Source organism: Hermetia illucens, chromosome 3, assembly GCF_905115235.1.
Source record: "Hermetia illucens chromosome 3, iHerIll2.2.curated.20191125, whole genome shotgun sequence".
NCBI classification, from domain to species: Eukaryota; Metazoa; Arthropoda; class Insecta; order Diptera; family Stratiomyidae; genus Hermetia; species Hermetia illucens.
The window spans coordinates 74,226,317-74,362,537 of record NC_051851.1 but is presented as its reverse complement, the minus strand read 5'-3'; the positions used below and the strand labels follow the sequence as shown (position 1 = coordinate 74,362,537).

General features: G+C 40.8%; 4 protein-coding genes across 5 annotated transcripts; 2 read left to right on the top strand and 2 right to left on the bottom strand.

Moving 5' to 3' along the window:
- Positions 1–4,283: 4,283 nt before the first annotated feature.
- LOC119652466 (solute carrier family 25 member 44) lies at positions 4,284–13,604 on the top strand. Of its 2 annotated transcripts, none has more exons than XM_038056632.1 (5): positions 4,284–4,429; positions 5,397–5,736; positions 11,781–12,270; positions 12,330–12,457; positions 12,618–13,604. In XM_038056632.1, the coding sequence occupies exons 2-5, from the start codon at positions 5,599–5,601 to the stop codon at positions 12,807–12,809; spliced, it is 948 nt and encodes a 315-aa protein (XP_037912560.1). In that variant the 5' UTR covers positions 4,284–4,429; positions 5,397–5,598; the 3' UTR covers positions 12,810–13,604. The 2 variants fall into 2 exon arrangements, with proteins under 2 accessions (XP_037912560.1, XP_037912561.1); XM_038056633.1 differs by lacking the exon at positions 4,284–4,429 and adding an exon at positions 4,691–5,275.
- A 6,702-nt stretch (positions 13,605–20,306) lies between these two features.
- Positions 20,307–45,774, bottom strand: LOC119651168 (cytoplasmic aconitate hydratase-like). Its single transcript, XM_038054587.1, has 11 exons — positions 45,468–45,774; positions 45,291–45,383; positions 29,022–29,191; positions 28,710–28,855; positions 28,500–28,569; positions 27,936–28,446; positions 27,779–27,879; positions 27,603–27,719; positions 21,309–22,396; positions 20,645–20,927; positions 20,307–20,582 (listed from the first exon to the last, which is right to left on the bottom strand). The coding sequence occupies exons 1-11, from the start codon at positions 45,472–45,474 to the stop codon at positions 20,472–20,474; spliced, it is 2,697 nt and encodes an 898-aa protein (XP_037910515.1). The 5' UTR covers positions 45,475–45,774; the 3' UTR covers positions 20,307–20,471.
- Positions 45,775–63,679: 17,905 nt separating this feature from the next.
- LOC119652047 (ETV5-related protein Ets96B) lies at positions 63,680–115,675 on the top strand. The gene is made up of 7 exons (XM_038055982.1): positions 63,680–63,891; positions 92,762–92,936; positions 93,124–93,243; positions 97,643–97,712; positions 97,825–97,868; positions 114,821–115,178; positions 115,267–115,675. Exons 1-7 carry the CDS (start codon positions 63,844–63,846, stop codon positions 115,673–115,675), a joined length of 1,224 nt encoding a protein of 407 aa, XP_037911910.1. The 5' UTR covers positions 63,680–63,843.
- A 12,278-nt stretch (positions 115,676–127,953) lies between these two features.
- On the bottom strand, positions 127,954–133,458 carry LOC119652493. Its single transcript, XM_038056676.1, has 3 exons — positions 133,050–133,458; positions 132,707–132,884; positions 127,954–128,588 (listed from the first exon to the last, which is right to left on the bottom strand). The coding sequence occupies exons 1-3, from the start codon at positions 133,195–133,197 to the stop codon at positions 128,003–128,005; spliced, it is 912 nt and encodes a 303-aa protein (XP_037912604.1). The 5' UTR covers positions 133,198–133,458; the 3' UTR covers positions 127,954–128,002.
- Positions 133,459–136,221: the final 2,763 nt, after the last annotated feature.

The following is a 136,221-nucleotide window of genomic DNA, read 5'->3' as shown; positions in this document are numbered from 1 at the left end:
CAAAAAATCACTTTGCCCATATATTCTACACTATATCTATTATAGATACAATTTCTGCCAAAAAAAATTCGATTCCTCGATTCGATCCGACACACCGGATGGCCCCCTTAATCCCTTCCTAACGACCTAGTGTTATAGAAATTGGCTGCGCTCTTTACTGTTTTCCTGGACTTAAGTCCACTATAGATCTTGAAAGGGTTTGTAGGTAAAAGGTAACTGTTTTGATAACCTCAATATAGAGGACCTTGGTGTAGCATATTGGTTTTGTGAATGTTGCTTGAATTACATCCCTTTTTAAGAACCATACAGCTATAAAAGGGGTAGCTGTATTTTAAAGATAACACAAGTTATAATTAGAACGCAACACAAATTATATTTAATCTGTTGGACATATTTATTTCACTATATACTATTTTCCATTAATTCGACTTTAACAACTGGTTATTTGGCTTTACTATTGGTATTTGTGAAATAACCTCTTCCGCTGTTGTATTATTTATTCTATCAATTCAAGGAATAGAACGACATACGAGTTCCTTGGATCTGCAAATGCGGCTGTATTGAGTGGCAGAAATATTTCAACTTCGTCCATAATTATTTCAACAGAGTGGAAACCGTAATAATAAAAAACAAAGGGTGTGCAAATGACTGATATAATAGATTTCGATGAATAGTTTTTATAAAATTATGCTTTATTATCCAATAAGGAACTCGCACAATTTTTAACATGCTGACTTTTTATATTCATTTAAAAAAATACACGATAATTGACATATTTTCAGAACTTGGCGAATTTTGATAATCGAGGAATAGTTTTAATAATTGATTGAAATTCAAATGCTGGAACGCGCTTAGAAGCAGCAAAAATGAATTCATAACCAAAGCAACAATTTATCCCGAACAGCCATTACTAAATCGAAACTATGGTGGATTATATTGCACAACAAGTGAAGAACGTCGATCATTTGGATTATGTTGCGGTAAAGGATTCGTTTGAAAGTCTCATCAAAATTTTAAATAAGTCATAAACATGAAGGCGCACTTAGAAAAAGAATAATATTGTTTTTGGTACATGTTGTTACAAACATGGTTTAATTCATCAACAGGCTCCTTCTTACTAAGGTTTCATTATGTTTCCTCCCTTCGAGAGATGACTTGAATCCCCAAATTTTTTCGTCGGTCGTCGTTTAATAGATGTAAAGGCTGATCTAGCAGGCAAGAAAACTTCGCCATTTAACAATTCCAGATTCTTTCTAAGAAACGCCTCTTTATACTGTTACGCATTAGTTACTTCCGCTTGTAAATTATCTTAAAATTTTTGATGCGACCTGTGAACTCGCGGAATTTTGCAGAAGGCCACTTCGTTGTAACCAATTCCGTTTTTAAATTTTTAAATTTTCCATCAAATAGCACCTCTGTAGTCTGTCATGCAGGCATAACTAAAACCTCAGAAACGGAAACTAATAATACAAGTCGGGAGACCGGAAGCTTGACGCTTCAGATATAAAAGCTTTTGTGTTTCACCACGTGAGGAGCATAACGCAGTTCTCCATTGGCTGATAACATTGACTCGAGATATTTAAATCGCTCAGTTCTGTCAGTTCTATCAATGGCAGTAACCTGCCAAGAACTGAGCGATTTAAATATCCCGGGTCAATGCTATCAGCCAATGGAGAACTGCGTAGTGAAATTGCTTCATGCATTAACGCAACCTGGATGAAGAAGCATTCCACAACTGGTGTTCTTTGTGATGGGCGTATCGGCGAACGCCTCAAATCTAAAATTTTCCGCAATGTCGTCCGTAAGCCGATGTATGTCCGTCTGCCCAATGAACGGCGTCTTGCGGTAAAGGAGACGAAGATGTTGCGTTGGACTAGTGGCGTGACACGTTTTGATCACATCCGAAATGGGGATATCCGCAATCAATATGAGCTTGCACCGATCGTGGAAAAACTGCGAGTGAAGCTTCTTCGATGGTATGGTCATGTAATTCGCGCAAACGATAATTCACTTGCCAAGGTTGATCTGAACATCGGTCGATGGTAAGCGACCAAAAGGTCGACCGAAACAACCGTGGCTTGATACGCTGGATGGGGATTTAAAAGCCTCGTGATTACATACAGATCAGGCATTTGATAAGATAAAATGCCGAAACCGATCACAACGAACCGACCTCGCTTGTGAATGGGACAAAGGCTGAAGAAAAAGATGTGAGGAGCGATGTGTGCATGACAGTTCCGTGTCAGATAGCTAAAAATTCCATTGCGCTCTTTTTTCTAGAAAGCGATTTAAATAAATCATGTGTTGGAAAGCGATGTATTGATAATAGTCAACGTCATACGCTTCACACTCTGAGTTTAATATTATTAGGAAATGCGAAGAACTTAACCTATATCAGAAATTTAAAAAGGCTGGGGAGAACTAGTTTTTTCTTGAATGGAATTTTAATATTTCACTCGAATGTCAATTATTTTCGTTATTTATAACGTCAGCATCTTATTTATTTGGCTTAGGATGCTGTTAATTTGCACGAAGTTGATAAGTTTGAACTGCTATAACTTTGACACTAATAGTTGGATTTTCATGAAACTTGGCATGTGTATGCATGAAGCTGTCCTCTATGTCGGTGCAATTTAGTACATCTAGAATGACCTTAAGGGAAGTTTTTTAGTCAATTTCTAAAAGTTGATAATATACTATTAGTAAATTTATTTGAGCAGATACCGGAATGGGACATGTCTCGAAGATTAGATTTCACATAGGTGATTCACACAAAACCTTGAAAAGGGCTGCAGATAAGTAGATTCTTCATAAATGCGACTTTAATATTTCACGCGAATGTCAATTATTCCCGTTAATGATGACGTTAGCATCTCATTTGCATGGCTTTTGAAGCAGTTAATTCGCGTGTAATAGCTAAGTTTGAACTGCTATAATTTTGGCGCTAATGGCTGAATTTCCATAAAATACGAAATATTGTCCTCTGCTGGTGGAAAATTCGCGAGTCCTGGGATGAATTTAAGGGCGGTTTTCCAGCAAATTTCTAAAAGTTTGTAATATACTATTAGTAAGCATATCGGAATGGGACATATTTTGAGGGGTAAATTTCATCTAGGTGCACCACCCTGATTTTTTTCGGATTTTTGGGTTGGGTAGTTTCCGAAAATGAGTCCTGTCTCACTTTAAGTGCGTACATTTTGACTCCTTACTCACGTACTTTGTAATTCACGCCAAAACTAATGTCAGCTTCAGAAAGACCTTCCATTTGATACCCTACACGACTAGATCCGGTGAAAAAATCGTTTGAATCCCCCCTTTGCATATATGGGGAGCCCCCCTTTTGAACTCCACCTAAATTTATGCCACTCGCTGTATGCGTGAAATTTCATAGTTCTCATCTGTCGACCAAATTTTGTTCGAATCGGTTTAGCCGTTTTGAAGAAAAGTACGTGCGACGGACAGACAGACAGTGAATCGATTTTAATAAGGTTTTGTTTTACACAAAAATGGGCTTCTTACCTCCCGATACAACCTCCGTACTTCGGCCCATGGATCAAGGGGAAATAATGTTATTGAAGGGGCAAATACAGCTTATAATGAAAACGGTCTTGGTAATATTGCAGTGAAGCTCCTAGAACTTATCTTACTTATAGCAAGATCATGGGAAAGAGTTACTGAGAACTGTATAGCAGCCTGTTTCAAACAGGCTGGCTTTATTAGCAGTACTCGATAACATCCCAAAAAACATTGCTCTAATGGACACACAACATACAGACCTTTAAGTACATGGAACGAGCTTATGAATGATGTTGATCATGTAGCGAATTCTCCACTAGTGAGGACATTTTGCACGAAATAGCTATCTTCAGAACAAGCTGAGAGTGATAATTTTAAATTCCAGTGTATTCACGTTTAAAGATGCTTTAAAAGCAGTGAATATCTTAAAAGTATTTTCACCATTCAATGATGCTTTAAACGTCTGCTGAAGTGAGGAGTGAAGAAGAATATATTAAATGATTAAAACAGCAAAGTATTACCAAATTTTTATGCAAATAATTTTTTTTCAATTCAATTTCAATATGTATATTATATCTATGCGCTTATATTTTGCAATCAATCAAATATAGTAAGTAAAATTTTTTGTTAAGGCAAAACTTTCAGATGGGCACCGCATGTATTGGGTGCTTAACCTTGAGTATTTCCCAATTTGAAATATCACTCAAATTCTATACCATAATCTAACTGGCATCTGGTTACCATAAAATCGTATAATGAAACGCTGGCAGCACTCGCAGATCTAATGTTTTCTGTCAGTTGTCAAAAACATCTGTCCACCTGTCACTAGCAACATTTTATGTAGTGAGGCCTTTCGTATTAAAATTTGGAGTTTCGCTAATGGTTAGCGCGCTTTCGGTCATTTAGCACAATCGTGAGTAAAACTCTTTTTCCTAACGGCAAACCGTTTAGCTGACCTACGCATCTGCTCGATTAATTTAGAATCGAAGTCAGGGTCAACGGCGCTTACATAAGATTTCGAACTTGATATTGTTGCAGAACATGAACTCGATTGGTTTCGGATTCTATTCACCTTCGACTGCGGTTTCGATCTTTTTTCCAATTAACGCACTAAAGTGAAGTGACCTTGAGCTTGGTAGATATGCGCCAGCAGGTCGCTGAGCCGGAGGGTGTTTCTCAATGTCCCATTCTCGTCGGAGATGTGTGTCCGGCCATCGACTCCCACACCATTCGCGGCGAGGGAAAAGCACTCGGCCGGCATGAGTAGCGAGTTCCGCGCAAAGTTCACACGTGATGCAAGAATGTATCTTTGTTGATAGCAACTACATATGTTCTAATCGGACGGCTGTTGACGCAACGGTCGGATGACTGTGCTGGATTAGGTTTCGGCGGTTTTATCGTTTGCAGCGGGGTTACGCGATCGATTGAACCACGCTTTCAATTCCAGGCGAGATTAGATAATTTGTGGAAGACTCGTGAAATGGGCAATGTCTGTCTGCTATCCTCCAGATTGAAGGATTGTCATTGGCTGACAAAAAAGCCAACCGCTCTCGTAATATTCATAAGATATCAGTCGATTCGGGGACAGTGAGGCAAAGAATGAATTGTTGAAGCTCGTTCATATTTTTCCTCAGTTTCGAAAAGTACAAATCAAATTCCCCCTCAACTTTGCGGTTTTGTTTCGCTTGATAAGATAAGTTATTTATTCAATGTAATGCAACTAAACCAAGCGATGGCACGGGGGTGTGTTTGGTGAGCGGTGAGTCTTTTGATGTTGCAACGACCCCGGAACATTTTAATGCGAAAAGTGCTCAGCTACAATCTCATTAATGCCCTTCATCCACACATTATTGATTAATTGAAATCATTTCCATTTTCAGTTACCGTAGGCGGTGATGCGTTGCCAGGATTTCGCAGTAAGAACAAGTTCAGCCAAGAATGAAAGCGAAAAAAATATGAAATACTTCTACAAGAAAGGATGACCCGTTAGCAAAAAGAAGAAAGATTAAATTCGCCTTGATTGAGATTTAGGATTCATACGACTTTGGAAGTTTCATAAGGACAAGGACGCTCACCAGGAATATGGACCCCCCTCCGTACATCAAAACCATTGAATGGGACATGATGAACAAAACCAAGTTCTTTCCGTTATCAATATTAAGTTCGTTCACTGTTCGATGCTGTCTCTATCCGTTGACCGTGATAAAAACGCAACTTCAAGTGAGTATCATTATTAGGTTTATATGCAGAAACCGGGAAACATGCTATCATTTAGTTGTCAAGATAAGAAACAACACTGGGCCGCACATATCTTCCCACATTATTATCTCCTAACGCAGCCAGATTGAAGTTGTAACAGCAACCGGGAAGATTTCGCACGAACCTAATTAATGGCTTGTTTCACGCACGTTCGAAAATGAGACATGAAGTCAGTTCTACGGAAAAAGAGAAAGTGCTTCTTGCACATCTCCGCACGATCTACGTCATTTGTTGGCTACGTGCCTCAGTTGACATCAGATATTCACTAAATGCTTATATTCCTTTTCAGTCACGCGTTGTGTTTGTTGTTTACCGAAACACTTGGTACAGAAATAACTTCTGCCCGTCCTTCTGTCAAAGTCAGATTTCACGGTGAGGAATCATTCTGACTGGGGTTAAATCGGAATTAATCCACTTTCGAATAGCAAAAATGTAGGTGTGCTACCGGAACAAATCTTTGATCATTGATAGTGGAGTGTATTGATATTTGGGCGGGTAGTACTGATGAATTCGATTGATCCATGCTGCTTCTGGGGTTGACGCTCCCCGTGAAATTTTTTAATTGCAACCCCTGGGGTTTCTGGAAAGCTGCTACCCCCATTCATCCGTAAATCCTAGGAATTTGAGAATCTTTCGCCATTTTGATTGCAACAACTGGAGGAATATTTGCGTCCTCTCTAATATTGCAAAAAGAATAGCTCAAATTATCCTGAAACGCATCAGGAATACCTCGAAAGCTTGAACGACCGAGGTCAAGCTGATTTCCACTCTGGATTCTCCTGTACCGACCACAACCAACACCCAAAAGGGAGTGCGTGCTGCATCGAAGTAAAATTTCGGGGTAATTGGAGATCTAAAGCTGAGTCACGTAGGGTTGCATCTTGTTGCTGATGTTATTCTTCCGTGCTATTGGCAACAGTTTGAATGTTACGCGGAGGAAGTGGAGGAAGCAAACTGAGTCGGATCGAAGATAATTGCCAACAAGATCCTTAGTCTGACAAGTAATTGCACTCTTCCCATCTACATTAATACACAAAGCAAATGTTTCTGTTGGGGTGGCACTGTATTTACTGTTACTCGACGTATTAATAGCGTTAAGTCCGTCTTTACTAAAAATACTAATAATCGAATAATGGAAATACAGATACCACGAAATCAACATCAAGTTAAAATAATGCCGCACCGTTCTCGCTCTGTTAGTATATGGAGGCAGCGCATGGTAAACCAACGCCACTATTACTCGAAAGCACCTGCCTCTACTGCATCATAGGGGTATGGTCCGAGACAACCTCGAATGAATAGCTGCGTACGGAGCAGGTGCTGATTGATGCACTGATTAGAAGGCTGAAGTGACAGTGGATTGCTCTCCCTATAACAGGGGGCAACAACTCTAACAATGGAATGCAGGGTCCCAGAGTGACCGAAGGGTGGGTCACCCCAAAGACACGTAGCGCAAAACAGTTGAGATGGACTGCAAGCTTTTCGGGAAGACCTGGGAAAAAACCTAAAGCATATTTTAGTGAATCAGCAGCAATGGAGTGTTGACTTCGAGACTTCAGTAATTGGAATCCTCATACTTAATTCTCAAAACTCGTACGAATTAGACATACTATTCTCCATCATCATCATCAACGGCGCAACAACCGGTATCCTGTCTAGGCCTGCCTTAATAAGGAACTCCAGACATCCCGGTTTTGCGCCGCGGTCCACCAATTCCATATCCCTAAGAACTGTCTGCCGCTCCAACTTAGGCAGGGTCTGCCTTGTCTTTTTTCTTCTAGCATATATATTGCTCCTATAGACTTTCCGGGCTGGATCATCCTCATCCATACGGATTAAGTGACCCGCCCGCCGTAACCTATTGAGCCAGATTTTATCCACAGCAAGACGGTCATGGTATCGCTCATAGATTTCGTCGTTATATAGGCTACGAAATCGTCTATCCTCATGTAGGGGCCAAAAATTCATCAGAGGCGTCTTCTCTCGAACGCGGCCAAGAGTTCGCAATTTTTCTTGCTAAGAACCACCCAAGTTTCCGAGGAATACATGAGGACTGGCAAGATCATGGTCTTGTACAGTAAGAGCTTTGGCCCTATGGTGAGACGTTTCGAACGGAACAGTTTTTGTAAGCTGAAATAGACTCTGTTGGCTGCCAACAACCGTGCGCGGATTTCATCATCGTAGCTGTTATCGGTTGTGATTTTCGACCCTAGATAGGAGAAATTATCAACGGTCTCAAAGTTGTATTCTCCTATTTTTTTTCTTCCCGTTTAACCAGTGCGGTTTGATATTGTTGGTTGGTTGGTTTTCGGTGCTGACGTTGCCACCATATACTTTGTCTTATCTTCATTGATGTGCAGTCCAAGATCTCGCCTCAATAGCCGCCTGTTCGATCTGGATGAAGGCAGTTTGTACGTCTCGGGTGGTTCTTCCCATGATGTCGATATCGTCAGTATAGACCAGTAGTTGGGTGGCCTTAAAGAGGATCGTACCTCTTGCATTTACGTCAGCATCACGGATCACTTTTTCGAGGGCCAGGTTAAAGAGGACGCATGATAGGGCATCCCCTTATCTTGGACCGTTGTTGATGTCGAATGGTCTTGAGAGTGATCCTGCTGCTTTTATCTGGCATAGCACATAGGCAGGGTCAACCTAGTCAGTCTTATCAATTTCATCAGGATACCGAATTCTCTCATGGCCGTGTACAGTTTTACCCTGGCTATGTTATCATAGTCGGCTTTAAAGTCGATGAAGAGATGGCCAACTGATGTCCATATTCCAACAGTTTTTCCATTGCTTGCCGCACAGAGAAAATCTGATTTGTTGCTGATTTGCCTGGAGTGAAGCCTCTTTGGTATGGGCCAATGATGTTCTGGTCGTATGGAGCTATCCGGCCTAGCAAAATAATGGAGAATATCCTACAGATGGTACTCAGCAACGTGATACTTCTATAATTGCTGCACTGTGTGATATCTCCCTTTTTATGTATGAGACAGATAATGCCTCTTTGCTAGTCGTCAGGCATTGATTCGCTGTCCCACACTTTGAGCACAAGTTGATGAACCACTTGGTGTAATTGGTCGCCTCCATATTTAACCAATTCGGTTGTAATTCCATCGGCTCCTGGCAGCTTATGATTTCTAAGCCGATGAATTGCACGGATACTTGGGGGTGGCCGTATTTGTCCGTCGTCTTCAGTTGGTGGGAATTCCAACTCGCCGATATTCTGGTAGCTCATCAAAGTACTCAACCCATCGCTCCAATATGCCCATTCTGTTGGAAATCAAATTTCCCTCTTTGTCTCGGCAGCATGAGCATCGAGGTGTATAAGGTTTCATCCTGCTGACTTGTTGGTAAAACTTCCGCGACTGGTGCGGTTGCTCCCTGTACTTTTCCAGTTCACAGACTTGTCGGTTCTCCCAGGCTTCCTGTTTCCGTCTGTGAAGTCGCTTCTCGGCTCGACGGAGTTCGTGATAAATCTCTGCGCGTGCCCGCGTTCTTTGAGAATGCAACATTACTCGAAATGCAGTATTCTTCCGTTCCGTTGCTACCTTACATTCATCATCAAACCAGCTGTTCCGACTTTTTTTGCGGCTGGGGCCAAGTATATTTGTGATCGTATCAATGACAACGTTCTTCAGGTGGTTGTGAAGATCATTTGTTGATGCTTCGTCTCCAGGACCTCTATTGACTGCGGTTATTGCGGTATCCATTTCCCTCTTATAGGTGTTGCGGAGGGCTGTGTTGTGGATGGCTTCGGTATTCACTCTCACCTGATTGTCAGAGGGGATTGTAGATGGTGTCGTAATTCGAGCTCGGAGCACCATGCCAACGAGATAGTGATCCGAGTCTATATTGGCCACCCTATATGTTCTGACATTCATCAAGGCTGAGAGGTGGCGGCGTTCAATCAGCACATGGTCAATTTGGTTGAAAGTGTCCCGTCTAGAGAGGCCCACAGGTACTTCCAACAACCTGTGTGATCCTGCTAATTGAATAATCTGCAGTCCATTACCATTTGTATTTTGGTGTAAGCTATGGGACCAACGTATTGCCTGAATAGGGGCTCCATCCCTACTTGACTGTTGAAATCTCCAAGTATAATTTTGATATCATATCTGGGACAGCCATCGAGCGTTCGTTCTACTGCCTCATAGAAGGTATCCTTCTCCAACTCTTCAGTCTCCTCTGTAGGGGCGTGAACGTTAATGAGGCTTATATTTCTAAACTTGCCTCCCAAGCGCAAAGTGCATAGCCGTTTGCTTATGTTTTCAAAGCCAATAACAGCAGGTTTCATTTTTTGGCTGACTAAGAAACCTACTCCGAGCACATGGTTTACTGGATGGCCACTATAATATATGGTGTAGCGGCTCTTCTCCAGGAAACCGGTCCTTGTCCAACGCATCTCCTGTAACGCTGTTATATCAGCCCTATATTGGGACAGGGTGTCGGCTAGCTGCTCAGCAGCTTCATCTCTGTACAAATCGTTTTTCCTTTGTCGTTGCCGGGTTCGCCGTTGTGTAATCCGTCCAGTGCGAGGCTCCTGTTGTGGCTTTGTAACAAGTTGTTTTCCGTGTAGGGTTGTCAGTCTATCCAACCCCCAACCTGGAGGACTTGTTGGTACAATTTGTCCCGTTTTTAGGCGCGAGAGACTCGCCTTCATCCTTCTCCGTCTGAAGCTTTTTTTTGGAAGTGGAGATAGGGTTTGGTAGTAGAGTTATTGGTGTTGGTTCAGCAGGCGTTTCCCAGGTTTTATGCTCCATCATGGGTACCAATCCACGTTTCGCCCTGGGACCTATACTACTCTTTGACCACTCTTTGGTACGTTGATTTAATTAGTAAACTTTTCGCTACTCATACTCCTCCATTTATAAGTAAGTACAACGGAGGAGTTGAAATTGAAGCTGCTTCAAAGAAATAAATTACATGTTGCAAATCTCATTAACGTACAGTCGATGATCGGATCATGGTTTGTAATTCTTGTTCAGATAGAGATAATGGTTGTTTAATGAACTCCGCGACACGTTCGTTTCCATCTGACAGCGAAGCACGGGAATAATGTCTGCAATGTACGTCATTTATTTATTGGAAATTTCGCAACGAATGGCTCCTTAGGCTGTAAATTTTTGCATCACTCGCGCCAGGTCCCATCGCTTTGAAAAGTAGTTCAAATTGGTCCCCCATCACAGTCGATTGAAAGTAAACTTGACAGTTTTATATTTTGTGAACAACCTCGAAATTTTGTACGAAGGTTCAAATTGGGATCTAATGACTTTTCCTGCCTATCTCGCTATGGGTAATAGAGCATAAGTTGTTCACAATAGAACTCTCTATCTTGTTCATCATCATCATTATTAAACCTACAAAAATTGGAACCTTTGCTTTTTAGAGCCGTCGTATATAGCCTAAACTATTTAATAACTTTATCTAATTATTACTGAAAGCATTTATATCCCGCCTTCAATATCTTTCTCAGAATCTAAAAGCTCGAGATATATAATCGAAAGAGAAGTAAGCTAAACATATTTTTTTCAAAATATAGCGTATCCGGTCGATGAATATTGTCCTGAAGGTTTCAACACCTCTTGGCGCTTTCGGTTGTAAATGTTTAATTTTTTTCAATAGATTCACCCTGCCCTCTGGCCGTTTGGTATTTATAAAAATTTCAGTTGCTGGACTTCAGTCGCAGCGAATAATACATATCCATTAACATATATCCTGCGAATAGGGAGGATTCCGTTAGAGGGAGGCATCGAGTACACCGGATCACTGAGATCTGATTGCAACGGGAAACCGTTTCCCAGCTCATACTCCTATACACACACGTGTGCCAGTGCAGGCCTGGTGAGACACATTCTCCACAATTCTTTCCCAAAGATTCTTACCAAAACGAACTACAAAAACTAATAACTTATCCGTCCCGTATACAATATTCTTCGGGCTCCCGACATTATCTATCTTCAATTGCAACCTTTTCATTAATCAAAATACCATTCTTTTTCCAGGTGCAATTTCGAAATGATCTCTACAAAGGAATGATTGATGCCGGATGCAAAATCTATAAGGCCGAAGGCTTCTCAGGTCTCTATCGTGGATTCTGGATATCATCATTCCAAATTATTTCGGGTGTGTTCTATATTAGTACCTATGAAAACGTTCGTCATTTACTAGGCCAATTGCACACGGGGCCACGAATCAAAGCCCTGGTTGCTGGTGGTTGCGCTTCCCTTGTTGGACAGACAATAATTGTGCCATTCGATGTGATATCGCAACACGTTATGGTGTTGGGAATGGCTGCCCAAGGAAAAGGTGAAGTCAATCCTTTAGGTATAAGATACGATCCGTCTCGTGGTCGTTTACAAATTTCAATCGACATTGCACGACGAATATTGGCTACGGATGGTGTGAAAGGTTTCTATCGAGGCTATGTTGCCAGTTTAATGGCGTACGTACCGAATTCAGCTATGTGGTGGGGATTTTATCATTTGTACCAAGGTAAGTGATTTTGCAGTGGATTGTTGATGCAGCTAAATACAGCAGGTTCCTATTTCTAGATGAGCTTTATAAAATCACACCGCTTTGGGTGCCTCAATTAGCTATACAGGGTGTAGCCGGCAGTTTTGGTGGATTTACGACAACTATCCTCACAAATCCTCTAGATATTCTTCGAGCGAGATTGCAGGTAGATTGCTTTATGCTGATAAGTTTGATTAAAATTAGCTAAATTTAATGAATTTGGAATGGGTTGTCTGGCTTAAAATATAGAGACCGCATATTTTCAGACCCAAATGAAGACATGCAAGTGTATGCACCTAGAAAATCGTGTATATTTATTTTTTCAGGTACAGCGAATTGATTCCATGAAAACAGCATTCCGTGAATTGTGGATGGAGGAAAAGTTGAATATTTTTTGTAAAGGCTTAACTGCTCGTCTTGTTCAGTCCGCTGCCCAATCGTTTAGTATAATTCTGGGATACGAAACCATCAAGAGAATATCCGTAAATGAACAGTACAAGCATTTGGTGCGGTGGTAGCGCTAGTTCTCAACTTCATTGTTTGCACAAAGAAACAGATTATCCAAAACAAAATACAATAATAAAGAGGGGACTTTTACTATTTTACATAACCTGCTGTGTACTCATTTTGGAAGAAATATTAATCGAAAACCTCCGTTTTTACGACCTGTAGCGCAGAAGAGTTAGTCAATGTTTGATAAAAGTGTACTTCACTCTCTGTCATGTTGGGATCAGGAAAAAATCCGGAAAGGATTTCTCTATCCGAAGCGTACTAAACAAATTTCCTAGTTAAAGTAGAGAAACTTTTGTATAAACCATTAACATCCACCAAAGATTGAACAATGTTTCAGTAAAAGTAAGTCAATAAACAGAACAATAATGCTAAGATGAACAATCCAACATTATCATAAAACCTCTTGCCTGAGAACGATTGTTAGTTATACATAGGATCAATGACGAAAAGGAATTATTTATTTACTCGCTTCACTTTTATATTTACGCAAATTGTTTTATATTTTTTAAGAAATCGAAGGCGACATATTTATTTTCTTATAGTAACTTATTTTTCTCGGCAAAGCTGGTATAGTGTATGACCTAGGAGTTAAGTAGAGTTAAATAAATATCAAAGACGACAAATATTTGTGTAGAAATTCATTGAGATTCTTCATTTACATTTGTAAGAATGTAATGACGAAGTTGTTTAGAATGCATGGTCGCGAAGAGCGACACGTTAAGATGATTTATGTGATTCAACAAACATTTAAGCCGCAACTGTAAATAGTACATTTCACATTAAAGACAAATTAAAGAGAACTTTCTGGTTTTATATTATTCTTACGCATCCTCGTTATAATGTGTTGTTGAGATAAGAATAGCCTGCAGGTGAAAGTGTAAGTTTCTGAAGTATTCCCTTAGAACAAGGTTGTCATGTCCAAACATAACAATCTGCAAAATCTTCGAGTGCCTTATATTCGTACCCGTTCCTCTTCTAAGTGTAACCTTGCGATGTTTCTAGCGATTAAATGATGTCAAATAATTAGATGATTTTTGTTTTTTCGCTAGTCTTATGACGTGTAGCACTTGTGCAGGGAACAAGTAGTTCCCGAAGTATCGGTATATGCGATAAATAATACTAGAGGAATAGCAAAAATTAAAAATTATTTCATATAACCGCTCCCCTTTTTAAAATTCAGACGTTTTACTTCAAAACACGGACTTATTAGCAATTCTACCCATGACCCCCGCACAAGCAAAAAGTGGCTTTCCACATGTTTCTATTGGGATAAGTGGAAACTCACTCATTGAAAATAAAACACCAAATATCTTAAGCCAAAAATATAAAATAGGTAAAATCATTTCATAGCTATTGGATAATGGACATAATTGATTTCTTTTACCTTTAATTCATGGGAAGATACCATTAACATTTTCGTATAATTGTTTTGTCATGGATTCGTAAGAGCAGTTTAAATAATGAAATTAGTAGAAAAAAACTTCCGAATAAATTGGGGTGCCATGTTAAGGGGTTATAACTTTTTGGAGCCTTCAAAAAAAGAGTTTTTTTTTCAAGATTTTTCTGGAAGCACAGTTTTAAATTATAGTCTACAGGTCATATATCCATCTATTAAGCAGCTTTTGAGGAGTAAGAACCTAGAATTTAGTGATTTTAATTTCTCCTATCAATTCTATCAATCATTAATGAACTTCATCATGAAATTGCACCAAACATTATCACAATCTGAATGAAGTGTGATTGACGTATCAAGGGGTGTCTCAAATCCAAAATTTACCCTAAAGTCGTCCGCCCTGTCACCCTCTATGGCTATGAGTGTTGGTCGACTATAAAAAACAATGAATGGCGCCTCGTGGTAATGGCGATAAAAAGTTGCGAGAAAGACGCCTTCGATTGTATGGCCATATAATTCGTACTAACGAGAATTCACTCGCCAACATTAGCCTCATCACCGAAGTCAATGGCAAATGACCAAAAGGGCGGTCGAAACGTTCTAAGCCACTGATACACTGGATGGTGATTTAAAAACCTCGCGATTGCATTCAGATTAGACCTTTGACAGGACAAAATGGCGCAATCGATCTCGACAAACCGACCCCGGTTCTAAACGAGAGAACTTACAGGGCCTTATATTCTCCTAAAGCGAGTAACAGGTGAAAGGTATACATCTTTCTTGCGGGATGCCTTGCTCGAATGATTAGAAAATATGCCACTTAACAGAAGGAGGAGGATGTTGTTTTAATAGGATGGGGCACCTCCACATAACTTCAAAGAGATCGCATCCCTTTTCCACGAAAAATGTATTGAGCCGTGGATATACCGTTATGGACCAGTGCGGAGGAGGGGGAATTTTTGAAAGAAATGGTTCAGAAAAACACCCCAAGGTCCCTGGAGGGAGTTTTTTTCCAAAATAAATAATGCTGCTGCAATGCATATCAAGCAGAACGTTTTCAAAAGCAATATGCAATTTCAGCAAAAGACCCTCCTATTGTTTATCTTATGAGGAATACAAAATACGGTAAAGTATCCATTATGAAACCAGCAGAGCTTTAGTTCTAAAGTCTAAAATCGGCTTGAAGCTAATGGATAACCTACCTGTTTAACTTTTACACTAAGGCAGAGTAGGGCAAAACTATAATCATGATTACGTGATTACGATGACGGATTTCGCGATTACATGATTGTAATTATAATCGGACTCCTGTTATTACGATTGTAATTAAATAATCATGAAAACGTAACACCGTTCGGTCGCTAGTAGTGAACATTTTATTCAGCATAATATTGGTATTTCGGGAACAACTTGTTCCCTTCTTCAGTGCAGTGTATGATACACCCATTTATGCTGAATAAAATATTCACTACTAGCGACGAAACGGTGTTACGTTTTAATTCCTTAAACCTTTTCGCTAGAAACACCATGACCACACATACTCATAATCATGTAGTCCTGTATTTCAAGTGTACATTGTGAATCTCCCTGTTTGATAACATGTACCTGAAATGGGCTTAGAGAAATAATATCAAGGATACTGGTTTTCGATGTTTGGTGATGGCGATAGCCTTTTTAACAGTGTGAAGCGATATTTACGAGGAGTCGAAGAAACTAGAATATCTAATCAAATAAGAACCATTTATAAATCGCCGGATAAATGCTGATCACGTTTTGGTCTTTTGGAGGAGCTATGCTGGCTAAAATGTTCTTGAATTATGATCCCAATTTCTTTATTCACAATGTAGTTGCAAGTAATTATACCAAATACAGTCAGTGAGGCAATTTTGAGTGAAGTTGAAGGCGACGAATGCTTGTAGCTGTGTTAGAGATCAGGCAGCCAATTGTCTGTAGCTGTAGGAGACAAATGTTTTTGCTGACCCACACATCAGACAAACACGTTTCTATTTCTGCCTCAGACAACAGACAAACAGATGGCTGTCTATAAGTTAGGCAACTGTTACATACATATATGTAAACAATTGCTATTTTTAAAAACGCATAATATGTGTATGTTTCAGAATTGGGAATTGCAGCTCACAATACAAACATGTACATATGTGTTTGCACATCTCAGTTCATCATGCCGGCTTGCTGCGAACACATTCGTGCCGCCAAATTAGCAACCGGCATCAAAAACAATTTCGGATCATCTATGTGCGTACCGTTAGGGATTATTTGCAATTTGTACACATATACAAATCCACGAGCTTGTTTGAAGCAAATCGAAATCATTAATTGAGGTGCGTACAAATATTTGTACTAATAGATGTGTACTGTGAGTTGCAATTCTCAATTTTGAAACATACATATAACATGTATGCGGATTTCGTAAGTGGCAATTGTTTACAATCCACATGGAAACATTTGTCTGACTCAGTCATAGATATCAATTTTTCTATTGTCCGAGACAGACAGACACTTGTCTGCCTGATGTCTTAGTCAGATACAGGCACAAATTTTTGTCTGACACATCAGTTTGTCTCAAACAAATATATACCTGAGATAGACAATAATTAGCACTTGCAATGCAAATAGTGCCTTCCGCAGTTTTCAAAACAAATTCATTCAAATTAGTTACATTCAAAAGTAGCAGCCGAAAACGAAAAGCGGCGCAAATTGCAAATGGCGTAATCTGTCATAACGAACCTTGCCGGTTCGCAGCTTCTCTCGTTCGCATTCCCCACGCGTCGTAATTGTGTTTCCCGCTTAATAATTATCGGCGAGCGCAATGCAAGTACATTGTATTCAATTCTTCAGAGGACAGAGGAGGATAGGAGAGAGGACAAAGGACAGAGGACAGATTACAGAGGTCTTGAATGAAGTGCTCTAACACGCTTCAAAGCCTAGATCCAATTAAGTTGCTGCGCTACTTGTCCTTATGAACCCAGTTTATGATAGCAGCATTAAATAATGTGTATACAAGGTCTGCAAATTGAATAGTTCATCTAGATTTACGCCGATGCCATACTCATGGCGCCAATAATACCCAGGCACACAGTTCTTCGTTTGTGAAACTAGCTTACAGTCAACTCTCTTTTGTCTCGTCGTAATCCACCAAACTACGGATGCATAGGCAATATCGGGCTAATAATAACGTATTTACCACAGCCTAAATCTCCATGTCGAGGCGAAGGTCCGTTTGCATGGCGCGAAAGGTGTGAGAACTCCTTTCATCTTTACCTCTGTATGTTTGTTCCGGCTTTTAGGAATATCGAATTGGTTGACTTCGACGCGAAACCGGGATGTCTGTTCCTTACTAAGGCAGGCCTAGACCGAATACTGGTTGTTACGCCGTTGGTGATGATGATGTTCGTTCGAAGGAAGCCTCTTATCTATAAAAACAGATATCTCACGTCTTTTTTATAAAGTTGAAGGGTTCATCTTATTTGAAATAACTCCTACATAGTTCATTTCTTTGGAAAGTTGAAGGGTTCACCTTTGGAAGATAAAGATTTTTCGGGTCCACCTTTTTATAAATACTATAATGCCCTAGAAAATCCATGCCTGCACAGCAATTTCTACCTCAGATCAGATCCACTTAAGGGGAGCAGCCTAATATTCTTTTTCTAATAAATCGATTTTCTAAAAGCTTTTTCTTTTCATAGTATATACATATAGAAATAACTTACCATATATTCGTCGGCGAGTTCAGTGAATGTGTCCGTGAGCGTTTTTGCCCTAAGAAGTTCCAAATGCGTTTCCCTCGAAGTGGTTGATATCATTGTGCAAAGCCCATTGGGCCAATTTGGTTCAAATAGTGAACGATATTTCTTGAAATGGTTGGCATTATAGTGCAAATTGTATTGGACCAATTTGGCTCAAATATTGAACAATTTTTGTATACATATGTATATAGTAGCACTCAGTCCCGGAATTATGAATCTTCTTTCATATTTAACTTTTTTTAACGAAATCATCTAAAAAAGATTTTACAAAATTCAAAACGCTGCTATTTTGTTTCTTTTTTGCCTACAATTTTGGTACGGGCTATAGAGGCTATGTTCCATTTTAATATCCACCTTGAATTATTTCCTTATAATGCCCAGAGCTTAGATATCGTGCCAAGAACTTAAAAACGTGCTTCTAATAAAACATATCATATCAGGGGCAACAATTTTTTTTGTATATTCCAATATATATACTTTCTTGTGCTAAAAAGATATAATATATAAATAAATCTTTCTATTTAAACAAAAATATTACAAAATATTTAAATGATAACACATTGCCCCCTTAACTAAGCATCGAAGTTGCGAATATATTCGTATTTGAAAAAGTGAATATTTTGGTATTTACACAAGTGAATACGAATTCGGCCGTATTCTCACGTCTGAAAGTGAATACAAATGTATTCGTATTTACAAGTACGAATACGATTTCTGTTGGCTTAAGAGGGTCATCCCGTGTGAAGGCCGTTTTTTTGGCTTTTTTTAGAAATTTTTTGTGAAGAACTGGATAAAGATACAAATACGAATTTTTTACCATAGATTTAATAATATCTTGAGCGTTCATAGTAACTTTTCCAGCCCGATTGAAATACAGCGCCATTTATACACCCATCTCAAAAAAAGGTGTTTTTCTGCTGTCACGCTAGAGGACGCTGCGATCATCTTAAAGAAAAAAAGTAAACGGCATTTTAACGTACAGACTTAACTACACTCCGCAAACTAGGATTATTAAAAAATATTGAAAGCTAAATTTTTGGTGCCTTGTTAAACTTTTTTTTGTGAATTTTGGTGTTTTTTCACAACTTCTGCAATGAATAAAAAAAACCTACTGAGTGAATCGCAATTATCCTAGTTTGCGGGCCGTAAAATATGTCGTGAAAATTTCTAAGAATTCCGTTGGATAGATTTTGGGCTATGGTGGCAGCCGATTTTCAACATGTAGTTTCGAGAAAACGCATTTAAAAAGTAGAATGCGATTTTTGGTCAAAAAACTTTAACTGAACATTAATCTGCTATACCTAGTCCATAAACCTTAGGTTTCTTGAAGAAACACGTACGGCCTTGGCTTCAATTCTTGTCCTTTTAGCGAAGACATTCGGACCGATAAATACGCGCTTTATTACGGCGATCGACATAAATCGGGGCATGTGGATTATCACGTGTTTAACACTATAATTTCCGAACGATTCCGAATATCAAAAAATCACTTTGCCTATATATTATTCTACACTATATCTATTATAGATACAATTGATGCCATAACAAAAATTCGATACCGCGGATCCGACACACGGGATGACCCTCTTAATACGAGTATTTCCCAGTACGAATATGATTTTCTTTTGAATTGCATATTTCACTTTTTCGAATACGAATATATTTGTATTCATGGGGAGTCGTCGTATTTACGAATACAAAGCTCAACACTGTCACAGGCACATAGTTTAGAGCAAGATACGCTAGAAAAATATTTCCTTATTCGTTAGATACTCTTTATCTTCTTTAGCATCGTTGGATAGATGATATCCAGGCCAGGTACTTTGAAATCTCCAAGGATAGTATAGTAGCTCTTGTTTTTTTCTGGTAGCCGTATCAGGGTACGACTTCCTTTTGCAACAATTTCGTGTTGGAAGATTTGAAGACACCACTAATTCTCTTCTGCCCAATTGAATCAGTTGCTCTTCCGGATGATGTACTTCTAAGAGAGTCTGGGCGAGAGCTTCTCAAAGTTCCATTCGGTTTTATAATAAAAACCAGCTTGGCTGACTCAGCATTTTTTAAAGGAGTTCCAATTCGACCTTCCTACGAAACGCTTTTATCCACGATGAGCATTTCTGTAGTTTAACCAGTCTTCACACTTATTGATTTTACAAGCGCAATGCAGTTAATTCGACCAGGGAGCAAATTTAGATTAGTCTTGGATAATGGGGCCAAGCTTTTGAATTTACTCTAAAAGTGTACAATCCAGAACTTCCAATTGAGCTTCAATCAATATAAACTGTTGATTGAATAACCAATTATAACCTATTGTACAGCTATAAGAAAAACAAAAAAGCGACTATGTCGGAAGCCAACATTTATTAAAAACACTCATCCCTAACAATAGATTTCCATAAAAATGTATATTCTCAATGTCTACTGAGTAATAAAATGATTTGATATCTTTGAAATAAAACAAGAAATTACTATATGCTTAAAGAACCCATCCTCTCTCGTCTAAAAACTTAACTCAGCATCTTTCTAATCATGTAGTTCAAAATGCCTCCGTTTCGGAAGTATGTAAGATCCACTTCAGTGTCGAAACGAACAATGACCGAAAATTCTTTTCCATCAGCCTGCAATGCAATAAACAGCGCCGTTAATTTCAATAACTCCCGATAATTTTATCGTTTCTTACCCGAACTTTCACTTTATCGCCTGGTTTTACAGTTTCAGGGAGCAGAATATCATACGCTTCTTGCCCAGTGAGACCATGTGACTCGGCGTTTTCCCCATCCAAAAATTGCAATGGGATGATACCCATTCCAACCAAATTCGAACGATGGATTCTTTCGTATGATTCAGCGATAACGGCGCGAATTCCTAGGAGGAATGGACCTTTAGCTGCCCAATCACGACTTGATCCGCTTCCATAATCTTTGCCCACAACCGCTATCAGTGGCGTTCCCTCAGCCTTATAACTGGTAGAAAAAAAATAGAAATGTGATAAGAGTAAAAAGGAGTAAAGCAAAATACATGTGTTATAATGTCTTTTTACCCGTTAAAGTTCATTGTGAAAAGCTTAGTTTTGTTCCACATAGGTTAGAATGATTTTATGAGACCATTTAGAACGCTAAGTCGGTCAAAGTGTTGGTAACAAGAAGAAACTAAAAGTTTCTAGCGCTTTCCAAAGGAACTATATTCATTTTAAATATTTTGGGTACTGTCCTTTACTATTCGTATTAGCCCTTTATTGGTCGAAAGACATGATCTTAGACCCATAAAGGATCAATACGAATATAAGGCCCTTCGGCGAATAAAGGGCTAATACGAATATTAAAGAACAGTTAATGTTTACATACCGTTCAGCGCAATCGAACACGTCCATCTCTTCTCCAGACGGAATGTGGATTGTTCTAGGTCCGGTTTTCTTCAAAAGTTTGTTATTCAACCGAATATTAGCAAACGTTCCACGAGCCATGATATCATCATTGCCACGCCTTGACCCGTACGAATTGAAGTCTTTCGGTGTCAAACCTCGTTCAGACAAATATCGAGCCGCTGGGCTGTTGCGAGCAATTGATCCAGCTGGTGAGATATGATCTGTAGTAACAGAGTCTCCCAGATACAATAAAGCTCGGGCTTTCTCAATTGCTGTGAATTTTGGTAAATCACGAGTCATTCCGTCGAAAAATGGTGGCTTCTTGATGTAAGTAGATTCTTTACTCCAAGGATACAACAATCCTTCAGGTGCTTTAAGACCTTGCCAATCTGGCGATCCTAGTTCAATTTTACTGTACACATCTCGGAACATAGCTGGGATTACATATTTCTGCTCCACAGCTTGAATTTCCGACCGTTGTGGCCATATATCTCGCAAGTACACTAACTTTCCGTCAGGGTTCTTTCCTAAAGGTTCAGTCTCGAAGTCTATATCGACCCGTCCAGCGATGGCATAAGCGATGACTAATAATGGACTTGCTAAGTAGTTAGCCCTGGTGTTTGGATGGATTCTTCCTTCAAAGTTTCTGTTTCCAGACAAAACACCGCAACACACCAATCCATTCTTTTCAATTGTGTTCACAACGTTTTCATCAAGAGGGCCGGAATTTCCGATACATGTCATGCACCCATATCCAACAATATCGAAGCCAAGTTTTTCCAAAGCTGGAATTACTCCAGATTCACGTAAATAATACGTGACAACACCGGAGCCTGGTGATAAAGATGTTTTGATGTAGGGGGCAATGGTCAACCCGTTCTCAACAGCCTTCTTTGCCAGGAGTCCTGCTCCTAACATTACAGAGGGATTACTCGTGTTTGTACATGATGTAATAGCAGCAATCAACACTGATCCATGAGTAATTGAATAGGTTTTTCCGTCATCCCATGTAAAGGAGCCAGATGTATTCATAGCATTTGGTGCGAGTTCAAATCCTTTGAAACCAACCTAGAAATATAAGCAAAGAAAATATAGAAACGTGAGAATCAGTAAATACACGTGATTAAGATAGTAGATTTATAGATTATGAGATATATTTAGGGATTTCGTTCGAAACAAAATACGGAATTATTTCTTGAACTAAAGGCGATATAGAAATATAAGAAGCAAATATTTCTTTCTTTCGGATCATTGTTCTAGGCTTCTTTTCTGGAATACTGACAGTCACGTGGGCCCAAGTATTTTCGATCGGGTCGACATCAGGACTGTTGCTGCCAATTCAAATAAACAATAACCAGAACTCCCATCAACATTGCAAAAAACTGCTTGTATCCTGGGATTTCATGGGATTACAGGTCATGTTCGATGACAACGTGCGGAATCATCTTGGAAATTAGGTTTTCTTTCTTTTGTGTAGAAAACTATAAACTGCGTATAACTTCATTCAATATGTCTTTTATTTCTCTGCATTATTGTACGTCTAACATGATTGTATTTGGAAATATATCCCTATATATGAAGATAGAATACAATCTCATGCATAGCGTTCGCCTTGACTACAACAGCTGGTATAAAAACCATCAGACCCTATAAAGTTAAATTTAGACTCATCGTATAACATCCGACGAAGTTCTTGTGGATACGAACTGTTCCTCCAAATATAAGCGATACTATCTTTGCCATCAACGCGTTCATGCATAGTTAAGCGATTTTTTCCGTGCAAAGCCTGCAATCTCTGTAGCATTGCTACTTCATCTCATTCGTAGATTGTGATAATTTAAGATCTTGCCCGAGGAGTTGTTAGTTAGTTAGTTTAGTTTACTGGGGTAACCGCAGCTCCGAGCACTCAGGCCATTGTTAGGCCCATTGTACTATCCCCGTGAATCATCTATCCAATGGCTTCCCGCCTACGGCATTCGCAGGCTTTAGCGAATCTGAACAGATTATCCAGAGTCCGGGCGGCTGCATAAAAAGTGCAGTCTTTTCCATATGGTAGTTTAAGGACTAGTGTCCCGTTAAAAGCCCTACTAGGGTTTCCATATCCCACTTCTTAAGGGACAATAAAAATGCCGCTCTAGTGGCCATAGGCTCTTTCAAAAGGATTTTCGCCTGCCGGCCAGAGTTCAAATTTCTCCACCCGGCTGCGTGAATCCTTGCAATTTCACCCTTCAGAGTAGACTTGATAGCAAATGGTCGGATTCCAAGAACTGGTTCTGGCCCCATCATTGTGGATCCAGACCATCGGCGAGCCAGTCTGTCAGCCTCCTCATTACCAGCGGGGGTAAATTTAGGATAGCTTCAAATGCCGCAGCCGGCGTAGTACTCATTGCTCCAGTGATACTTAGGCAACCAAGTCTCTAAATCTGCGTTAGCAGCTTCCTGCTGTTAGTTCAGTCTTGGCCGCCAGACGATGCATGGATACATCAAAATGGATTTTATTGTGAAAGTCCCCATGTCTTACTTATCGTATTCCTACAACACCAGAGCAATCTGCAGGATTTCTGATATTGTTCCTGGATATGGTTCTTCCACGTTAACTTAGAGTCGAAATGTACTCCTAAATACTTGACTGTTTGTGTCAGCTGGATTTCTGCCCCTGCTTAGGTGGGTAGCGTGTAACTGCACCACCTGACGTTCCTCGTGAACATAACTAATCCAGTCTTCCTAGCGTTCACCGTGAGTCCATTGCGGAGGCATCAACTATGGATTTTATGCAGAGTTGCATTCTAGCTGCCACATACGGTGTCCGCAAACTTACCGGTAATTATTACGGCTAGATCGACCCCAAATGCTTCCGCGAAGACTTTTTGTCCTCCAGGAGCCACAACAGGGTAGGCCACGGAGTTGAAGACAACGGTCTTGATCATTGATTTCGAGAAAATTTTCGAAAGTATAGGAATGGATTGTATCTGGATTCCTCTATGTAGGAGAGCCACTTTGGAGAAATTAATAGCTATTATCAAAGCGACTTTTTCTTTTCCTTATTGGTGACGTTCTCCACCCCATGTCTGTTGGGTAGAACCACGAGGACATTTTTGCCGATGAGTGAACCGAACTCAATGTTGCTCGACGAATTAATAACACTAGCTCTGCCTTCACTGCTTTGTCCAAAATGTGGACATGAAATTACCTCTATGTTCCCTCTGCGCTGCTATATGAGAGCAGTACATGGAAAGCGACCGTCACTGTTATTCGCAAGCTTTCATTAACTCATGCCTGTGATGGGTCACCGCTGGGGTACGGGCCAGTTGCTCGTGCACGTGTTAATCAGAAGGCGAAAGTGGCAGTTGATAGATAATAAATTACGAAAGGGCGACATTGCGAATTACACCATGCAATGGAACCCGCTATCGTAGGATGCTAGATGAGTGGGTCGCTTTAGAGCCAGGTGCGTTGAATAGTAGAGTAAAACTGTCAGCTTCTTGGAAAATGAAGCACATTCCTTGGAACCGACAGAGATGGCGGTATAGATGTGGTTGGCGCGCGTGAAGACCCACAGGGCATTTGAACTAAAATCTTGCTTCCCTTCCAAACCTAAATTAAGAATGGGTGCTGTATGGAAGCAGACAATTCGTCCCTGGGGACTAAATTACACTTACATTCCAGGAAAAAAATATTCGGAGCGTCCCTGGATTTCTATCACTTACAACCTATCAACTTGATTCTAAAAGAAGAATATTTGGCATATTCCTGCATCCAACCGTTTGAAGTATAGTTATTATTTAAGAAAAAATTTAAACCAACAACAAGTAGATTTGAAATCACATTACGAATGGACAGAAGCAAATTGAACATGGAATAAATCTCAAACTGATTTTGAAAGTCAATCAGTTTCCTTCGCTCCTAACTTCAAAAGCATAAGCTTCGAATATATAGAGTTATCGCCCCTACTAGAATTATGAATTTTCATTGATATTTAACCGTTTTATAAGGATAACTTGAAATAAAAAAAGAAATGCGGTAATTTTGTCTTATGTTCACCGAAAATTCTTGATTCTGGTACAAGCTATAGCGGCTACATTATTCTTCAATTTCCATTTTGATTTTTTTCGTTAGAAATTTCTAGAGTTTCTTAGGCAGCCATATTGCCGCACGTTGGAGCCAAAGATAGTTTCTTTGTATGATTCAATATATTCTTTCTTGTGTGAAAACTTGTCTAACTAATCTAACTAATTTGTCAAAAGATACCAGACAATCCCCTCACAAGTTGGAAACCGGAAGCTCGGCACATCAAATACGAAAAGCTGCATTTTTTACGTACATAAGAATATTTGGATGCGCGATGGTTTCATTTGTGTCAAGTTCATAGTGTACATGCACTAATTATGTTAAAATGTTAATCTTCGCGTGACACGCAGTAATAGAGAAAAATACAACTTCGACCAACTATAATTGTGTTAATAAAAGTAGGATTTCCACTAAACTTGCCAGTATGATGCTATATATATAACTTAAGAAGGGTTTCTAATATTCCACTATTAACTTTATTTAAGCAAATATCAGAACAGGTAGCACTTTGAGGCCTATATATCATATAAGGAGCATCATCATGATTTTTTCAGAAGGGTGGTTTCTCAGACTACCCCCTTAAGTTAAGAGACTTCTTTCTAAACCCCTTAGCGACCCCCCCCCCTCGTAACTAGCGCCAAAATTAACATATGACCTTTCATTTGATACCCTACACGGCTATATTCGGTGAAAACAATTTTATCCCTCATCATTTTTGAATATATGCAAACTTAGCATAGAAGGACATCATTCCCTACATGTGTGTGGGCTCACAGTTCCTGCCTTTCGACCAAATTTCGATCAATAGGTAGAACCGATTCTGAGAAAAAAGCTGTGACAAACTGGCAGACGTAGCCCACTTGAATGAGGTCTTGTTCTCTACGGAACCTTCAAAATTACTAGAAATTAATACGATTACATTTGTAATATCTAAGAAAACAGATTTCGTTGTTGAATATATTTTTAAGGGCCTGCGATCAATAATTGTTGTAACGCCAGATATCGGAGACAATCCTCTCATGCGCAATTATTATTTTAGCCGCCGAATGGAATAGGTTAAACAATAAAATAAAAATTAGCAAAAATTTTATTTTCCTATCCGCTCACATATTTAACGAATTGAGAATTCTCAGAAATGCAAAGGAAAAAGGTTATTGCAAACAATTTTACTGGACGCATATACGTATATATATTATCTGGCTATGATTGATGTGTCTCTGAAACATCATAAAATATAAGCGGACGCCATGTAATATAAATAAGGTCAGATAGTTGGATATCTAGCACAGTTTCTAAACTTTATAAGCAGAAGTGCATTGGAATTGGCAAGCGTAATATTGCAGTTTGCTAATATTTGAAAAATTCGACATACACACGAAAGCTATTGTAGGTCAGTAACAATAAGTAATAAGTGCAAATAGCAATAAAATAACAAGACCATTGCCCACAAATCGATTCAAATTCAAGCGCTAAGATAAGCAAAAATCCAACTGCCAACAAACTTTGACCCTATTACGCATTGCAGACTCAATCACTTTTGTTTATTGTATCATTTTAATGTTTCCCTGTTGCACATGTACATCGAAAAGAATGCTTTTTTTGCTTACGGTGGTTTATTGGCACCTTCATGAAAACAGATATCAAGACAGTGATATTTATGTCAACTCGAGCCCCCGCATCCCCGTCGCGACTATAAATGGGGATCCGAGCGTTTGGAATTAGTGTTTATTAATCGATTATCGTTATTTAAAGCAAGTGCATTATGAATATCTGTAGTTATTTTGCGGAAAAGAACCCAACGCTTATTGTTAAAAAGTCTGGTGATATTCTTTAAGCGGAATAAATGTCTGCCTGCAATACGTATGGAATATTTTAAGTTGAGTTCAGTCTGGTTAGAAGTGCCTCGAAATCGAATAGAAAGTGACCGTAGTGATTTTTCGTGCGTTTAATATCCCCAAATATCTATTGGAGTAAAAGGAACCATCAATGTGAGATGTTTTCAGATAATACATATCACAGTGATAGTACTTTATATTTCAATGGATCCTTATTGCCTTACAATTGAATATTATTTGAAAATAAGGCATCAGCATTGACCAAATTGTGCGGTAAACTATACCCAGTTGATAAGGAATATTATGTATCACTGGGCAAAGTTTATCTCATGATGAAGTGATACATCAATTTGAAAGATTTTGCTTCTTACCTTATTGGTTAAACATTCACTGAAGTCCTTCTTCATTTCGCTAACGGATACGCGATCATGTGGACGTTTCGGTCCAGAAACTGAAGTCACAACAGTCCCTAAATCCAATGTGACGACCTATTAGAGGCAAAGAAGAAAATGTGAATCGCATCGAGAATATCAATAGCTGTTCATACCTGAGTGAACAAAGGATCTTGGGATTCATTCGAGTAATCGCGAAGTTGGCTAGTCAATTCCAGGTATTTTCTGATAATGTCAATTTTCTTTTCAGATCGATCTAGAAATACCCAAAGCTATAGTTATTTAAACTCTATTTTAGTGACAATCTAATACTTGTTTGTTTCAAATATCCCAACGAATTTAAATCGATAGGGAAATAGCCAACAGTTGCGCCATACTCCGGGCACATATTACTGATAGTTGCACGATCAGCGATACTTAATTCACTCACCCCAGGGCCGAAGAATTCAACAAATTTTCCTACAACTCCAATTTGCCTCAAGTGTTTTGTAATAGTTAACACCAAATCTGTTGATGTAACTAGGGGGCTTAATTTTCCAACAAGTTTGTATCCAATAACTTCTGGCAAAAGCATAGAAATTGCCTGGCCCAACATCACTGCTTCAGCTTCGATACCTCCAACGCCCCAACCCAAAACGCCCAAACCGTTTATCATAGTTGTGTGCGAATCAGTACCGACTACACTATCTGGATAAAGGAGCTTACTTCCGTCGCTATCATTAACTTCGAATACAACTCGAGCTAAGTATTCCAAATTCACTTGATGAACAATACCTGATCCAGGTGGCACGATTAACATGTTATCGAAAGCGCGAGCACCCCACTGAAAGCAAAGGCCATTAGTACTCTAATAATTTCATCTTTAAGAATATTTACCTTTAGAAACGTGAAACGTTCCTTGTTACGTTCAAATTCCAAGTTTTGGTTTTTAATTAAGGCGTCCGGGCTGTGGAGATGAGGAACTCTTTGAAATTTGTATAATAAATTATTATCAAACTACCATGCGCGAAAACAAATTTTATTTTCAATCAATGGTAACAATTTGGAGGTAACAGGTAAAATAAAAAAGTGTAAAGTTATGCTTACGTCCTCGCAAAATCGACCTGAATAGAGTGATCAATGACGAGGTCAGCTGGACAAATTGGATTGATCTTCTTTGGATCTCCTCCCAACTGGCGCACAGCATCACGCATAGCTGCAAAATCTACTACAGCTGGTACTCCAGTGAAATCCTGAAAAACAAAGATGATGAATCAGGCAAGATTATAATCGAAATACAAAATAACCAGGCTTCTCGGAAATGTTAAACTAAACCTTTAATTCAAATTCAAGTATACACGAATTGTATGCAAATCTTGTTCATATTACAATATTACAAATATTATTTAATCCTCGCACCTGTAAGATGACACGAGCTGGTTTGAACGCCACTTCAACCTCATCCCCAGTTGTTGACTTCGTTGGGCTCCATCCAAGAATATTCTTAACATCTTTTTCTAAAATTTGGAAGTTGTCGCAGTTACGGATCGCCGATTCCAATAACACCCGAATGCTGAACGGAAGTTGGGCTGTAAATATGCAGGACAATGTAAAACTTGTGGTTAAAAAGGAATAATTACAATCCACATAAATGAAGGTTTCATTACAAACTCAAATGAAAATCGTTTATCCTATGATGACAGTAATAGTTGAATAGAAGGGACTATTTGATTTGGATAGACATATTCATGAAATTGCATGATTCGAGAACGTAAGCCTAGTCTGGGAGAAAATGATGAAAGCTATTTATAATTTTGGGGAAAACAATTTTTGACAACGAATAATTTCAGCAGAATGTCGAACCTCGAATACAAAGGCATTAGGTGGTAAACAAGCGTTACAAGAAATTGTAAGATTTCTTAGAGCTCGTTTATAAAAATTTCGTCAACATAGATGTTGTCTATCGCTGTCGGTGAGCGATGGGACACTTCTTCCGGATTTCATTGTAATATCCCAATAGTTCCATCTGTTCGTCGATAATTTGGTATAATACTATGTTTACGACATATTTTCAAAGTAATTACTGATATCGACTCCGATCAAATATCACAACTGAATACTCTACTTATGCAATTCCTGTAATTATCTAAAGGTAAAATTTCCAGAATGCGCTGTATGCAAAATGGGACGATGGGAAAGATTGCAAACTATATGCTATTTGTTTCGAGTATCATCATCACTTCTGGCGCAAAAACTGGTATCCGGTCTCAATGGGCTACACGAAGGCTGCGCTTCAAGGGGACTTTGCTATGGAATTCTCACCCTTGCATTGCAAGTTTATATCACCGTATTTTTTTTTATATTTATGTGTCTCCAGGTTAGGGAATCAACACAGAGACGAGCTGACCGATCTGCGCAGTTCACTCAAAATCTCGCCCTTTTGGGACATAAGAATATAGAGGGGAACGAGCGAACCTAGGAGCTGGGTAGATAAATGTTTGCCCTTGACGGCTTGCCCCGTATCGCAGTCCGCCTTCTAGTGGCTGCGGTGAGGAGCGGAATCTACTTGCATTACCTAACACTTATTGACTTCAAGTGGCGCACTCTCATTATATAGGTTAAATCAAGAAGAAGCCGGGCATAGGAGCTTATGAGACAGACAAGTGCAAATAATTACAGGATCACAGCTATCTACACCGAACACTGGTCAATGGGGAGGCATGCTAACTCGACATATCTTATAATACGCACTGTCGTGATCTTCACGGGCTGGCTATAAGATTCAGAGCCTACCAAATTCTACTCCTTTCCCCTTAGGAGTGGAGTTTTAGAATCAATTCTAAAACTCGAAATACACATGTAGCAAAACATTTGACGATTACGCACAATTGCGATGGATATAACTATTCATACTTCCTTGGTGAACCCCAAAGGAGGAACCAGAGGAACTATGCGACATGCATAACGTCAGTAGCGCCGCATTTCTTGGCAAACTCTGCCTGGTTCACATTAATTTGAGCAATTTCGCGAATGTGTTTGACGAAATCATCATGGTATAGCCTTTTCCGCGGATGTTCTTTCTTTCTCTATATTGGAGAGTTCAGCTGCAATACCTTCAGATCCTGTTATTTTCCAGTTGCCATTCATTTAATTACCTCTTCAAGTACAGGGTGCGGCAGCATAACTTCCTTTTTTCAAAACTCAATAAAAACTATTGTACGCATCGGAAAATATTTATTTATTTTTTATAATGTAGGTACATGTCTAAAGTTTTTATTTACATTGTTTTGAAGATCAAATCTGTTAGGTGACGTCCCCCATTCTCCATACATTGCGTAAACCGATTTCTGGCGCTTGTCATGACTCTTGTTAGCATAGCAGGTGTTATGTTGGCAATTTCTTCTTGGATGTTGGTCTTCAAATCTTGTAGACTTCTTGGACGGTTCACATAAACACGGGATTTCAAAAAACCCCATAGAAAAAAATCACAAGGGGACAGATCGGGAGAACGTGCCGGCCATTCCAAATCGCCTCTAATTGAGAAAAGGCGCTCTGGAAAGTGTTCCCTCAAAACAGCCATCGATGCTCTTGAAGTGTGTGCTGTTCCACCGTCTTGTTGGAACCAAGTGTCCCCCAAATCCAAATTTTCTAGCCGTGCCAAAAAAAATTCTGTAGCATGTTTACATACCGGTCCGAATTCACTGTCACTGTAACCTCATTTTCCTCAAAAAACCAGGGACCAATAATTCCAGCTGAGGAAATTGCATACCACACTGTGACTTTGGGTGAATGCAAAGGCTTTTGATGCAATTCTCGAGGGTTGCTGTCATCCCAGTAGCGCATGTTTTGTTTGTTAACCGACCCACACAAATGAAAATGGGCTTCATCGCTAAAAAAACAATAGCAACCCTCGGGAACGACATCAAGAAGAAGCTCACACGCGTTCATCGGAGAATTGAAGTCACGTTCTGGAAGTTCCTGCACTATCGCCATCTTATAGGGATGAAAATGAAGATCATCACGAAGAATTCTTCTCACAGAACGATCGGATAGTCCAAGGGCAGATGCGTGTTTGCGCGCAGAACGCCGTGGCGATCGCAACATTGACGCTCTCACTGCTTCAATGTTCTCAGGTGATCTAACGGGCCGAGGGACTCCAGTTCTTCCTTTTGTCGCACTTGCAGTTTGTCTGAGTGACCCATGTAACAATTGATTTTCGGTCTAGGACGGGAGCCAACGGGGCTAAATTAAAGTGATTCAGAAATGCACGCTGTGTTGCAATAACCGAATATTCACTTGAAAAGTAAACCTCAACGGCAAAGGCACGCTCCTCACTATTCCAACGCATGATGGCGACTGAACCGTGTCGGGACAAAACTTTACAGTATCCCCTCTTGAACAAGACCACTAGCGCTCCGCTATCACATCAACTAACTGAGTGGCGCGCATTTTAAAAAAGGAAGTTATGCTGCCGCACCCTGTACTACGACGCTGAAAGGCAAAATTTAAAAAAATCGACCGTTGCTATCTACATATTTGAAATATTCCCACCATCGGCTAGTGTAATTTGCCGGTCGGTAAACAAGTTACCGGCTCTATCACTAACAAAGCAGAATTACTCGATGGATGATTTTGTGCCAGGTTTTGATTAGTACGTGCAAATATCACATGCTGCCACAAGTCTCAAGGTTATTTTAAAATTGTAGTAATCTGTTTGAGTAACTGCGATCGTTACCTTTACTTCATATTTAGCAATCAGTCATCGTTCGATTGGCGACAGGATGATACGTTCTTCGAATGTTTCAACAGTCGTTCGAAGCATAAGACCAACGGCTGATATGCGATTTGTATTCTCATTGTTGGGGTTAGTTTACTTAAGTCTTGAGGACTTTTATTCAATGAGTGTTTCTGATTGGTCTATTGTGCTTTTTGTCGGTAGGAGCGATTAATAAAAAATGATACCTTGAACCGGTTACTATAAGGCTCTTAATTAGATATATTGCGCTATCGTTCTCCGATTTAGATAAAGTCATTCACACTTTCTTACAATTGGGGAATTCGAAGGTGTGCTGGCCTATCCATTATCTTTGCCTTCTAGTCAACACATCTTTAAATATCCTATTTGAAAGCCGACATAATAGCTAGTGTCATTCCAGAAGATTTACCCAGAATATCCTCCACGTTACGCTTCGCGGACAAATTTGGCGAAGCAGCATAGCAGATAGCAGCGTAGACTTGGACGAAGTGCATAGGACTAATTTTGTCACCGAAGGTTAGAAGGATGTTGCTGGCATGGATGATTCTTTGGCATATTCACATCATTTTTGCTTGTCTGCTAATTTCGGAGCTTGATAAACCTAAAAACATCACTTCCGAAATCTCACACCAAGCTATTTGTGAACTTCCGTGTAATAACCAACTTGTGGGACATCGTAACCAAATATCTAGAGTCTTTCTCTCGTTCCGCTCCGCGACAGATCATTCTTTCTAGTTCGCACCCTTCTGTCTGTGGTCGTGGAGTATGTGAAAACCTTTACTTCAACGTTATGGGCCCAGATTTATGCATTGCGAATGGCTAAACGTTAGAGTATTAGTGCACTCTCTAAGACACAACACAACAGCTTTTTGAAGGCTCACTGATAATGAGACAACAAACGTGTTGAAGTAACACATGCAACAACAAAATATTACTTGGAGTGTTTGCAATATTCTATCTCGGACATAAATGTCCATGCTAGTGTAAAACAAACGGCTTTGCCTGTCATAGACGACAGACATATCAACGTCTGGTCCTGCTTCAGCTAAAAGTCTGGATGAGTCTCAGACAACAAGACAAGAGACAGACAAACACAGTCTTGATCAAGAAATTAATCTCTATAAAATTTTAATAACTTGAGTTCAAATTACTTGTACAAGTGTTTGGACGCAAGCTAGGCCGATAAAAAATAAGATAACATAGAAATTGTTTATGATGATTAGTACTGCATCCGGAACATAAAGGTGAAAGCACGTATTTTTTGTTTCTCCTTAAAAAAGTGTTATCATCCCTATTTGCTATTCTTAGTGTGACGTTTCATGGTTTTGTTGGTTAAATGTTGTCCTGTTTTCGGAAATAACAAAGTGAATACAGTTCAGTCCAGTCTCAAGTTGAAAAATCTGAATTATGGAAGGTTTTTCTGTGAGCAGTCCAATCTGCTATTAAAAACATTCAATGAGACCGACTGCCGCGCTAATAGATAAAAAGCGGGAAGAAAGGAATGATAGATCGCGATTCTCTGATGATGCCTAGGAGACTGACGAGATTGAAGGTTAATATTGTCCGAAATCAATCACTTAACAACTTCTCTAATATTTTACCTTTGGAAAAATAGAATTTATAAAGCTCTGCAAAATGAATCTTCGCTTTAAATTCACTTCTGCAGGGCTATCCCTTCAGATAAAAAACAAAAAACAGTTGCTAAATAGCAGGTGAATGCTGGTGAATACGGCATATGAAAAGCAATCCATACTGCAAAGAAACATTTATAGACACCTGATAACGGACGTTTTCATTTGAAAAAATATTTTTTCCCGGAATCTTTTTGATTAATTTGTACAATATTGTCCGCCAAAAAACTAGGTAATTTGTTTATAGCAGATCATATGAATGTCAAAAATAGCAATAACTCAGTCGACCTTAAACCAAATACATATTATGAATAAACGTGACAAATCCATCAAGTTTCACTGGAACAGTGCTATTCTACTCTCTCCAGCCTTCTGAACGAATACTAAAGAACGTAACATAAATTGAACGAACAGAATTTTAATCTTCAAACATTTATGCAAAATGTGATGTATACGCTCTATAGAAATGAGCGTTCAAGCTCAGCCCAAGCTCAGACACCTAGTTGACTCGCGGATATTTAGATCGATACAGGTGGACTAGAAAGTTTCGCGAATTTTAAAATTTCATTAAAAAAAAAGACGGGAGAAAGACCAGCAAATTTGAGAATTTTTTTTCATAAAATCATTCTAATCTAGCACTCATTGCAGCTATTTCTTCCCGGATGTCAACCTGTGGCTGATCAATCAAAGTCTACGGAAAAAAGTCTGGATTGGCGACAGATCTGGACTCCAGGCGGAGTATATCCCCTCGGCGCTAAGAATTTTGCTGTAAACATCTCGTTCATCAGTCCAGTACCTCAATAAATATATAATATGTCGAGTCGTCTTGTTGAAACCATGAGCGAAGAATGTCTTCAAACTCTTGCAATCGCGGGATGAAAAATCCTTGTAACATGGTTATGTATCAGTCGGAATTCACCGGCACAGATAGTTCTGTTGATTCTTGAAAGAATAGGGACAAATGAACCCTTGTACTACAATGTCCGCCAAACTTTTAGTTTTGCAGTATGCAGGAGTTTTAGAGGTCTTGATTTTGGAATTTCTGTGGTCTAGCAAAGGAGGGTACATTGTACATTTAAAGGAAAATAATTTGTCAACAAAGACGCTACTAGATCTCTAGAAATGCTGTAACATGATTTTAACAATCTAACAATCTTTTACATAGAATACACGTTGTGCACTCGTAAAGTTTTCCATAGGGACAACATACCCGAGGACCGACTTCTCATTATCATATCCAGGGAAACGCTCTTGTTTATTGTTACGATGCATCAGTCTATCAGTCTTTTCGAATACACAAAACGTACTGTCCCACCCTGAATATTGTAATGAAGAAAAATTTGGAATATTTGTAAAATATTCAACTCGAAAATGTTGCAAATTTGTAAAATTGGAACTTGATGGTAAAGTTAATTAATATTGAATGCCTTATGACGGTACACTCCAGAGTAAAAGACGTGCAAATTTGCCTTGTAAGCAAACTATTTTCACAGTGCATGTGAATCTACGCATGCGAAGAGTCGAATATTAGGAAATTTACGAGAACGTTTAACGGCAGAGAAACTTCGACCGTCGTCACGAGGGCAAGGTGATAGAAACGCTGATAGGTAGGTGTACTAAGTTGAAAAAAAAATCACAAAGTTGTCGTCGCGAATTTTTTGATTTCAGCACAATGTCCTTCTAACGAAAAAAATAATTCATGGAGTTTAGTATCCATCCAAAGACAGGAAAAACAGAAGTTACACACGAGCCACATTTTTGTTGGGAGAATCTATTGCAATTTTCGTCAACGCCGTAAAATAACATCACGACGATGAAAAATTCGTCAATGAAGAAATTTAGGCATGGAAGACCAACAGAAAAATATCGGTACAATCTGCGATTTACACAAAAAGATGTGGTTCATGGTCATTTACAAGATCGCGGTAAAGCGTCTGATGAATGTGTGACACAGCTACGCGAAGGTGTATCAAGTTGACTGACAAACATTGGTAGTTCGAAATTCTCACATACTAATTAGCAACAATATACGCCCCTTTGAAGCATTAATCAGAGTAAATCGGACATTACCGGGGACGAAGAGAAGAATTTGATGCAATGCGAAATGATGATTTAGAAGAGATTACCTACGTGAACCAGGCAATTGCTTATGATGATGGAAGCGTATGGATTACACAGACATCAAAATTCAATAATTTGTGTTTGTCTACAATACTTAAAATTGTATGCAAGCCTTAGCAATTTATGTCGATGACAGTCTAACTATAGCAAAGAAGCGGAGAGAGTTAGGGATTAACTGTTTTCTAGTACTCAAAATCAATCAACCATCGAACGGATTGATTCACGAGTGTCAAGATAGACAGAAAAATAATATGATTCCATGATGATGGGTTGTAAATCTGCACAGCACAATGTTAACGAAATTCACCTTCTACATGGTAAGACAGTCGAAAGATTAATATGCTTGGTCGTACAAGAAGATGAGCAAGTGTCACCCAGAATTTAGAACAAGTCGGGAAATCAGAAGCTGGACGCTTCAGGTATGAGAGGTTTTGTATATTTCTTATATAAAAATATTTTAGCGGACATTTGTCCCATTAGTACCTTGCACATAATGTATATGCATATATTATGTCATAATATTAACTTTCGCATTCCACTAACATTAAAAATCTTAGAATTCGCCCTGAATCGGCCACTTAGACCTATTACAACTCTGATAGTAATAGTTCGAATTCCACCAAAATTGGTAGGAGCATGCTTAATATTATATGCTATACATTTTCATCTTCATTCATTTCATGATTTTAGAATAAACTTAAGGAGGCGGACGTATACAATAAACCGTTTTTTTTACGATTGGGCTGGGAAGAAGTAGATTCTTTATATATGAAATTTTGCTACAAAATTCGGTACCCTTACAAGGGGACTTCCCAGTCAATTTCGAAAAGCCGGTTATATACCACTATTATATTTATTTGAGCAGATATTGAAATGGGACATATTGTGAAAATTGGATTTCATATAAGCGCAACTTTTTTTCGGATTTTTGGGTTGGGTAGTTTCCGAAAATAAGTCCTGTTTCACTTTAAGTGTACATATTTTGACTCCTTACTTGGGTGCTTGACAATTTACATCAAAACTAATATTAATTTCGGAAAGTACTAAATTGATTCATTTGATACCCCACGTGGCTATATTCGGTGAACAAAAATGATATCTCCCTTTGCATGTATATGACAGGCACCAGCATAGAAATCCGGCTATTAGCATGAAAGTTATAGCAGTTCAAATTATCAATTTCGCACGAATTTGCTGCATCTCAAGCCACACAAGTAAGATGCTGACGTCATAATTAACGAGAATAATTCACATTCGAGTGAAATGTTAAAATTTCATATATAAAGAATCTACTTCTTCATAGCCCTTATTTGTATTTATTTTAGGTGAGCTTCTTCACATTTGCTAATAATGTTGAACTCCTAGTGTGAAACATGTGCGAGGTTGACTATTATCAAAATAATGCTTTCGATATAAAATTATTTGTGTGAATGAATCTTTAAAAGATAGAGCACAATTAAATATTCAACTATGTACACGCGGGACTACCATGCACTCTCCGTTTTCCACATAGGCAAACAAAAAACCTTTTATACATGAACCTTCTAACTTCCGGTTTCCCCGACTTAGTAAATTTTACTTACTTCCTTGTTTGATTTTACTTCAGTTTGTATTTGTTACGAAAAATCTTATTTTGTTTAATAACCTGTGTGGCCTCCATTCCTTGAAAAGGCTTTGTAATCGAGAAGGCATGTTTTCATACAATGTTCTTATTCGTTGTGGCGAAAGTGTATTGTATCAGGCAAATTTAATGCTTTCCTTCAATTTTTAAATATTACTGAGGTCTGGCCTGTTTGCAGGCTATAATAGAGACTCAGTCCCTAAAATATCGTTCCATAACCTAAGCAGGGAAAGAAGTTAATTGGTGGTGATTTCTTTGGAAAACATTAAACAAAAGATACAATTAGGAAAATGTCCACGCTGTTCTCAACAATTTCGGTCGATGATACGGTGCAGCAATATCTTCAAATTCCCCTTTTCGTACGTGCTCAAGTAAAGTATCGATTGTAGGCGAAAGAGCCCTTTTGATTATTTCTGTATAGGCTGCTGAGGTCACAGTGCCTTCTAGCAATATAATGTCTCAAACGTCACGACTTGTAATTACGCTCCAGACCATGGGGATGTTTTACGGTACAATGTTCACATTCATTCCTGCATCAACCATTCTTCGTCGCACCTTAACTCCTGAATGTGGACCAATCAAGCTTATTCCGCTTTGGTCAGAGAAAATTACATTAGCTCCATCAAATACTGAACAATATTTGCTGTCTTACCAAACTCGTTGGACAGAACTCATTTTCGTTGTAAGAAGCATTTTTTTCTAAGTTCGTCGGACATTCAAACTCTTTTCCCTTAACTGCAATTTTACAGCTGAACGCTTAAGGGGGTTATCCCGTGTGACGATTTAAAAAAAAAATCAATTTTTTTATTTTGCATATATCTAATCCAGAGCACAAGAATGTACTGGAAAAGTAATTTTCCGAGATTCGAAGTCTTTGGAAAGTTACAGCAGCGGGAAGGTAAGGTGTTTAAGCGCGGAGCTGAACGTTGAACGGATCAGCCGTTTTGAGCCTGGAGTTGAGCGCTCAACGGATCAGCCGTTTCGAGCGCGGCGGTTCAATGGATTTAAACACAATTTTAATGGAATTTATAATGGAATTTTTAATGGAATTTATAAAAAAATATTGAACGGCTTTCTGTCATACAAAAATATTAGCAAAAATTCATGCGTTTTTGAGTTAAAATTTTTAAAGGAATGCAAAAAATTAAGTTTTCAATATGTTTAAAATATCCTAGTGCCCACAATAGCCGTTCTTGGGTATCATTCCAGTGATGTAACTTGCTATCCATGCCACATTTTCAAATATAAAAAAATGTACACATATAATTTAAGATGCAATAAAATATAGTAAAAATTTGGAGTCTGAGTTTTTTCATTCCGCCGAAAAAAATTTCGGAATACCGGAGATATTAATAAAATAAATTTTCTACCCATATTTGTCCATTCATATATGGCTAACCACGCAAAATATTCTTTCACATTTTTTTTTTAAAACTACAAGATATGAAATACATAGTATGCTGGTCCCAAGCCCAGGTAAAGGAGAAGGATTTGCGGCAACGTACTCTGTACTATCCTCAGTAAAACAATAATAAAATGCTGAGATCAGGGAAAGAGATAAATAGAGTATAGTTGGAGTTATTCCACTATGCTAAATCCTACCTGATCTCTCTTGGTAACAGGTCCCGCGACAGGCCGACCAAGAAATTGCATACAATGTACGATGTACAGACTTGATGATCGGATCGAGTCACAAGCCTCGGAGAAATGCTAGGGCGTCCACCTCAGTCAACGCGGCAGGACGGACCCCAGTCCTGTTGAGAAATGTGCACGGTTCTTGACGCATGGACGGCGTCAGGACGTAAGCAAGTTAGTTCGAACAAAACAAACAAAACAAATAGGTGTCTGCACGCTAAATGTCGGTACCCTAACTGGAGAGACGGAGGAACTCGCAAGAGCCCTTCGGAAAAGGCGCATTGATATCTGCGCTCTGCAAGAAACCCGATGGTCTGGGGCCAAAAGCTGCGACATTGAACGCGAACGCGGTAAAAATGGCTATAAACTTCTCTATTTTGGTAACCACACACACTCAATATGATGTTGGCATTGCCATCTCAGAGGGTTTCCGTGATGCCATTAAAGAAGTCAAACGATTTGATGATCGGCTGATCACACAATTCACTTCTTCACCGCATACGCACCATAGACAGGTCGACCAGATGCCGCGAAAGATGCCTTCTGGCAACTTCTCGATGAAAAGATTTGTCACGTGCCTGCTGACGACAATATTATTATTGCCGGCGACCTTAATGGTCTTGTGGGTGAAAAGGCAGACGGTAACAGGTGCCATGGGGAAAGGGGTTCGAAGCGCGCAATGAGGTTGGTGAGCGTATAATCGATTTTGCGGACACCCATGACCTTGTACTTATGAATACATGGTTCATCAAACGATTGTCCCATCTTCCTACATTTTATAGTGGGAACAGTAAAACGCAAATCGATTATATTCTCATAAGACGCTAATATTTTACCACCGTCACTGATTACAAAGTCGTTCCCTATGAAACCATCGCACCTCAAAATCGGTCGTTGATTGCTGTTCTGCGAATTAAGCCACCGATAAAACAGCGTGGGGAACGCACTGGGTCGCGACACATCAAATGGTGGCGATTCCGTGAGAAGAAAGAAGAAACGATCTCACTCATACGATTGCCGACCATTACGAAAGTGCAAGAATCGTAGAACCAAATGAAAGACACGATCCACAAAGCGGCCTCTGCAATCCTCGGAGTCACCAAGCCGGGTAAGCGGTACATCAACCGAGATACTTGCCTTTGGAATGATGATGTTGAAATGAAGGTCCGTGAAAAAAACGCCTCTACCACAAATTTCTCGGCGATAAAACGCCTGCTAATTGGCAAATTTATAAGAATGCCAACCGGGAAGCAAAGAAAGCGGTCATTGTCACCCGAGTGAACCATTACAAAAAACTTTACGATAAACTGGACACTCGGGATGGCGAGGGAGATCTGTATCGACTTGCTAAAAGCCGTAACGAACGTACACAGGATATCGAACACTTCTGTTGCGTTAATGACAAGAACGGTACTTTGCTTACCAACCGTCGAGCCGCAACGGATAGGTGGCGAGAATACTTCAAGCAGATTTAAACTGAAGAATTTGCTCATCCTCCACTTCCACAATCATTGCCGACATTTGGACCAGTTCCACCTGCAAGCGCAATTGAAGTCGAGGAGGCAATAAAACGAATGAAGTCGGGGAAAGCCTTAGGACCTGACGACATCGCATCTGAGCTCTGGAAAGCGAAGAGCTGGGACCCAACACTCTGGCTCAGTGAATTCTTTACTCGGGTTATTCAAGAAGGAAGAACATCATCTGACCATATTCGCGAAATCGTTGAAATAACGGTGAATTAAGCCAGATTTGTCAAAAACTGCGGAACTACTGAGGCAATACACGCTGCGCGGTTACTCATGGAGAAACACCGTGAGAAGCATCGTCCTCTTTACATTGCATTTCTGGATCTAGAGAAAGCGTTTGACCGTGTGCCACACGAACTCATCTGGTATGCTTTACGACAACACTTAGTACCAGAATAAATGCGCTGGGTTCAATTGCTCTACCACGATCCGAAAAGTAAAGTTCGAAGTATGGCGGGTGTATCAAAACCGCTTCGTATCTCTGTTGGTGTTAATCAAGGAAGCGCCCACTCATCACCCCTCTTTGTTCTTGTTATGGACATCGTCGCACGGGATATCCAACGTCCAGCGCCCTATACACTGCTTTATGCAGATGATGTTTTCCTAGCATCTGATAGCAAAAATGATCTCGAGCAACTTGTCCAAAAATGGAATGATCGCCTCATACAACACGGTCTCATATTGAATCTAAACAAAACTGAATTTTTGACGACCGATGCCCATGAAACAGGCACAATCACTGTCAGCGGCAGTGACCTGCCCAGAACTGAGCGATTTAAATATATCGGGTCAACGCTATCAGCCAATGGAGAACTGCGTTATGAAATTGCTTCACGCATTAACGTAAGCTGGATGAAGTAGCGTCCCACAACTGGTGTTCTTTGTGATCGACGTATCAACGAACGTCTCAAATCGAAAATTTACCGCAATGTTGTGCGTCCTGTCGCTCTCTGTGGTTCTGAGTGTTGGCCGACTATAAAAAACAATGAACGGCGTCTTGCAGAAATGGAAACGAAGATGTTGCGTTGGACTAGTAGCGTGACACGTTTTGATCACATCCGAAATGAGGATATCCGCGATCGTTATGGGGTTGCACCGATCGTGGAAAAGTTGCAAGAGAGGCGTCTTCGATGGTATGGTCACGCAATTCATGCTAACGAGAATTCACTTGCCAAGATTGGTCTGAACATCGAAGTCGATGGTAAACAACCAAAAGGCAGGCCTAAACAACGGTGGCTCGATACGCTGGGTGGGGATTTAAAAGCCTCGAGATTGCACCCAAATCAGGCATTCGATAGAGCCAAATGGCGAAACCGATCACGACGAGCCGACCCCGCTTGTAAACGCGGCAAAGGCTGAAGAAAAAGAAAATTACATAAGTAGATGTTATTCTCACGCTAAACAAACAAACATTGCCTATTACCGAATAGTATAGTATACATGCACGTATATAAATTGATTATAGACATATTTCCGATTTGTTTCGTGTACAAAAGCATGGATATGTACATATGTATGCAGTACGTATGTTGAATGCCGCTGGTTTCATATACAAAGTTATCTATCTGAACTACCCTATTTATGTGTCTATCTCGAGTAATTGGTATTGATATATAAATGATTAAAAAACTAAAACGAAATGTTTCCCTACGATCTTCCATTCAGATGAGCTCACTTTGTTGTGGTATTGACGAATTGATACGTTATGATGACGTCATACACGCTTTAGAATGCACGAAATTCACATAAAATGTAAATGTTTCATCTTCCATAACTTTGTTAATAATGGTTGAATTTGTATCAAACTTCCCAAAGTTATGCCTTATGTGATCCTCTATAGCACTGCACTGAACTTCTAGCATGATCTTAAGGGGGGTTTCCTGCTAAATCTCTAAAATATGCTAATATACTATTATCAACTTTATTTGTGCAAAGATTTTAAGCGCTCACTCTCCTAGGTTTCACTCGATATAAAATATGAGACCAGTTTCGAAAAGTACCAATTGAACCCTTTCATATGATATCCTATATGGTCATAATCTTTGAAAAAAAATTGTACCCCCCATTCACATGTACCACCTCCGAAGAAAATTCTTTCGGCTTTTTTTTTGCACTAGTACACATTCAAAGCATGATAAACATGACAATTTTCCTCGAAAGTGGGAAAGACTTGAACAAAAAGAAAGAAAATCCGTTGTGGCTATCTTTTTCTCAATAAAAATCACACAAGCTACTTTTTTGGTATGATAAGTTAGAGATCGGAATGAGAATACAAGTCAATATCACACTTCGTGAAGCAACTCATCTGGTTGTTTTTTTTTGTGAGAGCTCCTGCAAACAAACTCATTGAAACAGCATTTTATATGGACAACCAGAACCCCATTCAACTTGTAACAGACTCGGCAAGAGTGAACGTATCGACATGCAATATCATTTCAGCAGGTAGACTTGTAGCCGTGATGAAAGAAATAAGTGGTTCTCGATACATCGGTATTTGCAAGCTTAGTAAATATTAATAATAATCGTTGGCACAACAATCCATATTCGATCAGGGCCCTGAAGTGTATTAGAACACTTCATTCAGGATCGCAACGGCGCACTACAGTATACTGTAGGAGGCAATGTGGTGAGCATTGCGCTCGGCCGAGATTATTACCCTGATTTGACTCAGGTACTCATTCACAGCTGAGTCGACTGGTATCCAACGTTAAATCACGATACAAAACCCACTGCCATCAATGAGATTTGAACCGCAACGTTCCGTACGACAGCCTTGTGCTCTAACCACTCAGCTATCCGGGCACGTTAATAATAAATATTAATAAATATTACTAGCGAAAAAAGGCAAGTCTTAATTATTTCAACAAGTCGGGAAACCGGAAGCTGGGCGCTTCAGGTATGAAAGGTTTTGTTCGCTTCTTCTGTGAATATATTTGAGTGTAGAACTATTCCGTTTGTACGTAGCCCGTTATGTATATGCATTTAGCATGTCTGACTACCCACTTTAGTAAAGTCAAATTTGAGCTACTATAACTTTGTTACCAATAGTATGATTTTGATCAAACTACCAACTTTTATAAATCTGAGATAAAGTTAAGGTGGGTTTTACTCAATTTCTCCAAAAATATGATAATATTCTATTGTTAACTTAATTTGAACAGAGATCGATATGGAGAGTATTGAGGCCTGGGCACCATATAGAGGCAGCTTCATGAATTTGTTCAGATTTTTCGGTTGGGTAATTTCTGAGAATGGGTCCGTTAAAGAAATCATCACTTTCCACCCCTCCCACCCTCCGCCTTTCTAATATATCTCAAAACTAAGTAAAGTAAGAAAAGTACTGATCCAGACCATTCACTTGATACCCCACATGACTATATTCGGTGAAAAAAAATTTTACACCCCTCTTTTACATGTATGGGGGGGGACCCCCCTGCAAACAAAACCTTAAAAATGTAATCGTTGGAAACACCCTGGGATTGCACTAAGAAATATCATTTCATTTGGGAAGAAGTTTATAGTGGGATATCTTAATATGTTTAAACAGATTATCTTAGTGAATATCATGACCGATATCAAAAAATAGATTTAAGAAAACGATGGCATGCGACGAAATCTAAAGAACTCGTCGATTGACTATTTTTAATTGGCGCTAACTCATCATAACAATCAAAAAATTCAAAATCAAATATCGATAATCGACCCCATGAGGTTAGAACAAGCGCTGATTAAATATAAATTAAAAATGCAAAATGCGTGTCCACTTTAATCAAAATGGAAACATACCCACTTTCTGGTCATAAAAGATCAATGAACCATAAGTCCATGCCTCTGCTTATCACTATTAAGTAACATAGGAACCAACCAGTTAGGTATGCAAATTATCCTCGTACTCAACCACGCTACCTACTCCGAAAGCCGGCAAAGGCAAAGTTCACCGCCGATCGTCTGACGAACGCCTATTTTGTAAATACCCATGGAAATCTGAGAGCTCTGCTAACGATAGGCTCGCAGCAATCTCCAACGTTCTTAATTAATCTTAGCACACTTTCTGTGCCGGTTGGTTACTGCGTCTTGGCCGGTGTTGCATAATATTCTCTCCAATCAGTTGAACTTAACTCACTGAATTAGGGGCCGGGCAGAAAGGACGGCAAAAAGTACGCTGTCACGCTTGCAAGACAGCAAACGAACAAGGTCAACATAAAAGTTCGATTCCGAGACTGATAAAAATTCACGCATATGATTAACCTCTAGATGGGATACGTGACTCCATGGAAAACAGGGAGTAGTGAGGGAATGCAACGCAGCCATTTTAGGCTGGAGAACACATACCTGTAGCACCTCCATGGTTAAGCAAGATTTAGAGGAAACATTTTATGCACTTTGCTTCTGACTTACCATATTTTTTGTCGAGCGATGCCAAGTCATAGTAGCTGTACCGGCTCCCTTCGTGCTGGAATTCCTTCTTGAACTTTGCGAAAGGGTTTTGGCCTGAAATGTGGTGACGTTATTTCAGTCCATACGGTTAACTGCTTGTCATAGTAAATAATAAAACAATGGGTTCAGTCCACCTACTTGACATGATAAGCGATTATCTTCCCGTCGTTTTTTTAGATACACAAACTTGAGATTAGATTATGTTATTCAGGTGAACTTCTGGCACTTTGCAAGGGATTTTCCACGATTTACACTGACGTACGCACCAATATAGTAGCGGAAAACACTCAAAAGATCTATTATATCTATTGCTGGCGTAATTTGAAAAGAGTTTATGATTTGATGCAGCGACTAGGACAGCAAACCAGGAGAAAATCCACCTCACGTACGCAGCACCCGAGAATGATTACCCGAACCAAGTCAAACGACAGTTTCCAACTGCCTGTTTCCAATTGGACTGAGCAGCTGTTTGCAGGCTGATGGTGATTAACCATCGTGAACTTCTGCCGATTCGCGCGCGATTTGAAAATAAAAGTATCCGTTGAATCTCCGTTCGATCGAAATAAAAATGTTGTTGAATAGATTCTAGGGGAAGGACGTTCATATAATGTACAACAACTTTTTCTGGCACGTTTACTATTGTTTTTTGGTATAGAAATAATAAGACTGCAAATTAGGAAATTTTTCAATTAAAAGCTGAAAATTTGGGAATTTATATATAAAATGTATGTATTCGGAGGCCGTGATCCAAGCAGAAACAAATTTATAAGATATGTTAATTAATAGTTGTAATGAGAGATGAGAGATTTCAAATTGTGCGATTTTGTCCTTTTCATTCTGAATAAGCAGCATAATATGCGTAAGAATAACGAGGGTTGACTAAAACACATGAAATAGAAACCAAGAATTTCAACAACTCAAGTGATAAAGATCCACAGACTTCGAATCTGACTTTGAGCAGTCAAGTCAAAGCCGAGGCACGGATTTTGTAGGCCTCGCAAGATTCATGTTCCCCCACGGAAGAATCTGTAGAAGACATGTCTCCACTTCAGTGGAAAGCTTTCAGTTAGTGTGTACAGTACGGTAAGTCGGAAAGGAAAGTACAGCAGCTCACATAATGAGAGGGACCGGACACCTAACGTCAGCCGGTCTGTCGGATGCACTGCTGCCTTATTCTTCCAAAACATAGGAGAGGAAGGCTCAGCAGAAGGTAATGTCAGTCATAAAGGTGAGCGGACTACAAGCTAAATGAAGAATGCCAACGATAAACTTCCGGGATTCACAGCGTGAATATAAGAGGCTCTTAAAAAGTTCAAAGCGAAATTCCTTATGAGCACACTGTAAGGAACTGAAAGCGAAAGAGAGACTTCAAGGCTGTTTACAATCCTTAAAAGAGGTGAGTCGGCTAACTTGGACTCTCTTTGAAAACTGGATGGAACTTTTACCAGCTGCAGAGTTAAGTTTGGGCGGGCTCTCTTGGAAGTATACCATCCGGGAGAACAGATGACAGAAGTGGAAGGGGGAAAATTGGAGGTTCCTGAAAATCTTTCAACACGAAAGTGTTCGAAGGGAGTTGTAACACTGCGAGAGCGGTAATTACCAATGAAAAAGCGAGAGCTGGTATTATGTCCTCTGGATAGTTCAAAGCACCCAGTCGTGGTCAAAGGGTAATATAGGTCCCAGGGTGAAATCTGTATTGGTAACCACGATGGAGAATAAAACGTGGGAAACGCCTGCTGAACCAACACCAAAAGCTCTAACACCAAACTCTATCTCCACCTCCACGTGGTGACCGCTGGGAGCTCTTTCTTAACGAGAAGCTGCAGACGGAGAAGGATGAAGGCGAGTCTCTCGCGCCTAAAAACGGGACAATTTGTACCAACTGGTTCTCCAGGTTGGGTGTTGGGTAGGGTTGACCCTACGCGGAAAACAACTTGTTACGAAGTCAAAAAAGGAGCCTAAGACTGGACTGACAACACAACGGCAAACCCAGCAACGAAAATGGAATAACGATTTGCGCATTTACTCATGGAATGTGCACTTACTGTACAGAAAAGGAGCTGCCAAGCAGCGTGTTGATACCCTGTCCCAATATAGGGCTGATGTAACATGGTTGCAGGACATGCGTTGGGCAGGGGCTCGTTTCCGGGAGAAGAGCCTCTACAATATATATTATAGTAGGAGTAGGTTTCTTAGTTAGCTAAAAAATGAAACCCGCTGTTATCGGCTTTGAAAACATAAACGAAAGGCTATGCACTCTGCGTTTGCGAGGCAAACTTAGAAATATAAGCCTCCTTATCGTTTACGACCCAACAGAAGTGGATGCAGAGTTGGAGAAGAATATATTCTACGAGGCAGTTGAGCGGACTCTCGAAACCAAGCATGATATCAAAATCATACTTGGAAATTTTAACAGTAAAGCAGAGACGGAGTTCGCATTCAGACGATACGTTGACTCCCATAGCTTACATAGGGATACCAATGATAATAAATTGCGGATTATTCAGTTAGCAATATCACACGAAATGGTTGTTGGAAATACCTGGTTTGCGCGGAAAGCTTTGCACAAACATACGTGGGCCTCTCCGGACGGGACCACTTTCAACCAAATTGACCACGTGTTGATCGAACGCCACCACCTCTCAGCCTTGATGAATATCAAAACATATAAAGAGGCCAATGTAGACTCGGATCACTATCTCGTTGGCATAGTGCTCCGCGCTCGAATAACAACACCGCCTCTGACAATCAGATGAGAATTAACTCTAAAGCCATTCACAGCACAGCCTTCCGCAACACCTATAAGGTGTAGATGGATACGGCAATAACCGCAGCTAACAGATTTCCTGTACATGAAACATAAACAAATGATCTTCAGAACCACTGAAAAGCGTTATCATTGATACTGCCACAAAGATACTTGGCCACAGTCGCAGCAGACAGAACGGAGGAATGCTGCATATCGAGTAATGTTGCATTCTCAAAGAACGCGGACATGCTCAGAGACTTATCATGAACTCCGGCGAATCGAGAAGCGACTTCACAGACGGCATTTTTCCGCCTAGGAGAACTAACAGGTCTGTGAACTCTAAACGTACAGAGAGCAATCGCATCAGACGCCCAAGTTTTACCAACAAGTTAGCAGGATAAAGGCTTATATCCCTCGATGCTCATCCTGCCGAGACAAAGAGGGAAATCTGATTTCCGACAGAATAGGCACATTTGAGCGATGGGTTGAGTATTTTGATGAACTCCGAACGATAGACAAATACTGCCACCACCAAGTATAGAAGAAACATTATGTGGAATTCATCGGTTTAGAAAAGAAAGTCGCCAGGAGTCAATGGAATTACATCCGAAATGGTTAAAAATGGAGGCGACCAATTACACCAAGTGGTTCATCAACTTATGCTCAATGTGTGGGATAGCGAATCAATGCCTGACGACTGGCAACGAGGCATTATCTATCACCCATTGCAGTAATTATAGAGGTGTCACGTTGTTGAGTACCATCTATAAGATATTCTCCGTTATCTTACTAGGTCGCCCAGAACATCATTGGACCATACCAAAGAAGTTTCACTCCAGCCAAACCAGCAACAGATCAAATTTTCTCTCTGCGGCAAGCGATGGAAAAACTGTGGGAATATGGGCATCAGTTGCACCATCTTTTCATCGACTTTAAGACCGCCTATGATAGCATAGCCAGGGTTAAATTACACGGCCATGAGAGAATCCGGTATCCCGATGAAATTGATAAGACTGACTAGGCTGACCCTGACCAATGTACGAGGTCAGATAAAAACAGCAGGATTACTCTCGAGATCATTCGATATAAACAACGGTCCAAGACAAGGGGATGCCCTATCATGCGTCTTCTTTAACCTGGCCCTGGAAAAGTGATCCGTGATATTGAGGTAAATGCGAGAATTCCACCCAACTACTAGCCTATGCTGTCTTCATCCAGATTGAGCAGGCGGCGCGAGATCTTGGGCTGTACATCAATGAAGGCAAGTCGAAATATATGGTGGCAACGTCAGTATCAAAAACCAACCAGCCAACAACATCAAACCGCACTAGTCAAACAAGATCAATAAAGATAGGAGACTACAGCTTCGTCGATAATTTCTTCTATCTAGGTTCGTAAATCACAACCGATTACAGCTACGAAAATGAAATTAGGGCACAAAGCCTATTTCAGCTTACATAACCTGTTCCTCTCGAAACGACTCACCATAGAGTCAAAGCTCTTATTGTACAAGACAATCATCTTGCCAGTCCTCATGTATTTCTTGGAGACTTGAGTTCTTGGCAAGAAAAATTGCGAACTCTTGGACGCGTTCGAAAAAAAAATCCTCTGAAGAATTTTTGGCCCCCTACATGAGGATGGACGATTCCGTAGCATACATAATGACGAAATCTATGAGCGACGCCATGGCCATCTGGTTATGGATAAAATCCGGCTCAATAGGTTGCGGTCGCCAGGTTACGGCAGACAGCTTTTAGGGATATCGAATTGGTGGACCTCGGCGTAAAACCGGGATGTCTTATCTTATATCCAGCAATGCAAAAGGAGGATAGGATAGGAGGATATAAGTTAGAGTAACTTCTAGCAATTATTTTTCGAAGATGTCTTGGTCTGGACTACGTGCCTGCTTCTTGGAAGAAGGTAATGGTATTCTTTATACGTAAGGCTGGGAATGATGACTATTCAAATCGAAAGAATTTCAGACAAATCAAGTTTAACATCACTCTCCCTGAAATGTCTGCAAAGAGCAGCAACCTGGTTGACCAGCAGTTGAAGCTCAGGTGTGTCGCAACTTGAAGTGGTAGCCAAACCGCATTGCGGCCGTTGACCAGTCCTTTGATCACTTCAAAAATTGTCCAGGAATTTAGAAACCGAACTTTATTTGTAGAGGGAAATGAAATATCGGAAGCCTTAGCAAAAGAAGGTTCATATTCCCCAACGTCCGAATCAGAACCAGCAATTGAAATGACGGTGACATTGACTAATTCTGCTATCAAAAACTAAGAACAATTTTCCCATAATGACCACTGAATATGTACTGAAAAGTTTATCCTGTCGAAAAGCAGGAAGACTTGCAGAAGTATTGTGGGCATTCTGATTGGCCATAATTCATTAGCTGGACATATTTTCAGAATACAGATTCTCCAAAAAGATACTTGTCATCCTGAAGCTGAACCCGCGGAGCACTTTTTGCATGTGAGTGCCACGCCTGTGGTCGCATCAGATATCAGATTTTTGGTGCTAATGGGCTTTAGTTGCAGCGGGTAGCGCCACAGCCACTAGTGATACATAAACGAATTTGGGATACATAAACGAATTCGGGAATTCCGTTAGGCGGGAGAATAGAATAAAATAGATCACTGAATCTGAGTGCTCAGAGGCTTTACTTCTCCTTCACCTCATACACACACACACATCAGAGGTCAGTGATTTCGCTAACATTGTCTCCATTTCCAGAGTAATAAGCATTGTACGTCCATTGGAGTCACTGGGGAAGTAGACAATCAATAACCATCGTCCCAGTTCGAACACATATGCTTCATTCAATAAGGGCCAACAGAAGAAACAAAAAGGTAAATAAATAAAGAAGTAAAACATCAACATGGATAAATTAACATCCCCCTTGGCATCCCACACTATTATTTTCATTCTTCATGAATTACTTTCCCTCTCTCCTCATGGTCTTCTGCTTTCCTTATGTCGATAATTTAAGCTTTTTTTCAACTGTAGCTTCGCGCACAGTCTACTGGGCATGTCCCTTCAATTGAACCTAGACATCCATGTTCACTGGTATTTTGCAGCTAGCAGTCGACAGCATCCGATCTTTCTTCTTTCAAAAAAACTTCCCTTCGGTGCACTATCTTACCCGGTTCTGCTCTTAATCCTTCTTACTTAAAACTACGCTGACACTTCCTTGATATATGTACCCTCTTTAGACTTCCTACTGGCCTGAGGACTGCTATGTCGCGCATGACACCACATAAAGCATTGCCCCGTATGGTATCAGTGGCCGCTCCGAGGAGCCCAATTAGCGCTTTGGTGCGCCGTTTTGATGCCCCGTATAATATGATATATAATGATAATAGTCGTTGGCCCGACAACTCATTTGGATCAGGAACTCGGAGTGTGTTAAAGCACTTCATTCAAGACTGCAACGGGGCACTATAGTATACAGTAGGAGGCAATGTGGTCAGCATGGCCCCCGCCCGAGATTATTACCCTGATTTGACTCAGGTACTCATTCACAGCTGAGTCGACGGGTATCCGATATCCAGTCACTATAACAAATCCCTCTACCACCAATGAGATTTGAACCGCGAACTTCCGCTACGATAGCTTAGCGCTCTAACCACTTAAGCCATCTGGATGTATACTACTTTGAAGTACTTGTTTTGAACTTTAGCGGAGGTCGATCTTTATTTTCACTCCCCGATTCCGAGGATATGTCAGTGCTTTAGGTCAAGCAGTTCAGCTTGTTCCGATAGACTCTTGTTTGCTTTCTAGTCTTAAGCATATCTTAGTTTTCTTCTTTCTCCTTTTTTCAGGGGCAATATATAAATGGCATATTTTTGTTTATTGTCCTTAAATAAATAAATAAGTCAACTCTAACCCCCCTAAGTGGACAGAGCGGTGGAAACATTAGTGAATAGAAATACTAACTATGTATATCTGAAAAGAAACAAAGTGTGCGGGACCATCCGAAAATCTATTAGCACACCCCCCATTTGTTGCAAACAGTTTTGGCAGTGGCGTGGTGGGCGTTCTAACCTGCAGACAGTAAAATATGAAAACAGAGCCTACTAGGCCAGATTGTAACCGAATAGGACTCTCCTTATTGCAGGATAAGTTGCGCATTTTCAGGTATAACCCGGCGCTTAGAGCGAGTGCCTTCAGCGCTTTATGAAAATCTTTCCGGACTAATCCCGTCACTGAAATCCCAACCAGGGCCACTCGAGACGGAGTTTAGGATTTTCTTTTACTATTTTTCAACAGTGTTCCAGTACAACGGTACGGCTACATCGATTATAAAACACACTCGTTCTTTTTGAGGATCAAAACTAGGTCGGGCCCCAGATTATGTAGTATGACTCGATCATTCACGAAGAGTTTCGGCAGAGACTTATAAGGCTTTATTCATACGAACCAGCATGTAGCGTGTCCAGCATAGAACAGACGACAGTATTCATACTATCCAGCACTGAAAGTGCCAGATACAAAAGAATTCTCCATACATTTATTATAATAGTATTTAAATTATCCATTCGGTATCCAAAGCAGAGCGTGTTAGACGCAGCATTTTTAGAAGCCAAGGAGACTCGTCTCTCGGTTTGAATTTATGTGATGGAAGAACATTATTGCGCGTGTACGCCATTCCGGACATCCCAATAGGAGTTTGTGTAAGTATTTAATTCAAGTTAGAGCACAAGGCAGTGGTACGTAAGGTCGCAGTACAAATCTCATTGGCGGCAGTGGAATTTGCTACCGTGACTGGATGTCGGATGCCAGTTGGCTGTAAATGAGCACCTGAGTGAAATGAAGGTAATAATCTCGACCGAGCGCAATGCTGACTATATTGCCTCCTACAGGGAACTATCCTGCTATCCTGTAGTGTACCGTTACGGTCATGAATGAAGTGCTCCTACAAGAGCTACGACCTCATGTGTTAATCCGCCAGCAAATATAAGACGCTACCTTCGTTACTGCATGTATTGTCGAATGTTCAGATTGAAATCCAAATTGTGCATTCGACAATAATTCCTTCCTCTTCCTTCCTCAAACAACTTGTTGATGAATCCTTCCCTCTCTTTAAGATAGGGAGCGCTGGGGCTTTCTTCCATTGTCCTTGCAGGAGGCAATTGTTCAATAAATTATTGAAGAAGATGCAATAATTACGAATGGCAATGTCTGGTAAATGCCTGAGGACCACATTGTGAATGCCATCTATACCAAATGATCTTTTATTGTTTATCCGTCTAAATATGGAAGTTAACTCCTCACATGGGACAAAGTAATCAAGCAGATTATCGGTCAGTATGAGATCAGAGAACTAAACTGGAGAATTGTAGTACGGTTCAGGCTATATTTGAAATTGTGGACATCTCTTCTATTTTCGAAAGTCGCATTGGCTCATAGTCCGTTGTACCCCAATGCACCGATTCAAAATTCCCCCCTGTAAATTCGAGTTTCAGAGTATCATCTATCACAATGTAATTGCCTTGGGCATCAGCAGTTAAACTATTCGGCACAGTTATTCGCGACTTCTTCCGGAATAGCAAGTTTATTTTTGTGAACATGGTATCCGAATCGCTTGGTGAAATACCCTTTAATCATTTCCATATTATTGCGACGTTTGATCTTGGGTACGACTTGTTCGATTGTGTCTAGCGTCATGTTCTCCAACTTGAGAAAATAGTTGAGTATCCCCTCGTTGTTCGAGCTCCTGTCCCCGGGCACAGTCGGACCATCATTTTCGGGCGGGCATTCCTCCCGATATCACTGAACAAACTTATAATCAAGTCGATGTCTGTCTGTTTGTCTGTCCGATTTATTCGGAAACGGCTGGACCGATTCTCACGGAATTTAGTGAGAACCTGTGATCTGTGGATCCCTTTACATATAGCAAGGGACGCCATTTTGTGTTGAGTTTAAGGGAGCTCCCCATACATGCGAAAGGAGGGTGCAGCATTTTTCTTCAAAGAATATGAGCATGAAAGGGCTCAATTAGTACTTTTCGAAAGTGGTACGTTAATGAAGCTTTCTGTTAGTGCTTAATTCAGAAAGATATATTCCTACATTGAACCAGTGGTATTCAATATACGTACTTTATATGTACATATGATTACTTTTAGCACGAAGTAAACCGGAAATAAGTGTACGATCAATTTATATACATGCATATATAAGTATAGTACTCGCTAATATGCAATGTTTGTTTGTTTAAGGTGAGCATAATATCTAGCTGCAGACGGAGAAGGATGAAGGCGAGTCTCCCGCGCCTAAAAACGGGACAAATTGTACCAACTGGTCCTCCAGGTTGGGGGTTGGGTAGGGCTGACAACCCTACACGGAAAACAACCTGTTACGAAGCCACAACAGGAGCCTCGGATAGGACGGATTTTAAAACGACGGACCCGGCAACGACAAAGGAACAACGATTTGCGCATTTTCTCATGGAACGTGCGCTCCCTGTACAGAGATGAAGCTGATAAGCAGCTAGCCGATACCCTGTCCCAATATAGGGATGATATAACAGCGTTGCAAGAGATGCGATGGACAGGGACCGGTTTCCTGGAGAAGAGCCACTACACCATATATTATAGCGGCCATCCAGTAAACCATGTGCTCGGAGTAGGTTTCTTAGTCAGCCAAAAAATGAAACCTGCTGTTATCGGCTTTGAAAGTATAAGCGAACGGCTATGCACTCTGCGCTTGCGAGGCAAGTTTAGAAATATAAGCCTCATAAACGTTCACGCCCCTACAGAGGAGACTGCAGAGTCGGAGAAGGATACCTTCTACGAGGCAGTAGAAAGAACCCTCGAAGCCTGTCCCAGATATGATATCAAAATCATACTTGGGGATTTTAACAGCCAAGTAGGGAAGGAGCCCGTATTCAGGCGATAGGTTGGCTCCCATAGCTTACACGAAAAAACAAATGATAACGGACTGCGGACTATTCAATTAGCAGGGTCACACGAAATGGTTGTTGGAAGTACCTGGTTTGCGCGGAAAGCGGTCCACAAACATACGTGGGCCTCTCCAGACGGGACCACTTTCAACCAAATTGACCACGTGTTGATCGAACGCCGCCACCTCTCAGCCTTGATGAATGTCAGAACATATAGAGGGGCCAATATAGACTCGGATCACTATCTCGTTGGCATGGTGCTCCGAGCTCGAATAACAATACCACCTAGAATCCCCTCTGACAATCAGGTGAGAGTGAACACTGAAGCCATCCACAACACAACCCTCCGCGACACCTATAAGAGGGAAATGGATGCCGCAATAACCGCAGTCAATAGAGGACCTGGAGATGAAGCATCAACTAATGATCTTCACAACCACCTGAAGAACGTTATCATGGATACGGCCACAAATATACTTGGCCCCAGCCGCAAAAGGAGTCGGAACGGCTGGTTTGACGATGAATGTAACCTAGCAACGGAACGGAAGAATGCGGCATACCGAGTAATGTTGCATTCTCAAAGAACGCGAGCACGCGCAGAGACTTATCACGAACTCCGTCGAGCGGAGAAGCGAGTTCACAGACGGAAAAAGGAAGCCTGGGAGAACCAACAAGTCTGTGAACTAGAAAAGTACAGGGAGCAACCGCACCAGGCGCGGAAGTTTTACCAACAAGTTAGCAGGATGAAGCCTTATACACCTCGATACTCATCCTGCCGAGACAAAGAGGGAAATCTGATTGCCGACAGAATGGGCATATTAGAGCGATGGGTTGAGTACTTTGATGAGCTACTGAACAACCAGAACATCGGCGAGTTGGAGGTCCCGCCAACTGAAGACGACGGACAAATACTGCCACCACCAAGTTTAGGAGAAACAGTCCGTGCAATTCATCGGCTAAAAAATCATAAGTCGCCAGGAGCCGATGGAATTACAGCCGAATTGGTTAAATATGGAGGTGACCAGTTACACCAAGTGGTTCATCAACTTGTGCTCAAGGTATGGGACAGCCTGACGATTGGCAGCGAGGCATAATCTGTCTCATACATAAAAAGGGAGATATCACACAGTGCAGCAATTATAGAGGTAACACGTTGCTGAGTACCATCTATAAGATATTCTCCACTATCTTGCTAGGTCGGATAGCCCCATACGCCCAGAACATCATTGGCCCATACCAAAGAGGCTTCACTCCAGGCAAATCAGCAACAGATCAGATTTTCTCTCTGCGGCAGGCGATGGAAAAACTGTTGGAATATGGACAACAGTTGCACCATCTGTTCATCGACTTTAAAGCCGCCTATGATAGCATAGCCAGGGTAAAACACACACGGCCATGAGAGAATTCGGTATCCCGACGAAATTAATAAGACTGACTAGGCTGACCCTGACCAATGTGCGAGGCCAGATAAAAGCAGCAGGATCACTCTCAAGACCATTCGACATCAACGACGGTCTACGACAAGGGGATGCGCTATCATGCGTCCTCTTTAACCTGGCCCTCGAGAAGGTGATCCGTGATGCTGAGGTGAATGCAACAGGTACGATCCTCTTCAAGTCCACCCAACTACTGGCCTATGCTGACGATATCGACATCATGGGAAGAACCACCCGAGACGTTCAAACTGCCTTCATCCAGATCGAGCAGGCGGCGCGAGATCTTGGGCTGCACATCAATGAAGGCAAGACAAAATACATGGTGGCAACGTCAGCACCGAAGACGAATCAACCAACAACATCAAACCGCACTGGTCAAACACAAGCACGAACAAGAATAAGGATAGGGGAATACAACTTTGAGACCGTTGACAATTTCTCCTATCTAGGGTCGAAAATCACAACCGATAACAACTACGATGATGAAATCCGCGCACGGTTGTTGTCAGCCAACAGAGCCTACTTCAGCTTACAAAGACTGTTCCGCTCGAAACGTCTCACCATAGGGTCAAAGTTCTTACTGTACAAGACTATGATCTTGCCAGTCCTCATATATTCCTCGGAGAATGGGTTCTTAGCAAGAAAAATTGCGAACTCTTGGCCGCGTTCGAGAGAAGAATCCTCCGAAGAATTTTTGGCCCCCTACATGGGGATGGACGATTCCGTAGCCTACACAATTACGAAATCTATGAGCGATACCATGACCGTCCGGTTGTGGATAAAATCCGGCTCAATAGGTTACGGTGGGCGGGTCACTTAATCCGTATGGATGAAGATGATCCCACCTGGAAAGTCGATAAGGGCAATATCTATGGTAGGAAAAGAAGACGAGGCAGACCCAGCCTAAGATAGAGCGATGGCGTGGGCCAGGACGCCAGACAGCTTTTAGGGATATCGAATTGGTGGACCTCGGCGCAAAACCGGGATGTCTGGAGTTCCTTATTAAGGCAGGCCTAGACCGGATACCGGTTGTTGCGCCGTTGATGATGATGATAATATCTAGGTCTGTAATATGTACGTACTTCTTGTAGTTTGAGAATCTCGCCTTACGGGAGAGGCTGCAGTTTCCGTTGAGGATTCTTAAAAAAGAAGTTTAAGCGCGCGTCAGCAATGCACAAATCCAGATAGGAATTTGGACTATTTGAACCGTAAAGTTCACACCTACACTCTATCTGGTATGGTTTTATCCAAGATTTGAAGAATACCCCTCTCCCTTTGTAGCGTTCAGCCAAGAGGTATGGTTAGCGTTAAAGTCGCCAGCTATAATATAATAATTATGGAGCTTGTTCAGTTCGAGTATCGTAAACAAGGAATGGAACTCCTAGGCAGGTCGCGCCCGCCTAGCCTGAAGGTATTTATGGAAGATACTGTTTCTTCTTTTTTCTTCCCCAAGATGCTACTTTCGTCCTCAGTTGGACTATTTTTTCTACTATTAAACATTTCTCCACCTAAATCACTAGCTAAGTTTTTATTTATTTTTTTGTAACATTTTCGTTACTACCAAATATTAAATTTTCTAGAGTACTTTTACATTTTCAAACCAGCTGATTCTTCGGCAACAGCCTCTTGCTCCATATCTGTGTAGGGATATGGGTTGCGGTTGACTGAGGGAACAGTGGCCTTGCCTCCCGAACTTTCAATCTCTCCGTTAGCTCTATATTATCGATTACAAACTTTTCGATCCTTATCTTCAACGGTTCCAAGGTTTTGTAAAGTTCTTTATTCTTCTTTTTCCAAATTTGCATGCGATTTTTTGCTCTTCTTTATTCGGTTTCTGTGTCCCTCTGTCTTGATATGGGGGACCGGTTCAGCCCCCCACCCGTCCGCGACTCGCCGCTCATCCGCTCTAGAGGAAATCAACTACAAAGATATTTTTTGTGTTAATATTAATAGATGAAAATCGAAATGAAATAACAGAAAACAGGAGACTGTTGATTATGTTCTATATTATTAGTTAGTTGTAATTATTTATTATAAATAATGATTTATTATTATTTATAATTTTTCGAAATTTGTATAAGAAAAATGGCACTTCAATGGAAAACAAATTCACTAGATATTGGTGGATAGTATACATACTTTTGTTTGCGCTGTACTAGACACGCTCCGTGCTGTCATCTCCTACTGTTAAGTACGAATACTCTCTAATACAGATGGAAGTTTGCCACTAAGTTATACTTCAACCGAAGGTTTTCACAAACAATCTTGGAGCTTTGATGGCTGGTGTACTTAGCATCCTGCACGCAGGTGTTGTGTGCTGGACTGTCTTCTCTTCAAAATTACATAACCTTGAGTTGGTAATTGAGGAAACAACCATTTCCTGGAGGCTTCAATACTTTCCAAGTTCAAAGGAGGCAATTTGTGCCTGCTAAGACGGTAACTTGGATTAATATACGTTTCGATCATATGTATATCATGTTTAACTTGAAACCCATATTTGCTTCCATATAATAAACGGGACAATGACTTCAATGTCAAACAAAACCAGAATGGGCTTAGAGAGTCACCTTGGTAGATACCACGCCTGAGGGATCATTTTTCTTCCTCAGCTGTCAGTTTATAAACGTCAAAATGTTTTGCGATATTCAGAAAAATCTCTTCAAAAAGTACTCTCCACATAGTACGATGCATCATAAAAGTACATATGCATCTACAAGCAGAAGACCCAACTTCCGGTAAAAGGAAATTTGTAAGGAAGCCCGCTGAAAATTGAAGGGGTTAGCTTACTGTAGCGTCTAATAAATAAGTGGGGCAATGAAGTGAACCGTAATTCTGTTAATGATTCTTCATTGTACATATGCTAAACTGTATAAATTATTTTTTGGAATTAATTTAAAAGAAAATGGTGGCTACACAGACTTTCTTAAGGAAGTTTTTTGTTTTAAAGATCATGCAGCTGAACCAATGGCACCTGCAATTTTTGATTTAAGGTTAAAAAAAAAATCTTTTTTTGATTACACATATACATAGCTACATAAATATACAAGACTTTCTCGATATCTCAAATTTTGTATAAATTGCGCGCTTTAGAAAAAAAAAGTTTAAAATTTTCGACAAAATCGTCCGAAAATTATTTATAAAAACAAAACTAACTAATATATCGCAAAAATTCCATGCAAAATGTAATTATAAATATACAGTTAAAATTTCAAGCCAAGCGGACAAGATTTGTTCGAACTATGAGTTCCGCCAATTATAAAAATGTAGTTTCGCGAAAACGCATTTAAACCGATCGGTATATTCATATCGGATTAAGAGGGGTTGTGCCAAAATTTGAAATAAAAATATTTATATATTTTCCCCACCTTAAACCTTTGAGTATATTATTTCTAAGATGTTAAGACCTTTTTTTTCAGCAAAAAAAAGATAGATATTTTGAAATTTTTGCAGTGGCCTAATCTCTTAAGCTGGCTATCCAATGAAGCAAGGAAGACTACTTTAAACAACTCTACTCAGAAGCAGAATGAAATCGATAGAGAAGCGCCTATAGAATTATGATGGATCTCTCCAGATCACGTACCCTATCCTTTTGCTAGAAAAATGTCTGGTTGATATGTACTAAAAGGAACATTTTGGAGCTGGTAATCTATGATATATTGTTTTTAGTTATTGAGAGCCAAAAAGACGTTTCAGACTGACAGTACGAATTCCCTAAAGCCAAATCAACATTGCTGGTATCAAACTAGCAACTGGCTTGACTTTGTCCTACAAATTAGATTCGGCACGAACATAGGCTTTGAAGAAGTAGAGTCGAGTCGCGCTCAAGTGACTGCCTAGCCTGTTAAGCTATCCTTGTTTCGGTCGGAAGGGTGGTGGCAGCAAACATTTCATCGTAATGATTCTGGGTGTGAGAAATGCATTCAATTCGGCCAATTTGTGCCTGATATGCAGCTATTGTCGACAGCTATTTAGTGAGAAAAAGGTTCTGGTACGACATCAACGATGTGTGCAAAAAGTACTTTGTCTCCTCTCCGGAGGAGTTCCCAGCGCTCTGTATTAGCCCCACTGTAGCACAACGATGTATTTAAATTGCTGATTACTCTGAGCATTGGTCGTAGTTGCGAAGGATCTAGGCCATGCTATATTATATTCGCAACAATCAATGCTCTTGGGATTTGCCAAAAAAAGAAGACGGTTCTCATCAATCTATCTCCAAGTCGGACATTAAATATTTGACAGTGATGATAGACGCAAAACTCGGTTTAAAGTAGTATGAGTAGAAAGTTTTCTGAAGCCTGTCAGTTATGTACGAAGAGTCCGCATTTGGGGGATGGGAGGGACAGTTGGTTTGTCAATTTTGGCTGCTCAGGCGGTTGGCGATCGTATTAAAAATGATTCGGCCAATATGTTTGTTTATAGAGGTATCACGTTGCTGAGTGCCATCTATAAGATATTCTCCGCTATCTTGCTAGGCTGGATAGCCCCATACGCTCAGAACATCATTGGCCTATGCCAAAGAGGCTTCACTATAGGCAAATCAGCAACAGATCAGATTTTCTCTCGTCGGCAAGCGATGGAAAAACTGTTGGAATATGGACATCAGTTGCAACATCTTCTCATCGACTTTAAAGCCGCCTATGATAGCATAGGCAGGGTAACACTGTACATGGCCATGAGAGAATTCGGTATCCCGACGAAATTAATATGACTGACTAGGCTAACCCTGACCAATGTACGAGGCCAGATAAAAGCAGCAGCATCACTCTCAGGACCATTCGACATCAACAACGGTTTACGACAAGGGGATGCCCTATTTTGCGTCCACTTTAACCTGGCCCTCGAGAAAGTGATCCGTGATGCTGAGGTAAATGCAAGAGGTACGATCCTCTTTAAGTCTACCCAACTACTGGCCTATGCTGACGATATCGATATCATGGGAAGAACCACCCGAGACGTACAAACTGCCTTCATTCAGATCGAGCAGGCGGCGCGAGATTTTGGGCTGCACATAAATGAAGGCAAGACAAAATATATGGTGGCAACGTCAGCACCGAAAACCAGTCAACCAACAACATCAAGCCACACTGGTCAAACGGGAAGAATAAAGATAGGAGAATACAACTTTGCGACCGTTGATAATTTCTCCTATGTAGGGTTGAAAATCACAGCCGATAACAGCTACGATGATGAAATCCGCGCAGGGTTGTTGTCAGCCAACAAAGCCCATTTCAGCTTACAAAAACTCTTCCGCTCAAAACGTCTCACCATAGGGTCAAAGTTCTTAATGTACAAGACAATGATCTTGCCAGTCCTCATGTATTCCTCGGAGACTTGGGTTCTTAGCAAGAAGAATTGCGAACTCTTGGCCGCGTTCGAGAGAAGAATCCTCCGAAGAATTTTTTGCCCCCTACATGAGGATGGACGATTCCGTAGCCTACATAACGACGAAATCTATGAGCGATACCATGGCCGTCTGGTTGTGGAGAAAATCCGGCTCAATAGGTTACGGTGGGCGTGTCACTTAATTCGTATGCATGAGGATGATCCAGCTCGGAAAGTCTATAAGAACAATATGGTAGAAAAAGAAAACGAGGCACACCATGCCTGAGATGGAGCGATGGTATAGGTCAGGACGTCAGACAGCTTTTAGGGATATTGAATTGGTGGACCTCGGTGCAAAACCGGGATGTCTGGAGTTCCTTATTAAGACAGGTCTAGACCGAATACTGGTTGTTGCGCCCTTGATGATGATGAAATATATTTGTTAAGGATGTGGGGAGGATTTGATTTTTGTTTAGGCTGTGAACAAGAATTTTATTGTCATCCTTATCGCTAATGAACAAAAATATCTCTGATTCTAATCTCAAGGTCTTTCATGACCAGAGTTGAATTAATGATCTTGCGGCCTGCCTGTACGTGGATGGTGCTCTCAGTTCAACTAGCGGACGGTTGCATTGTGGGCTCTTCTAGTGTAACTGGCAGAGTGAACTGAACGTGGATGGCGGACTTATTGACGATGAACGCCGAAAGGATGAGGCCTTTAAATATATAGCGAAAACCATGGGAACGCTTGGAAAAGGGTCAGTAAGTACACATTCTGATCAGTTTATCATACGATAGCACGGGGAGATCAGCCATAATGTCACGAAGGATATCGTCAGTATCGTTCATCTGAATGTGTAGACTATCATGGATTCCCGAGGATATATTCTTCGACTATCTGAGATTTGCGTATAAAAACAAACAAACAAAACCTAGCGAAAACTCTAGGTGAAGCAGCAAATTGTTTCTTTCTTTAAATAGCCATTTCTCCCATAAATAATAACAATCTATCTAGATATACTACACCTATTCATACATTAAAAAAATGACCTGAACTAGGTAATGAAAAAAAGACAGTTTTTTTAACTGGCAAATAATGGGTTTTTATTCCTCATATACCGGAACTGAACTAGATCTTTGACCTGTGGTAAATTTGAAGAAAACCTTGGATGTGAATCTACTCCAACACAAGGCTAGCTGTTTACAAGCGGGATATTATTGAATCAAATCTATAATCTCTTTTTCATACATATTTAAAATGCGTGGCAGAAAACTTTTTAAAACATTCAAAAGTAAATATCCTTTTCCATTGTAAATACCACATGAACGTTTTCAGCAATTCCCATACTCACTGTTTTTGAATGGTTGAAAAACACTCTATTTAAAATTCGCCATCATCCACATATTTACCTGCAGTAAAATAACTTATTTCGTCTAGTCTTCCGCAGACACGAGAGCAAATTTAGCTCGCTTGAATTTTTTACAAAAGAAAGGAAACGTTCTGCACAATAAGTCCTTTAAGTTCACGACAAACTACTCAAACGTTAAATTTTAATATTACCCACTATTGTAACATGACTCCATTTGGCTTAAGAGTCGAATACCAAGTTTGAAAAGTAAACATTCATATTCGCCACCTCCGACAATCCTGCAACAATATTTTTCAGGGCAAATACACACCCCCGAGGAGCCCTCGCGCTCGCTTCCAGGAGTAATTCCATATTGTCATGGTAATGTGATCTAGGGCGTACTTTATCCTCCAATTATTGGTTTATGCGCAGCATCAGGACCAGGTAACGCTCCGCCTATCCATTATACAAGAAGGATATTGGCGAAAATGTGTAATTCATGATTTCAGTATCATGGACAATATCAAAGGTGATGGATTAAGTGTAGGACATTGCAGTGTTAATTCAAGAGAATGGAAGGTTGTTCTGGAGTTGTGAATTGTAATAATAAATTGGTCCTAGGCAAAAGATGAGTCGTTGATGGTGTGTTCTGAAAAAGTGTAGTTTTGTGAGTGATAGCTAAAACTGGACGGTATTTGAAGGGAATCCGTTTTGAAAGTGTTGAAACCAGTTGAATGAGGCCGCAAAACTTGAAATGGATGGAATTAAAAACTACCCCAGTTTGTCTAATGTGCAAAGATCTGTAAGCCCTCAAGTTTCTGTAATACGGAAGTTTAGAAGAGTGGAGTGATTACATTAGGATAAAATAAAAATTATAGTAAATTGTGGAGTGCATTTGAAAACGTAAATTTTGGAGCATATTTTGAAATTTAATTTGGCATGCACAGTATAGAAGTTCCTCAAGTTATCTAACAAATGTTTAAATTGCAAATATGTTTTAGATTTTCAAAAATTTGAAAACGGCGGAAGTATATTATTATGAAAGAATAACAAATTTCAAAATTAAAATTTGATCAGACTCAAAATATTCTGCAAATAGATTGGCAATTTATGCTAAGCTGAAGCTTATAGACAAACGTTACATAGTCTCAAATCAAATGGCATCCGGAATTTCTAAACAAAACAAGTTTGTGTTAGTTTTAAGCCGCCTGCGTTTATTTCATCTCCTTCAAAGAAAGGACCATAGAGCAATTCCCATTCAACCCCGTTAAAAGGATAGACGATGCATTCTGTCTAACCCCTTCTATGGGCTAAAGTTCTTTCCTTGGAGGAATAATTTTCATTTTCAAAAAAAAAAAAAAAAAACAGCAGACATAACCACATTAGGCTAATATGGTGGTTGTCCAATGGTTTTTAATTGATGCTTGGCTAAATAATCCAGTTTGGTGCAATAGACATCTGTTTATCCTCATGGGGAATGTATTGACTATTCATTATGCCAGTCCTTTTCTAAACACCCCATCCCTCAAATAAAAAAACATGGATGGCTAATATTTTTTTTAAATGTCTGTTCTACTGACAGGTACTGACAGTGAAAGAAAACTGGCTATAGAACCTCCAAAATATAGGCAGCAATCTACTGACACCTATGATATATTATTCAAGCACAAGGCCTGCCACAATATCATTTGACTTCTGACTGATCGACTACAAACATCTAATCAGATCGATCATCTGCCCTCCTGTATTCAATACGGGCCTTTGTCTAAAACTGAAAATGTAGTAGCACATGCAGGGAACCAATACTGTTACTCAAAAGCTCCAAGCTTTCATTAGTTCATGCCTGCGTCGTATTACCGGGCATTTTGGCTTAAGATGCTAATAAATGGACGATACCCGCGGAGGTACTGATAAGAAAACGGAAGTGGCAGTGGATATGTCACACATTGTCAAAAGGGGCAAATCCCATTGCGAATTATGCCATGAAATCGTATCCACTATTCCAAGATGACCAACAAGTATATCGTCCTGGAACCACGTTGCGTAGACGAGTGCAAACTTATCGGAAAATTGTAGAGAGGTTGAAACGCATTGCCTGAAACTGATATCCAGGGCGCGAAAAAGAGGATTATACCCTATGCAACATATGGGGATTTATGGCAACGATATACTAATTCACAAAATATCTCTAAAAGTTGGCTCAAAGTTTTTATTATAATATTTATTTCACATTATAGCTAACACTATTATAAAAACTCTAGTTAATTTTTACAAATAATTAAAATTACAACTAAGATACATAAATCTCTTTTTTTGTAATATCCTCTTTTCTCTCTGACAGCTGACGTAAGACTCGCTATTATTTTTTTATGTCATTCCGCCGCCTACTGATGGCTCTCTTCCACCGCCTGCTCTCCACTCCTGTAGCGAGCTCTAAACTGAGTGGAGAGCGCCGGTGGCGTCATCTGTCCGCTGGTATATAAAATAATAATAAATAAAATAATAAATAAATAAATAAATTTCGAATGCCGCGAATCCTGCCTCGCCACAAATATATCCATCGTCAGCCGTACGCGCTACCAGCTGCATTGATTTCACTATGAGCACAGCTCGAACTACTTTTTTTAACCAAGCAACCTAGTGCGAAGTTAAATTTTGGGGGCGAGGCTTCAATTTGCTTCAATTTCTGTAATTGTAAATCGGATTTTTAATTCGCACTATAAATTATCCACTGTGATCTTATCCAGGGGAACAAACTTTAGTCTTCGTCTTGCATTCCGGTAATATATTCAGCTGCCTTGGGCCATCCACCGTATTTCCCAATTGTGAAATTCGAATAGCGATGTTTAACATTCTCGTCAATAGAATCATTACTGATTCTCGCCCTGCAGTTTTTCCAACGAATTCATTTGAGGTATTCAATCTTCTGCATACTTTGGTTGCATGGCTTGCCCATTGTTATTTCCATAGTTTGAAATGCATAGAGCTCATAATATGGATCTCCTTGTTGATTTGTCCTAACAATTTGCCTGAAGACCCATCTTTCGAAAGTTTGCAGACGCTTAAGCGAGGGTCTTTTAAGTTGTATTTGTAGTAATATTTCTGCAATTTCGTTGCCATCTTATATCAGTTTGTCGATCGCCCAACTCTAAAACCTTCTTGATACTCCACATTTTTTTGTCGAACTAAACATGAAGCCGATATCGGATTGATGCTTACTAGATTTACTAAATGCATACATCAATGCATTACAGTACTATGCACAAGTGCGAACTTCCGATACAGGAGAAGAAGTCCTTCTATGACCAATTGCATGCAACTCAGTAGAGGTTCCCTAAGGGTGACATTGCTATCAACCTTGTTCGAATATATAAAAAGGAGGCACAGGTTTGGTGTCGGCGAAGATAATGTCGAATGGTTTGTGGTTTTCTGCAGAAACTACCGCCAACGTTTCAGTTGTAGGAGTTGCCTTCTAGTTGGGCGAAAACAGAGAGATGCTGAAATCAGCTCCGAGTGAGATCATCATTTCATGGTTTCTTATTTTGCTGCGAATTAACACGTACTCATGAGGGCAGATAGATTGAACCCTCTAAATTCAATGTGATCCACTTATAAGAACTGGCTGTCGTTCACCTGTGAAGGAACTACGCTTCTGATCGAACGACAGATATATTGAACATCTTCCCAAAGAATATTGACGATCATTGGTCCGCCATCAAAAGTGTTCTTCCCTCAGGTCCAACTGAATTTGTAATATTAATCAAGGTCAAGATTTGACTGACTGCTGAAACTTGGAAGCAGATAGATAAGAGTAGGGAACTGTAGTCTTTTATTGTTATGTCGATTAGAGGAGAACGTACTGCCCATAAACTCCAGTTCCCTGAGAAATCTCGGAAAGAAAGAAGTGCACCGTAACTAAATTGATTTTATTATTGGGCAGGCCAGGGAAGCGGTGCCGTATACCATACTACGAAACAGATCGCCGGTAGCTGCAAGTATTACGATCGTCAAAGATGCTATTGGCAGACTTCTCATTAACGATGATAAACAACTTAAAACTTAAGGAAAACATCACCACGGTCCTGAACCGTGTAGCATCCGTTGAAGTTCCATCTTATGCTTATCGCAGCTCGGAAAATTTCGTAGATCTTAGGGATCCGATAGTTTTTCAGTGAGTGGAGAAAGGGGATGATTCCGCAAGGCTAGTCTCTGCCATTGCAAAAAGAATAGCTAAAATAATCATGAAACTTATCAGAAAAAATCTCAAAAGTTTGAAAGAGAAAGTGTAGGTTGGTTTTCGCTCTGAATCCTCTTGTGCTGGCAACAATAACATCCTGCGGATCAATCAAGGGTTGTGTGCGGAATTTAGATCTTTATTTCACCTGCCCTTGATCGACTTCGAGAATGCTTTCGACAACATGAACACGGAATGCATCTGGAATGCTCTACGCAGACGGACATACCGGGGAAACTAACAGCTATTATCAGACCGACCCACAAGGGATATTTTGGAGAAACTAATAGTCATTATCAGATCGACATATGGTGGTGAAAAATATAAGATACTGTATCGAGGTAGATTTTCTGAGGAATTTAAAAAGCGGAGTATCGCAATGCAGTATTCTGTTGTTGATATTACCCATTCTCATTATAGATGACGTTCTCCATGCTACCTGGAGGACATGGGAGGCTCGAATCCACTGATGCTGCTCTCTGAATTGAAAGAAGGAGTCAAGCCAATTGATCGCTTAGTATTTCTAAATAGCATTGTTTCCATCGATGGGGGCTTCCAACTCGCTAGACGCATTAACGGCCTTAGGTCTGCCTTTGTTGTCGGTCTGAAATTTGGAAATGCAGCTATTTTAACACCAACATTATACTGAAAATGGTCCGTGCTAATATTCTTTCAGTGCTGCTATACGGGAGCAGCGACAGGGGAAATGGACAGGCCACACATGGATAAGCCATGCAATGGAGTCCACTATCCAGGATGACTGACGAGTGGGCTGCCCTAGGAACACGTGGGGCAGAACAGTGGAGGAAGAGCCCAAGCTTCGCGGGAGAGTCTGGAAAGAGCATGAGTACATCTTAGTGAACCGTGATGTTGTTGACGCGCAATGCGTCATTTCGGGGACAACGGCAACCACGTATAGTTTTTATAATTTTCCCCCTATCTTCTGGTAATCTTTTGTTGATATACTAACTTCGACTGGACTTCTATTTCTGCGACAGTTTGTATAGAGTAAACAGATCGTCCAGTCCTCAAATTGCCATGTTATTCTCCAACAACAGCATTGATTTTCAGTCGTTTGTCTTTAATTTTCTTCAAGTCTTCAAGTTCAAGTTCTTCAAGTATATAGGTCATACTTATTCTACTGCCGACCGCTGTCATCCGTTTGTTATTCCCTTCTACTTTGTTCTACATCAATTAATCGATATGGCCGTATTTGTTTTAAAGCCAGTGTCCTTGGTTTCATCCTAGAATCACAGAATTTACTTTGGCTGAAGATACATATATGCTACTAAAGTAAATAGTGTGACATATTAAAGACATATTCATTACGAGCTAAATATGAAACAGTTATCTACCAAAATATTCTTATATAAAAAATACACAAAACCTTTCATACTTTCTACCTGTAACTTCTCGGATAACCCAACCCCAACGAGAATTAATTTACCAATATTGGTCTGAACATCGAAGTCAATGGTAAGCAACCAAAAAACCGGCCGAAACAACGGTGGCTTGATACGCTGGATGGGGATTTAAAAGCCTCGCGATTATATCCTGATCAGGCACTTGATAAAATAAAATGACGAAACCGATCACGACGAGCCGAGCCAGCTTGTGAGCGGGACAAACGCCGAAGAAAAAGAAAAAGATATGAGGAGCGACAAGTGCACGACAGCTCCGTGTCACATAGCCAAAAATTCCATTGGCCTCTACTTTCTAGAAAGTGATTTAAATAAATCATTTGATGGAAACCCCTGTATTGATAATAGTCAACCTCATACGCTTCACACTCTGAGTTTAATATTATTAGCAAATGCCAAGAATGTAACCTACGTCAAATATAAATCAAGTTGGGAAACCGGAAGCTGGGCGCTTCAGGTATGAAATGTTTTGTTTGCTTCTTTTGTGAGTATATTTGAGTGTAGAATTATCCCATTTGTACGTAGCCCGTTAAGAATATGCATTTAGCATATCCGATTTAGTACTTCGGGTTGTAAATTTACACGGTAAAGTCAAATTTGAGCTACTGCACCTTTGTTAATAATAACATGATTTTGATCAAACTTGGGGATAATATGCTTCATATTATATTTTATACTACTACCAACTTTTATAACTCTGAGATAAACTTAAGGGGGGTTTTACTCAATTTTCCCAAAAATATGGTAATATACTATTATTAACTTAATTTGAACAGATATGGATATGGAGAGTATTTTGAGGCCTGGACATTATACAGAGGCAGCTTCATGATTTTTTTCAGATTTTTCGGTTGGGTAGTTTCTGAGAATGGGTCCGTTAAAGAAATAATCAATTTCCACCCCTCCCACTCCCCGCCTTTTTAACAAATCTCAAAACTAAGACCAGCTTCAAAAGGTACTAATCGAGACCCTTCATTTGATACCACACATGACTATATTCGGTGAAAAAAATGTTTACACCCCCCTTTCACATGTATGGGGCCCCCCCCGAAATCTCAACGTAGGAGGATATCACTCACTGCATGTCTGGCGGTCTACAGAGCCCACCTTCTCACCAAATTTCGTGTCAATCAGTATAGCCGTTTCTGAGAAAAGTGCCTGTGACAGACAGACAGACAGACATTGAACCGATTGTAATAAGGTTTTGTTTGTAAAACAAAACCTTAAAAAGGCTGGAGAGAATTGGATTCATATTGAATGGAATTTTAATATTTCATTCGAATGTCGATTATTCTCATTAATTATGACGTCAGCATCTTATTTGTATGGCTAGGATGCTGTTAATTCACACGAAATTGATAAGTTTGAACTGCTATAACTTTGGCACTAATAGTTGGATTTTCATGAACCTTAGCATGTGTATGCATGAGGCTGTCCTCTATGTCGGTGCATTTAGTACACCTAGGATGAACTTAAGGGGAGTTTTTTTAGTCAATTTCTAAAAGTTGATAATATACGATTAGCAAATTTATTTGGGCAGATACCGGAATGGGACATCTCTCGAAAATTTGATTTCACATAAATGTTTTATACAAAACCTTAAAAAGGGCTGCAAATAAAGAGATTCTTCATACATGCGACTTTAATATTTCAGGCGAATGTCAATTATTCCCGTTAATTATGACGTCAGCATCTTATTTGCATGGTTTTGAAAGCAGTTAATTCGCGCGAAACTATAACTTTGCTAAACTGTTATAATTTTGGCGTTAATGGTCAGATTTCTATGAAATTTAGCACGTATATACGAAATATTGTCCTCTATGCTGGTACAGAAAGAAGTCCTAGGATGAATTTAAGGGGGGTTTTCCAGCAAATTTCTAAAAGTTAGTAATATACTATTAGTAAGTTTATTTGAGCAGATATCGGAATGGGACACATTTTGAGGCCTAGATTTCGTCTAAGTGCACCACCCTGATTTTTTTCGGATTTTTGAGATGGGTAGTTTCCGAAAATGAGTCCTGTCTCACTTTAAATGCGTACATTTTGACTCCTTACTCACGCACTTTGTCAGTTTCGGAAAGTACAAATCGAGACTATATCCGGTGAAAAAAATTTTTGATTCCCCCTTTACATGTATGGGGAGCCTCCTTCTTCCCCTATCAATTTATGTCACTCGCTGTATGCGTGGAATTTCATAGTTCCCATCTGTCCACCAAATTTAGTTCGGATCGGTTTAGCCGTTTTGGAGAAAAGTGCGTGTGACAGACAGACAGACAGACATTGAATCGATTTCAATAAGGTTTTGTTTTACATAAAACCTTAAAAATGTTCATAAATGGTACAAGCTCTTCCAATATGTAATAGAAGATGTCTATGACGCACATCGCTCTGGACGCCGCAGCACGTCATCAACAGATGATAACGTCAAAGCTGTGAAAAAAATTGTTTTGGAAAATCGTGGAATTACCATAGGAGAAGTTGCTGAAGATGTTGGCATATCAGTCCTTGAAATTATGCGCTGTGTGCTAGAAGCAATACGAAAAAAACATCCGGAATTGTGGGAAAACAATTCATGGCTTTTTCATCATGATAATGCACTTGCTCATTCATCGTTGCTTGTGAGAGATTTTTTGGCCAAAAATAATACGACAATCAGCCGCTATATTCACCGGATTTGACACACTGCGATTTTTTCCTGTTTCAAAACTAAAGAGACCTATGAAAGCACGGAAATTTGGAACGATTGACGAGATAAAGACTGCATCGCTGGAAGATTCCAAGGATATAGCAAAAAGTGCTTATCAGGAATACTTCAAGCACTGGAAAAAAAACCCTTGCACAAGAGTATTATATCTGAAGGGGATTACTTTGAAAAGGACAATATAAATATTGATGAATAAATAAATATCTTTTTATGAAAATAAAAATTTACCTTATTTTTTGAACACACCTCGTATATCTATTGCCCTTATAGACTTTCCCATACGGATTGAGTGACCCGCTCACCGCAACATAATCACCCGGATTTCATCTACAACCAGACGGTCATGCTCATCAATTTCGTCGTTATATAAGCTACGCAATCATCCATCTTTTTGTAGGGGGTCAAAAATTCTTCGAAAGATTCTTCTCTCGAACGCGGCTGAGTTTGCAATTATTCTTGCTCCTACTCCAATTCTCCCAAGAATACATGAAAACTGGCAGGACCATTGTCTTGTACAGTAAAAGCGGTGTGATGTGATGCTTGCTCGATGTTCGATCTGAATAATAGCAGATTATACATCTCGAGTTGTTCTTCCCACTTGAAAAGATGGTGCCTCCCGCATTTACATCTGCATGACCGATCTTTTTCTACATTGGCAGGTTTAAAAGGATACATGATAGGGCATCCCTTTGTCTTAGACGTTGTCAATGGTAAATGGTTTCGAGAGTGATCATACTGCTTTTATCTGGCCTCGGGCAATGGTCAGGGTCAGCTTAATTATCCATGCAATCCAATAGGGGCATTCAAACTTTAGTAGATGAATGAAAATCTTTGTGAAAAAATTTGCCGCTCAAGAAGGTAAATATAAAGATACTAGAAAGGTTTTTACAGAGAATACCTAGTTGAGCTTTTAGGTATTTTGCTACGTGAATTTACCAAAAAATCGAAGTAAAATTGTCATTCTTTCTAGGCCATAGCCGGAATTACCATTGTTATAAGTAATGACAACGAGGTTCATTTCAATAAAAACAACGGGACAAACTGGGAGAGCGTGGCAGTGACATACGACAGTAGCCGTTTCTAGGAGCCCAATTAGCGCTGCAGTACCCGTTTTGATGCCACAAACTCCTAAGAGCATGGCTGCTGTGGTAAGGATAGGGACCAGACTCCAGCTGACTCGGATCTTCACAATCAGTGCGTAGCATTCATGCTCTCCCGGCCTCAAGCTAGATGTCTTTCCGATGCCTTCAAAGAATGGTTTACCTAGTATCTATAGCCTGGCTCTAGTTAGAGCCCGTCAATCACAAAGGAAGCACCTGAGGGTTACTCCCATGCAGACCGCCATATTCTTGTATGCATTTGCACGTGTCTGGCTCAGGAGGTCCACGGCTGCTAAGTATTGCGAGTTGATTCCACCCTTAAAAATTGCTACCGGGATACAGGCTGCGCCCACCGAAGAACTGCCAAGAGCAGAGCCCTACCTGGCCAGTCCATCAATGCGCTCATTCCCCTCTCCTAATACCGGGAAACGAGAGATGAATGGCTTTGAGCATACGACCCAAACTGTTCAGCGCATTCTCGCCACCGGGTTGGAGAATGTCGCCTCCGCGTACATTAATAGCTACGTTATGCTTGGGACTCAGATCATGTGCCAGTCACCGACAGGCTTCTACTATTACCAGTACTTCCACTTGGAATACACTGGTGAATCTTAGGAGACCGTGCAACTCTTCTGAACTATGCGTATCCGAAAAATCTCCTGCACCCACTCCATAGACCATCTTTAATCCGTCAGTGAATAATACTATGTCATAGCCTTGCAACACGCCGCTCGCCGGTCTTCCACTTTGTCCTGCTTGAAAAGTCCACAGAAAATCTTTCCCCTAGTTATTTCGTCCAGGATGTTACAATGACCGTAGGGCTTCGCCGTTTAACATCCGGACTTAGAGTATTTAATTTGGATATTTAGGGGGAAGAGTACATTCAGAGCATCTGCTAGGCAGGACTGCAGAGTCCCGGTAGCACCTTCACACATGGTCCTTCGAATCCTATTAAGGTTCGTTCTATTGTACATTTTCCTCAGTGCCAGACACCACGCAATAGAACCATGCGTTATAATGAGACGTACCATGGCTATATACATCCAAACAATCATCCTTGACTGGAGATCCCATTTCCTTTCGAAAAGGTCCTCTTGGCGTAGAAGGCTATACAGACCTTCTTAACCCTGAGTAATCTTGGCAATATTACTTCGAGTAGTCACAATCTCGGTAGATGTCGGGTTTTACCTAATACTAACATTTAGGCTCGGACGACCTTACTTACTTAAATCATAAAGGGGCGCTGGTGGTGGTGGCCGGCGATATGTTAATGGGGGAAAACTCCCCGCAACATCGGGAAGGTATACATAATGGTATATTTCGGCATAGTTCAAATCAGACTGCGTTAGAGTCCCAGCGCATCAAGGGAAGCCATGAGGGATTTAGGTAGAATACCTGTACCTGACAATATTGTGGGAACTACAACCAACCGCTCGAGATGCCAAATTTAATTGATTTCTCGTTCACGTAGTTCACCTTCTTCTCCACGTATTTCCATCGAAAGTTACTGTTATGGAGGATAGCAACATCAATAATATACGCCGAGCGACCCGTCTTGTCAACTAACAGCACGTTAGGTTTTCTGTGTGGAATGGTTAGTTAGGACTTACCGGTCCCAATATATGCTGTAAGCAGAACTATCAAGTACTGCTTGTGGCTTATATCGGTAAATCGGATGTGTTCCTGTGATCAGCCCATGCTTGTATGCAAGGTTTTGATGGATGGCCTTACTTACAGTATCATGCCTGATCGTGTACCGCACCGGTGCCATAACAGTGCAGCCAGAAATGAGAAGGTCCAACATCTCTAACGCCGAACCACATATTCTTCACTGGTCGTTCTCCACCCGTTCTTTCATGATGAGCTTTTTATAAGCTCGAGTGGCACACATGAACCCCTCCGTCTTAACAAAAAGCTCCCCAGCACACAGCCATCTGTTCGACAAATGCAAATCAACAAATGGCTGCCAAAGACAATTCACGTGTTTATCGTGCATTGCCTTCGACTTCCATTCATCGATCTGCTCTTCATTCGACTTCACTCCACTCAGAGGATTGAAAGATCGATCCTTCAAGTTAAGTGGAGTTAGCCCACAGTCTGCCTTACAGATAGCCGCATGCAAGGGACTCGCCTGCTCTAAGCGCGCAGCGTGTCGACTTGGCGATAATATTGTGCCGCCACGTCACCTTCGTACCTACCTCCGATGTCACTAGGCAGGTTCATCCACTTCATGCCAGAGTTTGGATAATGCATTCGGAATTTGGAGATAATAGTCCGTATCCGCTGCCGGACGTTTTCCAGATCAGTTTTCCTCCACGGTAATATTCCGAATGCATAAGCCAACGCGCTTATTTTATTCTTCCCCGAGAGATGCGACTTCAGTACCAGTTTCACACGTCGCAGAAATTCGGACGGCGGAGCATCCTTCAGATCACTAATTCGAGTATGGGGTCCCTGCAAAATTCCTTGGATATGGAGCTCACCGATGCTATGTCCGGCATGTATGCATGGATGGCTTGGATTCGACACTTGTCTAATCCAAATTCCATCCGAATATCATGGCTGAACATGTGTGTATTATTCGCAGCAGACTTCTAAGGTAGTCGTCAGTACTACCATACAACTTGATGTCATCTAATTACATCAACTGTGTCAGCTCGCACTTAGCACGTAGATCACATTTTATTGCGAAGCCATGCTCTCTAACATCATTCAGTAGTCATGAAAGGGGTTTCACTACCATGCAAAACCAAAGGGGACTCAACGAATCCCCCTCGAAGATGCCCCTCCGAATATAGACAGGTTCTGAGGTATTACCACCCTCAGATGTATGCACTGATAAGGTGGTATGCCACCCTTCTTTGACTGTTGCCAAAAACTTTATTAGTTTGGGATCATTGCAATACAGATGTAGGACATCGATTAGCCAGGTATGTGGGACGCTATCGAAAGTCTTGGCATAATCGAAATCGCAACTAATGAGATTTCTTTGTCCTCTAGTTGCTTGTCTTACAACTACCGACTCGATAATGAGTTGCTCTTTGCAACCCCTTGACCCAATTCGGCAACCCTTCTGCTCCTCGGACAGAATGTTGTTGGTCTCGAGGTGCGCATTGACCTTTCCACTAATAATAGACTTTATGAATTTGTGGCGGGTTGGTGTGTGCGGGGTCCTGCACCGTGTTCTTTTTAGGGACAAGGTAGGTAATTCCTGCAGTGAGGAAAGGTGGAAATTCTTCCGGCCGACTAATGACCTGATTTATACTATGTGCCAGCCGATTGTGAACACTGGTAAATTTCTTATACCAGAAATTCTGTACCCGATCCAGACCAGGGCCCCTACAGTTCGTCGAGCTGTTTATGGTAGCATCCGCAAAATTCATGCTAGGCGTATTGGCATAGCGGGTGCCTTCAGCGGTGATCCACTCAGCATGCTCGGCGGGTAACCCCCAAAGTCCACCCCAATATTCTTTCGCTTCTGTCGCCGGAAGCTGTACTGCGTTATCAGTGAATCATTCTAAATCATGAAGCAAGAAGACTGGAACTGAAATTAAATATAAACGGAGCTGAATTTCTGAAATTTGAAAACGTTTTGATCTGTATGTGAGATAAAAAGTGAATTAAGGAACTACAGAGAGCACTATCATGTGGTGCTGCATAATTATATTTTTCCCTTCAATATGTCCAAAACCATATCTTAATGGAATAACTCCTTAGCTCCTCCACAGGGAGATCGGTTTAGTACCCTTTAGATATTTCTGATATCCACTAAATATTGAGACACTTTTCCAATTTATATATGATAGATCAACACCTAGTCGGTGGGACTTAGCCGCACAATGCGTATGCGTGCACTTCTTTAACTTACAACCTAAATAACAAACAAGATTAAAAGAAACGTTGTTTTTAGAGAAAAAGATGTTTGCCAGCTTGACCAATGTCTAAGTGTAGGAATTGATGAGTGATTCGCAATAATATTTTGTTGTCTGTTTCTATTCATGTGTCTGGAAGTTGCATTGTGGTTTCTGGTAGTAGCCTCGTTTTCCCTGATGGGCCAGCTTCCCCATACCATTTTAGTAATTTTATGTTAGGTTCCGCCGCTGACATTTTATCTTCCTATCGATTTCTATTTGTCGATTATCTCAGAGCTTTGTCAGCTTCGCCTTCCGCGGACTATTTGAGTTAGACAGGTAGTTAAAGCGTATTCGTCTTCTTAAGTTAGATCATTCACCACAATGAATTTTACCATTACCATTTACGCTGCTTTTTCTTCAGAACGAACGACGAGGATGTTTTTTCCAAAGGCTCTCGGGACAGGTTTCTTCTTGATAGATTTCACGATGAACGAATTCTTTGGAGTCCAGCAGAACATAATTCAAATTGCTCCATTAATATGCCCAAAATTTTGTTTAAAAGTAAGTAAGGACAAAAATGTTCGTCCTTGTAAAATTTAATTTTCAATGAGAGTCTCCGTGAATTTCGTTAATATCACACTTATTGCTATGTAAATGGTAAACCTACAGCAGCAGCTTCTTGGATGATCTGTTCCATTCTTTTAGTAAGGTACAGCATATTCACGATCGAAGAGTGACAGTAATACCGTGTCGGTATAGTTGCATATGCGGTTCCATCTATAGCTTTTGAGACGATCTAATTTTTTCAGATTTTTACACTTTGGTATGTTGAATTTTTGGTATTTTACTTATCTTTGTTTTGACGTTCATTAGAAGTGATACCGAAAGTACTAATTGAGATCTTCTCTTGACTACCCCAAGTTATACAATATTTTGGTAAAAGTGTACATCAATACACTACACCATATCTCCCAGCTATAGAAAAGTTGGAAAGGTTATGAACTAGAAAAAAAACTCTACCGCGTATCTGTTTCCTCTTATTATACGCTTATAGATTTTCATCTTCTTTCAGAATTACTAAATTCGTTTTCCAAAAATTTGCCTGCTATACTCCCTTTGTTCTTTACGTTACATGAAGACAATATTTACCGATAACATTTCTTTAGAGAAATTTGCTCTGTCTCAACATCTACGGTCCCCGTTTGGAAGCCTCAACTATGAAGTCATTACAATTTATTGATAATCCCACCAAAATACACCTCAATATCATTTTCGCAATGATTCCACCTCTTCGTATTACTTCTCCGGTTTTCATCGCAAATTAAAGGAAATGACACAATCCCAAGAAGGAAACGCGGTTAAATTTGTTAGCGAAATAAGATTTCCAATTTTCGCCATTTCTCATCTCACAAATGTGCAAAAAAAAACATTGATAGACACCTCGTCAATAGCGAAATCAATTTTCGGGGGTGAACTTTAAGATAAATAGTGAATGAGTGCGTGTTCTACTTCTCTCCTTCCATAAGGAACAATCCATTGTCGGGGTCTATTCATTCGCTGCACCTGATGAAAAACACATTATGGGATGAAGTGTCCTTTACAAGTTGCGGTCAATTACCTAATGAGCGCACACCCCCTACTGAAATGAAAGAATGTGCAAGGTGTATGTGTACAGTTCGCAAACAAAAGGAATAAAGTAAAACTAAAGAGGATATCATTCTCGAGTGTTGAATGAGCCACATGACTTCTGTCAAGCATTGTTTTGTTGTTGATGAGTATAAGGAAAAGTTGGAAGTAGATCCTCTTTAAAAACGGGAGTCTGATTCTGAAGAAGTGGTAAAATCTTTTCTAGATAAAGAATGATTAGGTGTAGAGCTGTAGTGTTATTTCAAACCCGGTGATATCTATTGGCTGTTCACTTTTGGAGCTAATTCTGTTGGTTTGTTACCTTGCAGGGCTTATAATGCAAGCTAGCTAGGTAACTCAGCAAAGTTCGTAGGTTATCCTATTTCTTCTGAGAACACTCTTTCTAAACAATACATATATACAATCATTTTCCCTTGAGTTTAAAGAGAACTATATGTACGGGAAGGGTGATAGTGAGGGGCTGCAAAATAAGAATTTCAAATGAAAAAGGACTCATTTTCAGAAACTACTCACCGAAAAATCGGAAAAGGAAATTCATCATTATGAAAAGTTGAAGTAAAACTTCAGTTCTTCCTATCGTGACACAAAAGTTGAGCATGATGAAAGCATGCACGAATCTGATGCCCCAAAAATTGATGGACGATCAGAAGGCACAGCTTGTGTAATGAGATGCGTGTAAGTTTGGAAAAAGAACCAAATTTTTTTTAAACAGAGTGATTCATCATCATCATCAACGGCGCAACAACTGGTATCCGGTGTAGACCTGCCTTAATAAAGAACTCCAGGCATCCCAGTTTTGCGCCGAGGTCCCCCAATTCGATATCCCAAAAAGCTGTCTGGCGTCCAGGCCTACGCCATCGCTCCATCTTAAGCAAGGTCTGCCTCGTCTTCCTTTTGTACTGTAGATATTGCCCTTATAGACTTTCCGGGTGGGATCATCCCCATCCATACGGATTAAGTGACCCGCCCACCGTAAACTATTGAGCCGGATTTTATCCATAACCAGACGGTTATGGTATCGCTCATAGATTTCGTCGTTATGTAGGCTACGGAATCGCCCATTCTCACGTAGAGGGCCAAAACGGAGGATTCTTCTCTCGAACGCGGCCAAGAGTTCGCAACTCTTCTTGCTAAGAAGTCTCCGAGGAATACATGAGGACTGGCAAGATCATTGTTTTGTACAGTAAGAGCTTTTACTCTATAGTGAGACGTTTCGAGCGGAACAGTTTTTGTAAGCTGAAATAGGCTCTGTTGGCTGAAAACAACCATGCGCGGATTTCCCCATCGTAGCTGTTATCAATTGTGATTTTCGATCTATGCTATCATAGGCGGCTTTAAAGTCGCTGAATAGATGGTGCAACTGTTGTCCAATCTGATCTGTTGCTGATTTGCCTGGAGTGAAGCCTCTTTGGTATGGGCCAATGATGTTTTGAGCGTATGGGGCTATCCGACCTAGCAAGATAACGGAGAATATCTTATAGATGGCACTCAGCAACGTGATACCTCTATAATTGCTGCACTGTGTGATATCTCCCTTGTTATGTATGAGACAGATAATGTCTCGTTGCCAATCGTCAGGCATTGATTCGCTGTCCCATACCTTGAGCACAAGTTGATGAACCACTCCATATTTAACCAATTCGGCTGTAATTCCATCGGCCCCAGGCGACTTATGATTTTTTAGCCGATGAATTGCACGGACTGTTTCTCCTAAACTTGGTGGTGGCAGTATTTGTCCGTCGTCTTCAGTTGACGGGACCTTCAACTCGCCGATGTTCTGGTTGTTCAGTAGTTCATCAAAGTATTCAATCCATCGCTCCAATATACCCATTCTGTCGGATATCAGGTTTCCCTCTTTGTCTCGGCAGGATGAGCATCGAGGTGTATGTATAAGGCTTCATCCTGCTGACTAGTTGGTAAAACTTCCGCGCCTGGTGCGGTTGCTCCCTGTACTTTTCTAGTTTACAGACTTGTTGGTTCTCCCAGGCTTCCTTTTTCCATCTGTGAAATCGCTTATCCGCTCGATGGGGTTCGTGATAACTGTCTGCGCGTGCCCGCGTTCTTTGAGAATGCTACATTATTCGGTGTGCGGCATTCTTCCGTTCCGTTGCTAGCTTACATTCATCGTCAAACCAGCCGTTCCGACTCCTTTTGCGGCTGGGGCCAAGTATGTTTTTCGTCGTATCAATGATAACGTTCTTCGAGCTCGGAACACCATGCCAACGAGAGAGTGATCCGAGTCTATATTGGCCCCTCTGTATGTTCTGACATTCATCAAAGCTGAGAGGTGGCAGCGTGCAATCAACACGTGGTCAATTTGTTTGAAAGTGGTCCCGTCTGGAGAGGCCCATGTATGTTTGTGGATCGCAAACCAGGTACTTCCAACAACCGTTTCGTGTGACCCTGCTAATTGAATAATCCGCAGTTCGTTATCATTTGTATTTTCGTGTAAGCTATAGGAGCCAACGTATCGCCTGAATACGGGCTCCTTCCCTACTTGGCTGTTAAAATCCCCAAGTATGATTTTAATAACATATCTGGGACAGGCTATCCTTCTCAGACTCTGCAGTCTCCTCTGTAGGGGCGTGAACGTTAATGAGGCTTATATTTCTAAACTTGCCTCGCAAGCGTAGAGTGGATAGCCGTTCGCTTATATTTTCAAAGCCGATAACAGCAGGTTTCATTTTTCCGCTAACTAAGAAACCTACTCCGAGCACATGATTTACTGGATGGTCACTATAATATATGGTGTAGTGGCTCTTCTCCAGAGTGATTACTTGTGATTAAATGAGCTGGTGAATTATGGCCTGTCAGAATACTCACAATACTTTTGCATGTCTTCCAGCTTTTGCAATATGTTTGTTTGGTTCTGACAGGAACAGTTTGGTGTGTTTAGCAGCATTAAGGCTCAGCCACCTGTCATTATGGGAAGCTTTGATAGCCGAATCAGCCAGTGCTACTGACACCCCAGTTGCTGGTTCGGGCCCGGGCGTAAGGCAAATTGAACCCCCTTTTGCTAAGGTATCCGAAATTTTATTCCCTCTACACCACAATGACCGGGTACCCAGAGTAGTTTCACCGTATTGAATCTAGAAACAGTGTTCAATGGATTCTTACATTCCTGAACGATTTTTGAAGTGATGAAAGTGTTCAAAGTCTGGTTCTGGTTCGTCTCAATTTTCTCTTCGTTTCAAGATAACTTCATATCTTCTACCAAACAGATGTATGGGGCTCCGAGAATCAGAAGGCATTGCGAAAACTGGATTCACTTCTACCAATAACTCTTCCAATACTCTGTCTCACCCATGTCCATTATTTCTTCATAATCGAATTTGTGTATGAGCTGCTCTCATTGCAGTGCTCTGAATAACCAAATCCAAGGGCTGTATCTTTGTTCCAATGAAGCTTCACATATTTCACTTCGGAGAGCTGAAGGGTTGTATCCGTCATCTCTGGAAGTCAAAGACCATTCAGTTTCCTCCTTAATACCATGGTGGTTTTATTTGGATTTATTGAAAGTCCATGCATCAGGCACCAACTGTCAATGAAATCAACGGCGCGTTGTGTATTTCTACACACCGTTGCGAGATCTCGACGAACTGCTAGCACAGCCACGCCATGAGCATGTATTGACAGATTTTTCAGTTCACACAGTGGGGAGTCGATTAACATGCTCCACAGAAGTGGGGATAGCACACCTCCTTGAGGGCAGCCTTTCGTCGCTTCCGTTGTTAGGTTGCGATCAACACCTACTTCAGCACACTGTAATCTAGAGATAGACGTAGACGTTAGCATAGCGCAGATCCACTTAATTAAAGTTACATTAACACCAAGCTCTATGGTGGCATCACAGAGCTTTTGGAAGGGCGCACAGTCAAACGTCTCTTAAATGTTCACGAACACCCCCATCGCGTACTCGCCTTTCAGAGTTGCGTCCTCTATCTTTGAAACCAAAAAGTAAAGAGCAGACTCACAGGATTTTACACGTTGGTAAGTATGTTGCTTCTCACTTAGTAGGTGCGGCCTTAGTGCCTTCTCGCGTATGTAACGCTCAACTAGTGTCTCTAGATATTTCAACGAAATGGGCTGATTTGCCTGAAGTACTTTGGATTTAAATAGTCATCTTTCCGAGGCTTAGGCATGAAGACTACCTAAACCTTCTGCCAAGAGGAAGACACGTACTCCAGAGGAAAACATCCACGAAAAATATTTCTTAGAACTCGCTCTAAGTGCTCCATACCCTCCTTTAGCATCGCTGGGTAGATGCCATCCATACCACGTGCTTTGAAGTGTCCAAATGATAGTATAGCAGATCTCGCCTTTTCATTACCTTCTCCTTTGCGGTTGAAGTTTTATTCTGCCGAACCTAGCTCTCCCGTTTTTTTGGAAGATTTAGGCAACAGGGTCACCGACAGGCCGGCGGTAGTCAAGTTTCCAGTTCCTCTCATTAAGGGATCCTTTCTGGATGTCCGCGCAGTATACACCAAGTGTACGTTTTCCGTTGAAGTGGAGTGCCTGTCTTCCGTGGGGGAACATAAATCTGGTGAGGCCTCCAAAATCCGTGCCTCGGCTCGATTTTATCTGAAACAAAATCTTATTAGTTTCGACTGCCTGTCTGTCTGTGTTTTTTTTTAAGGATGTAGAAATCTTCAAAAGGCATGACCTGAACATGCCAAAGTGTGGGATTTTTACAAAGTATGACCACCCCTGATTCTCGCCTACCGCTAACCCCCCTTAAGCATTATATAATGGGCACCCGTTATCTCACTTTAGCTAGATATCCTTTCTTCTATCCGCGGCGTGCGTAACCGTGCCTTCCTGACCTGTTTCGCTTTTCAGAGCTTACTCTGGGTTGCTATCATGAAATTATCATCGTATCCCAATCGTCCTGACAATTTTTCGGTAGACCGCCTCGGGTTTATCTGCATCAGATAAGATATGCAGCTGGCTTGGAAGTGCTAATATGATTCCCAATTCTAAAATTCTAATGCAAGGATAATTTCCGTCTTTTCTTCTGCAAGAACCAGTCCAGCACTCTTCAACCAGATCTTAACAGCACTGATTGCTTCGCATAAGTACATCTCAGCATTTTCAAGATGCTTTGTAATCACAACCAGCGCTATGTCGACGGCATATGTAGTGTCTAGAAAACATATGGGCCACTGTCTGTCTATCACATCCGATTTGCTCGAAAACTTCTGAACCTATTGTCGCGAAATTTGATGGAAACGTGTGGTCTTTGAGTCCCTTTATATACAACAAGCGATATGATTTTGTGTTAAGTTCAAGGGGCGTGTGAAAGGGTGGAAAGACGGGTGGAACTAGTTTTTACCCGAATATGCCCATACGGGGTATCAAACATAAGGGAACTAGAATAGAAGGTCTAGGTCCCAAATTTAGATACCATACAGTGTAAAAGGTCTCGTTCTCAGAACCTATTAAAAACAATCTGAAAGTAGACATAAAGACGCATCTACTTTGCAGATAGATACCATGGATAAAGATCAGGCCTCAAAATATATCCCATTCTTTTATTTGCTTAAATTAAGTTCGTAAATTTGGTACTATATTTTAGAAATGTATAAAAAAGACACACTTAAATTCATTCTAGAATCCTTCATATGCAATAAATAACATCGTTCTACGGTGAGCTTAAGGGCGATCCCCATACGGGGGTACAATTTTTTTCAACGAATATAGTCATCTGTGGTATCAAATGAAAGGTCTCGATTACTACTTCCCTATACTGACCTCAGTTTTGACTTTTAATGCAACAGGGGCGAAGGCGTGGACTGGGAAGTGATAATTTCTTTCACTGACCCCTTATCAGAACCGAAAAATCTGAAAAAAAACACAAAGCTGCCATTATGCAGCCTTTGTTTAAATAGAAGTAACAACAGTATAGTAATATAGCAATAATAGCGTTACTATATTTGTACGGAATTAAATTGAACCCCATAAAGCTTTTCCTTGAATTATCAGGTTTTCAGATTGTGCTAATGTATACTATATTATAGAGCATGATACTATCAAGGTTGATGGAAATCACACTTCTTGTTTTTCAGCCTTTGTCCCATTTACAAGCGGGGTCAGCTTGTCGTGATTGGTTTCGCCTGATCTGGTATCAATCGCGAGGCTTTTAAATCCCCATCCAGCGTATCAAATCACCGTTATTTCGGCCAGCTTCTTGGTCGTTTTCCATCGACTTCAATGTTCAGACCAATCTCGGCAAGAAAATTCTGATTAGGGCGAATTATGTGACCATACCATCGAAGATGTCCCTCTCACAACACAATCGATGCAACCCGATATCGATCGTATGTAATCGAAACGTGTCACGCCACTAGTCCAACGCGACATCTTAGTCTCTATTATCGCATTGTCTTTTATAGTCGTTCATTGTCTTTAATAGTCGGTCAGGACTCAGAACCATAGAGAGTAACAGGACGGATGACATTGCGGTGAATTTTAGATTTGAGACGTTCGTTGATAGACGATCATAATGAACGCCAATTACGGAACGCCACGTCATCCAGGCTGCGTTAATATGTGAAGCAGTTTCATAACGCATTTCTCCATTGGCTGATAGCATTGACCCATTAAATTTTCCACGGCAATTTTCTTTGTTGATATATTGCGATGTTAGAAAACAATTGGCCGCGAAGCTGAAGCCCTTTATTGTTAAACTGGCACAAAAGGGTCTAGTCAGAGAGTAATTGCTAAGCAATTCAGCATCCAGGAATAGGGCAATCGAACTACACTTACTATGCTACGTGTTCTTGTGGAGACATCACGATACTATATATCATTATAGCAAAGACCGAAAATGCATCCAATTTCCGAGGGCCAGATTCAGGTCCACATTAATAAGGAAGATGATCTGATGGTATAGTCAGCATTAATAATAATAATAATAACCGCTGGCGCAACAATCTAATTGGATCAGGGCCTGGAAGTGTGTTAGAGCACTTCATTCAAGACCATAACGGTACACTACAGGACCACCGTACTCTATAGGTGGCAATGTGTCCAGCATTGCGCTCACACGAGGTTATTATCCTGATTTGACTTAGGTATTCATTCACTGTCGACTAAGTCGACTGATATCCCAGTAGCCAGCATTAGAGAGATTAATTGGTATGCTGGAAGACTGGATTGTTCCGCGAAAGGATTTGATGTGGAAACGCTCACAGATGTGCTATTAAAAGGACATAATCTCTAAGATGAGGCCACAGAAAGCCCATACTGTGCAAGAAAGCCCATACTCTTTAGAAATGCAACGCTTCTATAAAGAGATGCTGAGTTTCCATCAACAAGGCGTCAAACTATTGATAGAACGTCATGACCGCGGAGTTCTGGGCGAAGTGCTTTCAAACAGGAAGACTCTGTCAGTGAGGAGGAGAGAATTGAATACACGAATGTTGAGACTAGCCTTTAGCAGATCACACTTGTCAGTAAGCGGTAATTCTTTAAATAACTTTAAATTTCTGAAGAAGGCAATCATGACAAAGTTCAGACAGCAAAAACTGTAGTATCTCCTTCACGATAAAGTAACAGTGTTCTGCACACCTTCAGCACAACTGGATATTTTAACTTTGCTTTCAGTAAACGGCAAGGAAAGCATGATGATTTGCAGGAAAATCAGGAATCCTGAGTTAGATGTCATTGCTAACAGACCCCTTGTATTGTAAACTTAGTCAAAACCAGATTCGACCAGTTTGTTAGCGCGTTTAAGGCATTCATGCTAAATGAAATTTAGCCGCTCAGTAGGAGAGCCGGAACCTATTTTAATTGACTAAGCTCAATAAATAAGCACGGAACCATTGCCACCCCACCTGAGCCAAAGAAGTGGACATGTAAATGATGGACGATCACAGATTTGACTTTTGTAAACCACAGTTAGAGTAAAGCTCTCTCTCTCACACACACACATTGGATATTGTTGAATTAGTGCCACGCAGGTCCTCCTAAAATTACATACAGTCCTGCAGAAAACTTCGTCAATATGCGGTTTCATACCATTATGTTACGTTATGCTAGGCAATTTGGGAAGATAAGTGTAGTTTATCAAATTTCTGCTTCTGAGGTAATACATAAAAAATCAAGTGTTTTAGCTCATTACCTCACTGAGTTGTTGTGGTATAAATAACATTATGTATAATATATTAACCGTCTGATCGCAGCAATCCAGCTCTTAGTATACAGGGTGTTTAAAAACTAAAAAAACTACATATCAAGCGGGCCAACATAGCCCGATCACGAGAGCTCCTGTGCCAGACGCGCGCAAATGCATTCAAGATCACGGCGAATTACCATGCCGCCAGGCTCGGCATACCCGCCAATTCGCATTGCTGAAACTGTAGAGAAGGAAGGGAAACCCTCATGCACTTTCTCTGCGATTGCCCAGCTCTAGCTAGAGTCAGGCTACGGACACTGGGTAAACCATTCTTTGGGGACCTCAGAGAGATTTCTGGCTACAGGGTGGGAGAGCTGCTTTCCCTCGTGAATGCTACGGGCTGGCTCTGAAGATCCGAGCCGGCTAGACTCTGCCTCTCTGCTCTCGTAACAGCAGTCACGGTCTTAAGAGTTTGTGGCATCAAAACGGCGCACCACAGCGCTAATTGGACTCCTCGAAGCGGCCACTGATACCTACCTACCTACATATTAAGCAAAATATTATCAAAAGAAATACGTAATTTCAGTAAAAAACTCTCTTATTGCTTAATAATGGAGGAGCATTTTGAACATTCGAACATTTTAATACAATTTTTTTTTGGTTAAACTGCAAAATTTTCAGGTAAAAAAAAACATAATTATTGAATTTCGAGAGCTGTTACATCTACATAGCTCACTCTCTTCACAAATAAACTTTTGCATCCAAAGTCAAGCCCTAGCTACAACTCAACGTTTATATGAAAATTGTTTCGATCACGCTAATTGCTAACCGTGTTTTCATTATTCGGGTTTACGTTTACGTCTAACTGAGATTGCGTTATTTTTATCAGAGGGTAGTATAGGTTCCAGCATTAAACTTGGGAAGCGCCTGCTAGACTAATACCAACAGCTATACTACTAAACCCTGTCTCCAACTCCACGTAGTGATTGTTGGGGGTTCTTTTTTAATGAAAAACTGCGGACGCAGAAGGATGAAGGCGAATCCTGCGCGTCTAAAAACTTGTCCCTCCCCCTTTACAGGGAAGACTATAATACATATCAGTCAGCCATGAAAGATCTTACCAACGAAAACGAAGAAATGATTTGCGCATTTTCTGATGAAGCGTTCGCTACCTGTGCAGAGCAAGAGCTGCCAACCAGCAAATTTCGAAATATAAGCCGTATTAACGTTCACACCTCTACAGGGGAGACAGCAGTACCGGAGAAGGATACCTTCAATGAACATGTATGAGCTTTGCGCTTGTGAGGCAAATTTCTAAACATCAACCTCATACAGGTTCATGCCCCTACAGAGGATAAAATCTTCCGGTACGGCACAAAAGCTTACCTGAAGGTTTCAACAGTTGAGGAGGAAGGGGGGCCAGATTCAGGTGTTAGCACACATAGTTTGCATCGAAGTACCAAAAATAACGGCCTGCGAATTATCCAAGGGGGGAAGGGAAATGAATGCTGAAATTACCGCAGCGATCAGATCAGATCAACAGCTGACCTTCATAACCATCTAATGGGTATTACCATTCGTACCATCCACCATCAACTAGATGGCAGATTCAGGACTCTCTCAATGCCAAATAAAAATTATTTCAGTTTCGACCGGCTTTAGTCAGAAATGCTAGCTGGTTTTTTCTCTGGATATAATTCGCATCCATGCCATGTTTAAATTTATGCGTGCTGTGCACGTACTGACGAATATAATCGAACGGCGACTGAGAGAGTATACACATATCATCGAGGAATACCAAGGTGGCTTCAGATGCGGACGATTGACAACGAGGCAGATATTCACAGTTAAGCAGGTACTTGAAAAGTCCTGGGAATATGACATCGATGTGCACCAACTGTTCGTTAGCTTCTGTTTGGCGTACGATAGTGTACAGAATAATGACCGAGCTAAAAATCCTACGAAAGCTAGTCCGGCGAGTGAAAAACACAATGATTAACAATGAGGGCCAGGTAGAAACTCAAAATAAGCTGAGACAAAGGATTCCAATAGTGACAGGCCGTAAGCAAGGGGATGGTGCTCGAATACGTCGTCAGGAAGGTGACCTCAGATGATACCTGAGGTTCGTTGGTAAAATCCACGCGACTGGTGGCGTACGGAGAGGCGTGAATATTCTTGTCAAATCGATGCGTTGTGCCAAAGAAGTGTGAGAGTAGTTTGGGCTCAGGGTCAATGAATCCAAAACGAAATACATTAAACAAACTCGAAAGACGGCTGCTAGTATACAGAACATTGTAATGGGCGAGTATGATTGCGAACAGGTGGACCGATTACCTAGGAGCCCTACTCTCGAAGGGTGAAAACGAAAAACGCGAAAGCTATAAAGCACTTTATGCCGTCGTCCCGATGAGATCGAGAAAAGTACACAGACGCAATAAGCTACTCGTCTACAAGATATTAATTCATCCAGTACTGCGGTATGGATGCGAGACGCGGGGCTTGATGCAAATGTCGGAAAAGCAGATCGATATCTTCGAGAGAAAAGTCCTCTGAAAGATTTTCGGAATCGTAAAGGAAGGAGATACCTGGCGAATCAGATACAATCATGAATTGTATGAGTTATTTGACGACCCACCACCACAGTCAAAATCCGGAAATTGCAATGAGCTGGCCACATTGAACGAATGCACGAGGGAAAGATTCCGAAACGAGTGCTGAAAGCTAGAGTCGATCAAAAGGGAAGCCAAAGAAACGTTGTTGGGAGGACTCAATGGATGCAGATTGCAGATCAATTCTAAGATTTTCGAACTGGAGGACGAGGTCTTTGAAGTGAGATAATTGGAGGTAATGCATCTGGCAGGCTAAGGCTCAATTTGGGCTGTAGCGGTATCGATCATCAGATTCGACATTGAGGGTAACTCCGAAATAAAAAGAATAATAAGGAATCCCAAGAGAACGGATTGGGAATCCTACACAATGCACCTGAGCAACAACATTGCCCACCTTCAAGGGAGCGGTGACATCAGGAGCGAATTAGAATTAGAAACGGTGGTGGAAGACCTCAACACAATCGTCATTGACGCATATGAGGCCAGCTGTCCGGCCAAGACAGTCAAGTCATCAAGGGATGTACCATGGTGGAACAGGAACTTAGCCAGAATGAGAACGGAGGTACGAAAACTCTTTAACCGGGCAAAACGAACCGGGGACTGGCGGAGGTATAAAAATGCACTGACTGCGTATAGCAACGCCATCAGGGAAGCGAAACGGAACAGCTTTAGGGAATTCTGTGAAGGGATTGAACAGATCACAGAAGCAACCAGGCTGTACAAGGCTGTAGCCAAAGACGAGGGAATATCCTCTGTCTGCTTGAAAAAGGAAGATGGGACATTCACCGAGAATGAGGAGGACAGGGTACACCTGCTTCTCAGAACTCATTTCCCGGGGTCCTACCCCTCGGCGGCAAGCGACAATAATCTGCCTGACACCCCAACAACGAATAAAAGGGGAAGGAAAGAGAGCTGGAAACTAGCAAAAGAGGTATGCTCAGAAGCTAAGCTAAGATGGGCAGTGGGAACCTTTCAACCAATGAAATCTCCCGGAGCAGATGGCATTTTCCCAGCACTTATCCAGAGAGGCCTAGGAATTATCTTAGAGTCTCTTCTGAGGGTGGTAAGGGGGAGCATAGCACTGGGTTACATACCAAGGGAATGGAGACGGGCAAAAGTGGTCTTTATTCCGAAGGCGGGTAAAAAGGATCCTTTTCACCCTAAATCTTTCAGACCAATCTGCCTAACATCGTTCGTACTCAAAACGGTGGAGAAGGTCATAGACAACTATATTAGAACTAACGTTCTAAAGCGCAATCCCTTACATCACTGTCAACACGCTTACCGGGCAGGAAGGTCAACTGAAACTGCTCTGTATCAGCTGACAGAGGTACTACGAGACGCCATAGAAACAAAAGAAATTGCACTGTGCGCGTTTTTGGATATCGAAGGAGCATTCGACAACACATCGCACACAGAGATACAGGATGCCCTGAGCCGCAAAGGAGTGGGAAACACCCTGGCACTCTAGATGGGCAAAATGCTAGAAAGCAGACAAATAGAGGTACAAACAGGTACAAATTCTATTATCATGAACACCACTCAAGGCTGTCCACAGGGCGGAGTACTATCGCCGCTGATGTGGAGTATGGTAGTGGATGAACTCCTGGAATACTGGAATACAAGTCCAGGGCTACGCGGACGACATTGTTCTAATCTGTAGGGGCAAATATGAAGATACCCTATGTGATAGAATCCAAACTGGATTAAGGGTTACTAGTGCCTGGTGCAGGAAGGTGGGACTGCGGATCAACCCAACCAAAACCACCATAGTACCATTCACTAGGAGGCGTAAGCTGGATCACCTGAAAGCCATAACATTACATGATATGGAGGTGAAACGAGAAACATAGGTCAAATACTTGGGAATCACGCTAGACCAAAAATTACTCTGGAAGACACATGTCGGAAACACTTGTCGGAAAGCCACGAGGGCTCTGATGACTTCCAGATCCATAGCAGGAAAAAAATGGGGTTGTAGCTCGAAGATACTACTTTGGATATATACTGCAATAGTAAGACCAATGATTACCTATGGAGCGGTAATCTGGGCAGAAAGAACCCAACTCAGCACACAAGCCAGGGAATTACATAAGCTCCAAAGGCTGGCTTGCGTGTGTATCAGTGGGGCAATGAGGACATGCCCAACGGCATCCCTTGAGGTCCTTCTGGGATTAACCCCTCTCCATCTGCACATACAGATGCAGGCAAGGAGATCAATATTCAGGATGGCCGGTTGCATGAGTGAGGCGGGGAGCTGCCTAAATCGAAGGAAGATTGATATCCTTTCTAGGCGGTATACCGAATTACTGATACCGAGGGACAACATGACAACGAGGTTTCACTTCGATAAGAAGTTTGAAACACGTTGGAGTAACAAGGAAAACTGGGAGAGCGTGGCTGCGACATACGGCTTAAACCAGCAACTGATTACTTGGTACACTGACGGATTCCTCACAGCAGAGGGAGCGGGTGCCGGTGTCATTGGTCCAAGGAAAATGTACTTTTAGCCAATGGGCAGGTACACTAGCATATTCCAGGCGGAAATTTACGCCATAGACAAATGTGCCTCCTTTAATCTGCAAAGGAACTACAGGGGGCAGAACATAGCTATTCTCACCGATAGCCAAGCAGCGATCAAGGCACTTAGGTCCAACCAGGTGAACTCTAAACTGGTATGGGAATGCCTTGAGAGACTGAATACACTCGGCTCGTCCAACAAGGTCTGGATACTTTGGGTTCCAGGCCATGCTGGGCTGGAAGGCAATGAGGCAGCGGATGAACTAGCCAAGAAGGGAGCAGGGATGCCTTTACACGGGCCAGAACCCTTCTGTGGAATCGGAAACGGTTTCATGGCTATGAATCTAAGAAACGAAGAGAAACGGTTGAGGGAACTATATTGGGCAGGCCTACCAGGGATGGAGCAGTCCAGGGTGCTTATTGGGGGATACCAACCCATGCGCACAAAGGATTGCTTAAACCTCACCAAAAAGAACCTCCGAATCATAGTGGGAATTCTCACTGGTCATTGTCGGCTGAACTACCCCCTAGGGAAGCTAGGGATATCTACGGACACTGCCTGCAGGTTCTGTGAGGAAGAGGACGAAACCTCTATGCACGTCCTGGGACAGTGTCCGGCACTTGTGCAAAGTAGGTCGATACACCTGGGAGAACACTTTATACCAGATGCAAAGCTGAAACTTCTGGAAGTGGGGAACATACTAAAGTTCCTAACGGTTACTGGCCTGCTTGAGATACTATGATCAACAGGCACACTATAGCCAGTAAAAGGGGCACAATAGTTCTTCAAGGACGTGGTGCGACTTTCCCTTAACAGAATAATAATAATAATCGATGAAGAAGAAGAGTCTAAATTTAAAAGTGAGTTCCAGATTTTATCTTTCATTTTCATTGTTCACTTCACTCAGATTAAGGCCCAAAAATTAACTCTTTCGACATTATGATTAAGTTGTTTTTAACTTTTGCACTATAACATTCGTGCACACATGATCTGATCGAGCACACATGATCTCGTTAATATAAAGTTATTTGTATGTTTATAGTAATTATGTAAAATATATTTTTTCTCGTTTTGAAATAGGGCTTTAAGCCAGAGCTGTAAAGCTTCATTTAAAATTTAAAATATTGTTAAATTCAGATAAATCTACTTACTTTTTATGGTGATAAAATATTCTTCATCAAAGGGAATTCCCCAAAAAATACGAAAATTTAGCTACTTACTTGTTACCAAACAAGAAATACCATTCTAAGACTGCTTGCGCTCCAATTTAGATAAGCAAAATAGTGAAATCTAATTATTTATCCTAACATAATCACTTCATTCTATTACTCTTTAAGGATAAGAAAAAACTACTATTAAATTCGGAAGAATATAGTTTGCCGCAAATCCTAAAGTCTGCGGGTTCTACCTACATTCATTATTATAACCTACCCCCATATTCAATATTAAGAGGAATCTTCTCACAGCAGGACCAATCTCCACACCAAAGCTTTCATCAGACAGTCCCAAATGGAAACCACCTGCTGTCCACCGACACATTCGAGCCTCTCTCCTTGAATAAGAAAACAGGATCTCCGGTCATTCACGAGCCGACAGCACATGCACCCACTCAGCCACCGCCTTCGTCAATAGAATCAATAGGTTTGTACAATGACCGTCAATTTGTTCTGAGCATTGAGCATAATTAATTGTTTGCGATTTTTTCGTTAAATGAAAGCAAAACATCTTTCATTCTGAATATTTATTCTATTTTAAAGTCCACCAACCCGTGTATCCTGAATTTATCAATTTAACATTTTTAAAAAATTATCTCTCCTTTCACCGCTAGACACACATCATAGAGAAACGTGGTACCATCAGTGTGAGGAACCCAACTTATTTTTGTACAGTCCACATCCTTCCAAGTTATTAGATTCGCAAGAAGATTACTCAGGATCGAAGTATCATGGTAAGGTTTTATCTCATTGAAATAACAGAATATTGGATTTAAGATTTCATCGTGCGCAATAAATCGTTCAAATTTTATAATAAAGTAAACGCAAACGTTTCCAATCCACGAGGTATGCTTCGGGCAATTGAAAAATTTTATCTGTTCGTTATTAAATCATCGAGGGGTGCTCCTTGTTTACCTCCATTGTTAAGCACACAACCAAGTTCTTGTATTTCAAATAATGTTTCGTTTGTTTTTGCTCTCCTATATATCTATCGACTTTATTAACTTGAATTGATAATATTACAGAACTAAATACAATAAATTGATTGGATTGTTTATGGAAGAACAATACATACAATAATGCACTTTTCGGCAATCTAAGCGAGTCAAAATCTTTCGTCCCATGTCCTTTAAGAATAAAAGAAAAACTGTTTCGCTCCGAAGATGCTATGAATTATTTTAATCTTGTTACTTTAAAATTGATTTGACTTAGGTAGGCATTGACTTAACCTATGTTATGTGCATAGGTATTTTTAGCGATTCATGTTTCTCTCTTCAAAATGGAAAATCTGGTTGAGAAAGGAGGACGTATGAATTGGGAGGGAGTAGGTGGGATCTATCTAATGTATCTTAGACTCCACTGAAATAGTTACCCCCTTTGATTGGGGATAAGCAAATTACACAAAATTTTTCCTATTTGTTGTCAAAGGTGACTAAAAGAGGCCAAAATTTGTGCGTTGGAAACCTGTAAATTTCGAATCCACCTTTCCAACGAAACGTTATCCATGCCTCAGATAAGGGTGGATTACGAGGGATATCGGTTATACCTACGGCGATAGTATACTAGCAAGAATTGGATTTTGGAATGTGCAAATGCTCTTTGACGACGGTATCGAGGACCTCCAGTTTCAGCACTACAATTTAAGCATTGTCGTGTTAAGTGGGGTTCAGTGGTAGAACTCCAGAAACCTACCCTTCCCCTCTTGCGGCATTATCCTATTGTGCTCGGGAAAGTTTGACGTAAGTAGCATAAATCCAATGTTTAATGCTTACCGTAATCGCACCTGGGAGTTGGTTTCAGACAGGCTCTTGATTGCGAATTCCATCGACAAACCAAGTTTAACATCGGCAACTTATATAACCCAGCTGTCGTTTGACGATGGATAAATTATTTTGCCGCTTGGAAGGAGGGTGTCTCGAATAGTTCGACTTAGAACATTAATGAGCACTAGGCCATCAGTAAAAACGTATTTTTCTGGGGCGCTCGTAGACTGCGGAATCGTTGAAGCGGATCGATGAATGTAAGAGATTGAAGGTTTTATTGATCGCTATGAGTGATGGTGATCGTTCAAGGGCGTTACCGGCCATCCTTCACGATGAGGACCAGCTAAAAAGGTACAAGGGTTCAAGAACTATTCTCAACCGTATAACATCCAGTGAAATTCCGCCTGTAGTGAATGAAATGGCGGAAATGCGGATTCACAATTTTACCGCGGAGTCATTCATTGTAGCTCCTGCGGAAACCTTAAAAATCCGAAAGAGCGGAAGAAAGAGGGCACCTGTCTGGAGTGTGATAACTGGAGGGGTATATGTATGCTTCCTGTTCCTGGAAAGATAATAGCCAAAATCATCCTGGAATGCATGGACGAACATCTCGAAAGCTTGATCAACATAGAATAGGCTGGTCTCCGCCTAGAATCCGTCTATGCCAACCACATTAACATCCTTTGGACCGTTGAAGAATGGTGTATGTATTATAAATCAGTAATTTTTAAAAGCGATAGCATGCAATGTGTGAGAAGTGTTCTAAAAGGAGGGACATTCCGGAGAAATTGATGGCTGTTATCAGGGTGGCATATAATGGCGCAAAATGTCACGTGTTGTATCGCTCCGGGGAATGAAAACTGTATCTTTATGCCACAAACTCCTAACACCATGACGAATGGGGGAACGAGAAGATTAGCATAATGTAATCCGCTCAGATCTTCGGAACAACCACGTAGCTTTCATGAAGAAACGCGGACAATCGAATGAATCACAGGAGCGTGCCGCATAATTCGACAAAGCCTCTACCCCAGTTCCGGGCTAACCTACGCTGAGGTGATTCCGAAACTCGCGGATCGGGGCAAAAGGGCCTACCAATACTGGTTCAATGCAAACTTTCCGACCAGGGTCCCAAAGGGTCTGACTCCTGATACATGTCACAGCTACCACCTTGGCACAGCTAGGTATCATCCTAGGGAGTAGAGTGATACCAATCACCCCATCGACGTCGGCAAAAAACTATCGACGGCTCCGAGGACTCCCCCTGGTTCGCGTTTCACCGAGAGGTTTTCTCAAGGCTACTACTTAAAACGCAGCTATACCGCCAGCTAGGGGGTAAGAACTACTTACCCGGGCACCGCGGAGACGTCGCTCTCCCTATTGCGAGCGACCCGTTAAAAATGGCAAACGACCCCTAAGGGGTTGCTATAAATTCGAAAATATGTAACATATCAATCTGGACCGAAAGCAATCCACTTACGCCCTGATATATTAAAAAAACAAATCGGAAAAAAATTTTCTATTAGTAGCTGCCAAATTCCAATCAGTCTAATTGAACACATTACTTATTTCTCGCTTTCGTGAATTACATTTTTGGCCAAGCTACCAACAACCGTGGGTAAGATATTATAAATTACCTTCTCCAAAGGTTTTCCTAAACCGTCTAAAAGATATGTATGTATATGAGTTTATAGGAAGATGGTCCGTCTGGAGGTTTACCAACTTTAAGAATGATAGTACGACTAACTCCCCTTGTATGTATGGTTTGAACAACTCAGAAAACATACCTAAATTTGATTTTAGGGGTAGTTCAAAGGCTTCTCCGTCTTGTGGTATCATGCCCAAACCCCAACCCCCCGTGTATTCTACTGTACTATTCCCGTAAATCGTCTATTCAAAGGCTTCCCCCCAACGACGTTCGCAAGTTTTAGTGAATCTGAGAACATCCTCCAGAGGTAGAGAGTGTACATATTCTTCATTGGCCGGGCAGCTGCATATGAAGTGCAGGGCTGCCCCTTCCTCCTCCTCACATTGGTTACTTATATCCGAAACCACAACCCCGATCTTTTCCATAATTCCATTAAAAGAGCAGTGTCCCGTTAAAAGCTCCGCTAGAGTTTTCATATCCATCTTCTTAAGGGACAACAAAAATGTCGTTCTAGCAGCCCCAGGTTTTTTCACAAGGATTTTTGCCTGCAGGCGAGAGTTGAAATTTCTCCACTCGGTTGCGTGAATCCTTGCAATTTCACTCTTCAGAGTAGACTTGAAAGTGGATGGTCAGATGCCAAAATCTAGCTCTGGTCCCATCATTGTGGATCCAGACCTTTGGCGTTCCAGCCTTCTAATTATCATCGATGTTTGAGTGTCCTGGCATCCACATCAGGAATGTTTCGTTCAGTCGGCCAAGGTTCAGCGGCACCTGATGACAACTTCACACCAACTGGCTTGAAATGTCGTTGCCGTTCAGTGTAGATAATGCTGATCGACTGTCGGAAGAGATTCTAATAGTATCCATTACCAAGAGCCATAACAGAGGAGAGAGAATCCCCCCCTGGCCGACCTTATGTGGATTTTTCTCCACTTCATCATGTGAAGGATCCAACTGAATAACAACGGTTCGATTCCATGCTGTCTTTCCGCATCACTAGTTGCTGTGAATGAGGCATAATTGAAGGCACCTTCGATGTCTATGAATGCGCCTAATGCGATCCCCTACTCCTCACAATCATTCTAATAAATTATTATTCAGTGAGCACAATTCGAATTTATTTGTCGTGTAAATCTGAGTATCTTAGGTGAGCTTTCATTAGAATGATAAACTGTAATTGTTTTTCTGAGAATAATACCCTTGCCATTATCAACAATTAGAAGTTTTATATTGACTCTTCTCTGAATGAATATATATGAAGAATTTCCTGATTGGATTCGCACTCTTGAACATTGAGTCGTCACCATCTGCTTACTAAGAAATTGAAAATAAAATAGCACTGCTAAAACTGTCTAAAGGCAGATCTTAGATTCGCAAAAACTACTGAATATTTTCCGATTTATGTTTATTCTCATTTAAAATATATCGTGTACATAAAAACATCTCCTCTGTGCCTTGAATTAGAGCAACTATATCCTTGTCATTGCCAGATAACGTACATATCCTCGCAAGTATAAGAACTTTCAAAGCACCGCATCAATAACATTTCTATTCCCTCCTATATTAAATGAAACTTTTCTCCGCAAAATTTGTCTCCATCATTCATCCAACTTTCCATTTCTGCAAATAGAATAACATATTGACTTATAATTTTTATCTTTTGAACAAGTTATACCCCCAACCGAAAACCGCCTTTATGATGTGCTTTCTCAAAATTTCCAGTCAAAGGAATTCGTAATGACAGAACATCTTTTTTCGACATACCTGCTGCGACGCACCCTTATTGCTATCGGTAAGAATCATATTATAGTCGAGGGACGGAGGATTTCTCCCTTTAAGAAATATATTAACTTGAATAATCTTCCCTGGAATATGCACATTAAACTTCATCTAATTTTTCGCAGAATATCATCACCGCATGGTCTGTTAAAAAAGGAACCTGCCGAAGGTGAGTGTCGTTTAACAACCTTTAGACCTACACATGTATAGGTAGATTAAAATGTGGAGACTATTTATAGATAATAAACTAAAAGAATAGAAATATTTTATTTTCAAGGCTATTTGTTTCGGAGCAGTTAATAAACAGAAATCTCTTCGGACAGAAATGTTTATATATATGTATACATAAGAAGGCTAAGTTATGGAACAATGTATTATATTAAACTTCTGCTCCTCCTACCAAACTGTTATACTGAAAACGGACGAAAAATTCGACGATGGATCTTCTCGCCCAATCGGACAGAGGAGCAACCGACCAGGGGATGGGCTCAAGACAAAATCCGAATTCCTGCATCGTAGTTACATCTCCGGTTACCGCAAGCACTTCCACAACAACTTGGCAGTTCAATGGTACAGAAATAAGACGCTCTTAAATTGAGAATAAAATTAAGCGTACCAGGCCAAACTGTCACCAGACAGGACTACTCGGATAATAGCCTAAATGCGAAGCATGACTGCTTAGCGTTTTCAGCGCTTTATGTGTAGTAGGTCTTGCGGGATTAATGTCATTGTTACAAATCATCTAGAAATAATTTGATCTTCTGCGGTCTTATATCGTCGGCCAAATGCCGCAACCCCAGACTTTTTCTTGCTATTTCCAAAGGTATGACTACATAGGTTAAGAGGCATTCTGGTTCTTCCTTAAAAAGTTGAACTAGATCGAACCTATTTTGATGAGCCTCGCCAATGGCAGCAGTGTGATCTGACCTTAATATGAACCGATGATTCTTCAAGATTCGGAAAATATTTATAATAAGTATTGTGGTTTGCGCTCAACGTCACTCTTCAACGCTAGGTCTTGATGTTGCTCACCGCCTTACACACTGGAGTTATATGCTGTGTATTCCCCCCTTTGCAGTTGCGCAATCTGTAGCTGAAGTTGTAATTTGCAGAATATACCATTTGTAGTTTCTAGTTGGAAGCAAAACATCGAGTCTCGTAAAATAGTATACCTTTGGTCAACCGTTTATTTGGAGGCCTTGTTATCAGCGCCAGATAAATACAAATTTTTTATGTGACCTCATGGAAAGGTTTTGTCTCTTATATTGCACATAGGATTCTCTTCGTTCTTGTTCAAGTTTGAAGGAGAGAACTTGTCATCTACCATGGTGGTGGCCTGATGAAAGTGATTAAAGGATGGTTTTTATGAAAAAACTGAAGAAGAGAGGGCATTTGAATATAATCCATTTAGTGTTCTCAAATGAGCCACACTTCCCCATCCCCCATGATATGCTCACCTTTTCAGAAACTCTATTTACATATTGCTGGCAAGAACTGCTCTTATCCTCCTGACCATAGACTCTAAATCTAATCTACTGAAACCGGTGCCATCCGCCTGCATCACATTCAAAGTGTTTAAAAGGACGGAAATAATGTAGGTGGTGTTTTTCAAGATAGTTTTCAAGATGAGAAATAAATGTCGCACACATTCCACCAGCAAGCTAGATAAATTACTATAGTGAGCATTGGTATTTGCAGTATTCCTTCCAAATCCAAACCATCTATAAAGACAGTATTTTCGCGGATCCTTCGTTGCCGAAGTAATTGCCTTTATGCCGTATTTCTCCAAACCCAACTTCATGCTGATTTATTTACTGAACTAAATGAAGATGTGCAGCACAGAGCGAAGTTGGCTTTCGTGCTTTAATTTATTCTCCTTGCTGTCGATAAGGCATCGGGATAATTATGTATAAATGTATACCATACCAGGTTGTAGCAGGGTGTGAACGCCTTGCAAGCATCTCCTCTCTGCGCAAAATCGCAGATATTAGAATGTACCTTATTCGAGGTTGTATTTCCTCCAGGACCGGTACTGCGTATAATATGAAGCAAACCACTCACACAAGTAATTTTCGGGTATATCTCGAACCTTCAATATTAACTACCATCTGTGCTAATATTTGCAACTTTCTCGCAGGCATAGTCCAGTCCCCATTGAAATTGATTTCGCGTCAGCCATCAACCTCAAATACCTTACTACTCGCTGAAGTGATGTGTGTCCACCAATACAAAACGGTAAAAGTAACATATAAGCTTCTTTTGGCGGGGAACTTGAAGGCTGCATCGTTTCCCTATCCAGGGAGTAGGTATTCCTCAAGCAATTTTTCAGGTACCTTGAATTCGATTACATAGTCGAATTATGCATCAGTAGCTGCGCAAGATCTCCCACAGACCATCTATCAGAAGGAAATCCTAGTCACCATATCATTTCTAGGTGCATTGACTTGGAATCATAACTCCATTATCACTGCTGTTGATTCATGAAATATTCAATCCGATTTGATACTGGTATTTTATTTCTTAGGGAGCAATAATTTGACGCCAATGGGTTAACTTTCACCTTCTATGTATAACTTTTTTAAAACAATACATACAAAACTAATGCGGACATGCCAAAAATTGACGTAGTATGTTAACATTAGAAGAACATTAGAAGAATCCTCCGAAGTATTTTTGGCCTCCTACATGAGGATGGGCGATTCCGGAGCCTACAAAACGACGAAATCTATGAGCGATATCATGACCGTCCGGTTGTGGATAAAATCCGGCACAATAGGTTACGGCGAGCGGGTCACTTAATCTGTATGGATGAGGATGATCCCACCCGGAAAGTTTATAAGGGCAATATCTATGGTAGAAAAAAAAAAGAGGCAGACCCTGCCTAAGATGGAGCGATGGCGTAAGTCAGGACACCATACAGTTTTTAGGGATATCGAATTGGTAGACCTCGGCGCAAAACCGGGATATCTGGAGTTCCTCATTAAGGCAGGCCTAGACCGGATACCGGTTGTTGCGTCATTGATGATGATACCATTATTATTTTGAGTACATACCGTAATGGCGGGTATTCCGAGACCTAGAGGCTACACCATTTCATTTCAGATTTTTCGGTTGGCAGTTTCTCAGAATGGATCCCTGAAATAAGTGACCCTTTTCTAACTCTCGTGTTCCTCGTCTTTCCAACCAATGTCAAAACTAAACCCTGTTTTGAAAGGGCTAATCGAAACCCATTTGATACAACACATGGCTATATTTGGTGAGAAAAAAATTCACCCTTCTTTTCCATGTATGGGGACCTTCTTTGGTTCAACCTCGAATAATGTAGCTCACTACACCTTTTCACCACATTTCATGTCAACAGGTGCGACCATTTCTGTAGAAAGTGTATGTGACACAAAGCCTGTGAAGAGTTGCCAAATCTCCTATCAGGCGCGAATCCAGGTGTCGGATAGAGGCATACATATTGATGTATAAATATGTGTGCATATACTTTTTCTTCATACTGCGCATGGGGCCATGTTTGCTCATCTCCGATGCGTGGGCCGAAACGGATATGGAAAGGATACCTAGAACATAAAATCAACATGGAAGATGAAAGAAGGACTAAAGCTACGACGCAGTGGCTCGGAACCCCAGTATCGGTTTTTAAGAGTAGACAAGCAGGTTCCCGGCCGTCGATATCCTTCGATCGCGATGCATCAGTAGTGGAAAACTTGTCCAACGTGGCATCTAATGTTATAAGTGTTTTAGATTTGGAGAAGGAGGTGTCCAAACGCAGCAAAACTCTAGCAAGAACACAAATATCAATGATGAAAATTGATAGGTTGAAAGGAGATCGCTGGCCAACGAAAGCGATTTCGACACTTACCCAGAAATACTCCAGGATCAGAAAATGGGCCCATTAACGAGGATCTCGTCAATTTTGAGATTCCCTCTGATGACAAAACGGCAAAGATAAATCTTAGTGTGCACAGTGTGTAAAAGGAATAATAAACGAATTCCAGCCCTCGCCCTCCCCCATGTGTATGAAATGCCAAAATTGAAATTAGCTTTGAATACTAATCTAGACCGTTCGTTTGATACCCCACATGACTATATTTGATGAAAAAAAATAATTTTTGCACCCCTTCAATTCCACGTAGAACGATGTAACTCACTGTAAGCGTTCACAGTTCTCACCTTCCCACCAAATTTGTCAATAGGTGTAACCGTTTCCGAGCAAAATGCGTGCGACAGAGAGATAGTGAACCGATTTTAATAAGGTTTTGTTTTACACAAGTGGTAATTCAGAGAAGAATCAATAGTGAATCTAAGAAAAGCCTTTGGTAAAAAAGTTCGAAGCGTTTGCCCACTACTACTACTGGCCAACGACGGGGATAAAATCCCTTTCCGCTGATGCGTAATTTATCCTTACAAGATGACGAGGACTTCACGTACAGCTTTAAGCTATGGAGGGAGCCCCTGGACAGGAGACCCGTGCGACGAAAGCGAAAATCAAAGAGAACTTCAGAATAGTCTGCAAAAACGACGAACAGGAAAACATTCTTCGAGCTGTATCTAGACCAGTCTAACTGGGGAAACACTTCCACTGATAGAGCTCTCCATATAGCGCAATGCATCGCCAAAGGATATGGCGCATCGATATCTAGGAGATGATCATTCAGTAGAAGAAGGAACAAAAAACTGGCCAGCATTCGATCTGCTTGCCACCAAGCCAAAAGAATAGCCCACAGGGAAGTATGTAGGTAGGATCGATCAGGTACAAAAGAAGTATGCCTGTAAGGAAGCCTGTAAGAACCCCAAGTTAGCCATCCAGCAGAGCCAGAGCCGGCGCCAGCTTTAGGGAACTTCGCTCGGAGGCGGACATAATTCCGTGAGAGAGCGCCTATTGAATCGTGACCACGTCCGCTACCCTCTTAAATCATCCAAGGGCTATTCCCCCGAAAAGACAGGGCACTGACACCTTCCAGATTCTAATCTCTGTGACAGCAGTTCTAACAGTCACCAGAGACGAGCCACTGGAGATCTGTGGTATAATAGACGACAATAGGGCACCGGGTCCGGACCTAATAAAGCCCTGAAGCTTGACGCGAAATTCTGTTGTTCGAACCGTATATGTCCAGCATGGGAGTGGCAGAAGCTGGTACTGCTACAAAGAGCTGGTAAACCTCCATGTGGACCATTCTCCTATAGACCGCTATGTCTTATAGATACTATGGGGAAAATGTTGAAACAGACAATTTACAGTAGATTATCCCCGGTTTTAGATAACCAAAGAGGACTTTCAGATTGGCAATGTAGGTTCCGTAAAGCCAGATCAACCATTGATGCCTTCAAATTGATAACTAGATTCGCCGAAAATGCAATTTACGGAACGGTTAGTGGTGACCATGGACCATGGTGCGTGGTAGTGCCCATGGACGTAAGGAGTAAATTGACCTTAAACGAAAGTCTCTGTTGAAGTACTAACCTATTTCGCTACTATTGTCGATAGCTTCTTGCGAGAGCGAATGCTTTGGTATGACACCGATGGTAGGGTAAAGTAGTGCAGTATTCGCGGGTATGCCGCAGGGCTGTATCCAAAGCCCACTATTATGGAACATAACACACAATGGTGTACTTATCCTTCCGTTTCCGGAGGAGGCTACTGTGGAGGGTTGCGAGGATGATATAGCACAGGTTGCAAAAGATTTTGAAGATACTGTTGTATCAGCAATCAGTTCTGTTAAGGCTTCATTAGAAAGTACTGGACGGACACTTGCGGAAGAAAAGACGGAAGTGATCCTTATCACCAAGCGCCGTAACAGAAACTACACTTGCATTAGAATTGGGAATCACATCATCACTTTCAAATTAACCATCAAATACTTGGGAGTGATGGTAGATGCAAGACTCAATTTTAAGCAGCACATAGTGAGTATGGCTCTCGCAAGAATGATGCTGAATGTAAGAGGGTCGCTACATACTGACTATACTGCTCATAGTCAAGATGATGAGTTCCATCTTGCTGTATGCAGTCCCGGTTTCGGGGAAAGCGCTGCAGGTTTTATGTAACGCGCATAAACTGAGTGCGGTCTACAGAAGAACAACTCAAAAGGATGTGTTCTGCCTTGAGGACCGTCAGCGATAATGCCGCGTTCGTTATTTCAAGAATGATGCTGATTGACATATTGACAGACAAAATGATGAACATATACCTATAACTTTCAAACAACATAATCAACCAACTATCAGTATTTAACTACGTTTCGTTGTGGTGTTGATATTTTTCTTTTTTTTCACTTCGACTCGTCCTTAATAAAGTCAAGGTAAAGGAATGTCCTTCTGAAAAGTTTCCTGCCAGCGCTATTCGGAAGCCTTTGCAAATCTAAGCGACTGCTTGGGAGAAAGGGAACATCCGTCAGCTCCCACAGCTATTTCCGCAATAGTTGTTTGTCCAGATACACTCCGAAATATTTGATTTTTGATTTACAACCTCGTCCATTTTTTCTAGCGAGCCCGTTTTGGACCACCGGAACACCAACACTGTGAAGCACTTATAGTCATACAGTGTGCCCTCATACCGGTCGATACTTATAATGTCTTAGTTGTTAGCAAAAACTTTCTAATCACTCAAAAGCCTTAGTAAGGAATCCGTTAACAGAATTAATAACAACGTAGAGAAAATACCCCAATCGGTAGAAATAGCTGTAGTCGAAGGTTCATTCGGTATTTATTCACTTTCTTAATTTGCGCTGCCAGCTCATTGAGTGGTGTCTCCATAGCTTTCCCTGAAAGCTTCCTTCCAATTTTGTAAAAGAGTTGGTCTATTGCCTCAGACCGCCCTTCACACTTTCAACAACAAAGTTTAGTATTTTAGTGTATACATCTAGAGCTAAAAGGAGTTCTTTGTTAAGCTACTCGCAACAGTCGCCATCCTAACCTGATAAAATAGTGTTAAAATACATGATCATCGACCGTCTGCCATAACCTTGGCTGCAACTGAGACCTTAGTCGCTGCTGGTCGAGTTTCCTTTTCTGCCGATTGGGTTGACTAGTTAGGATTACCGGAAGCCTTTAAGTTTCGTCCTTGGCAGCAGTTGTCGAGAAAGATTCCTTACTCTCGGTCATCGAAGGGTCAGTGTTACCCGAAAAAGCTTGTTTCAACTCGTTAGTTGCCTGTGCAAAACTAATAGAAGATGAGAGCGCGCCCGGTATCCAGAGTTCACTAATTTTATTTGTAATTTAACCCTGTGAGTCAACTCGCAGCACGATAGCCGTTCCATTGGCGCGACAATCCATATTGAATCAGGGCCTTGAAGTGTATTAGAGCACTTCATTCAAGACCATAACGGTGCACTACAGGATTACAGTAACACTGTAGGAGGAAATGTGGTCAGCATGGCGCTCGCCCGAGATTATTTGACTCAGGTGCTCAGTCACAGCTGAGTCGACTGGTATGCGACGTCAAATCACGATACAAATTCTACTGCCACTAGTGAGATTTGAACCGCGACCTTCCGTACGACAGCTTAGTGCTCTAACCACTGAGCCGTTCCTTGGCTTGAAATTTTATTAACACTTACCTTCAGGTTTCCAACCATTCAGCCACTCCTCCCACCTTGCCCAAGATCTCCCTTACCCAGCCTGAGAAAATCAATTTCAAGTTTGGTTTGGGTTTTTAGAACTGTCGGCTCGGAACATTCTTATCGAGAATTCTGCGACGGTCGTAGGCTATATAACATCCCCCATCCCAGTGGCTAGGGCAGCTGATGCATTCAACTTATTTTCGAAAATTATCGTGTTGAGATAAAACAAGTCGGGAAACCGGAAGCTGGACGCTTCAGGTACGAAAGGTTTTGTGTATTTCTTAGTACGTAGCACGTAATATATCCATATATTATGTGAGAGTATCCAATTTCGGGTGATATTGACATTCACAGTCTTCAATTTTCAAAGAAACAACAAATTTGAGGTGTTATAACTTTGTTAGTAATAGTGCGATTTCCACCAAACTTGGTAAGATCATGCTCTATTATAACCTATATCACTGCAAAATTTCATGGTACTAGGATGAACTTAAGGGGGGTTTTTAACCAATTACAAAAAATTGTAGTAATATACTATTATTAACTTTATTTAAACAGATATCGGCATGGAAGGTATTTCGGAGCCCAGGCACCATATAGTGTCAGCCTCCTGATTTTTTCAGATTTTTCGGTTAGGTAGTTTCTGAGAATGGCCCCCTTAAAGAAGTGATCACTTTCAACCCCCCGCGCTCCCCACCCTTTCAACGAATGTCAAAACTAAGATCAGCTTTGAAAAGTACTAATCGAGACCTTTAATTTGATACCCCACATGACTATATTTGATGAAAAAAAATTTTACACCCCCCTTTTGCATGTATTAAAAAGGATGTAATTCACTGTATGCGTGAGCGTTCACAGTTTCCACCTTTCTACCAAATTTGGTGTCAATCGCTATAACCGTCTCCGAGAAAAATGCGTGTGACGGACAGACAAACAGACAGACAGACAGACAGACAGACAGACGGACAGACGGACCGACAGACAGACAGACAGACAGTAAACCGATTTTAATAAGGTTTTGTGTTTACACAAAACCTTAAAAATCGTTAAAACTTGTATAGAGGGACTTAAATTGAAATCTATTATACATTTCACGAATTTGAAAATGGAGTACTGAAGATTTTCTCTATTTTACAGTATTTATAAAACAGTGATTCCAATATTAAGCAATAATTCAAGAGTCATAACAATTCAACAGAAAATGTTTGAATTGTAACTATCTTAAAATATATAGAAAGAACTTCCAATCCCTTTCAAAACACATTCCTGAATTCTACGTCAAATATGGTGGTGTAATCCTTCTTTCTCCCCCTGTTCGTATTTACAGAGATTCCATTATTTTCTTTTGAAAATTTAATTTTATTAGGGGTGAAACCATATGAAATGCACACCCGTTAAGCTCTTGTCGGACAAACAGACAGGTTACCGCTACTGCACACAGCCGACAAGTGGGAAAAAATCATCTTAGCCTGGGAAAAACATTTTTCAAGGGAGCACTAGGACTTATGTAGCGTTTTGCTGCATGCACAAGGATCACGGTGTGGTATGGAGCATTCCGTATTTGATGTAGATGTTCATTTTACAACCACCCCGATAGATGGATTATGCATAAAATCATTAATAATTCGTCGTTTTAATGATGAATTGTGCAGCATAGATTTCAGGCTCACTGAATGAGAGACAAACGTAATAAATTATTCAGACACTAAATACCTTAGCGAAAAGGTTAAACAGAAATTAATAGCATTTCAATTTGTTGATGTTACTTTTTGCATAACATTGTTGTTGGAGTGTTGTTCATGTTGCTCGGATGCTTCCTCGCTAAAGATTTGTTTTTTTCGATGGAACTTTATTGGAGCTAGCTTCACCCTTGCTTTAGATTGGAAACTCCGGGCAAATATCCAACGACAGTGGAACATATTTCTCATGATAGATTGTGTTTAGAGTTTGAGTAGGTGCTCCCTATTCCCAATGATATTAATCTAAGCTTTCAGAAAAGGAATCATCTCCTGTTCGAAAGAGGATGGAATTAAGTGATTCCTGACGGTTTTTATGGAAATTTATTCAGGGTTTATAACAGTGAATATTTATTAATACAATGCCACCACCCTAGATTTGTTTGTAATATGAGGGCACTTAAAATGCGAACATGTTCCAGGAACTAACTTAAACATACTTCCAATCATGTAGAGTAAATTTGATCCGTGTTAAAAAAATATCTGATAATAGAGTACCAATCAGGTGGCGACGCGTGAAATTCAATATGCATTGCGGCATACCACCTGATCTCTAAATCCTTCCCCAGCACTCACCTAAATAAAATCGCGAATATAAATTGTGGCTAAATCAAAAATTCGGTTTTTTTAAATTGGTTTAGCGCCCCCTAATAAAACGCTCCATAATCCACTCGGCTTGATTCGACATATTGAAATCCACCGCAGGATTAGCATTTTTTATGAAAGAATAATAATCGGCAAATTGACTGACAATCTGGAAATTGATTTTACAAAAGTCCTCCTGGCAAGGAATACTAATGTCCCTTTCACCTTTACATATCAGAAACATCCAATTCACGAATCCGCGCATACCTGTTGTTCATTTGCTGGCGGATTGCACCCCTCGTATTTAGGGCACAGAGTACCAACCCTCTTTGTTATGAAGTCATATAAAATGAATGGCTAGAGACAGAGTAAATGATTGTTTAATTATGGAAGATCTGAATTGATTATGCGAAAAGGTATTTATGAGAGCGACAAGAACTAAATGCGAGATAGAACAATATGCTGGGTACTCATTAAATTTGAATGGAAATCTTTTTTGTTTCCTCTCTCCCAGTGGACCATTAAGAGGATTTGTGTTTGAGATTTGTTACTATCTAGGGTACAACAGATGCAATAACTTTTCTGCTGTTTGTATCATTCTGCAATTACAAACAGCTTTCATCTTTTGAAATTGTCTGTGAGGCACCAACCTGTTCACGTCCTTTTTGCGCAATGAGTAAATTATGTGGGGTTACCAAGAACTTTTCTCCCACGCACTATGATTATTACAAATAGCGTTTACTATGGGAATGAATCAGAATCCTCGAAGGATCCCCCGTCCTTCGGTTGACTTTCGAGGTCCTAATCGCGACAGGTGTTCTTTTCGGTACAGGAGTCGTTTTGTTAGTAAAAACCATTAGTACCGACGCGTCTTAATCCCTAAGGACACAAAATTTGCAGCACTGGTTTGGTTATGGATGTAGATCGGACACACGGGTATATTCGAAATGAGACTGGGTCACATCGTAGAGGGTCTCTGCTCGTAGACAACAGAAAGGTGGGGTCTGAATATTCGCGGAGAATACTCTTAGCATACTGGTGAAAATTTCCGAAGAGTCTACGATTTTTGTAGGCACGTCCCCTTTTTTGATCCATTCTTAGTTTATCCACGTTTTTTTTCGAGAAATGGCCAAATTTTTAGGCGAGCCTTTAAAATTTGAGAGGTCGACAAGCTGTAAGATCCTGTGTGTAATTTAACTAAACGAAATTGATATAATACAAGAATGGGCAGCGATTGAGTACGTAGGCAATGTCCACTCGAGGTGGTGGAACGAGTTGCTTCTCCAATTAGTGCGGCGCGCCATGTATTAATGAACCATCGTAGTACAATGAATTCACGTGGAATAAAAAAATTTGACTTTCTATAACTTTGTTAATAATAGCTGGAATACCGGTCAAACTTTCCAGAATTGTGCCTTATATTATCGCTTATCGTGATATTTCATACTTTTAGCATAAACTTAAGGGATGTTTTGGGGGAAATTCAGATAGCGTAATTGGATGTATTTTGAAGCCTAGATTTTGAAGTACTAATTGAGCCCTTGATGCAGTACATGACCATATTTTGTGAAAAAAATGTTGCTTCCCTTTCGCGTATATGACGGGCCCTCATTTAAACCCAACACAAAATGGTTGCAGGTGTAGCGGTTCACAGACCACATATATTTTCAACAAATTTCGTGACGATCATTCCAGTCGTATCGAAGTAAATTTCGTATGACAGACAGACAGATATTGAACCGATTTTAGTAATAATTAATGCAAACAAATAATTGAATAATACTTCGTATAAAGATCTTTAGTTTCATAAACAGACTTCACTGTTCGTGGCATGGGTTCGAACAGAAGCTGGACATATTTTCCAATTCTTCTAGCATAAGTGATGTTTACTCAATCGTCGAAAACCATTATGGAGGTGAAACGGTTTTGTCCACCTTCAGACAATTGAACAATAACCAAATGCGTATTTAGACACTTTATATCCCGGATCATTGGCTTTGTACATTTTGAATATTTCACAAATACCTAATTTCTCTGCACTGACATGACATTTTTTTTAAAATATCGATGTACTTATTTGCATCCATAGTCCCCTCCACAATTATCAAATTAGCCCTGTTTTATTGTGCTTTTCCGATTTTTCGGCCACATTGATGCATCGATATTTAAAAAAAAAGTCATGTCAGCACAAAGAAATTGGGTATTTATCAAATATTCAAAATTTATCGAGGATTGGCCTTAGGAATGGTCCTTTTCAAGCAAAACACATTTAACGTCTCCTTGAAGAATTGGAAAGAAAATCCAGCCAAATATATCCAGCGTTAGGCCGAATCCAAGCCATGAAGAGTAAAGGCTCTCTATGAAGCTAAAGAATAAGAGAAATTACCTAGCCATTTTTTGAAGTTTTGATGTCATCTACATTTATTATAATTTTTTAGCTCTGTTCTGATTTCAATTTTGCCTACGAAAGTAGTTTCTTTTGTAATTTGCTCTCATTTTCGTCAATTTTCTTCGCATTGTATTCAACAGGCTGTACGCTACGTCCTTACAAGAAAACAAAATGCATACAACTCCTTTAACCCCTTTCTAAACACTTATATATTTCTTACGGCGGATTCCAGATTTCAATTTTGGTCACTCTATATCTAAAAAATTCCAATGTAGCGATAACATTTGAAATATTTCCACTTCCAACTTTACTAAGCTTTTTTCCTCAGCTTACTCCCAAGAAATAAAATGGAAGAAAAATGCATACGTTATATACAATGTCATCCTGATATTCTGTGAAGTCTGCATGCTGTAAATTTAAGCGAAAGCGACAACTTTCACCTTCTATTACTTTATTAAAAATGCCAGGATTTCCACCAAAGTTTCCAGTATCACGCTTTGATGGCTTACATTACTGTTGAATTTTGTACTGCTAGTATAAATTTAAATAGGTTTCCAGTAAGCTTCCTGCGGAAGACATCCAGAAAGTACGGAGGGACTAAAACAATTTCAGTAAATTGAAAATTTCATTTTTAGTTAGGGCAATTTAATAAATTGTCGGTTGTTTGTCATAGTTTAGCAATATTTTATGTGAAATGTGGGGGGGGGGGGGGGGGGGGGGGTACTTTTTTTCGAACAAATATAGTCATCAATCAATCAAATGAATGGTCTCGGTTAGTACCAGTTTGGATATTTATTGGCAAGGTGGGGAAAACCGTCTAACCGAAAAATCTGAAACAAATCGGGATACCGGAAGCCGCGTGTGTAAAGGTTTTGTGTACATCTTATGTGAGAAACCCTCTATGCACGATTTTCCATTTGTACATAGTAAAGAATATAAAATACTCCGTAATATTTTGCCAAACGCCAAGGTATACATATGTACATACAAATCAACGACTTAGATACTGTTTTCACCCTAAATAAATAGTCACTGTCTATTTCCGCATGACGATGCATGCGTATATACTATAAGTGCGTTTCTAAATAGATCTAACGCATCTTCACGCATTTCCACTTCACCCCGTGCAAAAAAGCAAGCAGATGTATGTTACGTACGTAAATTAAAAACCGGTGGTAACCAGATATTTACATTTCTATTATATTGGTTACTGCCCGCTAGCATATACATGTACTCTTCTCTTCTTAGCCAAATAGACAATAAAATTCTTCTAAATATACGCCGCGAATGTGCTGATCTGTTCCTAGCACAATAGGTAATAAAATTCTTCTAATTATATGCCACGATTCAATTTTTATTTTTTTATGTCATCAGGTTGACGTATTTTCCTCTATATGCTTGCTTATAAGGAAACTTTAATGAATAGGCGAGATGTGTTGTCGACGAGCGTATAGTGCTACTCGCGGTCACGGCTGGAGGCACTTTTTTCTCCGCTGGCTCTCCACTCCTATGGCGAGTTCTAAAACGCGTGGAGAGCGCCGGTGGCGTCATCTAACCGCTCACATTCGCAACATTCGAAATAAATATCGCATGCTGCCAATCCTGCTGCGCCACTTACATATACATGTCTGACACTGAAATGCAAATAACCAAAAAACCAAAAAAACGGAAAACTAAAATGTCCCCATCGACCCCCCCCCCCTCCCCGTCGCTCATATAAGTTCACTTTATATGATGATGACGTCATATAGGTGCCATAAATTTACCTGAAATGCGAAACTTTGACCTTTTATAACTTTGTTAATTACAGTTGGATTTATTGTGAAATTTATTATCACCTATGCTGATGCCAAATTTGGTACTTCTGGGATGAACTTAAGGGGCTTTCCGGTAAATTTGTAAAACATGGTAATATACTATTATTAACTTTTTTTTTGTGCAGATATCGAAATGGGATGCATTTTCAGGTCTAGATTTCATATAGTTGCATCACTGTGTGGTTATGAAAAGTAGACCTGTTTCACTTTTTGTGGCCCACATTTTGTGCCCAAACTCGCCTATGTTTCATCCAATATCAGAAATAAAATCAGCTTCAAAAGTACTAATTGAGCCCCATTTGATACTCCACATGACCATGAGCCACATATTCAATCAAAATTATGCCTTTATTGTCCCAAAACGCGAATGCCATAATTTCTTCGACTGAAGTTGTGGTTTCGAAAGTTTTGAGCGGAAGGTGTCATGCCACTGTTGATGTTGACTTTTGATATGAAGTGTATAGCGGGTAACCCAAGTTTCATCTCCAGTAACAATGGAGTGGAAAAAATCAGATATCTGAAATGCCTTTAATTTTCCCAACTGGGGTTGAATTGGAATGCATTTTTGCAAAATTGGGTGTTTCTGGCTACATGGCTCGGTTAATCGAGAGTTACGCTTCTGAGAGGTGTTTCTTGTGCGAAACAAGTTCGAAAGAGTACATAAGCAGGTGTTCCTCAAGGAGTGAAACGTTGGTTGGTTTGCAGACTATCTAGTAGTTGTATATGGAGTATATGGAGGTGAAACGATTCACGGCATAATATATGGTTAGGCAACGTTAAACTTAACCTAGCAAACGTCCGCATTACCAACAGCAAGAAAAGCAATATTGTTGACTGGGCTGGTGATTAAGACGTAACCTGATCATCGATGCCATTGAGTTTCGAGGGACACTTGGACTATGCGCGAGAGAAGACAACAAATGATGATTCATCACTAGGAAGGATGGTGCCGGTTTCTTACTTTACCTATCTCTCCAGGAGCATTAGACAATATTATGAAGGAGGGAACCGAGCTCGGTATACCTGCCCATCGCATTTAGACTATGCAGGGCGTGAAAATGATCCCTTAGATTTTCTAACGTCTGAGGCGCGCTATGTCTACAACGGAAGGAGGGTGAATCCTTCTAAAGAGCCACTAGAAAGGAGATGTATAGAAGATAACACCAAAAGTGAGATGATTCGGAAAAGAACCGCTGGGCCCGTATGCTAGTCCCGTGGTTTGAAAAATAAGCGGATCAAAAACACAGAGAGTTGAGTTATTTCCTGACACAGTTCCTTACGGGGAACAATGGATATAGGAAATATTTGCATCGCTCCGGATTAGACGATTATTTCAAATGCGCCGTATCAGTCGAGGATTCGAAGCACACTATGTTCCACTGTCCTAACTGTATAACCTTACAGACCAGATGCTGAGTACAGAGGTGAATTGAATTGAATTGAGTCAAATAACAAGTCGGGGAACCGAAAGCTAGTCGTTTCAGGTATGGAAGGTTTTGTGTATTTCTCATGTAAAAATTTTTGAGTGGACATTTGTCCCATTAGAACCTAGCACGTAATATATACTCACTTTTGGGTGATACTAACATTCAAATCTTGCACAGAAGCGACAACTTTGACATATTATAAATTTGTTAGTAATAGTGCGATTTCCATCAAACTTGGCAAGATCATAGCCTACATTACTGTAAAATTTTGTGGTGCTTGGATGAACTTAAGGGAGGTTTCGCAGACAATTATTAAAAAGTATTATAATATACTATTATTAACTTTATTTGAAGAGATTCGGTATGGAGGGTATTTGGAGCTTAGTCATCACATAGTAGCAGCCTCCTGATTTTTCGGTTGGATAGTTTCTGAAAATGGGTCCGTGAAAGAAATGATCACTTTCACACACTCTCCACTTTTCCAACAGATGTCGAAACTAAGACCGGCATCGGAAAATACTAATCGATACCTTTCATGTGATATCCCACATGACTATATTTGCACCCACCCACACCCACCTGTTGCATATATGGAGACCCCCTCCGCTTAAGTTTGACCACTGTATGCGTGAGCATTCACAGTTCCAACCTTTCCACCAATGTCAATCGCTGCAACGGTTTCCGAGAAAAATGCATGTGACAGACAGACAGAGGGACAAGCAGACAGTAAATCGATTTGAATAAGGTTTTGTTTTACCCAAAACCTTAAAAACCGCCCAGTCACGATCTAAAAAACTCCAAGAACAGCAACAAGCCGGTAATAAAGTACTATTTCACAGTGGTCCCGCGAGGGGAACTGATGGAAAAGTAGTTGTGGTTTTAGTAACTGCGAATCCTACACACTGCTACACCCTGGCACCGAAGCGTCTTTATAAGATCCCTAATTCTATCCATAAAACATTGCACTCCAAATTCAGAACTTAAATAAAGTTGGGGTAGTACATGATTTTACCAGATCAGAATATAATATGATAGTGTTTTAAAATTGTCATTGTGGGGTATTAATTTTGGCCCAATCAGAACTAGAAACCAATGTTCGTGCAGAAAGCTAGAATCAACAGTTTAACAAGCCTGTAAAAAGCCTAGAGGTTGAAAAACCCACTGGAAAATCTGTATTCCATCAAAATAGGATAACTTTGAAGGCCACAAAACATATTGCACATTTTGCTAAATATACGGAAATTGTCCATTTTATTTATTTATTTATTTATTTATTTTTGGCATAATATAGCGTTCACTATTGTTGCGCCTAGATTTGTCTTCCCCGCCTACTCTCTGAAATGCCTACAAGTTTTCGACCATCTATTCAAATAATTTCGAAATATTTCTATAAACTGACAAACAGCATATGAAAGGAGGATTTGAATTACTACTGGAGCAATATAAATGTATATAATTATAGGAGAATTATAAACCATTTTTAACCCAATTTGAGATGAATAATAAATGAACAGATGAAATTACTGTACATAATAGTTGAAAGCAGTCACACTCAACCAAATATAAAAATTTCATTAAAATCACAATTCTACTTTGCAGGAAGCAGCTGTCTACACTCGAATCGAGACTATTCCGGAGCGTCCACATCCCTCCATGTGAGTCAATCCTATCATCATCGTGTGCAATATCCTGACTCGACGACCAACCACCACCCACATCACATTGCAGCGTCTTCGCCCACGAGTTCGTCGCCGCAGCCCCCGGCATATTCCTACCCGCCCTGCTATTCGTTTCGTTCCTTAGACTCTTCCATAGTAAGTTCCACGGAACAGGAGATAAACTTAAGCAATTTCTATTCGAATTCTAATGCAGTATCAACGAATACTATCAATCAACGTAGAGGATCGTTACAATTATGGCAGTTTCTAGTTGCGCTTTTAGATGAACCATCTGCGAGGTAATACCTGTTTCTTTAACAAAAGTATCTTTCAAACCAATGAATGCACGCATTATCGTAGAGGATAACCATAAATTGCATCTTTCAGCTCGGGGTGCATAGCGTGGACGGGACGTGGAATGGAGTTCAAACTCATCGAACCTGAGGAGGTAGCCCGAAGATGGGGCCTACAGAAAAACCGTCCCGCCATGAATTACGACAAGCTATCGCGCAGCCTGAGGTACTACTATGAGAAGGGAATAATGCAAAAAGTTGCCGGAGAACGATATGTTTACAAATTTGTTTGTGATCCTGACGCGCTTTTTAACATGGCCTACGGCCACTCCAACTTGCATGATAATCAAAATCAAAGTGGTTCAGGATCTAAAGTTAACAATTTTGGAATCACAGACTTAGAAAATACCCAGAACCTAATTGATAATGTTACTACTGCAGGAAAAGTGAATCCTAATGCGTCCTACTATAATCCAACGTTCGAGAATAATAATTTAAAGTAAATTTATATTTTCCCAATTTTTCAGTTGCGAATATAACTAAAATTGAATAAATTCTGTGATTTACGTTCATTGAATAAGGTCCGCAGTTTTGATTTTAGGAGATATAAGTCCTTTTTTAATTTTTATTTTTTTAAATACCAGATGGAAATCTCTAAAAGGCTAACCGCAGAAAATTTTGCTTGGAATAGTTATATCCTAGCATTGTCATCATCCGGTCTAGGCCTGGCCTTAATGAGGAACTCCAGACATCCCGGTTTTGCGCCGAGCTCCACCAATTCGATATCCCTAGGAGCTGTCTGGCGTCCCGGCCTACGCCATTGCTCCATCTCAGGCAGGCTCTGCCTCGTCTTCTTTTTCTAACATAGACATTGCCCTTATAGACTTTCCGGGTGGGATCATCCTCATCTATACGGATTAAGTGACCCGCCCACCGTAACCTATTGAGCCGGATTTTATCCACAACCTGACGGTCATGGTATCGCTCATAGACTTCGTCGTTATGTAGGCTACGGAATCGTCCATCCTCATGTAGGGGGCCAAACATCTTTCGGAGGATTTTTCTCTCGAATGCGGCCAAGAGTTCGTAATTCTTCTTACTAAGAACCCAAGTCTCTGAGAAATACGTGAGGACTGGCAAGATCATAGTCTTGTACAGTAAGAGCTTTGACCCTATGGTGAGACGTTTCGAGCGGAACAGTTTTTGTAAGCTGAAATAGGCTCTCTCTCTCATCACCGTAGCTGTTATCGGTTGTGATTTTCGACCCTAAATAGGAAAAATTATCAACGGTCTCAAAGTTATATTCTCCTATCTTTATTCTTCCCGTTTGACCAGTGCGGTTTGATGTTGTGGGTTGGTTGGTTTTCGGTGCCACCATATATTTTGTCTTGCTTTCATTGATGTGCAACCCAAGATCTCGCCCCGATTGCCGCCTGCTCTATCTGGATGAAGGCAGTTTGTACGTCTCGGATGGTTCTTCCCATGATGTCGATATCGTCAGTAGAGGCCAGTAGTTGGGTGGCCTTAAAGAGGATCGTACCTCTTGCATTTACGTCAGCATCACGGATCACTTTTTCGAGGGCCAGGTTAAAGAGGACGCATGATAGGGCATTCCCTTATCTTGGACCGTTATTGATGTCGAATGGTCTCGAGAGTGATCCTACTGCTTTTATCTGGCCTCGTATATTGGTCAGCGTCAGTCTAGTCAATCTTATTAATTTCGTCGGGATACCGAATTCTCTCATGCCGTGTACATTTTTACCCTGGCGATTGTACCATAGGCGGCTTTAAAGTTGATAAATCGATGGTGCAACTGTTGTCCATATTCCAATAGTTTTTCCATCGCTTGCCGCAGAGAGAAAATCTGATCTGTTGCTGATTTGCCTGGAGTGAAGCCTCTTTGGTATGGGGCAATGATCTTCTGGTCGTATGGGGCTATCCGACCAAGCAAGATAACGAAGAATATCTTATAGATGGTACTCAGCAACGTGATACCTGCACTGTGTGATATCTCCCTTTTTATGTATGAGACGGATAATGCCTCGTTGCCAATCGTCAGGCATTGAGCACAAGTTGATGAATCACTTGGTGTAACTGGTCGCTTCCACATTTAACCAATTCGGCTGTAATTCAATCGGCTCCTGGCGACTTATGATTTTTAAGCCGATGAATTGCACGAACTGTTTCTCTTATACTTGGTGGTGGCAGTATTTGTCCGTCGTCTTCAGTTGGCGGGACCTCCAACTCCCGATGTTCTGGTTGTTCAGTAGCTCATCAAAGTACTCAACCCATCGCTCCAATATGCCCATTCTGTCGGAAATTAGATTTCCCTCTTTGTCTCGGCAGGATGAGCATCGAGGTGTATAAGGCTTCATCCTGCTGATTTGTTGGTAAAACTTCCGCGCCTGGTGCGGTTGCTCCCTGTACTTTTCCAGTTCACAGAACTGTTGGTTCTGCCAGGATTCTTTTTTCCGTGTGTGGAGTCGCTTCTCCGCCCGAAGGAGTTCGTGATAAGTCTCTGCGCGTGCCCGCGTTCTATGAGAATGCAACATTACTCGGTATGCCGCATTCTTCCGTTCCGTTGCTAGCTTACATTCATCGTCAAATCAGCCGTTCCGACTCCTTTTGCGGCTGGGGCCAGGTATGTTTGTGGCCGTATCAATGATAACGTTCCTCAGATGGTTGTGAAGATCATTTGTTGATGCTCCATCTCTAGGTCCTCTGTTAACTGCGGTTATTGCGACATCCATTTCCCTCTTATAGGTGTCGCGGAGGGCTGACCTAATTGTCAGAGGAGATTCTGGGTGGTGTTCTTATTCAATTTCGGAGCACCATGCCAACGAAATAGTGATTCGAGTCTATATTGGCCCCCCTATATGTTCTGACATTCATCAAGGCTGAGAGGTGGCGGCGTTCGATCAACACGTGGTAAATTTGGTTGAAAGTGGTCCCATCTGAAGAGGCCCATGTATGTTTGTGGACCGCTTTCCGCGCAAACCAGGTACTTCCAACAACCATTTCGTGTGACCCTGCTAATTGAATAATCCGCAGTCCGTTATCATTTGGATTTTGGTGTAAGCTATGGGAGCCAACGTATCGCCTGAATACGGGCTCCGTACCTACTTGACTGTTGAAATCTCCAAGTTTAATTTTGATATCATATCTGGGACAGCCATCGAGGGTTCTTTCTACTGTCTCGTAGAAGGTATCCTTCTCCAACTCTGCAGTCTCCCCTGTAGGGGCGTGAACGTTAATGAGGCTTATATTTCTAAACTTACCTTGCAAGCGCAGAGTGCATAGCCTTTCGCTTATATTTTCAAAGCCGATAACAGCAGATTTCATTTTTTGGCTGACTAAGAAACCTACTCCGAGCAAATGGTTTACTGGATGGCCGCTATATTTTATGGTGTAGCGGTTATTTTCCAGGAAACCGGTCCCTGTCCAACGAATCTCCTGTAACGCTGTTACATCAGCCCTATATTGCGACAGGGTATCGGTTAGCTGCTCAACAGCTTCATCTCTGTACAGGGAGCACCCGTTCCATGAGAAACTGCGCAAATCGTTATTCCCTTGCCATTGCCGGATTCGTCGCTGTGTAATCCGTCCAGTCCGAGGCTCCTGTTGTGGCTTCGTAACAAGTTGTTTTCCGTGTAAGGTTGTCAGCCCTACCCAACCCCTAACCTGGAGGACCAGTTGGTACAATTTGTCCCGTTTTTAGGCGCGGGTGGCTCGCCTTCATCCTTCTCCGTCTGCAGCTTTTCGTTAAGAAAGAGCTCCCAGCGGTTACCATGAGGAGGTGGAGATAAAGCTTGGTAGTAGAGCTGTTGATGTTTGTTCAGCAGGCGTTTCCCTGGTTTTATGCTCCATCGTGGGTACCAATCCACGTTTCACCCTATACTACTCTTTGACCACCACCCCAGCAGCAATACAAGAACTCATTATTACCTCATCCAGCACCTATGCATGCATAAGGTAGTTTCACATTTAGTGGAGTGTGACTCTCTGGTTAGTCCTATCACTACAGTCACAGTACTTTGTCCTAGGCATACACGTCTGCAAACACTTTTTGATACTGAGCTTCCTTCTTCTTTACTCTAAAGAGTCGGTCATAGACATAAGACATCACTAACTCGGAGACCTTTTCCGAGAGATTTCTAAGCAATTTTAATAATAAGTGCTGGTGCCACACTTCATTGAAGGTAGTAGAAACACTAAAAAAACCGCTGAGTAAACTTGCTTATTTTCCACAACGTCAAGTTTGATTTGTCTGGGAACCTCTTCTATGGTACGGTGGAATGAATACCCTTCTCGAAAACCAAATTGTTGTATTGAAATAAGGTTTCCTTCTCAAATTATTGGTTTGAGTTTTGTTAGCAGCAATTGTTCAAATTATTTGGTCATATTAAGAAAAGGTAAGAGACGTCGATAATCTCAGCCACTTTCCATTGGACGCTGAATTGATTATGAGGAAACCTTTTTCTAGCAAAAGTAGTAAGTTCATTGCTGATTTCTGCCCTCACCTCTTTGAGACTTAACATACTAGCCGTCTTGGTAATGATTCTCATGTCAAGTGGGATGTTTCTCGTTGCAATTAGTCTTCTCTATCCGGTTTCTCAAACAAATCCCACTCTCAGTTGTTGTCTTTTGGGTCCTTTCGCAGCATTCCCTCAGAAATACCCTAAATTCTTACGTACTTATAGGTTAGTTGTTAAGATATAATACTGACTGATACGCTTTTCATTTGTCACTTGTAAAACCTTATTAATCTGTATCTGACTCGACATATTGATACGTATCCCTGCCCCAACCCATTGCAGATCGCGTAAGCATAATTCGGTAGCTAATCCGACATTGGTTCAATTCCAAAATAGATGAGATAGTCTATATACTACAACAAGAGGCTCAAAAGAGAATCTAGATATTGGTTTAGCTTTCAGATTATTGATTAGGAAAGTTGAGGTATTTGTTCTTTTTGAAGTAGGACTTGTTTATGAACTTTTGTGAGTTCCACGCTTCTCAATAATAATGTCAATTATTTCCACAGGTCAGTAAGAGTATTTTTCTTGGCTGCCACTTACTTATTGTTCCTTACTGATTCCAGCGGGGGCGAACTTTTAATTGGAACCTCTAACCTCTAAGTTCTAACCAAATGCGCCAGTTCCGAATTTTAAGTTTGTTTTTTGTTAAAAGCTACAAAATATTGGTTGTCCCTTTACCGATCCCCTATCTTATTGCGGTATAATTTCGTTGAAACGCTTAACCACTTTGTCAATATCAGATTTGCTCTTTAATCTAGTGTTCACGAAACACTGTTACCGATTTACTTTGGCTTCTTGTGTGCCATGATGAACACAGGAGAATGGTCTCACCGCAGCCGTAGACTGTTTGAATCTTCGTACATTGACTTGGTATTCATTTTGAGGTCAGGAGTTTTCTTGACATCAGTCGGCCTGTAAATGGGTTGACCTGCTGATATGTGGTCAAGTTTGCTGCATAAGAATGCCTTACCGTATCTTTAAGAGAAACTAACCTTGAGCCCCAGTGGATATGATTCCCATTGTAGTCTCCAGTAGCGATGATTTTATTCTCTAAAGTTTTAAAGAACTGAGTGTATTGTTTCCCAATTATTTCATGTCTCGGGGGCAATAAACCGAGGATGTAGTAAGTTCACCTGACCATATCTGCAGGCATAGCGAAGTCCCTTGAATGAAGTTCTTACCGATTAATTAGCATTGTTTAGCATTGTAAAAAAGATAGCCGAGAACATTGAACTTATAATTTTTTTCGGTGAAGTGAGTTTCCGTTATTAAAAAAACCAACATCATGCGATTTCAAGGAGAGTATAAGTTTAGCTTTGTGTTGGCTCGCCGCTCGCATTCCGATGGGCAACTTTGATGTTATTTTTTTCTTAAAGGAGCTGCAACATCGTATTTTTGTTTTTCATTAGCTTTTGGATCATGGCGATAATAGTAGTCATGAATTAATTCATAATACTCGTATTCGACAGTATAGCAAGAATCGAAAATAGTTCTAGCTGTCTATCAATGGCAGATTCTTTTTGACCCTTTGTTTTCACTACGTGGGCGAATCGTTGAAATTGGAGTTACCGAAGCTAGATAAAGGTTGATTTTTTGTCACAGTGTTGTTCTCATCTTTCTTCATAGGTTTATAGACTTGCCATCCTCTATAATTACCAGCATGGTTTTGTCCCAAATTACTACATTTTCTGGCTGTAGGATCTTTTTAAGGTTTTGTTTGCAAAACAAAACCGTATCAAAATCGATTCAATGTTTGCCTGTCCATTTGTCTGTCCGTCTATCTGTCTGTGTGTCTATCTTTTTTTTCAGGAAATGGAAATCTTCAAAAGACACTGGTCTGGACCCACCAGCATGTGGGATTTTTATCCATTAAAACCACCCCCGGCTCCCTCCCTGCCCCGCGGAACCACCATAAGGTATTAGATCACGGGGCGGAGTCAGCTAATTCTAGCTTAGTCACCTTTCTTCTATACGCGGCACACGTGACCACGCTTTTCTCCTCTCCTCTGCCTTTCGCAGTTTGGTTTGGATAGATGCGATCATGGAGTTGACCGCATCCCAATTTTCTTGATGTGCTACCATTTTCGACATCAGATTTTCTGGTACCACCACCTCTCCTAGAGTCTCCTCTAAATTCCCACCGTGTCGCCTCTCCAACCACTACTTGATGGCAGGAATGAGCCTGTAAGTCTACCGACCCTTTCCCGAGCGTTTCCACCGCTCTTGCCATCTATTTATGGATCTCTCCCTCTCAGCGTTCTTCGTCTGCGATAAGGCAGAGGTTGGCTTCGCATTGTATATATTCGCCATCTCATCTGCCAAGATGTCAATCGGCATCATTCCAGAGATGACGAATGCTGCATCCCACATTCGGCATCGTCCTGGCCAGGGCCATACTAGCAGTGGATGATTTATCGCGAACATACTGTACCTGTTGCTTATAGCTGAGCTTCCTGTCTATCACCACCCCCAAGTATTTAATGGTCGACTTGCGAGTGATGATATGATTCCCGATTCTAATACAGGCGTAATTTCTCTTTCGGCGCTTAGTGATGAGAACCGCTTCAGTTTTTTCTACCGCAAGTGTCAGACCAGCGCTCTAGAGCCAACTTTTAAAATCACTGATTGCCTCGCTTGAGTATAAATCAGCATCTTCGAGATGTTTTGCGACAACAACCAGCGCTATGTCGTCAGCGCAACCCACCACTATGGCTTCCCTCGGAAGGGGAAGATTAAATACATCGTTGTACATGATGTTCCACAGTAGTGGTCCCAATACGGAGCCCTGCGGAACACCCGCGGAAACAACGTACTCCTGTAGTCCGTCATCGGTGTGATACTGAACTTTCTTTCGGTTAAATAACTGTCTGTCTGTCACACGCACTTTTCTCAGAAACGACTATACCGGTTGATACGAAATTTGGTGAGAAGGTGACAAGTGTGAACGTCCAGACATGCAGTGAGTGATATCCTTCTCCGTTAAGATTTGGGGGGGGGGGCTGTGCGTGGGGGCTTCCTACATATAAAAGAGGGTGTAAAATTTTTTTTCACCGAATATGGTCATGTGGGGAATGAATGGTCTCGATTAGTAATTTTCGAAGCCGGTCTTAGTTTTGAGGCGAGTGGGAGGAATGGAAAGAGATGATTTCTTTAACGGACCCATTCTCAGAAACTACCCAACCGAAAAATCTGAAAAAAATTCATGAAGCCGCCTCTATATGGTGCCCAGGCCTCAAAATACTCTCCATATCGATATCTGTTCAAATTAAGTTAATAATAGTATATTACCATATTTGTGGAAAAATTGAGTAAAACCCTCCTTAAGTTTATCTCAGAGTTATAAAAGTTGGTAGTAGTATAAAATATAATGTGAAGCATATTATCCCCAAGCTTGATCAAAATCATACTATTAGTAGCAAAGTTATAGTACTTCAAAGTTGCCTTTACCGTGTAAATTTACAACCCGAAGTACTAAAGCTGATATGTTACAAATGGGATAGTTCTACACTCAAATATACTCACATAAGAAGCAAACAAAACCTTTCATACCTGAAGTGCCCAGCTTCCAGTTTCCCGACTCGTTTATTTTTGGTACAAAGAATTGTTTTATGGAACTCATCGAAAGTTAACAACATGATTTGGCGTTGTTAAATTGCTGACAGTTCATGCATTGGACGGGGCCATTGCATTTATGTGGTTGTTAGACTGTGATTTTCCTGTGCAAAAAATAATGAAGATTGTAAATCGGGTGAACGTTTTTCTTTCCCAATCTGCAGACCTCGGGATTATACTCAACTTTAACTAGAGGTTGCGCTATTCTCTTTCACCGATCTGACAGTTCCATGCCTTTGATTACAGCACACAGCCATTTGTCCTTGAGCTGGTATGTGTAATATTGGTTATCTTTCAAACCCCATTGGAGTTGTTTGTAGTTTTTCTACCAAACTTTTGCTACTCTTCTCACGAAGGTAAATCGGAGCTGTGGCTTAAGTCGTTGTTTTTGATTCGTTTTCAGCTCCTGATGCCAAGATTTGGAATCTCTTCTCACTAGATCTGCTATCTTCCACGGTGAGTTTCGAGGCTTTCTTTGCATTAATGACATCGGACGACTGCGACGCTTTTAATAATGGTTATGTAGCGATCGATTCCATGTTCCGCGGAAGTCTTTGCTTACGAAGAAATAGACGCTTCGTGGTTATCATTATTACCATAAAACTCATTCGATTCGTTTTCACTTTGCTTTGGTTGCAAACTCCTTCGAGCTACTAGGCTCTCGATAAATTCATCCTGTGTAAACTGGATATTTGATAGCTCTAGGCTACTATACAAGCGCGGTTGAACTGGTATTAAATGTACTTTCCTTTTTTGCGGTTGGCATTTTTGTTCCATTTTTTTATCAATTTTGAGAAGAAATTTATTGCTATTAGGGAAAACAAAAGCTGACATTCGACAGAAGCTGACATCGAAGTCGGACCCACCTGCCCACTGGATAGAAACGCTCAGGTAACAGGCGACCTTTAGCTTCATCAATCTTTTCGGATGGAGATCAACTTATTTTTTTTTCGACATAATCAAGGCTATAGCAGCCTAACTAAAAAAAACCGTAAGCAAAAAAATCATAGTTCGATCATGAGGACCTAATCCTGCGGACAACCTTGACATCCATGGAGAACCTAAGTCTAGACTCAAAATCTCCACAACACATGGACAATAATTCAATGTAAGTACTCCTGGAGCAGGGTTTCAATCGAGTCCAACTGCTGAGGCCAAATTCATAGCTAGGCATAAGCAACTAATTGCGGGCAAAACAATAATAATAATCGTTGGAGCGACAATTCAATTGGATCAGGGCCTTGAAGCGTATTATAACGGCGCACTAGAGTACACTGTAGGTGGTAATGTGATCAGCATTACGCCCACTCATGATTATTACACTGATTTGATTATTCACAGCTGAGTCCAATTCAAGTTACCATACAAATCCCTCTGCCACCAGTGAGATTACAACCGCCATCTTCCGCCAGCCCAGAGCTCTAACCACTGATCTATCGACACAACAATTCCTTCAGGCAAACCGCCTCCGAACAAACGACACTATGAAATGTTACTGCTACATTTTGGCGATCAGAGCACCAATTATAGTACTTTTCAATGATATGTGTAGGAAGCGCATCCCTGATGGGAGGCATTGACAACACTACCACCTGGATGTTCTTAGGCAATAGAGCAGAAGAAAGAGGCGACAGGCGGCGAATTTTACTGAGCGTATGTAGAGGAGGTTCGGAAGCAAACGAACTCGTGAGACTTTTACGAACTTGGAATCATCACGTTCAATTGTCGGTTTTCAACGTCAGTGCAGGGGATACGCAGTCCACGGAACCTTAATCTATACATGATGTTTGGAGACACCTCAAAATCAGTTGTCGGATCAATTGCTGCAAGATTATATATTTCATCGAAAAGCCATGGATTATTAATGGAAAAGTGTGGTTTGACCTTGCGACAGGCTAATCTATTATATGTCGAAAGTTGCGCTAGGTCTCGTGCCTACATGGTGATTTCAACCATCTTCAAACTATCCTGGTATACGGTCAAATTGACCATAAAAGCTCAACACGGAGAAAAAGAGATTCTCTGGTGTCCTACTAATTTCCCCTATGACGTGACAAAGTTTCCAATGTAACATTCATGACAGATATTAAACTGTCAAGGGTATGGACGTGAGGATTTACTGGGGAGGTTTAACATCAACAATGAGGCATCCAAACTCATTGACATCACGATTGATTTCGTAATAGGTAGCTGCAGGTAGCAAGTAGCTGCCCCATATTAAAGCCTATATTAATGCGAGTCTAGAATGAATATTAATATTAATTACGGGTCTAGAATGAATTTAAGGGGTAGGGGGGGGGGGGGGTATTAATATACTATTATTAACTGTAGATGTCATATAAAGGCGTCATTATGATTTTTTTCAGATCTTTCTGGTGGATGGTTTCTGGTTTAATTCAAGTGACCCCTTTATGATCCCCTTACTCCTCCGTTTGGCAAACAACTTCAAAGCTTAGATGATTTGGAAAGTACTTCCCATGTTCCCACCAAATTTGGTGTCAATCGGTACAACCGTTGCAGACGGACAGTAAGACCATATTGGAAGAATATAACTACCAACTGGGCTACCAAGGCTAGCAGACCCTGAGATTTTGTGAATACTAGGCCTAGACCGGATGCCGGTTGTTGCGCCGTTGATGATGATGAGAAAGATTTATTTAGTTATCTTCACTGGGAACGTTAAGCTTCACATTACACATTCTATCGGGGATGGAAATCCAGGTAGTAGAATCAGTCAAGTATTTAAACCTTTTCAGAACTCAGACAAAGATATTTGAAAAGGGTTTTCTTCAATGAAAAACCTGCACATTCCCTACCTCAGGCAAGCGTTCTCGGAGTTGAAGGAGGTCGTTTTAATGGGCATTTCAGAGAACATGCAATGGACCTAATATATAAGGTATCAATGCTTGCAACTACGTCTTCTCCAATTTCTTAACATAACCTAACCTAACAATTGTTGGCTCAGTGTGTTGAACTGTTTGAATTTGTCAAAAAAAGTTTATTAGCCTCCTTCTATTCATCCAATTTTTATTTAAATTGTCGAGCCGATCCTATATCATTTACAATATTCGATAACGTTCGTCCTTATTTTTGCATATTTTAAGGTCAATGGTTTTCCTCAAGGCTTTGATTTCTATCCTCATGTTCAGAATTGATTTTATGTTGCATGTTTTCTCTGAATTTCTGGCAACATCAAAGGGGAACATAAACAAAGAGAATCTTCCTTTGTTTATCACTTTCTCCCCATTTTCATTTGTCATTCATTTTTCAGTTTATTTATGGCAATCAAATGTTGAATCCTTTTTGATGAAGGTCATCTGATATGTCCTGTTTTCGCACGTGGAATAGAGCCTTTTAGCCTAATTGTATTTATCCTTGTGCTTATGAACGTCACTGTAGATTCGACCTTTTTAACTTTTCCGGTGGAGTTCTGGAACTGTAACATTTAGGGTATGGAGTTTCTAGACATTATCTTTAGAGTAGTTATTTTATACTCAGGCCTGACGAGAGGGGATAGCAATGAGGGGATTCCCGGAGTTTTCTCATAGCCTGAAAAGGAAGTTTCAATGAGACTTGTATAATTTTTATTATACTCGATGTCCCCGTCTAAGCAAGATATGCCTCGCAGGATTTCACCCACGATACCTTTGCAACTTTTCGACTTCCGACACGATAAACTTTCCAATATGTTTGTTTGGTTCAAGAAGGATCAGTTTGGTATGTCTAGCAGTATTTAAGATTTGCTACTTATCCTGATGAGACACTTGTTGCCAATATTTGGTAGAAGCCTTAGCTTGAAATTGAACTCTGTTTTGATGAGGGACCTGAAATTTCATTTCTCTTTACACCACAATGACCAGGTATCCAGAGTAATTCCACAATATTCTTCCACTTTTTCTTTAGCCTTTGTCCCATTCATAAGCGGGGTCGGCTCGCCATTTTATTTTATCAAAGGCCTCATCTGCATATAGTCGTGAGGCTTGTAAATCACCATCCAAGTAATTCCACCATATTGAATTTAGAAATATAGTTCAATAAATTTCTACATTCCTGAACGATTTTCAAGCTGACAAAGGTCTATTCAACGTCCTCAGTGCAGCTTTTATTCGAAAGGAAGACTCTCTAGAGCCCTCTTTGATTCTTAAGCCATCGGTGTGGAAGACCCCTGTATATCCAGCCAAGTATTCTTCGGCTTCATCCCAGTTTTCTCTACTATTAATGATAACTTCATATCATCTCAATCAAACAGATGTTTAGGGATCCGAGAATCAGAGACATAACAAAAACTGGATTCAGTTTCTCCAATAAATAACTCTCCCAAAGTTCGGCGCCCGCCACGTCTGTTTGTCCTCTTAAATCTAACTTCATTGTTACTTAAGATTCTAAAGGCGAAAACAGTCATCCATTTCCCCCAGACTCTTTACTACTATGCTTCGGACTATTCACAGCAAACCTTCAATAGTGCGAGGTTCCTTGAATATGCAAGCTGAGGACTCGTGCGTCTCTTCCCTGTTGAAGGAAATGAAAATGAATGAAATGAAAAGCTAAAATTTTACAAGTGATGTGGACGAAGACACGCATTACAGAGAAAACTTCACACTTCAGTGGGATACTCCTGAATAGAAACACAATTTTCAAAAATAAATTTGTATTTGGAAATAATAAGTACAAAACCTAAATCTAAACTTTTTGCTTTTTCGGCGATGCTTCATCTGATTCGTCACTGGAAGAAGTCTTCCTCTTCTTTGCTTTTGGTGATGACTTCAATCCCTCAACATAAGTTTTAAGTCTATCAGGCATTGGAGTGTATGCCCAATGGATCATCTTCAGATGAATTTCACTTGGTGCCCAATTTTCGGTAAACAGCTTGATCCCTTTACTTCTTACTTCTTCATTTAGCTCTTTCAAATGCTTGTTCCGCACGATATCCCATGACGTCGAATCATCTTCTTCTGGGAAGAGGGTGCGCAAATGTTTGTAATTCCCCTTTGCTTTCCCACCATATACTTCAAGGAACTCTTTGATAAGTTTATCTGTTGGTTTGGTGGGAATTTGTTCGATAAGAGAGTAGGCAAGGTACGGCCTATTGTGCTGCATCATGTTCTCTGTTTCAAACTTTTCAAGGAAATCTTCCAGGACTTGAACGCCCTCTTTGATAGCTTTAATTTTATCCTCATTCTTTGTGCCGGAAAGTACGCGCTTTGAACTTCCAATTAATCCTTTAACAGCAAGACGTTGATAGTCTGGATCACGTCCTTCAAGTATCCTGGAAAGTAGTAAACGATTTTTAGTAAAAATTGTGTAAGTAAAATCAATGAAATTCACAAAAAATCATAAAAAATCATCAGCAGGTAACCGCGACCGATGCCGCGTTCGTGTGGTTGACACACGTACCTCACTAAGAGGTGAATGACAAGCATATACATATATTGAAAAAAATCCTACCTTCACTATATACAACTGGGGTATAGCGCGTCAACCACACCTACGCACCGTCGCGCGCGGTTATCTGAAATGCCCTTGAAATACGACTTCCCCAGACGCTCCCACTCCTCCTCTACCGTTTTGCGCATTTCTTTCCAAACCCAAAGCCATTTGACCAAGGTCTTTGATCCGGAAAGAAAGCAAACATATGTCAGCGTAGTCGAGGTGCTTGAGGAAAGATTTCATTGCCCATTAAATTCCTTCGCGTAGTCCGGACAAGGCAGCAAGAAGAAAACCTCATCAATAACAAGAAGAAAAAAAATCGGTGACAGGATGCAACTCTGGCGGATTCTGCTTTGGACCTCAAAATCCTCAAAGATTTTGCCCCAGTGCAGCCCGTGAGATTTTGTGCGACATTTTATGTCGCTTTGATAATAACTATCAGTTTCTCTGGAATGCTCCTCCTGCATCGAACACTCTAGGTACACTTCCTTTCCACGCTATCGAAAGCTTTCTCGAAATTGATGAAGACCAGGTGAAGCGGAGATCTAAAGTTTGCGCACTGTTGCAAAATGATCCGTAAGGTGTTGATGTGGTCAATAGAGAAGAATCCGGCGAGGAAACCAGCCTGATCTCTGTCAATCAATTGCCACACTCAAAACGGATCCCCTTCTTGGATTCCCAAGATTTCTGTACGAGGGGAACCAACAGATCTGCAGTAACTGCAGGTGTAGCGATAAATAACTCTGCGGGGAGATCGTCAAGCCCAGCTTCATTACTCCGTTTTAAGTGCATTGATGTCCGAAAGGATTTTTCTTCTACATCGAGGAACACTCCGTATCCGCATGTTACGGTGACTAGCCATTCTATCCACAAGAGGAGGAACCTCACCAGGTGTGATACGATTAAGAACCGTGGTGAAGTGTTCTTTCCACCTCTTCAGTTGTTCGTCATCACAGATAAGAAGTCGACCGTCGACATCCTTAATAGGTCTACGAAAGATTTGCAACCACATGCAAGCTCTTTCGTGATGTGATGCTCATTACTGAAATCATTGCGATCTGCGGAATTTTCCGCTCCCCTGACCAGCGCAATAGCAAAATCGCTTTTATCATGGCGTACACTACGCTGAACTTCGTGGGATTTCGTTCGGTATTAGAGTTCGAGCGCGTCATGCCCGCCACCGCTCGCAGCGGTCAGTAGAGCCTTCAACCTCTTCCGTTAATCGATCCGCTTCTACGATACCGTAGCCAGCCAGATCTTATAACGCCCTTTTGGGATGTGGCCGACGACTTATGTAGCACCCGAGAAAAGAGCACTTTTGAGAGCGGTCTAATGCTCATCGATATCCTCGGGCGGGTTACTCATCGGTCGATGTTGAATTAGGGGGTGCTGCTCTCCAACCCTGCGAGAAATGCCGGACGCAACACGCAAGCGAACGTAAGCAACCATCAGATAGTGATCCCGTTCGAGGCCGATGTCAGCACCTCTCTTATTACGCACAACCAACAGGCAACTCCTACATCTACTGCTGATCGCGAAATGGTTGCTCTAATTGCTCCTACGGTGTCGGCCAGTTGAAACCCCACTGACCTTATGGCAGCCTCTGTCTCTCTCGAACAATGTACCACCAATGATGAGGCGGTAGAAGTTGCAGAAATCCACGAACCTCCCACCATTACTGTTGCGGTCGCCAAAGCCGTACTTCCCCATCACATGTCCGAGCAAGGTGTTGTCAGAACCCCCTTTGGCATTCAGATCACCCATCATGATCACAAAGTCACCTCCTTTGAACCCCGTTTTATTGCCCATAAAAAGCATACTTCTCCACTATGTCTCCGTTGGTGCGTAGCGTTGTACAATTGTGATGTTCGTTAATCTGGGCCGGAATCTTCCAGTTAAAAATCTGTCAGAAACCGGCTCCCAGGTCAAGAGAGCGCGCCATGCGGTAGACGTCAGAAACAACCCAACACCGCGGCTGCTACCACTTGACCTTCCAGAATACAAAAGTACATTGCCGCAAGAGGAAAAGGAGTATTCTCTAAAGTCCCACCATCTTATTTCGCTAAGGCCAGAATGTCCAGCTTATATTGCTGGTATTCCCGCTCAAGTTGTTGAAAGCGACCATTCTGAGGACCCTCGCTACCGTTATCGAAGAGTGTGTGCACATTCCAGAAACCAATCATAACCCGTTTTCGATAGCCAAAGGTCGTTGCCGTGAGGTCAATCTCTAACCGAGGCGTTGTTGGCATTTCGGTAGTAATAAAGTTTCAAAATTTGCAGATAGCTAGCCCATGAATTTCTATTCCTTTTAATTGCCTCTTACGATATGCATGGAAGGCTTTGAGTGTATTCTTAAGCCCTAACTTACAGTGTACCATTACTAACAAAGTGATAATAGTTCAAAATTGCCACTTTCAACCGAAATTACTAGACCCTCGGAAATAGCATGACACTGGAGGGAATAGTTTCACATACTTAATGCGAATAGGTAGCGAGCTTTGTTCAAATGGAAATATCGGGCTAACGTCGGGCTTCCAGGATTTGAGTTTTCTTTCAATTTTCAAAAATGCATTCCTTTCAGGGCTATTCTGCACCAACGACTAGCCCAAGAGCAGCCTTGCTGCTACAATATACCCGTTTTGGCACGATTGAAGCCATGCCGCCAAATACGTTAAATAAACTGTCTTTCAAATTTTTTGACCGAGAAAATTGGGAAGTTTAACATAAGTGCTAATATTATTAAGAATGTGTAGTATCGGGCCCATCTAGCGAAAGAGGCCCAAAACAAAATTAAATTGATTTCACAACTTCGTTGGGGGATGCATAATTTTCACGATAAGCCCGGATGATCCCACTACAACCCTGTGTTTTTTAGAACATTATAGAATAAGATGATGGCATATAGTGAAATATTGATGTATAAAATATTTAGGCATTTCACATACACATTACAAAATTATTCATACAAATTAAGATGTGAAAACCAAGAAAGTAAGGACTGCAATAACTTGAGAATATGCGAGATTTTTTATTCTCAGAAACACAAGCGTCTGCCAGTCGAACATTAGCGTGATTATTTCGGTTTGAATTTGAGCAAAGAAGAGTGTGGCTCCCTTACCGAAACCAACCCATACTCAAATTCTTAATTTTGGTAATACACACATGTATATTTTAGAAAAATGTGAGAGTATTTACTCTTTCTCTTTTAATTTTTTTTTTCAACCGTTCTGTCCTTTATATTTTCAATTATATTATTATATACCCCCCAAAACCCATAAACCTATATATACCCCAGGTATTCATCATCATCATCAACGGCACAACAACCGGTATCCGGTCTAGGCCTATGTATTATCCAATTTTTTTTGTGGTCCTGGACCGCATTTTTTAAACTTCACAATTGTTTTGTTGCCTTACATTTTTAGTATGTATTCCTTGACTTGACTTATATACTCAACGCGGCAAATTGGTAGATAAGAATAAATAGGCCTAAGATATAAGATTTCTATATATTCTCTCAGAAATTAGATTTGCTCTCACACTCTGAATAGCCCAGTTTCAGAGAACTTATGGAAATATAAACAAATCCTGAGAATAACGAGAGCAAATCATTTTTTATCTTTTTCAAATTACTCATGTCAACTCAGAAATAATCAAAATTAAATCAATCAAGTTATAATTATTAAACAAATAAAATCCAGATTACTCTAGCCGCGGACGAAATTCAAAATAGCCCAGTCAACCCACGCGTGAAAGTATCGCCAATAAGCCACCACAAGCGACACGGAAAATTCATACTCGTTAAAATAAATCCTCATATCAAACATACATGCGTATGGGGCTGAAATTTGCAACATTCCTCACATTAGATTTATTCGTGTTTTCGCTCCCCATGCGAATTTAAATATTCTAAAAATAAGTGCATATAATTGCCGCCTAAAAGAAGGCGGTACTCACTTCAACGTCTTCTCAGCCGCTTCCTTATCCTTAAAGCAAAGTCCAGGAACTGTGTCGGCCTTGTCGTTGTTTTCCGGCTTCGCGCTCTTGTTCGAACCGCCTCCGTGCACGTCTAACCATTTCGCGAACACTTCAATTGCTTCATTGATATTTTTAATTTTATCTTCAGCCTTGGTCACTGAAAACGACAAATCGTGATGAAATCTATGTAAATAGACATTGGACAATTGAAGATACTCGAAATTGTGTGATTTATTGGCATACCATTGGCTTGAGCTCATAATGAGCTTATGGAAATGATAAAGGCTGTTTCGAGGGTCTCTAACGTAAAGCTGTAACTCACTTGATAACACTCGCTTCGCCCTTCCCAGAAGGCCCCGCACCGTTAACTTCCTGTACTGCATATCGTGGCTCTCCAGAAGCTGCAGGGTTTCCTCTGCCTTCGCTTTATCCTTAAAGCCGAACTTTGTCTCGCCATTTTCCTCGGACATCTTGCGAACTCAGTATAGAAGGCACTTTGCACTAAGTTTCACTATGGAACGCACTATCCTCGTAGGCTCTTATCGATTTTCCGTTAGCGAATGGAATCGACAATAGTCTTCTGGTTATCTGAGAGCACTACTTTCTTCAAGTCACCAGCTAACCACTTTGTATCGACCTCCCACGGGCCTATTAAGCTTTCGACTAATCGAATTCGAAGCGTTTTGGGCAGTTGGAGGTAGTTGGAAGCAAGTTGGAACCGTATGACAACATCTCCTCTTATTAGTTTGCGATGAAAATATAAAATGATGTAATTCGTTGGACCTGGTATGGTTAGGCGGCAAGGTCAACCCCAACGTACGAACGCACAATAGTATTAGCGTGTATGTCGGGTTCTTAGCATTCTTAGATGCGGACGTGATACAATTTATGAATACACTGTATGACATAAGAAAATTTCACAATTGTTACTGTGCTCACTTTAAGAAATTCTAGAGATGAACTTTCAAGAGCTGGATATTTATAGATTTCTTAGTAATCGTGCTCAGGAAAATTTTTCTGGTGGAAATGAATCGAGTTGTTTTCAGTTGAGAATAGGATGTCCAAATGAACCAAACGCAATTGCCCCGGTAGATATTACCTGAGAGAAATGGAATACCTTTCGAATGTATTACTTTACAGATAAATATGTATAAGGAAGATAAGTTCGGCATACCGGCCAATTGCGCTAAGAGTGTGTAGCGCATTTAGGACGGCGTCGACGGAGGCAGTGTGTGTCATCGCGGGAATGATCCCTATAGATCTTCTAGCGAGCGAGGCACACTGGCTCTACGAAAAACGGAAGGCAAATCCAGCCGAGGTGGATGCGGATTTCCGAAAAGCCATCAGGAGAGAGCTGTGTGGCAAGTGGCAACAACGGTGGGATAACTCCGACAAGGGCCGGTGGACCCATACATTGATCCCGTGTATTGAGAAATGGGTCGACCGAAAGCACAGAGAATTGGATTACCACCTGACACAGTTCCTTACGGGACACGGTGGCTATAGACAGTACTTGCATCGCTTCGAGTTGGACGAGTCTCCCAACTGTCCTGAATGCGATGCTACACCCAAGGATCCGGAGCACGTTATGTTCCATTGCCCCAGATTTCTGCAGCAGAAAAGGAGGTTGAACAGCATCTTGGGGGCGGACATCGAGCCCTCCAACGTGGTGGAAGAGATGCTGAAGTCCAAGGAAAGCTGGATGGCGGTAGATGAGGCAGTAGCCGGAAGGCGGCGCGGCGGAGACGCGAGATGGACGAGCTGGTATAGCGAACCAGAACCTCCCCCACGAAGTAGTACTTCACGGTGGTCCCGCGGGGAGGGGCAGAAGAGTGGGGGTGGTTTTAGTGAGTGCGAATCTCACACACTGCTGCAACCTGGCGCAGCAGCGTCTTTCTAAGATTTCCACCTCCATCCATAAAAAAAAAGATAAATATGTATATAGAATAGTAGGCCATTGACTTAAGCTAGGAAAAGTACAAGGACTCATTTGATTAATACATAATATCATCTCCAGGCTATCCACTAGGATCTTAATGCACTCTCCTCTGTAAAGGATGCGATAGATGAAATCATTGTCATATCGAAATGACTTGAATCCGGCAAGAAAATCACTACAACGGAAATAAACAAACAAATTAAACTGCTTTAGCCTCTTCAAAGTCCTTCGGCAAATCATCACAGTTAAGCTCAAGACGAACTGATAGTGAATTATAAATAATAATTTAATGCAAAGATCAAAACCTACTAAACCTCAAATGGTCATTGTGTTAAAAGAAAAGAGTGGCGAATGGGATATCCCAAAGGAACCACTGATGGTAAACCATCTGAAGGCCAAATTTGCTTAGATAATGAAAAAGTCCCCGTGACTCTACGTGCGAGCAACACGAACCCTTTCTAGCTGCTTTATGGATATATTCCAACCTATCTTGTTACATATAAAAGAATGATCGCATACTTATTTCACCGAATTTCTAGTATGCATACGTATATTTGTTTAGACCTCACTAAAACGCTTTCAGAAAGTATTTTATGGAAATATCTCATGCACTTATCTTTGTTTTCCGTTGATAAGTTTTCTGTAAAATTCTCATCTACAGTCACTGTTTTCGCTAGAATTCGGCAGCTGGAATTTCAGTTTTCGTTAGCAATCGCCGGTATATGCAAACAGGCCTGAGTAGCTTCACTAGCATCTTCCGCAATGTAAACACGCCTGTAATGTTTTGAATGGGGAGAACGTGACATCAGGGCTACTATTTCGTAAATAACCAGTGACGTCATGGGGACCCGCTCGTGCACGCCGGCTTGTCACATTAAAGATAGTACATAATGTTATTTTAATTGACACAATCTATCCGAGGCCCAAGTATATAGAAACAAGTTCTCTCTCGGATGGCCAGTTCCCATGCTCTTCCATTTGTTAGTTTATAGAAAACAGAGTGTAGCCTACCCCACTGGTCTCATCCACTCTTATTTTGTATGGGTGGAAGCTCCCCCATACCGGGGAAATGGAGAGAGAGTGGAGGAAAGTTGATGCACAGGTATATAGTACATGTGACCGCGAAGTATCTATAGCTGATATTCGCAAGGTGGTACCGGTACGTTCGGCGCTATTTGTAAATAACCAAAATAAGTTGATGGCATTGTGGGCACGCATTGTCCGGCGTCTTGCAGCCGTCTTTCGTGAAACGGGTTTTGTTGGGAAACGATAAGCAATTTCAAAAGAAGGTATTGGCATATTTTGTCAATGAACTAATATTAGCGTTTATAGCCGCTGCTTTGATCAAACTGGTATAACAGAATCTACCTACGAAATATAACCGGACGCTAACCTTATTGCTCTTAAATAATGTTTCCTTTTAATTAGCGATTAAATGGCTAAAGTGTTCCACATTTGTAGCTGGCGTTTTTGGAGCTTCCGGAGATATGATCAACATAAAATGGACATGACCATGCAAAACTTAATTATGTACCCGTTGATAGCTGGGCCACAG

Coding starts and splice junctions, on each gene's coding strand:
- LOC119652466 (XM_038056632.1), top strand. CDS start 5,599: ATGGACCCCCCTCCGTACATCAAAACCATTGAATGGGACATGATGAAC. Junction 5,737..11,780: donor TGATAAAAACGCAACTTCAA/GTGAGTATCATT, acceptor TTCTTTTTCCAG/GTGCAATTTCGAAATGATCT. Junction 12,271..12,329: donor ATTTTATCATTTGTACCAAG/GTAAGTGATTTT, acceptor TCCTATTTCTAG/ATGAGCTTTATAAAATCACA.
- LOC119652047 (XM_038055982.1), top strand. CDS start 63,844: ATGGATGGAATTAAAAACTACCCCAGTTTGTCTAATGTGCAAAGATCT. Junction 97,869..114,820: donor AAAAAAGGAACCTGCCGAAG/GTGAGTGTCGTT, acceptor TCTACTTTGCAG/GAAGCAGCTGTCTACACTCG. Junction 115,179..115,266: donor TTAGATGAACCATCTGCGAG/GTAATACCTGTT, acceptor TGCATCTTTCAG/CTCGGGGTGCATAGCGTGGA.
- LOC119651168 (XM_038054587.1), bottom strand. Junction 29,192..45,290: donor ATCGCTCGACAAAAAATATG/GTAAGTCAGAAG, acceptor GCATATTTACAG/CCCAACTTCCGTTCAGCATT. Junction 28,570..28,709: donor CAGGTCGATTTTGCGAGGAC/GTAAGCATAACT, acceptor TCATCTCCACAG/CCCGGACGCCTTAATTAAAA.
- LOC119652493 (XM_038056676.1), bottom strand. CDS start 133,197: ATGTCCGAGGAAAATGGCGAGACAAAGTTCGGCTTTAAGGATAAAGCG. Junction 132,885..133,049: donor GGCGAAGCGAGTGTTATCAA/GTGAGTTACAGC, acceptor TGTCGTTTTCAG/TGACCAAGGCTGAAGATAAA. Junction 128,589..132,706: donor GCGGCTGAGAAGACGTTGAA/GTGAGTACCGCC, acceptor ACTACTTTCCAG/GATACTTGAAGGACGTGATC.